Below are 144179 nucleotides of genomic sequence, written 5' to 3' on the forward strand. Positions count from 1 at the left end.
TTCCTCCTGTTTCTCAAGTATGTTTGTGCCATTTAGATTCCCTTTTCCTTACTATAGCTGTGCATTCATTCTTTCATTCTAGACACTATTCTAACATCTTGATATTATATCAGTTCTAACTCATTTAATCCTCACAACAGTAGTACTATCCCCATTTTACAGATGAGGGAAGTTAAGTAAAGCACAGAGCAGTTGAGTTTCTTGCTAAGAGTGCATATGTGGTCAAGCCAGAATTCTTGTTCCAAGCCACTGAGCATCACATGAAAGTTATATGTTTCTTGTTAAGATTTCTTTTCATTTTAGTTTTTGCTATTCCCGTCTCTTTTAGTGTTCATATGAATATAACTCCCACAAACCAGGGGAAGATGGGCATTCCTCATTTGAGAGTCCCCCAGACTCTCTAGGTTTTGTGTTAGTTCAGGATTGTTCCTGGTTTCGATCACTGGAAGGTCAGTAAAGGACCCATTCCCTGATGGTGCTGCCATGTCCTGTCACTGCCAAAAGCCAGTAGTTCCTGCATCCCCCTAGTGTCCCCGAGCCCTAAGCTGTAGGAGCTCCTTCACTTCTCACCTGGCTATTTTCCCGAGGCTTGCCTACAGCCCCCATGTGGTTCAAGAGAAGATCCCATCCTCCCACCCATTACCTGCAGGCAAGGCCTGGCTTTTATCTCCCATTCCCCAACAGACACACACAGCCGAGGTGCAAACTGCACAGCTAGGCTAAGGAAATCCTAATAGTTCTCAACTCGTTCCTCAAACTGTGAGTTATTCAATCTTGAATATCTCATCTGGCAAGTTGCAATTCCAGGCAACCCTTCCCCTCCAGAAAATCTCTCCTCTTTACTAAAGGATGCAATATGGCTAATTATACACCTAACCTACATGGATCTAGCCCCTTTGCCAGCTGGTTGCCTTTCTGTCCCTTAAATTAAGGATTTTCACATCCAGGGAGGTCCAGAGTCCCACCACTTTGGCTTAACAGTTAACTACTTCTCCAGGCTTAACAGTTGCTAAATCCCTTTGGTATTGGCCCCTGGCTTCTCATGTGCTATCTTGGTTTCACCTACATCAACCGAGGATACAAAACTCAGCCTCATCACCATCTTCTACAAGAACTTCAACCACGTCAAGCACGTCACAATTTCTGTGGTCCTTCCTGAAGATCATGTCTGAGAGTGCTGTAGGGCTGAGGGCCTCACGCACAGCGTACAGCGTCCTATTGTCTCTTCACCCCCCTGCCCCTGCTCTTCTCTTCTCCTACCTCTCCCCCTCCCTCCCATCTACTGCTCAGTCATTTCTTGCTAGTTACGGTCCTTTAGCACGCATTGCAGAACATTGCAATTATTCAGTTGTCCAGCTGCCCTCCCCAGGCAGCTGCTGTGCCTGGGAGAAAGCAGAATCCATCCCCCACCTTCTCCAGAGGTGGACTTAAGCCAACCAGCATATACTAATGGCTGTCATTGGTTCAGAGATGGTGCATGGCCCAGTTCCAGCCAACAAGATGAGAGGGATTCTGACATGAAACTCTAGGAAAGAAACTTCTTAGCTCCTCTGTGGGAGGTACCTTGAGAAGCTCTCTCTTGTGTTGAATGTGAATGGGGAAATATGTAGCCTGGAAACAAGTGGAAGCCATATTGTGAGCGTGCTGAAAGCCAGGCATGGGATGATTTACACCAGGTCTTTGGTTATATTGGGCTTCCCTTGTGGCTCAGCTGGTAAAGAATCTGCCTTCAATGAGGGAGACCTGGGTTTGATTCCTGGGTTGGGAAGATCCCCTGGAGAAGGGAAAGGCTACCCACTCCAGTATTCTGGCCTAGAGAATTCCATGGGCTATACAGTCCTTGGGGTCACAAAGAGTTGGACATGACTGAGCAATTTTCACTTTCACTTTTGGTTATATCACTGAGTTGGGTCAGCTTCACTGAAAACTCACTGGACTCCCTGCCAGTGAATGCTCTTTATTTTAAAGCCAATCTGAGGTTTTGTTTTTGTTTTTTTCTGTTAATGAGACTTTACTTCTCTCTTCCTTCTTATTTGCCCCAGATCCAGTTTTCTGGGTTCAGCTTCTAACACAAGTGGGCTTGTCAAAGACATGGTTCATAGTAAAGTTGGTTATCTTTATAACACACAGAGAATTCATCAACTAGTTGCTTCTTATTCATCAACCAGCTGTTTTTAAATCTAAAGACAGTGCAAAAGTTTAGGCTGCATCATCTCATTCAAGTTCTGTTTCAAGGACAATGTTGGTATTCTTGCCCTTTGGTGACTAAAGGTCCCATCTTGGAGATCTTCCCTCAAGTAAAGGGAGATGGAGCTTCAGATGATCAATGACTTTATTCCAGAAACTGAAACTGCAGGCAACCCATAACAGGCTATTCTCTAAGTGACATTTTTAAAATGTAGCTTCTCTTAGCTGGGCCCCCTGCTATATCCTTCCTACTTTACACACACACACACACACACACACACCCCTTTCTTTAGAAATTGGGTATAGAAGCAGTAACTATTATCAGCTAAATTGCATATATTCCTGTTTTTTTTTTTAATTGAAGTATAGTTGATTTACAATGTTATGTTAGTTTCAGGTATACAGCACAGTGATTCAGTTATGTGTGTGTATGTATTTGTGTGTGTGTGTGTGTATATATATGTATATATATATATATATATATATATATAAATTCTTTTTCAGATTCTTTTCCCTTATAGTTTACTGTAAAATATTGAGTATAGTTCCCTGTGTTACACAGTAGGTCCTTGTGGTTTCAGTTCAGTTCAGTCGCTCAGTTGTGTCTGACTCTTTGCAACCCCTTTGAACGGCAGAACGCCAGGCTTCCCTGTCTGTCACCAACTCCCGAAGTCCACCCAAACCCATGTCCATTGAGTCAGTGATGCCATCCAGCCATCTCATCCTCTGTCGTCCCCTTCTGCCCTCAATCTTTCCCAGCATCAGGGTCTTTTCAAATGAGTCAGCTCTTCACATCAGGTGGCCAAAGTATTGGAGTTTGTTTCAACATCAGTCCTACCAATGAACACCCAGGACTGATCTCTTTTAGGATGGACTGGTTGGATCTCCTTGCAGTCCAAGGGATTCCCAAGAGTCTTCTCCAACACCACAGTTCAAAAGCATCAATTCGTCGGCACTCAGCTTTCTTTATAGTCCAACTCTCACATCCATATATGACCACTGGAAAAACCATGCCTTGACTAGACAGACCTTTGTTGGCAAAGTAATGTCTCTGCTTTTTAATATGCTGTCTAGGTTGGTCATAACTTTCCTTCCAAGGAGTAAGCATCTTTTAATTTCATGGCTGCAGTCACCATCTGCAGTGATTTTGGAGCCCAGAAAAATAAAGTCAGCCACTGTTTCCACTGTTTCCCCATCTATTTGCCATTAAATGATGGGACCAGATACCATGATCTTAGTTTTCTGAATGTTAAGCTTGAAGCCAACTTTTTCACTCTCCTCTTTCACTTTCATCAAGAGGCTCTTTAGTTCTTCTTCGATTTCTGCCACGAGGATGGTATCAACTGCATATCTGAGGTTATTGATATTTCTCCCGGCCATCTTGATTCCAGCTTGTGCTTCATCCAGCCCAGCATTTCTCATGATGTATTCTGCATATAAGTTAAATAAGCAGGGGGACAATATAGAGCCTTGACATACTTCTTTTCCTATTTGGAACCAGTCTGTTGTTCCATGTCCAGTTCTAACTGTTGCTTCCTGACCTGCATACAGGTTTCTCAAGAGGCAGGTCAGGTGGTCTGGTATTCCCATCTATTTCAGAATTTTCCACAGTTCATTGTGATCCACGTAGTCAAAGGCTTTGGCATAGTCAATAAAGCAGAAATAGATGTTTTTCTGGAACTCTCTTGCTTTTTCGATGATCCAGCAGATGTTGGCAATTTGATCTCTGGTTCCTCTGCCTTTTCTAAAGCCAGCTTGAACATCTGGAAGTTCACGGTTCACGTATTGCTGAAGCCTGGCTTGGGTGGTTTATCTATTTTACATACAGTAATGTGTACGTGTTAATCTCAAACTCCTAATTTGTCCTTCCTCCTGTCTTTTCTCTTTGGTAACCATAAATTTGTTTTCTGTGTCTGTGGGTCTATTTATGTTTTGTGAGTTCATTTGTATCTTTTTTTTTTAGATTCTATATATAAGTCATATCATAGGATATTTGTCTTTCTTTGTCTGGCGTACTTCACTTAGTGTGATAATCTCTAGGTCCATCCATATTCCTGAAAATGGCATTATTTCTTTCTATTTGGCTGAGTAATATTCCATTGTGTGTGTGTATACACCACATCTTCTTTATCCATTCATCTGTTGATGGACAGTTAGGTTGCTTGCGTGTCTTGGCTATTGTAGATATTGCTGCAATGAATATTGGAGTGTGTGTGTCTTTTCCAATTAGAATTTTCTCTAGATATAGGCCCAGGGGTGGGATTGCAGGATGAAATGGTATTAGTAACTCTATTTTTAGTTCTCTAAAGAACTTTCATATTGTTTTCATGGTGGCTGTACCAATTAACATTCCCACCAATAGTGTAGGAGGGTTCCTTTTTCTTCACACCCTCTCCAGCATTTGTTATTTGTAGACTTTTTGATGATAGCCATTGTGACTGGAGGGAGGTGATATCTCATTGTAGTTTGGATTTGGATTAATCTAATTGTTAGTGATGTTGAGCATCTTTTCATGTGCCTGCTGGCCATCTGTATGTATTCTTTGGAGAAATGTCTATTTTCATCTTTTTTTTCTACTTTTTAACTGGGTTATTTATTTATTGATTGATTTTGAGCTGTATGAGCTGTTTGTATATTTTGGAAACTAATCCCTTGTAAACATTTGCAAACATTTTCTCCCATTCTGTAGGCTATCTTTTCAATTTTTTACATAGTTTCCTTTGCTATGCAAAAGATTTTAAGTTTAATTAGGTCATTTGTTTATTTTTATTTTTACCTCCATTACTCTGTCTAGGAGATGGATCCAAAAAGATATTGCTGGGATTTATATCAAAGAGTGTTCTGCCTATGCTTGACTCTAGGAGTTTTATAGTATCCAGTCTTACATTTAGGTCTTTAAACCATTTTGAATTTATTTTTGTATATTGTGTGAGAGAATGTTCTAATTTCATTCTTTTACATGGAGCTATTCAGTTTTCCCAGTACCACTTATTGAAGAGACTGTCTTTTCTTCATTGTACATTCCTGCTTGCCTTGTTATAGACTAATTGACCGCAGATGCGTGTTTATGTCTGAAATGTCTATCCTGTTCCATTGGTCTGTGCTTCTGTTTTCATGCCAGTACGATACTGTTTTGTTACTGTCGCTTTCAGTATAATCTGAAATTAGAGAGCCTGATTCTTTCAGCTCTGCTTTTCTTTTTCAAGATTGCTTTGGCTACTCAGGTAAAAAAAAGAGAATATTGCATACACTCTTTACTTTGTTTGAAGTCTCTTTTTCTGTCTTTTTGGAGTATATATACAGATTTCACTGAGGCTTACTTTCTCCAATTCTAGGAGTTTCTCAGCACTCCCACACTGGTTTCTCATATTTAACTTAGGGAAAATATTTTAGGAGGTAAAAAGAAAACTAGAAAATAGCCAAAAGTGTTGGAGAGCACCTGTATGAATTCTGAATAAAAATTAATCAGTTTCAAACAAACATGGTTCAAAGCAGTAATGATCCCAAGGAGATAGCATTTTCAGAGCATAGAGGAGGCGGGAGATAGGAAATGGAAGTCATCCATTCAATTTTAACAAATTAAGATTTTTTTTTTTTTTTTCTGATGGCAGATATCCAAAGTCAATCTTTTTTGGGGTGAGGGAAAGGAAGGAATTGGGTGTAAAGGACTATACTAATATTGATTAAAATTAGGTCACTTTTTTAACCCCCAATTTCTTTTACTCATTAAGCGATAATTATTTGTTGATTTCCTACTACAGACTAGACACATGTTGGGGATTTAGTGGAGCGCAAGCCTACTTCCCTGGCAGCTTACAATGTACAGACTAGTGACCAAAGAAAAAGCTCTGGCTGTTGTCCCCTGCAGCTCTGCTGGCTGTCAGCACACACCGTCTCTGTACCAACCCTGTTACCAGACACTGCCCTTGGGATGAGGGTCGCCAGACTTGCTACCACTAAAACTGCCAGGTCCTGAGACAAATATTTCCACTAAGTCAATCCCTGAATGTCAGCCAAGGCCACAGGCCCAGAGCCACAAAGTCAGAGGCCCCATCTGAAAGGAACTATGTCTTAGGCCCAGGAGAATTGGAATGAGTCACTTTTTCCTTGGATGGGAGTGATTTTAACTTCATTTGATCACCTTTCCCCCCTCCTCAACTCTTTTATCTTTAAAATTTGACTTTACTAAAACAAGACTACATATTATCAGGTCTAAAAGGACCCCATAGATTATGGAAGCTCTTAGGTATGGAAGGATAAGGAGTCTGCCCCTGATTTTGTGTTAGTTGTGCTGAGCACGATGCATGGGCTCAAAGATATGAGGTGATGATGAAGCTGAGTGGGGGACAGGAGGATAACCTGAATGAGTTGGGTGCAGTCTTCAAGCTTAAAGCACTGGCTGAGGCCATGGCTGAAGGAAGCCTACAACTGCCAGGCAAAGGATTAATTATTATTTCATTGATGAAAAAGAGTTGAGATTTAAGATTTATGAGAATGATAAGCAAATATGCTTGCAGATGTGATAAGAAAAAATTATCACTAATCAACTAATTCACATTAACTTTTTATTACCACAAAAGTAAATCTTCCTTTATAGAAAATATTAAAAAGAAAGATTAAGAAGATAGAAATTACTCATAATCCTATCACCAAGTGATCATCACTATTACCATAGTGATGTATTCAGTATTTGCAAATCATTTTTTTTTTTTTTCAAAATAAGATTCTATCCTGCATATTCTTTTGTAACTTGTGTGTTTTCATGTCCTGGCCTTCAATGGCATCCTTTTTGGTGGTTATGTTGTATATTCTATAGTGTGGACTTGTGACTGTTGTTCAGTCACTAAATCACGTCCAGCATTTTGTGACCCCATGGACTATAGCATGCGGACTTTTCTGTCCTTCACTCCCAGAGTTTGCTCAGATTCATGTCCATTGAGTAGGTGATGCTATCCAACCACTTATCCTCTATTGCCTCCTTCTTTTGCTGTCAATCTTTTCCAGCATCAGGGTCTTTTCCAGTGAGTCAGCTCTTCACACCAGGTGGCCAGAGTATTGAAGCTTCAGCTTTCATGTCAATGAATATTCAGCATTCCAATGAATATTCAGGGTTGATTTCCTTTTGGATGGACTGGTTGGATCTCCTTGCTGTTCAGGGGACTTTCAAGAGTCTTCCCCTACATCACAGTTCGAAAGCATCAGTTCTTCAGCACTCAGCCTTCTTTATGGTCTAACTCTAACTCATGTACTTAACAGTACATGACTACTGGAAAAACCATAGCTTTGACTACAGGGACCTTAGTCAACAAATGATGTCTCTGTTTTTTAATACTCTGTCTAGATTTGTTATAGTTTTCCTTCCAAGGAGCAAGCCTCTTCATGATACATTAACTTAATCTCTTTTTATTCGTCACTGAGGTTGTTTCCTGTTTAACCTCACTACAAAGAGCAGTTTTGCTTTTCATTTCCAAAGATTCCTGCTTGTATAGTTTAAACAGATTTCTGGCCCTGTGGAAGGCAGAGCTTTGAATTGAAGAAGTGGCAGTTTGGGGAAACCAAGAAATCTGAGTCTACAAATTGTTTCTCTTGTCTGACTAACCAAGTTAACCATTTGCCTCAACTTACCCTCTGGCAAAATGTGATCATGAGCCTCATGCCTTCCATAATGCTGAATTTCTCAAATTCTCAGGAACATTTAGGGAAAAGTCTGCTTTGAAAAAGGTGAATAATGTGGAAGTCATGGGGCCTCTTGAGTATGGAAATCAGGAGTCCTTTTGTTACTTCAGGGATGGAATCTTGTCCTTTAAAACTTCTCTGTTCTTTCTCCATGCGCTCTCCCCCACTGTCACCACCCCAAATTGACAGTTCAAAGCACTAGTTTATCAGATCTTATTCTCATGAAAGAGAGGGTGCTTTTTCCCTGTTAGTAGTCATGGCCATGGCCACAACCACAACTGAATTCACGTCCAATCCAAAGTATTAGTCTGTCCCAGCCCAGTAGGTAAAGCAATTCATCGGGCTGTAGAACGTCAGGACCATAAGAGACCACAAAGGTGTTCTAGTCTCCTACTCCCATCCCTACATTATAGAGGATGATTTGCCCAATGTTATTTGGTTAATGGCAGAACTGAAACAAGGAGCAGTGCCAGGAGGCTGTGTGACCAGATGACTAAGTACTGTGTCTTTGGGACAAACAGCCTGGGTCAGTCTTGTATCTAACACTTCTGAGCTATGTACTTGAGGAACTTATTTAAAATCCTCAAGTCTCAGTTTCCTTATCTGTAAAATGGGGGTGATACGCATAATACTTACTTCATAGGGTTGCTGTAAATGAGATAATATATGAAAAGGACTGGTACATAATATTTCCCCAGCAAAGGTTGGTTATTATTATGATAACAAGGGTTGTGTTTTCTATAGCACTGATGCCATTGTCCAGGACACAGTCCTAGCTCTTTACCTGATTCTTGTGTTGGAACCACAGCTCTTCACCAGCAGCTGACAGAGGAGGATTACTCTTCAGATAGAGGCTACTCTAAGTAGGTTTGTGCTTTGGAGGCCCTAAAATTAGCCTGCTCCCTCTGGATACTTCTTGCTTACCACAAACCCAGTAGCATTTGTATGGAAACAATGGAGCATGCTGCCTGTGGTCTAAGACAGAAATGTAACCACAGCACTAAAGAAAATTGATAACATGGCAGAGCCTAAGCATCCTGATCATAGCCCAGGGATGCAGCCCAGGGATGCAGCCCAGGGATGCAGCCCAGGGATGTAGCCCAGGGATGTAGCCCAAGACCTGGAGATACATTAGCTCAGAAGGGCCCCTTTTCTTCCCACTGACCCCTGAGCTTGTCTGCAACCATCCTACCAAATTTCTTTTCTCTTATGTGTTTGACTTAAATTTTTCTTGGAATTAAAGACATGAACTTAATTACTTAAGACCTATAGTCGTGGTGGCATAAAGAAAGAAATCCCAGTAAAATTACTGATTTTTTAAAATCTAGCTGCCATTTATCTAGTTTTTTAAAGCAAGTCAAGTTTAGTTAATTTCTATTTTAAGCCTCATTATGTGATTTACCACAATGGTGTGATCACTCACCTAGAGCCAAACATCCTGGAATTTGAAGTCAAGTGGGCCTTAGAAAGCATCACTATGAACAAAGCTAGAGGAGGTGATGGAATTTCAGTTTTTAGCTATTTCAAATCCTGAAAGATGATGGTTTGAAAGTGCTGCACTCAATATGCCAGCTAATTTGGAAAACTCAGCAGTGGCCTCAGGACTGGAAAAGGTCAGTTTTCATTCCAATCGCAAAGAAAGGCAATGCCAAAGAATGCTCAAACTACCGCACAATTGCACTCATCTCACATGCTAGTAAAGTAATGCTCAAAATTCTCCAAGCCAGGCTTCAGCAATACGTGAACCGTGAACTTCCAGATGTTCAAGCTGGTTTTAGAAAAGGCAGAGGAACCAGAGATCAAATTGCCAACATCCGCTGGATCATCAAAAAAGCAAGAGAGTTCCATAAAAACATTTATTTCTGCTTTATTGACTATGCCAAAGCCTTTGACTGTGTGGATCACAATAAACTTGAAAATTCTGAAATAGATGGGAATACCAGACCACCTGACCTGTCTCTTGAGAAACCTGTATGCAGGTCAGAAACCAACAGTTAGAACTGGACATGGAATAACAGACTGGTTCCAAATTGGGAAAGGAGTATGTCAACGCTGTATATTGTCAACCTGCTTATTTAACTTATATGCAGAGTACATCATGAGAAATGCTGGGCTGGATGAAGCACAAGCTGGAATCAAGATGGCCGGGAGAAATATCAATAACCTCAGATATGCAGATGACACCATCCTCGTGGCAGAAAGTGAAGAGGAACTAAAAAGCCTCTTGATGAAAGTGAAAGAGGAGAGTGAAAAAGTTGACTTAAAGCTCAACATTCAGAAAACTAAGATCATGGCATCTGGTCCCATCACTTCATGGGAAATAGATGGGGAAACAGTGGAAACAGTGATAGACTTTATTTTTTGGGGTTCCAAAATCACTGCAGACGGTGATTGCAGCCATGAAATTAAAAGACGCTTACTCCTTGGAAGGAAAGTTATGACTAACCTAGATAGCATATTAAAAAGCAGAGACATTACTTTGCCAACAAAGGTCCGTCTGGTCAAGGTTATGGTTTTTCCAGTGGTCATGTATGGATGTGAGAGTTGGACTGTGAAGAAAGCTGAGTGCCGAAAAATTGATGCTTTTGAATTTGTGGTGTTGGAAAAGACTCTTGAGAGTCCCTTGGACTGCAAGGAGATCCAACCAGTCCATCCTAAAAGAGATAAGTCCTGGGTGTTCATTGGAAAGACTGATGCTGAAGCTGAAACTCCAATACTTTGGCCCCCTCATGTGAAGAGTTGACTCATTGGAAAAGACCCTGATGCTGGGAAGGATTGGGGGCAGGAGGAGAAGGGGACGACAGAGGATGAGATGGCTGGATGGCATCATTGACTCGATGGACATGAGTCTGGGTGAACTCCGGGAGTTGGTGATGGACAGGGAGGCCTGGCACGCTGCAATTCATGGGGTCTCAAAGAGTTGGACACGACTGAGGGACTGAACTGAACTGAACTGATGCAATTTACCTTTGATGCCAATGCCTGTATCCCAGACACCCTTGACTTAAGGACAGTTCTTGTGGGCCCCAAGGACCAGAATCACAAACCCTCACAGAGATGGGTAGGACAACTGAAAATTCCGTTATTTCAGGCGGATCCTGCCAAGCCTTTTTCTTCTTTTATTGGATTTGGGAAATAGTCTCGATTATTTAGGAAAATTTTATTTGACTTCTCTGAAGAACCATTTTAAAGTGAAGACTGGTCATCTCAGGCCAACATACTTTGCTGAATGTAGTGTAGGATTATGTTCAAGGCCATGGGCATAAAATACTACCACTGCTGGCCAAACGGAAATCATCCATTGGGTTCTGTTTTCTTTCCTCCTCCTCTTCCTCTCCCCCTACTCTTCCTTCTCCCCCTTCAATGAAATAAACTTGTATTAAATGAGCAAAATGAAAGACTACCAAACTTGCATTTTCCCACACAAAGCAAAACAACAAAATTACATGATTAAGTAAACTAAAGTGGTGAATCTACTTCTTGCTCAATAAGTACAATGCTTTGATTTCAGAAAAATTTAACTTTTTCTATGTTTATAATCTAAGGAGGGAGATTTCTTATTTCTTTCTTATGGGACTCTGGATATATAGTCAGAAAAACCTCAAGTTGTAATTTCAATTTTTCACTCTCAGTAACTGTCCAAGTTGTGGCCTAAATCTTAATTAGCCCTGGTTGATGTTTGGCCCTGGCTAAATTTGCTTGTCACTCACCCCCAGTAGTAAGCCTATGGGTGGTCACATATTAAATGAATGTTTCATTTTGTAGGAAATACTTGGGAATAAAACATCAGGATGGGGTGAAAGAGGTAGGCAATGGGGAGCCTTCCTCCACTTAACAAAGAAAAGAAGAAAAAGTCCCTTTACCAGTATAAATTGATTTGCCACAGAGAATACAATAGGGCATGGAGGGTGAATAGCAACCCTTCTCCTATGTGAGGACCATTCCACCCCATGAGGTCCCTATCATGTTTATGAGTGTAAATCATATTTATACTTCTGCATTTACACACAGGTCCAGGCCCCAGGTCAGTTCCCTGTTTAAAAGAACTAACCGTATGTGTTGTATGCAGCTGTATACATATGACCATGGTGTGCTCACCTGTGTAGGCACACTCTTCTGGCAAATGCAGTCTCCTAAACAATGATGTCATTAGAATAATTCTTTTTGTTTTATTTGTCCAAGGTCAAACATTCACTCTTTCAGATCACCGGTATCTTATAAGCCCGGTGCTGGCTCACGCTGCTGCAGGACTGGGACAAAGAGATGATGTTACAGTCTGGTTTCCATGGCAACAGAGGAGGGGTAATGAAAACCGAAATGTTGGAAACACCCATTCTGACAATTGTAACATAATTCAGGTTATTACAAGGATGTAACTACTAAAGAAGCAGAAGTGTCATTACCTTGCAGCTTGTGTTGGCAAAAAAGCTACACTGCACATTTCTCTAGTTGGGCTGCTAAGAGGAAGGAAACCACACACACACACACACACACACACTCGCGCGCCTCGTTTTCTGCATGTAAAATGTGTGTGTTCTTTAAAAGCCAGTGGTTGGCTGGTTTTCCGGACATGATGTGGTTGAAGCTGTCATCGTAATGGAAATTCATTGCTGTAGCTATGGTAAATCGAGTTTTCTGCCTGTGCTGAATGCATTAGTCTAATGAGATGTTTGCAGCCGGAGAGCAGGGCTGCTGGAGACTAACTATGAGCTACTAACACACGGGTGGAAGATTAGCTTTTGCAACACTCGGTTTGCATGTACTGAAAGTCATCTGTCTTCTGAGTCAACATTCCCGGCCTGGTAAAGAACCTGATCAGGGCTCTGGTGCATGAACTGTAGGTAAGGGAGATGCACAATCGGTGGGTGTGCCGCTGACATGGGATCCTTCTCTTTTCACTGTCAGCGTGACAGGTTACCTGTTTCAGATCTCCTGGGTTGCATGTCTACCTTTATGACAAGCACAAGCATCCTGCACTGAAACTGCTGAGGCTGGCAGGTAAACTTTAGTTCCTCCTACTCAAAATACAGTGATTTCTTGGCCAGATCTCAGAGGGGGAAATGTGGTATAGAATTATATAGTTTATCCATTTGGTGTGCATACACTACTTTTACTATGCATTTGAATATGAGAGTTATTGTTTTTCCCAAATGTGAACTCAGATAATTGGTTCGCTTTTTTTTTTGGCATGGTGATTTCACTTTTTTTGTTTTTTAATTATAAAAAATTACAGTATATCTCGGGATAAAATATATTAGCCTAAAATTTAATGTTTATAATCAATATGTGGTGAACATGCAAGAGTGGTTTTTAACATTGAATTTTGTTTTTTGTATCTCAGATGGAATATTTCATACGCCTTTGTGTTGGTTTTTCCTAATCTGCCAGGCTAGATGAGAATACTATTTATTGCTAGTTGCTGGTGTTGGTTAGTTTTGGCAAAAAAAAAAAAAAAAAAAATACCCAGGTGATTGTGAAGTGTCAGGAACAGTTTACCCAAGTTCAAATACAGAGTCACCTCCTTCCCAGGTGGGGCTTTTTGTGACTTGAATCCAGCAGCATGAAGCTCTCTATCCAGGTTGCTTGCTGAACAGGACAGGACAGTGAATGAGGGTGAGGTGTCAGCTGCAAGGGAATCGTTTGATTGATGGTTCAGGTGCAAAGTCAAAAGTTCTTTCCACTACCTGTCACAGTTTAGGAGAAGAGTTTCTGGGTTCTACAATGATACTCAAGAGGGTCGAGACAATCAGTAGCTTCCTGAGAAAGTGGCTTTGGGGTTAGTTTCAGAAATTGTGGTATTTGAGAAAGTAACCCAGTCACTTCAGAATCCACACATTTGTTGTATACTTTGTTTTTCTTCTTTTTCAGAGGAACCATTTTTGAAAACTGAGAAACATAGTTCTTTTTTTTCCTCACGACTTTTTTTTTTTTTTTAAATAGGCTATTTGGAGTGAAAGCATAAAATAACTTTGAAGGAATTTACAGTGTGGAAAAGTAAACTACCTAGGGTGTAATATTTCTGTGCAGCAATTTTTTTGTGGTGTTGTTTGGTAAAACTAGCCTGAGAAAATGAAGCGGGTATTTGAGCAATAGCACTCGGTGAAGATTACCTAGCAAAGCAGTAGTGAATTGTCTAAACTCAAATAAAATGTGAATGTAGAACCTTCGGTTTTAGGGAAGTTGTTTGGTGACTTCACAGTCTCTATCTTTCAAACATATTTGTGACAGATATTTTAAAAAATATGAATGTACTTTCTTTATCTCTGTAAGTTGTGTATGTGGAGAGGCTATGTATTATTTTGGTAAATTTATGTCTGCTTGATTTGTGGAATTATAAGAAAAGTGAAAATTCCACAAACACCCAGTTCTTTTGTGTTTAACATGTTTAAATTTCTTCCCTGTGCCAGTTAAATTACTTTTATTTTGCTGCCAGTGCCCACTGCCCAAAACAGCAACAATAACCGAAACCTAACAAGTAAATGAACAATAATAGAAAGAAAACAAGAATAAATTGCTTTCGGTCATTTATTTGCTTTTGGTGGTGTGTTTTTGAGGCAAGTGAAAACCAGCAGAAGCAGTTTCACTTTCTATAGTTCTCGGTTTCTGGGGTTTGGGGTCGCAGGGGCTCTTCCAGCAGCAGGTAATACAAGCAGTCAAGCTGCTAGAACACAAGCCAGCCCCAGGTACTGTCTCTGCTCTGAAACTTTTGTACTGAAAATTCAAAAAATAATGACTTTTTAAATGTGACATAATGTTTCCTTATAAAAATTCAAGCGATGCCCAAAAGTACAAAGATAGGATTTCTGTTTTTTTAATTTTAAACCTTAATTGATGTGAAAAATCAAAAGCAGAAACCTCTCATATTGTGGCGGCTTTTATGTATTTTTAAACCTCAATTTTGGACCTTAAACATTTCAACAAGTTTAAGGAAACATTGCTGAAGTGCCCTTTAAACAAGGGATATCCAGAGAGAAATCATCTTTATGCACACGTGGGGAGTTAGATTTTACAGGGTTTGGTAGGTTTGTTTACAGTCTGGCGCGGTGGGCGGACACATCACACATGTTCACTCGTTCTTGAAGACGCTTTAGAGCGAGCGCGGGTCGGGCAGAGGTGAGGCGGGGCTCAGAACTGGCACCCTGGGGCCCCGGGCAGAGCTCCGCGGGTTGAGGTTCCTCCCGAGGCTTTACCCCTGGAAGCCGCAGCGTCACCCCGATGCCAGGTGGCTTACCCCATCCACCCGTCCCGGAGAGAGCAGGAGACGACACCGCCTGGGAACTTAAGAGCCCAGACACCTCCAGTTTCATTCCCTGAGGCTTCTCCTTCACTGAGCCTCTGCCTTTATCTGGGGATGGTGTGGGAGAGAAAAGAAAAGAGATGAGGAAAGACTCTTTTCCATCAAATCATCGAAGGGCATACAATTTGGTCTAATATTTTGGAGATGAAGTTTGTAAAAGCAGTCCCTTTTGGTGTGAGCACATGTGCTTCTTCATTTCTGTGGGCAAATCTGACATTTCTAGGAGAGAACTTTGTGTGAGTGCCCTTTGGACATCTTACTTCTTAATCCTGCAATCTCTCAAAAGGCTTTTTTAAGATTTATGCGATTTTAATGCTTTTGCTGCTTTCAAAGGCAGACAGGTGAGGAGAGGCAAGGGGGATTAAAAACAGCCACTGGGAGAAAAATCAAATGGTTTGGTACCTATATAATGTAACAGAAGCCACCACTGTGTCTAGTAAATTACTCTAAATTTTAATTAATGAGTCACAAAAGCCACACCATAAGCTTTAAAAATTACCCCTTTATCAATAAGGTGATAATTAACTTTCTCTGGAATTAGCAATTCTCTCAGCCCCGGGCAGTATGCAGCCTAGTAAATTCTCTGGAAACTTGCCAATTTTTAACAATTGGTCTTTTGGCAGACCTACTGGATTTTAATTCAAATGTCTATTGTGACATTTTCTAACGTGATTCAGAGACCATTAGGATCACCCAAATTGTGGTAAAATTTCTGAAGTTTGAAACAGTGGCTCAAAGTGTTTGGATTGCCTTTGCATCTGTCGCTTTGTCGTTCTTCATTTTCCTTTTCTACCTTTCCCTGGCGGCCCACCACCCCCACCCCCAACCCTGAAAGAAAACCTCTGCATTTGCAAGAACGCCACAAGCCTCTGCTGCAAATCTCTGCTAGAATCTCTGCTGTAAATCTATGTGGTGAAGCCTGCGTTTGTTGGTACGTACAGACCAAGTTCAAGTGTTTGGCTATGAGCCCACGTGGTTCTAAGTGTTTTTCATTGTTGTTGCGTTCATCTCGGTTTCAGTTCTGGCAAGGGTTCATCCCTCAGTTTGTCTGCAAACTCTCACCCGCGGTTTGTCCGATGCCGAGATTGACTGAGACTGATGAGAGGAGCTGCAGGCCGTTTTAGACGCGCTCAGGGCTGTTTGCAATCTTGCTTATTCTGAGCTATGTGGATTAACGTCTGAGGACACAGAGGAGTCCTGAGCAGCCTGCTCTACGACGAACCCTCCCCCACCACACACTCCCGGGGCTGCTGGTCACTTGCGGTGGCATTCAGGGGCAGCCTGAGGAGGGACGCTACTATCCGGCCGCAGAGGCTGGAAGGCAAGTGGTGATGGGTGTAGATTGCTCCTTCCAGGAGTCAGACCTCTCTCTTCACCCTCTGGGTTCTTTAAACATTAGCATTGGTGGGCTGTTACTTCTCTCAGTCAAGAGGGCTGGATGGATAGGACGGGATGTTGGAGACAAAGCTTCCTGCTGGGTTAAGCTGGCGGTTCTGACGCAGTCAAGAACATTCCTCCGTTGGCAGGGTGGGGAATGGAGAGGAACAACCAGCAGAATTTGTGCATTCTGGAATAAATCAGCATTTTTCAATCTGAAGAGGCACTTTGCCACCACTGAGATAAAACACCTCTTGCTTCTTGCAGTGATTACTTCGTGGACTACTATTTTAGCCCAGAAAGGAATTTATTACCCAGTGGCAGTTCTCACTTTGCATTAAGCTGAAAAGTCATTCTATCGAGTCTGTGTGACACCCTGGGAAACCGGAGTATATTCAGAGATCCACAACGGGGGCTTCCCTGGGATTGCTGTCGTTACTGTTTGACCAGTTGTGATTTATAGAGAATTGTAGAAATGCTTCTTTACCATCCCACCAGCTCAGACACGTTCTCCCTGAATTTTTATTTGTGGGGAGGCAGGTGTGCATTTCTTTGCAGTCATCAGCTGCATTTATTGATCACGTAAGTGGAAGCTGGTCCCAGTGTTGCTGCTTTTTTTTTTTTTTTCCCTTCATGTTAGTACTTTTTAGGAAAGATTGCACCCTCCTTTGAGCCCTCTGGGGAAGGGGTTGGGCTGAGGAGTGGTGGCCTTCCTGTCTCCGTAGGGCATTCAGCACAGAAGCAGAGGAGTGAAGTTGGCTGGTGTGAGAAAATTAATGTGCCAGGGAAAAATAATGTCATCGCTATACTTTGAAAGGTGGTGATGTTGTCTGGTTAGCTCCATGACTGTGACTCAACTTTTGGGAGCTGAATCTTTGGTAACAAAAGCCTTTGCCCTTTTTGTCACTCTGTGCTGACCATTCTAGAGCAAAAGCCCCAATTCTTTGAAAGCAGAAACCTATGGCTGAAATTCATTCTAATGAAATAGACAGCCTTTCATCAAGATGGGCACTAAACTTGGGATCAAATGCTGATCTGGGCAAAGCAAAGGACTGTACGGGTTGGGTCCTAGTCCATCCCAGGGAAAATAGCACTGAACCAAGGTAAAAACCAGGGGAGAGAGCCTGTTTCATCCCTCTTCTAACGAGGATTTGATCATTACCCTCTCTTCCTGTCTCCCTTGGTACAGTTCAGAAAGGATTCAGTAAGAGCCGACAGTAGCTCATGGCTGTCAGCTCACAGAGCTTATGGGTCGTTCGTTTTCTTTGGGAGGGAAAGATTTTCTATGTTCCCTTTCACATTTGTCCACAAGTCATCCTGAGACATGGTTGTTCTGATGAGAAAACCAGGGTGGAACGCCAAGGAGTGTGTTTTTCCCTGGTATCCCGAGCCAGGCCTTGAGCCCTTTTGCTGGACTGACGTTAACACTCAGCGGCCATGTGTCGGGGTCTGCCTTGAATGCAGCCTTTGAGCAGACCTGGGGCTGGCATCAGGATTTGAATCCTGTTTTGACAGAGTTTTGGTAAAAGAAAAAAGCAAGAATTGAGTAAAACCCAAGGTACAAAACAATTTTGGGGCATTCATGCTTTTTGTTTTGGAGCTGGTAGTTGGAGGTTGTGTTACTTAACTCCTTTGGGTCTAACCATTTCTGAACTATTACAAGCCAGTAGGAATCATTCTCATTCTTTGTGGCCTTCCAGAAAAGAGACTGACCTCTTCTCTTCACAGCCATTAGGATTTAGTGCCCTCACTGTTGGGAAATTATGGTGATGTCACGATTTAATCAAACCATTAGCTTTTAAGTTATGCTCTTTATCCTAAAGTGAATAACTCCTAAATTCACTTTATCCTAAAGTGAATAATAAAATGTTGGGTGAGGCATTGGGTTTCTTGATCAGGAAAGAACTCCACTGTCAGAATGCAATTCTATCATTTTTCAGTCCGGAGAAACCTGTGGTCACTGGTGTGATTCATGCTGTTGCCATTATTGTCTGTGCTGGGGGGCTTTGCTCTGAGATTTGGGGGTCAACAGCCATCTATGCGTTCCAACTTCTATTGAGCATTTCCCCTTACAGATGCCAAAAGATACTCAAGCACATTTGATTTCACCGCTTTACGATCTCATTTGCAAAGGTGCTTCAAGTGGAAAGCAGTAGAAAGCTTTAAATTTTGGTGCACATAATTATAAAGCATAGGAACAGTGGGAAAAAAAATCCATCTGGCTCTAATGCCTGAAATCATCACCTACAGTGTGAAAATATAGCCCTTGTATTGAGTGTTTGTAGTGTAATTAATACTAAGTATTTAGCATAAATAATAAGAGCAGACTGTAAGGTGAGACTGTGTTGGTGCCTAATGTGGAAATAGTTAATTGGTCCCACAGTGAGAGGCTGTACAACTGTTTTGTGTTAATGAGACCAAGTGAATATAAACTCTCTCCAGGGAATCGAAGTTAGAAACTGAAGTTGGGGTGCAATGTGTGTGGTGGTGTGTGGGGGCCAAAGGTACGCGATGCTTTAAATGGACTGGTCCTTTGTTTCTATTGCCCTCCTTTTAGTTATGAAGTCATTTGGCATGAAGCCAGTAAAGAATAAAGTACCTAAAATTCTCTGATAGCAGAGTAAAGAAAAAGTACATTCAGAAGAGTTTGTCTTTTACACACATTTCCCTAGAAGCAGCCCAAATCTGCTAGGATCAAGTGTGGAGAAATTGAGTTCCTACTAGTTGGCTGGAGACCAGAGTAGTATAGGATAAACTGGAAGTACAGTCATTAAGGGGCTTCCCGGGTAGCTCGGCTGGTAAAGAATCTGCCTGCAATGTAGAAGACCCCAGTTGGATTCCTGGGTTGGGAAGTTCCACTGGAGAAGGGATAGGCTATCCACTCCACTTCTTGGGCTCCCCTGGTGGCTTAGACAGTAAAGAATCCGCCTGCAATGCGGGAGACCTGGGTTCAATCCCTGGGCTGGGAAGATCCCCTGGAGGAGGGCATGGCAACCCACTCCAGTATTCTTACCTAGAGAATCCCCATGGACAGAAGAGCCTGGCAGGCTACAGTCCATGGGGTCACAAAGAGTCAGACACAACTAAGTGACTAAGCACAGCACAGTACAGTCATTTACGAAAAAAATCTGTTTTTCTTAGACCACTGCTTTTATGACTATACTTGACATTTTCAAACCCAAGGAAAAAATATTTCCGTGGGACCAAGACTTAGCTGGTCTTTGTAGATTTCCAACAGTGGACAGGGTGGTTTAGGTGGCTTCCTGGACAAAGTTAAGCAGTGCCCAGCTGTCCTTTTGTTGAGATTTCATATATTCTGCTTGTGCACTTGCTAGATTTGGGACAGGATAAGAAGAATTTACACTGAGAATGTGGATCCACTTAAGTCTTGGACCATTTTCCAGCCAGCTCACCCCTCAGTGGAAGCCGGAAGGTTAAAATAATAGCCTAAATAATGATCTTAAGGGAAAAACATCTGACATTTGAAGGGAAGAGTTAAAAGTGAAAACATATACTCTGAGAAGTGGTGTCTAAGTGATCACCAGATTCTTTGATTGAATGGGTTTGAAGGTCTCCCTCCCGGGGCAAGCCTCAGTCTCTCCCCAGTATTTCAGAAGTTGTTGGGAAGGTTACTTGGGATAAGGTACATAAAGTTCAAAGGAGACAGTATATGGAAATGGGCATTATAAACTGTAAAGTGCAGTACAAATGGTAATGTTCTTAGCCTCCTTAATCAATGGAAATTGATCAGAGGCCAGGAAAGAAATTCAGGCAAGGCTTTATTGGGGCCCCTCCTGCAGCAGGAGGGAGCGAGGACAAGTAACAGTTTCCCTTGCTCCCTTCTTACTCCCGGAGGAGGGGTGAGCTGGTTGCTTATATGGGGTGAGCTGTAGGGGGTGTGTCCAGGGGTTGGGCACAGTGGGGTTTGCCCATCCCTTTGGTGATGTTGTGTGCAGGGGCCATGCATAGCACCCTGCTTTTGCTTCCAGCAGCTTTCTTTTGCTTCCCACTTTTAAGAAGTGGCAGTTGGATTTTTGGTTTTTCTATCTCATTGTCCATAATTTGCCTCAACTGCACGTGCACATAGCTATTTTCAGTCCCATGTAATTTCTTTGTCTTTTGTTGCTCCAGGAGACATTTGTCCAGGTGCAAGCATGAAGCAAAGGGTGCCAGGTCCCAGCCTATCCCAGTAATAAATGCCTGTTTCCATTTATTGAGCACCATATGCTCAGGGGTGTTGAGAAAAGCACGAAACATGCTTTATCTCATCTGTTTGATTTCACACAGTAAGTCAGTATGGGAGGGGCTGTTTTTACCTCCATTACACAGATAAGGAAACCAAGGCTTAACTTCTTGTGGGTCACATGGCCCTGTGAGCCTTGCCTTCAGTTTTGAAAAGCTGATGAAGCATCCGTGTCTCTCCACCTGTGAGGGTGAAGAGAAAGAGTTCTTCAGTGCCTCAGTGCCAGCTGCTCCTGCTGAGCCTGGCTGGGCTGCTCCTAGGTCCAGCAGGTTCCAAAAAGGAAATGATTCCCTGATGTTTCCACTTGGAAAGCCATTTTTGATCCAGAGCAAACTTTTTTTTTTTCTTTAAAAGCAGTGGGCTCTCAGGCTTGTCAAACTCAACTCTCTTTTTTATTACAAATACTTTTAAACACACTGTTTACAATCCTGGGCTTCCCTTGTGGCTCAGGTGGTAAAGAATCTGCCTTCAATGCAGGAGACCTGGGTTTGATCCCTGGGTTGGGAAGATCCCCTGGAGAAGGGAAAGGCTACCCACTCCAGTATTCTGGCCTGGAGAATTCCATGGACAGTATAGTCCATGGGGTCGCGAAGAGTCAGACATGACTGAGTGACTTTCACTTACAATCCTGAAGTAAATTTCCCAGATAAGACAACCCTCCCACATTCATAATTTAAGAAAAATCAGCATGATGTCACCTGTGAGGTGAGAAGAGAAATGAAGGCAGCATGACTTGTGATCACTTCCAGCGCAGGTGCCCGGATCTGGATGCTGCCACAGTGATGAGATCAGGTGCGTGACACCTGCCACCCCCAGCGCAGCTGGAACAGTGAATGGGACTGGGCCCTTGGATAGCATGAGCTCACGCTGCTGCCAGGGACAGGATTTTCCGAAGTGGTAAACAACTCTTGGAATTGTGAACAAAACAGAGACGAGTCTTTCCTTGATTTACATGCTGATTGAATGCCTGGGAAATATCATAGCTGAGGAGAAACACATTATGTTTACATGTAAATGAAGTTAGTTCTAGGTTCCGAAAAACAAGGTCTTCCCTTGTGTGACTCTCTAGTGTGACAGTGCTATCTTACGTGGGACAGCTCCGCGCACTCAGCATCCCTGGCGGCCACCCTCCGGTAAAGATCACCCTGCCCCCAGCTGTGGGCCAGGTAAAAGCATCTCCTGCACATTTCTAAAATGCCCCTTCACAAGGGGTGTTATCACCACCACCAAGCACCTGGAGGATCAGAGCCTGCCAAGTTGCCATGCATTTCACTCTCTCCTGCCTCCCCAAACACCTGATTAATTATGGCTTAGAAAGAAGATGGTGCTGTTTTGCCAGCTCCCTACATGATTACTAAGCAGAGCCATCTCAGAGATCATGGTAGGAATCTGGGGGGTAACTGACATCCTGAGAAGATGCTTTCTGGTGAATTTCCTCCAAAAACTGCAGCTTTTAAGCTAAGTGAGAAGACTCTTTCTATTATGTTTCATTTTCCTCCAGAGTGTGAGTAGGTTTTATGGTAAATACAGTATTTTATAAATACCTTTGTAGAATCATCACTGTTTTCCTGGGTTTGCTTAAGCTCATTAATTCTTACTGATTAAAGTGTGTTTTTTTTTTTACTAGGTATCCACACAATAGCCCTGGAACATACCATTATTCCACTTTACAGACAAGGCTCCCGCATGCACCTCCCACGCCCCCTGAGATTCAGTAGTTTAAGCTCAAGGTCACCCAGTCAGTGGTATATATGGTCTCAAAGCTGACTGTGCCTGACTTCAAACTGATGCCTTTGCTCCAGTGTGACCTAGCTCCTACCTTCGTTCTGGATACATGATACGCTTTTATCCATGATGTGGAAACCTCATGTCTGAGTACTTTCTCCTTCTTTGGTACACAGGAATGGGGTGAAGGAATAAAGATGGCACAGATTCTTTGACATTCCTCCCATGGAGCTGTAGGGGTTCACTCCCTCTCTTTGACTCTGGGCTGTCCTAAATGACGTGCTAGGCTCATAGGATGAGACTTGCAGGACAGAGGCGAAGAGCCTCTGGGACTCTTGAAATGCTCACACTTGGAGTGCTGAGACACCACGCAAGAAGCATGACTGCCCCAGGGCTGCCAGGCCATGAGACACTCTGGTGGCCCTGGAGAATAAGACACCCAAGGGGAGGGAGAAAGAGATAGGATACACGGAGCCACTAGACATGCGAGTGAAGATGCCATCCTGGAAGTGGATCTTCCTGTCCCAGCCTCTCCATTTGATGCCTCAAGGATCAGAGACAGACTGCTCAGTTGAGCCTTTCCTAAATTCCTGACCCACAAAATGATGAGACCTACATAATAAGTCACAAGTAGTTTGGAGTAGTTTTTAAGTGTATCCACTTTAAAACACATAGTGATGTCACTCTGTGAGTTGTACTGTGTGTTGTATATTATTTTTGGTGCCTAAGAGAGAAGGGTTTTCCACTTAAAAAGGAGGGTAACATTCACTATAAAATATAGTTGATTTTCCATTTGGTAGGAATTGAAATGAGAGAAGTTTGGTCCATATACAGTTACCATCAGAAGTGTGTGTTTTCAGGGGAGCTATTATTTTAATGTGTGTACTTAATTTTACAGTTAGCTTATATGTTTATATTTTTAGTAAAAATGTTTGATTTAAATATCAATATGACAGAGTTGCATTTTAAAATTCATTTATTTAAATAGGCTGTTTAAAGATTTAGTAGTTATTAGGTAAATATGGTACAGGAGGTATATTATTAGGGTTCTCCAAACAAACAGAACCCAGAGGATAGATAGAGAGATAGACTGATTGGAGATAGAGCTTTATTATAAGGAATTGGCAGGACATTCCCTGGTGGTCCAATAGTTAGGACTTGGCTCTTTCACTGCTATGGCCTGGGTTCAATGCCCAGTTGTGGAACTAAGATTCTGCAAGCCACACAGTGTGGCTCCCTGCCCCTTCCTCCCACTCCCACCTTGGCTCAAATGATTATGGAGGCTGAGAAGTTCCATGATCTCTGGTCAGTAAGCTATAGACCCAAAAGAGACAATAGTAGTTCCAGTCTGAAAGCTGGCTGACTTGAGACCCAAGAGGAGCTGATGTTTCAGTTCAAGTCTGAAGGCAGGAAAAAACCTAATGTCCCAGCTCAAAGGCCATCATGCAGGAAGCGTTCCCTCTTACTTAGCCTTTGTGTTGTGTTCAGGCCTTTACTACCCACATTAGAGGGAACAAATCTGCTTACTGAGTCTACAGAGTCAAATGTTAATCTTATCCAAAAGCATCAGAATAACGTTTGACCAAATTATCTGGTTGTCCTACAGTCCAGTCAAGTTGACAGACAAAATTCACCATCATAGATGTTCAGACATGACAGATATTGCAAAAGTTGTAGCTAAGGATCTAAAGCTGGCTAAGCACTGCACTGTGCCCTGCGCCACCCCTATCGAGGGTCTGAGAGTTTGGAGCTGAAATCCTTGGTGATATTGCTTAGTTTACCTATAGAGGCTGTGATCCTCTGAATCCTCCCCATAATGTGTCTTGGAGAAGTTATTCTTTGGCTTTCAGAGGAGATTTTAGATCAGAGAACGTTTTGTTGGTGATTCTTCTTCTGGGGAGATTTGAGCCACCCTTCAGACTCCCAGCTGTCTTCCTGGGAGTGGCCGTTCCCTGCACCCCCAGCTAGCTGCCCTGTTTTCTGTGGGTGCCTCGGGCCACCCCTGCCAGCTCCTGCACAGAATTGTATGTCACAGGCAGCTTGGTCCTCTGGTAAGAGAGTGTCTACCCTGGCAGTCAGGGTCACTGGACATCCTGTCTCAATATGTAATGTGAAGTCTGGCTCAGTGGTGACAAGGAGCTCAGATGTGATGTATACAACGTGACATCATAGGCGCTATAATAAGTCCATGTCTCATGACCATGACGGGAGTTGGACATTTTCATATGCCCCTCTGGGCTGGGCTTGTTTGGATTATGCTGTGTGACACCATCAATTTCACTTACCCTCTGTCCTCTTTCTGTGAATTTGTGTTCAAACTGCCCTTGGAGGTGGGATGAAAAGTCCTTAGTACAACATTTCTATCTCTTTGACTTCTTTGACTTAGTTTTATAGCAGACCAGAAAATCAGAGGTGGGTACCTCAGTGGGATTGAAGAAGACACATCTTTTTCTCCAGGCGGGTTCCTGTGACTGGGGGTACTCTGGACAGCCCTTACTCACACCAGGTGCTGTAAATCAGCAGAGCCTATAACTGTCCTCATCCTGTCTTCAGTGTCTGAGAGACAGATGAAACTTTCCACAGTGCATACTGCCCCTCTCAGGAGGACACAAGGCATCCTAATATAATGTCCTGGGAGACATCCTAAGATGCTTTGTGTACCAGTTGGCGGGGGGTGGGGGGGTGGTCTTGAAGATACAGATTCTACTTGAGTGAAAACTACTAATCTACATTTCATCCCTTTAAGTAGATTTTCTTGAACTCTTCAATCTTGTAGTTCCTTCTTATTCTTGAGAGATTAGCCTGTTGAAAATGAAAGATAATTATTGTGGCCTGAATTTGACATGGATGTTCGGACGCATGTGGTTAACAGGCTTTGCTGCAAGGAGACTGAGGTGCTCTTGCTGCAGTGTCTATGACAGTAGCAGGGTCAAACATCCCAAAGAGGTGTTCTTGTTTTCTTTTTTTCCATCCAACTTCTCTAGTACTCTGGGTAAAATATGTCTCCCACAGATGAGTGGGGAGGCTTGCAGCTAGACTGATAAAGCAGGAGGGCGTCATTGAGGGAGATGTGCAAAAGTAAACTGAATTCTGAATATCACGCAACTGGGCTGATGTGATTTGGAGCAATGTGATGCGTGATGTTTGTTTTCCCCTGACACTGTAATTAATTCTAGGAAGCGTTATAGATTGTTAAATTTTAGCAAGCAGGTAATAGAACTGTTCTTTGAAGTAAAATCAGTGGCAACAACCTAGTCATTTTACAGTCATGTGAATGAAAGACAATTACAGTTTGTGGGAACTGTCTCCATCAAGTTTGGAGAACTGTCTCCATCCAATGCAGACAACATCGGCAGGGCAGGGCGGCTTGTTTTTGGCAGGGTGTTGCTGTGAACTCAAATCACAGAGTTGATGTGTGTGCAGAGAAATGGCCAAGCATTTTCCCCATGTAGCCAAGGAGAGTGCTTAACTTGCTTTTCAGATATTCCAGCCAGTGTCCAGCAGGGAATTGTGCTAATAAATATGACAATAACATTGTAATGGGACAAGAAAGGCTGACACAGCATTTAGTTAATTTGTGTTCAGCATTAGCAGGGAGCTTTGCAACCCCTGGGCAATGAAACAGGAGCATACTGGTTGACTGTAGGCATTTTAATTAGAGGTCTTGGGAATATTTCTGTGCTGTTGCAGCTGAGTGAGACCTGGCCCCACAAAGTTTACCCAAGGCGGGCTTTCCTCCTTGCCCTCAGCAGCCATTAAAAGGTCTTACCCAAGGCAAGGGCCTGGGGGAAGGGAGGAAAAAGTTTCTCTGAAGAGAAGGACTCCTGGTGGGCTGGCGTCCAACACCAATTAGCTACTCAGCTGTCAGCACCCAGAGCCCTCAATTTAACCAAGTGGTGGCAAAGATTGACAGAAATGGCTCGACCCCATGATGGGTCCCCAAGCATTTTTAAAAGGTTCTTTTGACTCTTGCTACCTTTTCATAATTTGGCATAAATACAATGCAAGAATAAAGACATTGTAAATCAAAAGCTGTTAGCGCACATGGCCCCTGAAATTTATGGGTATTAAGTAGAAAAAGCTTAGGAACATTTCACCAAATAATTTTCCAATCCCCTAAGGCTCATTTAAATTTCCCTCTTGCTGATGCACGTGCTCTGGCTGCCAGCGATTTATCGCAGAGGAGCACCTGAGCCCTAAGGTGGGGGAAACCAGTTCTTTGCCATCAGACAAGCTGGGCGATTCTTGTAGGGTGAGGTCAAAGCTCTGCCCAGCTGCCAGCACCACATGGGCAAAAAGCCAGGGAACCAAGAGAAGGATATGGCAGCTGCCCTCAGGTCAGTGATTCGGCCTTGAAGATGGATGAGTCAGAGAGATGAAAAGAGGCGATCTAATCACCTCGGCAGTGGCAGGGCTGGGATTCAAATCCTGGATTGCTCAGACATCAATCTCGCATCACAGCCTGAAGTGCAAGGCAGCGGCTGTCCTCAGAGATTTCCCTCAGTGACAAGTCACAGTCACACACACAAAATAGATAACCTCCAACCTAAGGGAGCGGGGGACTGAGGCACCGACCTGAATGGCTCTCTAAGAGAAAGTACAAGAATTGGGTGAAGGCAGGGAGGCCTCCTGAAGGAGGTCATCCTTGAAGGGCAGGAGACTCCCTTCTGGTGCTAGTGGATCTGACTTTGTCTATCTGAATGGCCAGAGTAAGTTTATTCTGTGTGTCTCACTCGTCAAGAAGAGTTCAGTAATTTTTTGTCAAGTTCACTAATTAACTATCATTAACAAACATAAGTAACAACACCAGTTGGTTTCTACTTCACTACTAGCAGTGAGACTTAGTAACCACCATCCAGGGCACAGCTGGGTGGTTCTGCTCCTTATGTTGACCTCTGATGGGCCCACTGCTCTGCAGATATGAACACCTGTATCACAGGTAGCTCTGGAAACAAACAAGGTAAGATGGATATAACACTAGCATAATTGCCTGGCCACAGGGGTGTGCAATAAGTTGAAGCTAATGTGAGTTTGTCTTTTAACACGTGGATTTTCAACTGAGCCCCTGTTCATTGTCTGTGAGGACAAAGTCTCTTTTTGATTGTCCTTCTGAGTTGATAGGGGGCCCTTTAAGTTGATAGCTGCTTGGAAGAAGTAGAGAAGGTAGTAGGCCTAGAACACCCTATGTGTCTCCTGGCCCTATGATAAATCGTATTTTATTCAATGAGTAAGGAAAAGAAAATGAATTTTTCCTTAGATGTTCTTCTGAAGCTGACAGAAATCTGTAGATCAAGAACTCATAACTGTGGGCTTCTCCACATGAATCCCTGGGCTCTCATGCTCTCTGATCCCCAGACAATCCTGGTTCTCCTCAGAGATAACATCTGTCCATTTAAATGCCATTGTTCCTATTATAATTAGGAACATTATATTTTAGAACCAAGCTGACTTCTCATCAGGTCTCCAATATTATAGCTACCATGTGCTCTTAGATCTGAGGACCCATATATGTGAAACTTTATGTCACTCTTCGCTTAGCTAAGTTGGAAATTTTACAGTTTAGGAGAACACAAGGTCAAGTTGAAAATATGGCTTTGGCTGGGTCTGGGCGTAATTGGGGTTTTCAGGTGTAGCTTGGCAGCTTTCATCTAACAGAAACATCAGGGCTCGTAAAATCAGTCCAATGTCAGAGTTTCTAGGTACCGTATTAAATATTCCTGCAGTGGCTGCCATCCTTCACATTTTAGAAAATGAGGGCATGCTAATGGCATGATGTGTTGCTTTAAAGGCCACAGTCTCAATTGTTCTCACAATGAGGGAGAAAAAGCATGCTGTTAAAATAGATGGTATCTGATGTTTTCCCGTCCATTCATATTTTAACATCTAATAGCAGCTCCACATTTTAGGCACTATTCTGGAATACAAGAAAAAGTTAAGTCATGGTCCCAGCCTTCATGGAGCTGATGATACTGGAGGGGTCAGCAAACATTTTCTGTAAAGGGCCAAGATGCCAGATGTTTTAGGATATGGGGCCCTTTTGTTTGCAGCCCCTCAATAGTGCCTTCTCCAAGCCCCTCAACTCTCCAGTCCTCCCTCCCTGCTTTCAGCCTACTGACCCTCACTCCTCACCTTTTGCATACCCAGTGTCTCCTCACCCGAAGGACTGCTGGCAGGATCTCCAGCACAGGTTGATTGTGAGGATGAACCAAGTTGACAGCATAAAGCTCTCACTCAGACCCTAGCTGCCTCCCTTCCTGCCAGAGGAATCTGAGAAAGCAACATCCCTCCCCTCTCCCAGGTTAAATCATTTACCTGTGCCCCACTGCAACCCAAACATCTTCTCCAAGACTACTATCCATACAGTTCTTTCTCTTGAACGTTCTCCCGTCCCTCTGTCCTGTTACACTTTGCCTAGAAACACACTTAGGTCTCCTCTATTTAAAGAGAGATTTAAAGGAGGAGAGTTGAGGAGGAACCGCCTCCGGCCACCATTCCTTTTCTCGTCAATCCAACTGGTCTCCAGCTACCTTAACTTTCCCTTCATCTCTTTGTTAATTTCTGTTTCTTTCTTATATTTCCCCCTCTTAAAGACAGATTGAGCTGTTAGAAAAGGAGGGCTTTAGAGTCAAGCACACTTTCCACATCACCGTTTGTAATGTTACAGAGCCTGGGCAGCTTACATAGCACCAAGAACCTCATCTACAGAATGGGAACAACAATGGGAACAACTCCCTCATGAAGGGATTTATGAGAAGTCAGCCAGGAGATCAGTGAAAGGCACAGAGTCAGCACTTGACATGTGTCAAGTCCCACTCAATAGATCTCTTTCTCCTCTACTAGCTGCTTGAGGAAGGGCAGAGGCCTCTGTCCTTGGGGGGTTAGGGAAGAGGGGGCTGTTTACTGTTCTCAACAATACCTAAAACAGTCTTCTGACTTGGGGACATAGGCCTAGATGATTTTCTTTTATTAATCTTTTCCCCCCATCTTTGTTAAGACTTGGAAGAAAGCAATATAGGATTCAGGTCATGTGAAAATTCATAGGTGCTCAGGTTGATTTCATTAAATAATAAATCTACTCAATATATACTTATTCAGCATGAACTATATGTTCATCCTTATGAAAGGCCTGGGGATGAAAAGTTAGTGCTTGCCTGAGAGAAGCTCTCAGTCTTGTTGGAGGTGCAGAGAAGCGAGCCAGACAAGTCACACACACACGTCATTACCCGGCACTGAGAGGTCTGCTGTAGGAGGAGTTTCTACAAAGTGCCATGGGAGTGTAAGAAGAGGGTGGTCCTCACTGCTGGACAGGTAGGGAGTCTTGACACAAAAATGACCTAAGAAGCTTCTGGAAGGATGACTTTCAGTGTGGCAGGGCAGAGAAGGTAGATGGGAAGGGATTGTCCAAGCGAAACAGTGTGTATAAGACAGTCTGTCTGTAGATCAGGGGGAACATGCTTTGGGTCTGGACTGGAGAGAGACAAGGTGAGAAAGGCAGGCTGAAGGTGTGAGTCTCACCATGATTTTCCTCTAGAAACAAAGAATTAGCTTCCCTATGGAGGGGAAAGTGGACTTCCCCATGTAAATCCAGAGATTGAGCTAGGACCAGGGGAGAGAAATTTCTGGAGGGCAAGGTTCAGCTCAAGATCAAGAAGAATTTGCAATCAGTCATATCTAGCAATGGAGCAGGTTTCTGTAGACCATTCTGTAGACCATGTGTAGACCCGTGGCATATGAGGGCAGCAAGTGTGGGGATTGGCTCCTCTGCCAAACATAGGAGGAATTCATAAATGGGATGAGAGGGAGAGATGAACTTGACCTCCACCCTCACCCAAACCTGCTCAGATGACCAGTGCTGGTTTCACGCTTCAGGCTAGGATGAGAGCAGGGCCTCCTCCTAGGTAAGGGCTGTGTGTCCAGCTCAGCTCTGGATTGCCTCAAGAACCTCAGTTTTGTCACACTTTTTCCTTTTAAGAGATGAGAAAAAGTGGGACAGCTGGATAATATCCTCTGCTAGCAGGAGAAATATGGAGGGCTGGCCAACTTTTAAAATTAAAAGGTTTTATGTGTCTCTGTGTATATACACATATACATAGGTATAAAATATTGTGTTTGGATTCCAATATTAGGTCCTTGGATGCTTCACCAACATATTGCAATTTCAATCTGGCTCCATTTTCTCTGTCTCATTTGTACACCCTTCTGGGTATCCTGCATCTGTAAGGCTGAAATGAAACTTGAGAAGCAGAGCCCTGGACCCCACCTTGCCTTCCCAAGGGGCCTGGCCCCAGGCAATGGTGGGCACTCTGCCAGGGCTTAACTTTGTAGCAGGCTGTTGAGGGTTATTTATTTATTTTAAATTATTTTTTTTGAGTTATACAAGTTGTACACACACATGTTCATGTTTAAAATGAAAACGAGTAAATTGGTACGGAATTCACATAGCTGTGTTCTCCACACAGCAGCCAGAGTGAGTCACATTACTTCTCTGGCTCGGAAATGTCTGGTGATTCTGCATCTCAGAGGAAGAACCAACACTCATAAGTGACCTACAGCGTACTACACTCTCTGGCCCCTTATTCTCTCTTTCACTTCTTTGCCCACCCCTCCCCTCAGACACTCTACACCGAGTATCCTGGCCTTCTCACTGTCCTAGTACACTAAGTACATAATCACTGTGGGCTTCTTGCTGTTTTCTCTGCTTGGTACATTCTTCATTCACGTATCCTCAGGGCTCACTCTCCAAGTTCGAGGTCTCTGCTCAGATATACCTTGATGAGAGTCTTTCCCAGGCCATCAGTATAAAATAGCACCCTAATTGCCATCAGACTTTATCCCCTTTAACCTAACTTATTCGTATAGCATTTATCATTACCTAGCTTATCACATGTTTGTTTGTTTGTTTATTGCCTGTCTCTTCCCACTAGAATATAAATTCCATGGCAGCAGTGGCCTTTTGTTGTTATTCATATTATATTCTTAGGGCTCAGAAGTAGGTGCTTGTACAGTAGGCATATAGTAGGTGTTCAATAAATAGTTGCTGAATAAATCATTGAATTAACAAAGATCATAGTAGAAAGTAAAAGATGTCTCTCTTTACCCACTTATGTGCTCAAACCCATTCCACACTTGGCATTGTATTAGCATATACTTCTGGAAACTGTCTTTACATGTGCAAGAATACCTAGAGGCTTCTATTTCCAGTTAGGCTGTAAAAACAATGTGAAATATTTTTGGTCATGGGAAGCAACAAGAAAAAGCTAGAAAAATAAAATCCAAATTTTTCAATGAGACTAGCAAAAAGTTGAAGGATGCAAAGATACCTTGATGAACTATATTCCAGAGAGAAATGAGCCCTTCCTAGGTGTAGCAGAGAGCTCTATCTTCCATACCTAATGGGTGGGCAGGTATAGGTAGATGTAGAAGTAGAAAGTTTCCCCAAGGAGATGCCTTTGAGCCATCTGGAAGGATAACTTTGAGTGCACCAGGCCAGGAAGGGAGGTGGGGGGAAGGGATATCAGGAGTTGAGAATAGTGTGTGCATAGACAGCACTGTGTGGGGACCAGAGAAAGTTTGAGTCTATAATGGAGTAGGCCTGTAAAAGACGGGGAGTTTATAAGAAAAAAACAATTTTGGGATTTTATACAACAGTGTGTGCTGGTAGGAAGCACTAAAGGACCCCTGGGATCAGTCCAAGGTATAAACCACACCAGCAACTTTAGTAGGAAAGATTTAATATAAAGAATTGCTAAGTAAAAGATGGTTAATTACTGAGAGAGGTAAGGAGAACTCTAAAGTAGTAACTGCAGAGAACGGTAACTATCCCTGAAGCTGAAGGATAAGTGATTAATGAAGAAACTTAGAAATTCAGAGGAAGAGGCCCCTGTAAGGCTAGGATTCAGACCTCTGCCTGTGGAGAGAGTGTGTTGACATGTGTTGGAGAGAGCCTGCTTCTGAACCCAAGAACCATCTTTCGTGCTAGGAACACTGCCAGGGCCCCTGCATACTGACCCACTTGCCACCACGTAGAAAAATAAAACACTGGAAGAAGAAAAAGTCTTTCTCTTCCAGATTTGCAATGTCTTTCCAATACCGTCTGTTGACAGGGGCTAGCATCAAGCCAACTGGCAAAGGCGAAACACAGTCTGTATAATCCAGCCCTGGTATCATGGAATAGAGCAAAGAAAGACACATTTGTTGCTGGGAAGCAATAAATTAATAAGTGGCACAAAAATATATTCATAAAACCTGCAAAAACCCTAATATCATTATCTCCCCCTTTCTAAATTTTTTGGGACAGCACCAGTGGAAGAGTGGCTTGTAGGCAGAGAGAAACCACATAGTTTCAAACATTCTCCTGGTGTTTAAGTTCTGGGGGGCTATACAAGAGTTCAATTCAAAGGTAAACAAAAAATCAAGGAAACTGGTTGGGAGTTGGGCAGATTAATCTAAATAACTTTAGGTAAACTCAGTCTAAATAAAGCTGCACCAGCAGCATTTCAACTCAATTCTAGGTAAACCTGAATAGCTACCTGGCAGAGGAAAGGGCTTGCCACCTGGAAAATAAACAAAAGCAGGCTAAAAATTATGTTCCATTCTCCACTATTTTTCTATACACAATTCTCTGAAGCATAACTTTTAAAGAGAGGGAGAGAAACATGTAAAGAAGCAGAAAAAATGTCACTCATTATTGATAAAAAATATAGATAATAGGAACATATTCTTGGATGAACTCAGTATTAGAGTTATCAGATAAGTATGGATAATTATATAACTGTTATAAATATGTTAAATAATGTAAGGAAAGAAATGAATATTTCAGGAAAGACATGAAATAAAAATAAAGACTGAATAATAAAATAAAATATAATAAAATAAAGACTCTGAAATAAAAATAAGTGGAAATTGAAATTCTAGAGCTAAAAAGTAAAATAAAATACAAGATACATTACAAGATAAAATACAAAAATAAAATATAAGACATAAAATACAAGACAAAAAAATAAAATACAAGACATGCTTGGATGACCTTAACAACAGATTAACCATTGAAGAACAAATGATGAGTGAACTTGAACACAACTAAGAAAGCAAGCAGCTCAAAATTGAAAGGCAAAGGTAAAATAAAATTTGAAAATTAATACAAAATAAAGTAGGAAAAGAGAAATAAAGGACCAGTAGTAAACAAATAGCACGATGGTAGACCCAAAGTCAAATCTTTCAATAATTACATTAAATACAAATGGACCAAATACTTCATACACATAGGCAGTAAACTTTGTCAGATTGTATAATAAAAACAAACCTAGCAAACTGGCCCCCAGAGACACATTTTAAATATAAAACTGAAGATAGGTTACAAGTAAAAGATCAATAAAATATAAATTGCACAAACATTAATCATAAGAAAGATGGAGTGACTATGTTAATATCAGACAAAGTAGACTTAAAAACAATCAATTTTATCAGAAATAGAGATACTCATGAGGATAAAACAATCAAATCATCAAGAAGACATTAAAATCTTAAACGTATCTGTACCTCACCAACAGCCTCAAAGTATATGTTATAAGATCTGTCAGAACTAAAGGGTCAAATTAACAAATTCATAATTAGAGTTGCAGATTTTAAATCTGCACATTCAGGTATAGTTGGTAGAACAACAAGTATAGACAAAATTTATAAAAGTATTTGAATAGCATATCAGCCAAATTAACCTAATTAATATTTATAGAACACTATATCCTACAACTGCAGAATAGTCTTTCTTTTCAGATGTACATAGAACATTCACCAAGATAGACCAAAAGTTGGTCCATAAAATAATAACAAATTTCAAAGGACTGAAGTCATACAGAATGTTTTGAAAGTCAATAACGGAAACATTAGGAAAGTCCTAAATATGTGAAAATAAAAAATATGCTATCAAATAACCATTATGTTAAATAAGAGATTATAAATGAAGTTGTAAAATGTTTTGAACTGATGGAAAATGAAATAACACTACACTTAAGGATAAAATATTGAAAAACTTCTCCCCGACAATCAGGAACAAACCAGTGTATCCTCTTTCACTGTTTATGTACAGTGTTATCCTGGAGATGCCAACTGTTATAACAAGGCAAGAAAACAAAATTTTAAAAAAATTAGAAAGAAATATAATTTTAAATTCACAGACAGCATTGTATATAAAGAAAATCTAAAGGAATGTACAAAAACCTTCCTGTATCTGGTCATTAGAAGTAGTTTACTAGTAGAATACAGAGTCAGTGTGCAAAAGTCAATTGTACTTCCATACAAAAGTAACAATTGGAAAAAGAATCATTCCAATAGCATCAAAAACCAAAGCATATTTAATGATACATTTAATAAAACATATGCATGATATATTTATGTATATTTTGGTGTTTGATGCTACTGGAATGGTTCATTTTCCAATTATTGCTTTTACGTAGAAATACAATTGACTTTTCTACACTGACTATATGTTCTACTAGAAGTAAGCTACTCCAAAATGAGCAGATATCTACACCAAAAAACTACAAAAACATTTCCAAGAAAAACCAAAGAAATTATAAACAAATGGAAAGATATACTCTGTGTACATGTTATAAGACTCCATATTGGTAAAATTTCAATTTTTCCAAAATTGATATATAGATTCAGTGCAACCCCAATCAAAATGCCAGCAGAAATTTCCTTGTGGCCTAATGGTTAGGATTCTGGGCTTTCACTGTTGTGGCCTGGATTCAAACCCCGCTCAGGGAACTGAGAACGTGCAAGCCATGCAGCACAGACAAAAACAAAAAACAAAAAAAACTAGCAGATTTTTTTGTACTTATGTGGAAACTCAAATGTAAATTATGAAATAAACTTGAAAAAGGAAAATGAAGTTGGAGCACTCACATTACCTGATTTTAAAATTTACTATAAAGTTATAGTAACCAAAAGAATTTGGCACTGGCACCAGGATAAACAATTCTGTCAATAACATAAGATACATAGTCCAGAAATAGACTCAAATTATACGGTAAATTGATTTTTGACAAAGGCACCAAAGCAATTCAATGGAGAGAGAAAACCTTTTGAACTAATTGTTTTGGGGATAACTGAATATCTGTATGGGGGAAGAATGAATTCTGAATCTTATCTCACACCAAACACAATTGTTAATTTTATGAATCACAGACCTAAAAGCTATGACCAACCTAGACAGTGTATTTAAAATCAGAGACATTACTTTGCCAACCAAGGTCCATCTAGTCAAAGCTATGGCTTTTCCAGTAGGCATGTATGGATGTGAGAGTTGGACTATAAAGAAAGCTGAGCACTGAAGAATTGATGCTTTTGAACTGTGGTGTTGGAGAAGACTCTTGAGAGTCCCTTGGACTGCAAGGAGATCCAACCAGTCCATCCTAAATGAAATCAATCCTGAATATTCATTGGAAGGACTGATGTTGAAGCTGAAACTCCAATACTTTGGCCACCTGATGTGAAGAAGTGACTCACTAGAAAAGACCCTGATGCTGGGAAAGATTGAAGGCAAGGAGGAGAAGGGGATGACAGAGGATGAGACAGTTGGATGTCATCACTGACTTGATGGACATGGGTCTGAGTAAGCTCTGGGAGTTGGTGATGGACAGGGAGGCCTGGTGTGCTGCAGTCCATGGGATCACAGAGTCAGACACGACTGAGTGACTGAACTGAACTGATAGACCTAAACTGTAATAAGTAAAATCACAAAGCTTCTAAATTAGAAGAAAACAGAAGAATAACTTCACGATCTTGGGGTGAAAAACCATCCCTGGGAGAGGGCACAAAACTCACTAATCAACTAGAAGTTGCTATATTGGACTTCAATGAAAAAAAAAGACAACCAAAATTTCTGCTCATTAAAAGACACTAGTTAGAGAGTAAATAGGCAAGACTGAGAGAAGTTTTGTAGTACAGGTATTTGACAAAGGACTTGTATCTAAAATATATAAAGAACACATGCAGCTCAATAATAAAAAAAGTCAAATAACTCAATAAAATTCAGGCAAAAGACTTGAACATGTACTTTAAACAGAAGATGCGTGAACAGCCAGTATACACATAAAAAAGGTGTTCAACATCTCTACTCATCTAAGAAATGAAGATTAAATGCGGCCCACTACAATGACTGAAATGAAAGAATGACGGCACTGAAAGTGAGGATATGGAAACTCACACTGCTGGCGGAGTGAAGGGGGCACAACCACTCACAGTTGTTTGGCAGTTCCTTACAAAGCTCAGCATAAGCCTATCCCATGGACCAGATATTCCCCTCCTAGGTATTTACCTTAGATAATGAAAACATATGCCCACAAAAGACTTGTACATGAATCTTTCCATCAAAGTTGTTCAAAATAGCTTAAAAACAGAAATAGCCCAAATGTCCATCAACAGGTAAATGGATTAACAGATTGTGGAATATTCATACAACAGGATACTATTCCACAATAAAAAGAAATGAATTATTGATGCATGCAAAAATATGCTTAATGAACTCATGAAACCAGATGCAAAAGAATACATATTGTATAATTCCATTTATATGAAACTCAAGAACAGACAAAACTAACCTATGGTGATAGAAATCAGAGCAATGGTTGGCTTCGGAGGAGTGCAATTGACTGGAAAGAGGCATAAAGGAACTTTCTGAGTTGAAGAAAATGTTCTATATTTTGCTGGGGATATATGAATTACATTGGTATATACATTTGGCAAAACTCATTAAGCTGTACCTTTAAGACCTGTGCATTTCATTGTATATATTTGTATCAATTAAAACAGATATTTGTACTTGGGAAATTTAAATTTAAAATGGGAAACTTTACTTGCACAAGTTAGCTTGAATGTAAATAAATTATGATTAAATTACAAAAAGGGCTATCAGGTTTTCTTCTTCCCAGGCGATATAGGAATAAAAATGCCTTAAAGTATAGCAAAAGACTTCTACAGAAATTCATATTCTAGTTAACATGCCACCACCGATGGTAAGATAAAGACTGCTTGTGTTTAGTTATTTAGTCATGTCCGACTCTGTGACCCTTTGGACTGTAGCCTGCCAGGCTCCTCTGTCCATGGGATTTTTTAAGGCAAGAATACTAGAGTGGGTGCCATTTCCTTCTCCAGGGGATCTTCCCGACCCAGGAATTGAATCCAAGTCTCCTGTGTCTCCTGCATTGCAGGCAGATTCTTTACACTGAACCATCAGGGAAGCCCAAATTGATTTCCCCAAATCCAAGATCAATATATAGTACTTGTACCGGTCTGGATAGTGTTCCCCCAAAGTTCATGTCAATGTAGAACTTCAGAATGTGATGTTATTGTCGTTAACTAAAATTCCTAGATCTTTTCCACATAGGAAACCTTTCCTGTCAAATCTCTCCTTTACATCTGTGAATGAAGATTTTAAATATTTCATCTTTTAAAGTTTCTATTTCATTGATTTGGTCTACCTGGCTAGAAAAATTTTGAATCTTAATTCTGTAATGTGTAGCATTAGCTGTTCCTCCCAGATTTGTGTCATCTGCTTTTATTTGATAGGCCTGCTTTCTGGATCCTCATCCATGTCATCAGGGAGAATGTATTAACTATTAATAAAACTAGAGACAAGTAGCATGCCAATGGAGGCAACTGGTAGATTTGGGTTTTCATTAATTATGCAACTTGGAACCTGATTAGTTACAATTCTACCCAAAAGTATTATCCTCTGCTCACATTTACTATCTTGATCCATGAAATAATCTTGGGAACTTTTATCACATACTTGGTGATATCAAGACAGCCCATGGTTATAACATTCCTTACTTCCACCTAATCTCTACTTCCCCATCTCACCCCCTTACACCACCAATAAATCTAGTTAGGTTAACCCTTAAACTTTAAGGGAATTTGCCCTTAGCGAACCAATGTTCCAATGTTAGCGATGATCTCATTCTTTTATAAGAGCTTACCAATTTGTTTAATAATCAGTTTGGTAATGGATTATTCACATCCAGAATTCGAACAGTTTTGAAAATTGGGATAAAATATGCCCCTTTGCTCTTCTAGTACTTCTCTTTCCATGAGTCCTCAGAGATTTCTAATAGTAGCTCTGAGACCCTATGTGTAAATTCTTACTGCCCCAGAGGACGGGTTTGTCTGAGCCTGGAGAGATTGAGCTCATGAAAGTGATGAACTGTTTTCAGTTCTTCTGCCCTGGCCCCAGGCAGCCGTCCTCACTCTTAACTCTGTGTTCTGCCATCTCCAGTTTGAAATCCTTCCCCTTCCCATCCTAAACAGAAGCAAATAGTCCCTGAGCTGTTGTTCCAGTTCACTGTCACTTGTGACCCCTCCAGTCTACTTTAAGCAGTAGGCTAATCCCATCCTTGTTCTTCTTGTTCTGAAAAATAGAAGTTAGCCCAGTGGCACCCACCCTGTACTCTTCGACACTTTCTGTCTCTCTTCAGCTCCTTCTGTGTTTTGACTCCTGCTGAGACTTGTCTGCCTGCTTCCCGCAGCAAGTATGCAAGGTTTGTCCCAGAACAGATGCACCTGCCACTGCAGATACTTTTCCATTTGTAGGCTTGTCCCGATCTCCCTTTGTATCTCCAGGACCTAGCACACGTGCTCCGCACCTAGTCAGTTGTAAGTGTTCAATAAATATTCATATAGGTCTGGATTTTCAAAAGATAAATGCTGAAAGCTAATTAAGAATTGATTTAACTGCTGTTGCACAGCCTCAGGAGACCTCTGAGAAGGGGAGAAGATCTGGAAAATTATCCAGGAGGCCCCTGTTTGCTGACTGCTCACCCACTGGAGAGGAGCCAGGATGAAAGTCATTATTTTTTTTCTTTTTTTGACCCTTTCTTTCACAACCCAGCAGCAGAAGGCCACAATTGTGTCACTGTGTGCTCGTCTCCCTCCCTTTCTTTTTATGAGTCAATCAAATCATATTTGCTGAGGGTTCAATGCCTGCAGGGCCCCAGGAGGTCACACTAACTTTACCCAGCCCAGGTACAACATTAATAACATCCTTGATTTCTCTCAGATTGTATGCAAGGATTCCAGACTTTTTGGTCGGACATTTTAAAATGTAACATCTCTCACTCCACCTCCAGCCAGAAGCAAAAAGCCCTGAGAGGTGACACTCCCTTGGGTCTCAATGGCTAACATCTTGTTAACCAGGTGCTGGTTGGGAGAGGTTGTGTCTGGCATAAGACACAGAGTCTCTCTGAGCCGTCACCTGTGTAGGTTTGACAGACTCTTCATCTGTGTAACGGGGGTACATAATAATACTTGCCTTAAAGGCTCCTAGTGAGAATTTAACAAAATAATGCGTGCACATTCAGATGCTTCTTTCATCCATTTACTGAGTCATCTTCTGTTTGTTACCTTGTTGGTCATGTGTGTTACCCTGTCTACCAGGGCCAGCGCCTGCAGCATCGCAGGCACAGATGTGAGGGAAGCAGCCGATAGGGACTGGTGGGACCTGGGATCCCATGCTCCATGGGTGGTATGTCCCAAGGGAAGCAGGAGTTGCTCGGGGAAAACCTGAACATAAGCTTGGCTGTTGTACCATGGGCTGGCAGGCCTGTTCTGCAGAGGCTTTGTATTTATGATGGCCAGCCACCGCTCCTTATCTGGACCCCAAGTGTGTGCTATGACCACTTCTCCTTCTCCAGTGACCTGCGAGTGTCATCAGGCTCTGAGCCGTCCTGGAAGACTGAGACTGAGAATTTGGCTGTGCTCTGCACACCGCAACATACCAGAGGGGCCCCCTGGAAGGTGGTGTGTGTGTAGACCTGATCCTTGTTCACTGGCCGTGCCGGCTCCTCCTATAAGCCCCGCAATCAAAGAAACACATACGGTCCTTGTACACTGGGAAAGCAAAGCTTTCTGCCAGCAAACACAGAGGACCAAAATCAGTTTTAAGGGCTGTTGCCATTCATCTCTAAAGTACATCTTTCCTTGACTTGCAAAGAGGCGACGGCTTTGGTTCCTGAGTTGTTCTCATATTTGTATTCTGTTGAGTGCTATATTATGCCTAGGTGGAGCCAAGGTGTGTATCTTTCTTAGACAACGAATTCTTCAAGGGCAAACATTGAGTTTCTAAGTCTTGAGACAACTAACAAAGTTTCTTAGATACTTCAGTGTTTTGCGAAGAGTATCATAATGCAGATATCATAGTTATACATTTCTGCACTTGAAGCTGAACAACTGTGTGCTGAAATTTTGTGTGAAAACATTTGTGTTGGAAGGATGCTGTCTAAAGCAGCCCCGTGTGAAATCCTTAAGGAATTCACAACCCTCAAGACTGCTGAGTGGATTCCCACTTCATGAGACATTGATTTAGAGAGTTGTGATTTGTCTTATTATTAAAGCCTTAAGAATCTTTCTGAGCAAAGTATTTTAAAGGAATCTAGGCCTACAGTTCACTTTTATTACAAAACATAGTCTTGAAAGTTTGCTCTGTTGATAAAGATTGAACTAGAAACAACCAAAACACCAAACCACTAGTGCTTTCTTAAAACTAAATGTAAAGTATAAATAGAGAACAAAACAGGAAATCGTGGTTTGCAAAAAAAAAGAAATAGTTGTAGCTGCCCTAAAAAGTTACTTTCCTTACACTATATACTGAGTTCAGAGCCCAAGTGACAGAAATTCACTGGTTCCACCTCCCAGCAGAGACAATGTCTTCCAGTACAAGCTGCCCTACTGCTACTGAAACTATAAAAAGTGAAAAAGTGAAGTCGCTCAGTCGTGTCTGACTCTTTGCGACCCCATGGAATGTAGCCTACCAGGTTCCTCCATCCATGGGATTTTCCAGGCAAGAATACTGGAGTGGGTTACCATTTCCTTCTCCCAGATATCTTCCCGACCCAGGGATTGAACCCAGGTCTCCCGCATTGTAGGCAGATGCTTTACCATCTGAGCCACCAGGGAAGCTCACTGAAACTGTAATAATCCTTTAAAAGTATTTAGATCAGCCCGTAGGTCACAGGCACTGGCCAAATAGGTGTGTTCCTGTATCTCTCCGGTCATCACGTGCTCAGTGAGTTGATTGTGTTGCCTGGTACCACTTCAGCTTTCCCTTTGCGTCAGTGCCGTCTCTTTATAGCCTACAGAGATGTGGAAATGTGTCTGGAAGGGTCAGGTTCCCCCCTTTTCCTTCTAGCAAACTCCATCGCCAGCTCCAGGCATGCCACTCAGGGCTGACCCTGGGAGACAGCTGAAGGAATCTGTGAATTTATGAATGCCCACTGAAATGGCTGCTGGTCCAACCAGTCACATCACTGGGATATTAGGTGTCTGGTCAGTGTGAATGCACACAGCTATGGCACCTGATGAGGGTGGCACCCACAGAATGACTTGTGATTTGTGGTCCTTGAAGAGTCCAGAGCACCTGGCCTGTCCTACCTCCCACATGTCAGTGCAGGTAGCCCCGGCTGCTCAATGGTTGTGCATGGCAGGGCCACTCACTTATTCTTCTCTGCAATAAGAATTTGTAGATGTGCTAATTTATTTTTATTTTTGAATAGAAACGAAATATAAAAGGTAGGAAACAGTATGCAGAGAAAAGTTCCAGTCCCCCTGCTACCAACTTCCAAGAGATGATTGCTGCCATTTTTTAATACTTCCTGAGATATTTTATGCATATAGAAGTGTATATCTATCTATCTATCTATCTATCTATAGATATATGTATGTATGTATGTATGTCGGAGAAGGCAATGGCACCCCACTCCAGTACTCTTGCCTGGAAAATCCCATGGATGGAGGAGCCTGGTAGGCTGCAGTCCATGGGGTCGTGAAGAGTTGGACATGACTGAGCGACTTCACTTTCACTTTTCACTTTTATGCATTGGAGAAGGAAATGGCAACCCACTCCAGTGTTCCTGCCTGGAGAATCCCAGGGATGGGGTCGCACAGAGTAAGACATGACTGAAATGACTTAGCAGTAGCATGTATGTATATATGTATATCTTCCTCACCTACCATATGATAACAGGCTATCTGTGCTACTATGTAAACTTAAACATTTATCTTGAAGATTATGTGCCCTTATTTTTCTTAACCACAATTCTGCTGACCACAGCAATGGCAGAAAGCATTCTATCACCTCCCTCCTCCACACAACCCAGGGGTTTGCAGCTATGCAGTGCTCCAAGTATGGCAACAGAAAGACAGACTCCATTCTTTGAGATAGCAGGAAAGATGGGAAATTCCCAAAGGAATCTTTCTTACAAAGTTTTGCCTGGTCACTAACTGACCTGCTGTTCCATGTCTGCCTGTAGGGGTCTAACTAGGAAATCTCATTAGTATTTAAGGGCTGGGCATGTCATGCAGGGAAATGGAGGCATAGGGATGGACAGGCCAACCCAGGAGGCTGGACCATTAGCACAGTCCCTGCAGTGGTACTACTGTAGGCTAGAGAGGAGGTGGTGATGCTGGAGGCAGGGCCAGGCCACCTTGCAGAGTGTGGGACTGTGCGGGCCTGTCTAGTGGGAGCTGGAGCCTCAGAGCAGAGGCGGTTTCTGGCAGAGCCTAGCAAAGCAAAGATGGTGGATGATAGAGCCCTTGGCTTCACCCATGCCAACAGCCACCCTCCAAACTCAGACTGGCACCTCCCATTGGGCAAACCCAGCCAGTGGTCAGCTATCATGGCAACCTTGGAAAACCGCTTTGGGTACCAGGCCTCTCATATAGAGAATTACTGGGCAGTGTGAAGGATGGAGCTTGAAGGAGATAGGCCCAGGGCTGGCCCACAGAATTTCCAGAGAGCTGTTTTCTATAAGGATGTCACCTGAAAGGGAAGGAAGCCCTATCAGTGTGGGGAACTTGATTTTTTTAAAAAAGAGATGAACACTTGAAACAAGGAAGTGTGTTTTGCCAAAAATTTTACTTATGTTTTAGGTTCGAAAGATTCATTAACAAAAGAAATCACTCTACACAAAATAAACAATTTCAATATTTAATAGAGGATTATTTGGCTTAATTTCAAAATACAGTCATTAAAAGAAGAGAAATAGAAACAATAGAAAAGAGTTATAGCACATACATCACCAAATCGGGTTGACCAACATCCAGACTTAAACAGCACTCCAAAAGTCCCTTGTTAACAGCAATTGGGAATCCCAATTGGGAAAAGGTTCTGGGCGGTGCAGACACCCCATGGGTGAGACTTGAAATTGCAGTTTGAGGTCTCCTGGTTCTAATCCTAGGCTGCATACTGATATTACCATTAGTTTGCATGTAAAAATGTAGCTCTGGTGCTCGCTTCGGCAGCACATATATACTAAAATTGGAACGATACAGAGAAGATTAGCATGGCCCCTGCGCAAGGATGACACGCAAATTCGTGAAAAAAGAAAAAAAAAAAATGTAGCTCTGATTTACTTTTTATAATGCTGTTTGTTTCACCTTGTGAGTCATAGGATTTCCTTAGACCCCAGGCAGGGTGGGGAGGTGGGGTTGGCCAGACCTCCAGGGGCCCAAGACTTCCAAGACCCACTCCCTTCCTTTCTTTTTAAAGTGCCACCTGACTTGCTATGCTTGCAGGCAAGCACAGAATCTGGTCTGTGTCCAGGCAGATCAGAAGCAGGTCAGAGACCTGATCTCCTGCTTCTGAAACCCAAACAAGACTTCCTTCATGTTCATTTCCCTAACAAGGTAGCAGCCAGCACCTTCTGGGCTTGGCCTCTGCATTCCCTTGTTCTCTCAAGTACCTCTTAGGAGCAGCTCTAGGCCAGATGGCCATGCCGGAGTTAGAAGCAAATGTCTCTTCTTCCTGTGCCAGCTGAGGGGACTGGTGAGACTCAGAAAATAGTTGATTGATTTACTGCCTAGTCAGTAAATAATTTGTCACTCTGTAGTGTACCTATCTCTCATGCTTTCAAGTGTTCTAATGTTTTCCCAAACCCTGAAGATCAGGATGTGTGTTTTCCCCACTTTGAGGTGCATATTCTCTGATCTTGCTTCATGTGTCTTTCCTCCTTAAATATATAAATTTTGGCTCTCTATCACCCTGGTTGCTGCACCCTTACTGGATATAAGGAAGGTTCCAGTATTAGCAAGGGAAGAGCTTTTATAAGTTTGGCCAAGGGTGAAATGGATGTGACAGGTTTTAGAATCTGCCCTCTCAGCCAATGACTAGTTACAAGGGAGTGGGAAGGCCCTTCACCTACCCAGCAGCAGAGCTGCAAGTTCTGGCTGTGGGCAAGGAGACACTCATGCCTTGAAGTCTCTATATACTTACTATCTGCATCTAGAAGCTACATGTCTGGGGATTGAGGGAATAAGTCTGCACATTGTAACCCCTCTAAAGACATTTAACAGACTCATCACCTAAGAATGTTCTGTTGAACCCACTTTTTACCTGGTTATTATGTGTGACAACTGGGGCTACCCAGTCCTTTTTGTTCCTAAGTTGGTTCCTATTTTTCCAGAACAAATTGATTTATTTATCATTTCTTTGTATTAGATATGGAAAGACATTTATCATTTCCATGTGTATTTAGACATGGAAAGACAAGGGCATATCAATATGCAATCAATGGAACAAAAATACCTGTAGATAAACCCTCCCACGGCCTTCCCTGGTGGCTCAGTGGTAAAGAACCTGCCTGCCAACACAGGAGATGTGAATTCAATCCCTGGGTGGGGAAGATCCCCTGGAGAAGGTAATGTCAACCCATTCCAGTATTCTTACCTGGGAAATCCCATGGACAGAGGAGCCTGGCAGGCTACAGTCCATGGCATTGCAAAAGAGTCAGACACAACTTTGTGATTAAATGATGATGGCAACAATAAAACTCCCCTATACTTATTAAAATCAACAAAAGAAATATAAATTATATTTTATTCTGTTCTTACTTCTATTGCATTAAAAAAATTATAAATAGAGTTTGGTGCACCTTAGCTTAGTCTTCTGAATATCATAAAGAACTCATAGCCTTTCACAATCTTTCCAATTTACTATATCACCATTTATTATTGTTGATTCATAAATTGTTACAACTTGCTTCTTTGTCCTCTTAGCAGTCATCCTTGTCTGATAATAATAATATGTTCCAAGCTAATTCTGATCTTTCTCTGTCCCCCAGATACGGAATCAGCTCTCTAAGGAGTGTTGGTTTTATTTTAAGTGGAAAATAGTATCAGAGAGCAAAAAGTGAGTGCTACGAGTGAGTCCACATGAGTGTTGGTTTTGGCTTCTGTTGGCCCCATACTTGTGACAGAACTGGGGGGGAAAATGTATCTTAAGGGAATATACTTTTCCATTTAACGGATTATATTGTCCCACTTCTTATGGCATGAAGCTTTCGTTGGCCAGCAAAGTGTTCTATCATACTGATATGTTTCTACCCAAAATGAAAACATTTGAATGCAGAGCTTTGACCCTAACTGTGGGCCATGAGCCTCAGTGAGATGGCAGCCTCCACAGGTTGCCAGGTGCACTCTGTGGGGGCAACGTTGTACCAGGTGCTTTGAAGTGCAGAATGACAGATGAAAGAAACACAGCCCCTGGCCTCCACGGGTGGGCAGAAATCATTTATGTGCATGAAGCAATGAGAGAATGATATCAACCATCATTTAGTCAGTGCCTGCTGAAACTAGTGGTGCAGGCAAGAGGCAGTAAGAAAGTTGAAAGAAGAGAGAGACCAGTATGCAGAAGGGAAAGTCTCGGAAGCAGAAAGACTTGGGCCACCATGGAGAGCAGCCGAATTTTAGATAGATGGCAAGGCACATCTTAGTTGCTTGAAACCACCTCACATACAGACCTAAACAGCGTGGGGAGCCGTGGCTATTAAGGTGCATATGAGGCTGCTGGTAAAAAAAAAAAAAGACACTAGAAATTCTGGCTTATGGTGAATTCAACTGTTGCCCCAGAACAAGAGAAAATAGGATTCTGGTTGTACTTTTAAAGTGACAGTGAGAAAGGGCATGACATTAAGGTCAGGAACCCATCCCACGCAGAAGGAAATAATCTCAAGTCCATTAGGAGGTTAGAGAGCCTTGTAACTACCTCCTCTCATACTTTCAGAAACAGCAGGCAGCCATTGCCCCTGCCTCCAGTCTGGGTGGCCCACCCCTTCTCCAGGGGCCACCAAGCATCTGTTGCCAGTTCTTAGCTTCTTCTGCTTGGAAAAGCCAGGCTCCAATGTCAACTTTTCTGTGCTTCTCCTGCCTCCACTATTTCCAACCCAGTTAAAAGAATGATTTCTTTCATCCCTGATGTTTGCGTGTCATTTAATAGGAAATCTTTGTTATACCCTCTACTCCATGTTTTATTATTGCCTTCTTACTTGTCTGCTTCTCCACAGTGAATATCTGAGATGTGAATTACTTATTCTCATCTGTAATCCAAGTGCCTATGTATAATACTCAACACTCACTGCATATTCAACAGATGTTTGTTGGATAGATTTATAAATGAAAGAGTGAATGAATGAATGGATATGTAACACATGCCTCAGGATTGAATTAGGTGACTCAGTGGCCCCATGGGATTGGTGTGTGCTTTGAATTTGATAATTCCTTGTTCTTTACCTTGGGGAAGCACCATTAGCCAGGATCTATATTTACATGTATTATATTTGCAAGGTTAACAGGGAAACTGTCACCCCCAAATTCATAGACCAGATCTTAGTTTCTCTTGGCTTCAGCTATGATATTTCTAGCCAAGCCTTTTTTTTTTTTTTTTTTTTGAGGGCAAGGGAGTGTAAAGAAGTAGGAGACTTAGGAAACCAGCAGCAAATCTCTTGATTTAATATGTTGCCAGGATTTGACAACTACTTAAGAGGTTATAACTTGGAATTTAGAGACTTGAATGTTATGTTGTTCTAGGGACAGAATCTTTTAATGTTTACTAAAACTCTTTGCTCCAAGATGGCTCCGATTCTGAAGTGAACAGAGGCCATCTGTATTCACTGAAGTCCTCAAGAGAAAGCAGAGAAATTCAGAGGTGTCATATATACCTTGAGATTTTGACAGTTCTCAAATGAGTTATATGATTGGTGATATCAGATTATGTGTCCTTGGCTCAAATGTCGTTGGACAGCATTTGAGGTCTTCGAAGGTCTTTGGAGATGAATGGAAATCTCTGGGCGGAGAGCAGTAACCCAGTAGCCAGCTAGATAGAAGAGCCTGCAGGACGTGGTATCAATGTGGGTAAGGGTGGTGAGCTGGTTCTCTTAGGGGCTCAGCAGAGCACCCCATCCACCATCTGTTTGTGGATAGTCTTCTTAGCTCTGAAACAACCTTTTCTGTAATATTGGTTATAACGTCTTTTTGCCTTTTGTTGCAATTTACTTGAGATGTTAAAGCAGTGGTCAGTGAAGTTCTGTGGCTTTGGAGCCCAAACCATTAGAAAACAAGAAAACAAAGGCCATCGAAAGAAACAAAAGTTTCCAATAGAAACTTTCAGAGAATGAGAATTAGTCACTCATTGTTTATTTTTCCCTTTAAACTGTTTTCCTACCTATGGCTTAAAGTTTTCAAACAATGCAGAATGGTACAAAAAAGAAAGCAAAAACATCTTTCAGTATTCTTTTGCCCAGAGACCACTACTATCAATCTTTTTGACGATTATCTTTCCCAGACCTCTTTCTATGCCTAAGCACGTGCAGATTTATTTCAATCTGTATATATAAAAAGGTTATGAATAGAATCATACTGCAAATGCTACTTTACAGTCTTTGTAGATGCATGTATGTATTAATATATACACACAAGTATTCCATTTTATGAATGTGAAATAATTTACTAAACTGAGGCTGCTTTGAGAGGTGTTTTGATTGTCTTCAGTATTTTACTATTATTAATATAAACAATGTTTGAAGAATATCCTTAGCCTTATATTTTTGTTTTTTCCCCAGATTATCTTCTTAGGACAAATCCTTAGGAGTGATATAGCTAGAATAGGAAGCGTGCATGTATAAAGTTTGTAAATGGTGGTGGTTTGGTCACTAAGCTGTGTCTGACTCTTTGTGACCCCATGGACCGTAGTCCGCCAGGCTCCTCTGTCCATACGGTTTTCCAGGCAAGAATACTGGAGTGGGTGGCCATTTCCTCCTCCAGGGGATCTTCCCAACCCAGGGATCAAACCCGGGTCTCCTGCACTCCAGGCAGATTCTTTATCGACTGAGCTACAGCACAGCAATAAAGTTTGTAAGTGACTTTCAAACTGCCCTCCAGAAAAGTTAGCCAATTTCTAACTCTACCAACAATAAATGGAAATGTCCTCTACACCCTCACCAACATATAGTATTGTCAGAGTTATTCACATTTGTCAGTCTGAAAAATGACAAATGATACCTCAATTTACTTTTTGGGAAATAACCAGTAAAGTTCAGAATCTTTTTTTTTTTTTTGTAATAACTGATCATTTATTTCTCTCTCTTTCTTCCTTCTTTCCACCCCCTCTTCCTTCTGTTCTTTTCTTTCTTGCCTTCTCTAACATAGCCTGTGCTTTTTGTGAGTTTTCCATGTCCTTTGCCCATTTTTCTATTGGAGTGTCATTTTTATTTTAATAATTTAAAAGGGTTCTTTATATTAAACTTCTGTTGGTTCCATATGTAGCAAATAGTTTCCTCAGATTTTCATTTATTTTCAACCTTCTCCATGATTTTACTTTTCCTGTATGAAGGCATTTGTGGCCATGTCTATCAGTCTTTCCATGTCCACTTCCCAAGTTTTCCATCATATTTAGAAACTCCTTTCTAATCCCAAGAGTATAAAAATATTGACTTATATTGCCTCCAGCGTTTCTTAATATTTCTTTTATTTTTGTATGTATTAGTCTTAGATATCTCTAGGATTTATAAATATAGTAAAATTTTATTGGTTTCTAAGTGCCCTTTGTCCACAAGCCATTTATTGAGCTGTCTCCACTGATATGAAATGATCCTAAATTTCAAACAAATGAAAACTTAATATAAGTTTAATTTCTGGACTAACTTTTCTATTGATCTGATTGCTTATTTCTGTACCAAAACTACTGCCATTTTTACAGTTTTCTCCCATGGACAGAGGAGCCTGGCAAGCTACAGTCCATGGGGTTGCAAAAGAGTCAGACATGACTTAGTGACTAAACAACAGCAAAAAACACATTTTAAGCAACAGAAGGGCAAGTCTGTCCTGAGACTTGTTTTGTCTTTTTTCCCCCCTAAAATCAGTTTGGGTTTTTAATGTGATTACACTTAATTTATAGAATAATTTAGGTAAAAACTATATTTTTAAAATACTTATTTGTCCAATGATAAACTTTTTCTTTATTCAAGTCTTATTTTTGGGTATAATTATAATTTCAAAAACTATTATTTTTATCAAATGAATCCTTCTACTTCTCATTAACTCTGTATGAAAAATAGTGAAGGGTCTGAACTTTTATCCTTGGCAAGCAAACAAGTTAGCCCACCCTGGTGTCATAAATGTTGGCAGAAAAAAAGATGACTGCTAGATCAGAGGTATTGCAAGTGGTATAATCTTCACATCCCAATCCGCTTCTCTTGTCCAAGTTCCATTGTGGATGCTTTACATGCAATTGTCACAGCTGAGGAATTCTAAGCTTAGGAAACTCTAATGAGAGTTCAAGGTGAGTTTTGTTGAGTTAACCGATGAAGAATGAGAGGACTAAGCCAGAGCAAGAGGAAAGAGCAATGTAGGCAAAGGGAACTATATGTGCAAAGTCCCTGTGATGGGAGGAAGTTTGGAGACTCTAAATAACTGGAAAAATGACCATCATACTGATTCCAATATCTTCTGGCTAATGGTACTGAAGACAGCTAACCTTTTTATTTTTCTCACTGTAAATGATCTGTTTGTTCTGCCCAAATGTTTATAGATTTTTTTCCATTTTCTTTTGGGTGTTCTTTGTTTGTTTTTAGGAATTTTTATTGTTCATTCTTAAAGAAATTTTTTTTAAGACACATAGAAACTCTTTATGCTCGATGACAGCCTCTTAATATATCTTTGAGTATTTTAGTTTGCTATTAATTTTGACCTTATCCTTAAACATTTGATAAATTATGGTTGTCTATCATCCATAGTTACATTTTCCCTAAAAAATTTGCATCTTGTTTCCACTGTATTCTAATATTGGTACTTAAAAATAAAAGTATTCATATTTGCTATTCTTTTCTTTGTTCATATCTTGGTTTTGGAAAGGGAGATTTGAGGGACCCTGGACTTTTGACACCATCTTTTCCAGAATGTCTGGATTTGTTACTGAAAGGACCATTTTGTAGATGCTTTCCTCCAGTTCTCTGAAATTTATTCCAAGAAGTTATTTTGAGACTCCCCAGTGGTTAAAATAACCTATTTAGTTTTTTAAAACTTTCTGTCCCATTACTTAAAATTGGATTTGTCTCTGTGTTAAAATGGTATATATTTGTAACAAGGAATTGGGGAACAGCATCTTCCTGATTGATGAATGATACAACATGTAATCATTCAGGTGTTTTGTGAATTGAGAGGACTATGAGAAGACTCTCTCCAAGTATCTCCCCAGCTACAGAGGTACTTAGTATTCCACTAAAAATACTTCACTGTTGTTCCATTGGCATGAAGTCTGTTGATCAATTTAGTTACCTGGAAAGGTCCTTCATACTCCTGAGATGGATGTGTTTTCTATAGAAGGACTTGGAAAGCAGCACAAATCCTGGTTTTTCCTCCCTCTAGGGAGAGGGAAGTAGAAAAAAAGAATCCAGTTTAAAAGATGACTGTTTTTCCTTAGGAAGTTATGGATAGTTAAGTGTAATTTTGAGTAATACGAATTCTTAGGGTAAAGTACTGATTAGTTTATTACCCTTACTTTAGTCTTCAAAACCTATTCGACAAAAGGAGTTTTGTAGGACTTCTCTGGTGGTCCAATGGTTAAGACTTTGCCTTCCAAAGCAGGGGGTGTGGGTTCAATCCCTAGTTGGAGCACTTATTTTAAGTATTTTTAATGCTGAGCATAGTAGTACAAGGGGGAAAGGATTTGTACATGGTGAACAGTTACCCATAGTCCCACCATCTTTGCTATTGCCCACATTTTAGCACATTTCCTTCCACTTTATCACCACATAAAATTTTGCAGAGTTGAGATAACTTTTACCTGAAGTTTGTGTGATGCTTTTTCACTCAACCTCATGTTATTAAAAAGAGTATTGTTAAAGGCTTGTATCTAGCTGATTGTGTTATTCTGTAGATGTATTAGCCATTCCCCCATTGCTTGTTATTGGGCTCTATTCATTTTATTTTTGAGAGTTTGGAAGCTGGATCATGTAAAAATGAACACCTCTGTATGCAAATCTCTGTCCACATTTTGATTGAGGAACATAATCAACTTTAATACAATTGATTTCTACTATTAAATTTATTTCATGGGGGAAAAATGTATAACTGTTTGTTACCCAGTCAAAGGGATAGGAGTGAATGTGAGAAAAACTGGTTGTGTTTATTTAATGCTATTATTATTTCAGTTCAAAGTTGAACTAACTGGGAAGTTGAGGCATATAGATAAAAGTGTCTCCTTGCTGATGACACTATTGGTTGTACTGGTTGCTGGGAATCTGTTGTCCTCTTCACCTAGCCAGTATCATCCCTACTTCACTATAGTCCCATGGAAATTCACTATCCTTGAAATTATACCAGGAGCCCAAAAGCACTTTAAAAGCTCCAACTAATGCCTGGCTCTCTCCTATTTGGTCTTCCCCTCCCTTAAGGGGTAGGTATGGCCAAAATCACCAAACCGGATCCATGTTTGCCTTGCAAACCAAACAAACACTTCTGTTTTTGTTTTGCTTTGTGTCTGGACTAATTCTTAGCACCTCTTCTGCCTGTGAGCGATTTGTCACTTCCTTCTGTAAGACTGGCACCAGCAGAAATGCAGTCTCAGAGGATCCCGGGGAGAAAGCGAGGCCGACCCCCACTTCACTCGACACCTATGAAGATGGCAGTTCATAACATTTATTCTGCTTCAGCTGGTTCTTTACCAGCAGTGAAGATCCCAAAGAAAAGAGGGCGGAAACCCGGGTACAAGGTATGGCTCCATCATCTCCTTTCTCCAAAGTGGGATTGGGCCGGGGCATGGTGCTTGGGCAGACCTCCAACGCAAAGTGTAATGAAAGGTTGGAAGTTGGGTAAAGACAGGGTGAGAAATAAGTTTCTCTTGATGAAGAATGTGACAGACAAGGCTTCATTGTTGCAACATGGCACACAATACATGCTGTTGCTGTCGTGTGCATTTTTACAAGTAGAGAAAGCAAATTACACCAGATGGGGAAAGTTGTAAGGCGAGCAGATTTTAGGGTCATAGCTAAACACACGTTATTAAGCTTCGCATCTCAATTAGCGTTTCAGACACTGAGCTTTCCCCTGACTGTTCTTATGAGGGCGGCTCTGGAAGCCACTTTCCAGAACTCATTTGTCATTAATTTTAGTAGAAGCAGATGATGTTCCTGAGACATTTAAATTAATAATGCGAGCAAGCTAGTGTCAAAGGATGTGAAGAATTTTCCCTAACAGAGCCTCAATAAGGGGACTCATCATGAAAATTCAGGGTGTTAATTCATAGTTTCCTGCTTACAAAAGGTGCTGACGTCAAGTTTGGCTTAAGGAGGCACATCAAGCGAAATGAAAGTCCTGTTACTCTTTCAAGAATTAATGATTTGGCGAGGCTTGAGGGGGTGGAGAATAAATTCTCTGATGTAACTGAAATCACATAAAACAACTCGAACCCGAGGGAGTGCTTCTCCTCCAAGATGTTTTTGAAGAGTCTGCTAGAGAAGAAAGATCACTGAGTTGTTTTCCATGAGCCTTTTGGGCATTAGAAAATGAGCTTCAGACATTTTCCTTTGTCTATTTTTCCTGAAATAAGGGGCTTATGTTTTCACCTTGAGATCTGAATACTCAAACCAAGATGCAAATTGGCAATTAACTCTCATATATTTAGGAAAATGTATGGCAATTATTTCCGGTCAGCAGAAAGACAAAGCTTCTGGAAGGATCGGTTATGAATTCAACCTCTGTCCCTTTGGCTCTCCACAGTTCTTCCAACTGCTGGGAAATAGATGCAGTGGGGTAGGGGGAAGGTGACTCAAAGTTTTTTGGGGGTCACTGGTTTTAGTAAAAGAAGCTTTTATTCGGCCACCTCTTGCAGCAAAGTCTTCCATCACTGGCTCTTTTCCTAACAAAGAGAGCTTCCTTTTTCTCATGGACACACCAGTTCCAGAACTGTCTCTCTGAAGCTGGCCCAGGGCAGGTCTCTCTGCTCAGCTACCTGTACAGTTGCTGGGGTCTGGAAATGGCATCTGGAAGGCTGGAACAGGGCAGCCCTTCTGCATGCTAAGGCCAGGGAGTGAATCTAGGAACTGAAGAAACACACAGAAAACTTTTCTCTCCTATTTGCCCTTTCTCCTGCTCCCCTGGGAGCTGTGACCCAAGAATGAAAATTACCGACAGACACAGCATTTCTGTGGCCAGGAAAAATGGAAATTCACTCCGTGGAATGAGCCCAACTTTGCAGTTTTCCCATCTCTTGAAAAGGGCAGTTTTCAGTGCTCCCAATGCTCAGAGACAACTCAAGGCAGGAAGAAAGTTTTGGGAACACTTAGCTGACACACAGCAGGTGGATCTTACTCCCATGCCTCATAAGGTCTCTTTTTTGAGGATAACAGGCCACCACTCTTCCTTTAGTCCATCTCCCATATATTTGAGGGAATTGTGGGAATTACTTCAGGCCAGCAGCTCCCAGATATCTCCCCAAGCCATGGGCTTCATGTTCTAGGAAAACAGCTCCAAACCAGATGCCAGTCTGCATGAAGTCCTGACCTGTTGATGGTGACAGGAGAAAAATATCTAAGTCTTCACAGACTAAAGGAACATCTTTTATTCTGAAATATCTGCTTCTTGCTATTTTGTTGTTAAAAGTTTATAAAGTGCTGTATGTTGCAAAGGTTTGGTAATCTAAAAAAAATAATGTCCTTACTTGGCAAAATAAAGTTAACAACCTGTTAAGTCTCTCCGATTTTATTTTGGCAGTTTCTTAGACCCTGAAGCCCCATTTTACCATTAACAAAGTGGTTTTAATTGTGGAGAAGTCAACAAGGCAACTGTAAGGTTTGATTTCATTTACCAAATGGCCACTCATTTGGGCAATTTTAACTATCTGGGATACAGTTGAGGAGCCAGAGTTGTTAAAAATAAAAATTCCTGAACAAGTGAAATAAAATTACTTGGTCTATCCTTTAAGATCTTGTACTTTATTACTAAGAAAATGCTTCCAAACCCTCCCTCAGAGTCTATTTACCTTTGTTGTAGACATATTTCTTACAAGTTTGATTATCACAGTTTAATAGCCTTCGATTTAAAGGGGAAGATATTTGGGGAAGATAGCATACACAGCTGGGTACTGAAAGTATAATTATATGATTTCATATTAATAATTTAGAACAATAATATTATCAATGTTATAAAATAATAAATAATATAACTTATTATATCAGTACATTATCATGATATATTTATGTTAGCAATATTATCATCATAAAATGACAAATGTTGAGCCTTTGACAGGCTTTTCCCCAGGAGATTCTGAGGAGGCCCTGTTGTAGCGACTGTATCCCCGGTTTGTGCTCACTGACATTTGCCACTTCCTGCCTAGTGCTGTCCCAAGTGGCTTGGTCAATCACCTCTGTGTCCCAGCACACATGGAAAATCTCTCAGGTCCAAGTATGAGGACAAGCCTCTCCCTTTGAGACCCAAGCACAGCTGAACACGGGCTGTGACATTTAACCCTCTCTCTGTGTCTTGAGAATAACAGGAGCAAATTACAGGCAGAAAAGGAAGAGTCTAACTAGCGGTCAGGTGTCAGTGCTCCAGAGTTCATGGGTCAGCCCTCCGCCCAGGGCCCATCTGGCTATGTCTCTTGGCCTAGGTCTGCAGCCACTTTGCTGGGGCATGCTCACTACTGTGAGAGCATCATTTTATGGCCTTATTGCCCCCTTCTCATCCCAGTCAAAGGAAGGAAAAATCTCTTAACATAATTTCTCTTTAAGAGCCATGAAAACAACCTTCCTCGTTATCAAATAGAACATTTACATCTCAGTTTGAAGAATCTGCTGTTGATTTAGGTTGTCAGTTCAGAGACTCCCCAAGGCCAACAGGTAGACTTTCCTCACACTTCATGACTAAGGAGACCATCGAGGTCTTTTTAAAAAGATAAAGAGAGAGGATCTGCTCCAGGGACAAACACTAGCTTCCATTCAGTAGACATAGCTGATTATAATGGTTCCAAATAGCAGAATTTTCAGCTTCTGTGTCTTTATAATTTAAGCAGGAGAAAAAAGTGATGGGTTTTTAGGATAGCCATTTGTCCCCAATACACAATAACAGTAATCAATACTAATAGCAATAATAGTCATGAGTAACACTGAACACTTCTACATTTGAGTCTCTGAGCCTAAGCACTATATATATATGTATTTCTTATATATCCTTGGTAGTTCCATAGTGAGAGGAGTCAGAAAAGTGGCAGGAATTAGGCAGGAATTAATCACGCCCTGCAGTCTGAGGCCACATAACTGTCAGGTCAGGAGCACTCTAAACTCTCAGTAGACTCTTTGCATTATTGTTCAGAGTAATATTTATGTTTCATGATTCAAAAAAGAGTAGATTACTTTGTTCTGTTTAACAAGCTGAGAAAAGTGTAACATGTAGAAAGAACATCATCCCCAAAATATTAAAAACAAATTCAACGGCTGTAACAAAGACTGAGGAACAGTGGCTTAAGGATGATAGAAACTAGTTTTTCTCTCACGTTACCGCCTGGGAAGGCCATCCGGGGCTGCTCTGATGCTTCCACGGTGTTGAGGGCCCAGGCTTCTGTTATATCGTTGCTTCGCTGTCCTAATGGGCTTCCCAAGGGGCGCTAGAGGTAAAGAACCCACCTGCCAATGCAGGAGAGGTAATAGACGCGGGTTTGATTCCTGTTTCAGGAAGATCCTCTGAAGGAGTGCACAGCAACCCACTCCAGTGTTCTTGCCTGGAAAATCCCATGGACGGGGGAGCCAGGCGGGCTACAGTCCATGGGGTCGCACGACTGAGGTGACTACAGCCGTGCTACCGTAAGATACAGTCTCTACTTCATGCTCTGAGATGGCTCCTCCAGGTCCCACAAGCCGACTAGTCCAGCCAGCAGAATGGGGACAGACGTAGTGGAGGACACACTGTTCCTCCTTAAGGATAAAAGCTTCAAAATTGCACACAATCCTCACGCTTGAACTCACTGGCCAGAACTCACTGAGTCACTTGGCCACACTTAGCTCCACAGGAGGTGAGAAAATATAGTGCTGAGTGACAAGGTGATGAGCTAAAATTCAGGGATCTCATTAATTAATGAAGAAAGGGGTATGGATATTTGGGAGGAACTAGCAATCCCTGCTAAAAATTTAAAGGACAGTCTTCCATTAACTGGAAAATTAACTTTATAAAGAAAGTAATTTTCTAAAGAACATGGGTAAATACAACATTTGGTTTTGTTCCTCCTTTTTTATTGTCATCCTTTCCCCACTGAAAAAGTGTGTGTTCTTGACACTGTAACAAGGATGTCAAATTCCCAGAAATCTCAATTATGAGAATGCTCAAGCTGAAAGTAGAAAGGATTTTGTTTATTTCAACACTTATTTAAAGCCTCTTTCTAAAAAGTGTTTTCGTTATAACCGCTGAATGGGTTTCAGTCCTTCTTTGATTATCCAGATCTTGTATTGCCTTGAGAGTCACAGTTATGAACACTAAATGTAGTCTAATAGTATGGAAGGGAAGAATCAACATCTAACTCTTCCTGCGCCTACTTCCCGTCCCTCACCTGCTGACGGTGCTTGTGATGTACCACCTGTGGCCATGAGGGAAATGACTACACGGGCACAAGGCCGGGGCCATTCCCTGGGACTGAACAGTGTGCAGCACCTAGGGCAGGGACCGTCTCTCCTGTGGTTTTGCTGTGACACCCCCACCCCCACCCTAGGGCTGAGCAGTGATCAGAGGTGAGGCTTAGCAGTGGGTCAGGGGCAGTGGTATCCGGTGAATGTTTTCTGATCAGCATTTTGAGTGTAACTCAGAAATGAATGTTAGTTGGTATTTTCACTTATTTTGAGGAGTAATAGAAATGTAAACAATGAAGTTGTACGTTGAAGTTTCACGCATTTGTCAAGGGTGTGATTGACTTTGCTGAATCGGATATCAGTTGGTGAAAACAAAAAGTGTTTGTTTTCACGCTGTTCACGGTGTAATGGCTACAGACAAGGCACACTTTAAGTTTAATTTGCATTTTAAGTATTTTCTCCATTACTCTCTTAAACCTGTGAGTCAACACAACAGTAAATCCAGCCCTATTTGTAGCATTTGCCAATTTCAAAGGTGTAAATATTCCCAACATGGCCAGTTTCAAGGCACAAATGTAATGTTCCAGAAGGTGGAGTTGGTAAAAGATGCGCTGCAGTGTCGCTCCTGTTAACTGCATTTCCACACAGATGCAGCAGTAAAATAATTAGAAAGTGGTGATTTTGAGTATCTTGTTGCCTTTGTTTTTTTTTTTTTTTGCCTTTGTTTTTAATACATTTTATTTAATTAATACTCTGTAAGTATATGCACTTCAATTTTTAATAATTGCTGTGTTTAAACACAGATATTGCAAACAACGTGCAATATTCCTGAAAATTTAACAATCATATCTTGTGAACTGACATAAGCTGCTCCATCTCGCCACTGCTCTGAGCTCTGCTATGGACAGAATGCCTGTAACTGTATGTTCCACCTGCCCCCTCTTATCTGCAGGGCTGACCCCATGCCTGCTGATGCATAGAACTTAGCTGCCTCCCCCATTTCTGTAAGAAACTCAGTCATAGCAATTCACATACCTTTAAGTGTGTGGTCTCTACTAAAGGTTGTCAGGGTCACAGGACAGAGTGGACATTCCATTAAATATTTCACATGGACGGATCTGTTTTTCTGAATTCCACTTTAGCCAGTGGTGGTTATTTTTGTTTTCCTTTTTCTTCCTTCTGTCTCCTGATAACTCATGGAGTACTGGCTTCATCGTCTCCTCTCCAGATCCCCTCTGTCAGGAGGAATTTAAGTCATTCTTTTCAGTCCCACCCAGACAGAATAGTAGCACCGCCACCACCTCCTCCCCCCACCCCTGCCCACTCTGTTGCACTTCACCAGTTTCACTACCTCTCTGGGCCCAGAGGAGAATCTAAACCCAACACAGAGTTCATGGGAGAAAGTTCCAGCATCCTCATGTTATTCCCATCCCATTTGCTCCCCTGAAAAACACAAGAGACTACTAGACCATTACCCTCCCATCTCTGAGCATCCTCTTCTATCTTCATTATTATGCAGGCAGTATATCGTATGGGGTAATTTTATTTTCCTTGAGAAGTTTGTGCAAAGATTGGTTAACTGGGATCTCAGATTTGACTGAGGGGCATATTCCCAAAGCAGGTCCCAAGGCTGAAGGATACTGGCCCCTCCATCCCTTGCATGTTTAATCTCTCCCAAGCGAAAGGAGAAAAAGGTGTGGGTAGACTCAGACAGGCTGACTCCTTGAAATGGAATTAGGTCATTGGCCACAAACTTCTTGTTGTTGGAGCTGATTTGCATTTCCAACAGGCAAGTTTTTCTCGACTGAAGTCTGAGGTTAAACACGGTCAGGTATTCAGTTTTCCCTAACCCCGCTTCCTGCATCGATGCAGAACCCTGAGGGAGTTTTGTGTGAAGAAATAGAGCGATCCTAAAACAGCAATGTGTCCCCAGGGAAAGCTATGGGCAGGGACGTGAACAAAGCTATCCTCCAAAGGAGTGAGAGAGGAAAACATGATTAAAAAAAAAAAAAGTGAAGGGAGGGAAAACATGATTTAAAAAAAATAGAACCCAGTATATTAGTTTCCTAGGTCTCCTGCAACAAAATACAACAAACTGGATGACTTAAAAAATAAAAAATTTTAAGAAAATTTTATTTATTTTGAATTGAAATATAGTTGATTTACAATGTTGTGTTAATTTCAGGTATACAGCAAACTGAATCAGTGATATATATATTCTTTCATACATAAGAAAATATTTATTCTATATTATATAATATAGCTATAATATTATATAATAGTATATAATTGTATATCTATTGTAATTGTATATATTATTATATATAACAACATTAATGTTGTTGTTGTGTTTAGTCACTCAGTCATACCCAACTCTTTGTGACACTTTTGGACTGTAACCCACCAGGCTACTCTATCCATGGGATTTTTCAGGCAGCAATACTGGAGTAGGTTGCCATTTCCTCCTCCAGAAGGATCAACAGGTAAAGAATATGCTTGCAGTGCCGGAGACAAAGGAAACACTGGTTCAGTCCCTGGGTAGAATATATGTGTTTATTGTTTTTCTCTGTTTGACTTACTTCACTTAGTATGATAATCTCTAGGTCCATCTATGTTGCTGCAAAAGGCATTATTTTAATCTTTTAATCTGAATAATATTTCATTGGGTATACATACCACATCTTCTTTATCTATTCATTTGTTGATGAACAGTAGAAACTTATTGACTCACCGTTCTGCAGGCTGGAAATCAGATCAAGGTCAGCTAGGTTGGTTCTTTCTGAGGGCTGGTAGGGAGGACCTTTTGTAGGTCTCTCTCCTAGCTTCTGGGGGCCTCAAGTGTTCTTTGGCTTGTGAATTGTCTTCCCTCTGTGCATGTTTGTCTCTGTGTCCGAATTTCCCCCTTTTATAAAGACACAGTCATAGTAAATTAGGCCCCAATCTAATGAGCTCATCTTAACTTGATCATCTGCAAAGACCCTATTTCCCAATAAGATCATATTCACTGGTGCTGGGGGTTAGGACTCTAACATCTTTCTTGGGGAGACACATTTTAATCCATAGCATTCAGTGTAATAATCTTTATCTTTTAACTAGACATTTAGCCCATTTATATTTAAAGTAGTTCTTGATAAACTTGGATTTAAATCGATATTTTGTGTATTCTATTCATCCCACTCATTCTGTGTTCCTTTTACCTGTCTTCCTGCCTTCTTTTGGATTTTTAAGTATATAATTCTTTCTTTTCTACTCCTTGAAGTTTAAGCACTACGTTTTCTAGTGTATTACTGATTGCTGTAGAAATTACAGCATGCTTACATAGTAGAGTTTTCTAAAGTTAATCTTACATTTGCTTCTTCCCAGATAATACAAGGACCTTAAAGCACTTTTAACTCGATTTATCACCGTATTTGAATATTATTGTCAACATACATCTTAATTATTTTTTGTTTTTTAATCCCCATAAACAATTATTTTTGTTTTGTAGAGTCATTTCCATTTAGATTCACTTGCACTTACCACTTAAAAATTCTTCATTCCTTTTCACATATCATACATCCTACCTGAAATCACTTTCCATTTGCCTGCAGTACATCTTTTAGAAATCTCTTTTATAGATCCTCTAGTGAGGAATTCTGTTAGCTTTTGTTGTCTAAAAGTACCTTTAGTTCATCTTCACTTTTGGAAAAAAATATTTTTTCTGGGTCTGGTTGTAGAATTCTAGGTTTTTGTTTCCTTGCAGCACACTGAAGATATTATCCTGTTTATCTCCTGGGGTACATTGTTGTAAAGAACTTAGCTATCCATCTGACTTATTGGAGTGTTCCCTCAAATAAGGTTTTGTATTTTTAAGCTAATTTTAAGATTTTTTTCTTTTTCTTCAATATTCTACAATTTCATTCTGTTGTGTCTACCTATGGATTTCTTTTTTATTTATCTTGTTTAGAATTTGTTGGACTTCATGAATCTGTGTATTAGAATTTTCATCAGCTCTGGAAAATTCTAAGCCATTATCTTTTCAAATGTAACTTCTGTTCCATTCTTTCTGAAACTCTAATGTTAAAATGTCTATATTTGCCTTGTCTGTTAACCTTCCTTCCATAGTTTTTGTGTATCTACTTTTTAATGAATTTCTTCTGACATATCGTCTGGCTCACTAATTCATTCTTTAGCTATATTTGTTGTTGTTGTTTAGTCGCTAAGTCATGTCCAACTCTTTGTGACCCCATGGACTATAGCCCACCAGGCGCCTCTGTCCATGGGGTTTCCCAGGCAAGAATACTGCAGCAGGTTGTCATTTCCTTCTCCAGGGGATCTTCCCTATCCACAGATTGAAACATGTCTCCTGCCTGGCAGGTGGATTTTTACCCTTGAGTCACCTGGAAGCTATCTTTAGTATGCTGTTAGATCTGTTTATTTAGTTTTTAGTTTCAGTTATTGTATAGAAGTTCAATTTGGTTCTTTTGTAGTTTTGCTGTTATTTTCATAGTTTTCTGTTCTCCAGAGATATTTTCAAACTTGTCTTTTCTATCTTTATATAGAATATCAGAGTTGCTTTTATAATCTCAGTCTGATAATTGAAATATCTTCAGTTTTTCTAGAGTTTGATTGCTGTGTGTTTTTATTGCCCATTCTTGCTTGGTTCCTTGCTTTCTTGTGTGTTTGAGCTGTGTTATTCATTGACTTTGAAAAATTGTTTTGGAGATTTCTTTGAGACATTTCTCCAGTAATGATTTGAGTTTGTTTTTTCAGGTAATCTGGGAGCACTGCCAGATTGGGTAATTTTTAAACTAACTTCACAGCCTAAAGTTTCCTTGGTGACCCAAGTTTTGTGAATTTGGGCTGCAAACCTATGTGAGCTCTGGCTTGTGGCAATATTTTCCCAGGGATTCTGTACACCCCCTCCCCCTGTGTCAAGGCAACTTTCCTGAAAGTCCAGTGTGGGCGTGGTGAAACAGGACAAGTTTACGGCTGGCTCACCCTTACCCAGGGGTTTTAACCCTTTGGGTGAACCCTGGGATCTATGGCAATTCCAAGGCCTAGATTTCACCTGTATTTGGGCCCAATTATTCTTTATATTATATATTGTTAGCCCCTCCTACTTTTACTAATCTTACGTTTTATCCATTGTTAGCAGTTGTTTTCAGTTGATCCAAATAGCATAGCTTTCTATATTCCCAGAAACAAAGCTCCAAAGATATTTAGGATGCCACATTTCTTCTAGTCAACATTCAAAATATGGCACTGACACTGGTTTTATCTCAAACTCTTTGTTTTCAAAACTGGTCTAATGCAAGGTACATAAACAACATTATGAGTTGAAAGAGAACTTAGAAACCAACAACCCGGACTTCCCTGGAAGTCCAGTGGTTAAGACTCTGTGCTTCCACTGCAGGGGGCATGGGTTCAATCTCTGATCAGGGGAACTAAGATCCCTCATGCTGTGTGGTGTAGTCAAAAATAAATAAATAAATCCAACAACCCCATCCTCATTTAGGGCTTCCCAGGTGGTGCTAGTGGTAAAGAACCTGCCTGCCAATGCAGGAGACGTAAGAGATGCAAGTTCTGTCCCTGGGTTGGGAAGATCCCCTGGAGAAGGGCATGGCAATCCACTCCAGAATTCTTGCGTGGAGAATCCCATGGACAGAGGAGTCTGACAGGTTACAGTCCATAGGGTTGCAACGAGTTGGACACAACTAAAGCAACTCAGCACTCATACACTCTCATTTAATGGCTTTGGAAGATGAAGCCCAGAGGTATTAAGTGGTTTCCTCAGAGTCCCATGTGAATTGGGGGCAGGACCAGGATTAGAATTCCAGCCTCTCTGAGTCCTGTGTTCTCTTTCCTCCCCTGCAGTTTGTTGGGCAACATGAAATCATGTCAATTCTCAGTGTCCATTTCCCAGATGAGGAAATGTGGATGCTCATCTTCGTTTCATGTCTTCTCCCAGAAGTTCTGCATAGAACCTATCTTGTGGTATTTTGCAGGTTTACTGCTTGAGTAGTAGAGGAGGAATATTTAGAATCTTAGAGACAAGCGAGTCTTCCTCAAAGTTAACTAAGTGAGCAACAAGTAAAATGCTAATGTTTTAAACTAATGTAATAGAAATATATTATCAAAACAAAGTTTATGTGAATAAATCTAGAAGTTATCTTTGCATTTGCATTTTCTCTCTCGCATCACCTTAATTTCAATTCCACAATACACTTGAATCCAACCAATTCTTTGTCTTCACTACTTTTACCCTAGTTCAGCCACCTATGTCTCTTGCCTGCACCATATGATAACCTCCTCAGTAGTGTTCCTTTCTCTATTTTTGTACCACCCCCCCCATCTACTCTCTATATAGCAACCATACTTAACTTTATAAAATAAAAGCTAGGATGTGTTTCTCTGCTTAAAATGCTCTAATTGTTTCCATACCTCTTAGAATAAAATCCAAACTCTTTAATCTGCCTGTATTTATTTACTCAGGCTGCTACAACAAAGTACCACAGTGTGGCTTAAAACAGGAGTTCTGGAGGCTAGAAGTCCAAAACCAAGATATTGGCAGGGACATGCTCTCTCTGCAGGTTCTAGTGGTTCTGAAGGTTCTTGACTCTTCTGAGCTTCTAGTGGTTGTCTGCAATCCTTGGTGTTCCTTAATTGTAGACCTATCACTCCAGTCTCTGCCTCCATTGCCATATGGCATTCTCCCTGTGTGTCTGTGTTTAGATTTCCCTCTTCTTTTAAGGACACAAGTCATTGGTATTAAGGCCCACTCTAACCCAGTGTGGCCTCATCTTAACTTGATTGCATCTGCAAAGACCCTATTTCCCAGTCAAGTCCCATTCACAGGTACTGGGGCTTAGGACTTGAACATGTCTTCTTGAGGGGGACAGGATTCAGTCTACAGCACTGATCTAGAAAGTCCTCATGATTGGGCCCTGACTACCAGGCTAACCTCATCTTACATCCTTCTGCCCTGCTTACAATTCCAGTCACCCTGGCTTCCTTGTACTTTGAAGAAGCCAAGCTTTAGGAGGTTTACACTGACCACTCTGTCTGCTTGGAAGGTTTTTCCCCAGGTTCCCTCTCGTTATTCAGATCTTGAAGTAGGTGTCTTTCCTTATCAGCCTACCCCAGTCACCCAGTTCCCTTTTATCACATCACCATATTTTACCTCTTAAAGTAGCATTTATCACAAAGTGACATTTTTGTTGTGTGTTTCTTGTTTCCCCCTACTATGATACTAGCTCTTCAAGAACAATGACCTTATCTCCCCCATTCATAGCTGTATCCTCAGCACCTAGAACAGTTCCCTGCACATAGTAGATGCTCAATGAATATTTGTTGAGTGAATGACTACCTCATGGAATGAATTGTTTTCCCTTTTCAGACTTAGCTTAAATGATGCAACTTGGAAAGAGCAGCTCCTGCGTAAGCAATACTTAGGGACCATTACAAAATGTATTGGGAACATGTTTCTTCAAGGGGATCATGTGCAAGTGGGTCTTCAAAGATTGGGAAGATATGGTCCCAAGTGGGTAGGTGTAGAAAATGTAGATGGGTCCTGGGAGGAAGATGGACAATTCCCTTTCCTGCTGTGGCTACAGGAACAGGAAACTTGGGACTCATTTGTATTTCTGGAATTTCTAATAATAAAAGTATAATACCAGCAGCAATATGATAATAAATGTTTACCGAGTTCTCGCTTTGCACACTTCACATTAGCCCTGTACTAAATGTTTATACTTCATTCTTACCACATCCTTGTGAGAAGCTATCATCCTTACCTTACCGATGAGAAAAGGCAGACTCTGAAGGCTGAGTAGTAAGACTTAGCACAGAGTTAGTGAGCGACTGAGTCGGGTTTTGAACCCAGATCCAACTAGTGCCCCACTGCATGTGCCCACTGCTGTCCTGAACTTAATTGTTTTTGGCTGTGCTGGGCTTTCTCTAGTTGTGGCAAGTGGAGGGTGGGTACTCTCTAGTTGCAGTGCATGGGCTTCTCGTTGTGGCGGCTTCTCCTGTTGGCAGAGCACAAGCTCCAGAGTGCACGGCCTTCAGTAGTTACGTCAGTTAGTTGCCCCACGGCCTGTGGGACCTTCCCAGACCAGGGATCCAACCCTTGTACCCAGCACTGGGCGAATTCTTAACCACTGGACCACCAAGGAAGTCCATGAACTTATTTTTAAGTTTGGCTCTGTTGTTTCATCCTCTGCTGATATGCAGGCAACGTTGGTCGCTCAGTCATGTCCACCTGTTTGCGACCCCATGGACTGTAGCTCGTCAGACTCCTCTGTCCATGTAATTCTCCAGGTAAGAATACAGAGTGGGTTGTCATTCTCTTCTCCAGGGGATCTTCCTTACACAGGGATCAAAGCCGGGCTTCCTGCATTGTGGGCAGATTCTTTACCATCTGAGTCACCAAGGAAGCCTCTACACATGTATATACTTCCCAAATCACATTGCATATCCTTCATTTACCCACCTCTTATTGTCAATCTAACAAATACTGTTTAGTTAGTGCATCTGTTTCTGCCACACTTGCGTATTTCTAGAAAAATACTTGAATTTTACATTCTGACCCCTTCTCCTTTAGCATGCCCTGGCCACACATCTCAGTTTGTAAGTGAATTCCTTCCCAGCTGTTGTCAGTGGTTTTCTATAGCAAATGTCTTAGAGAAGGTCTTCCACTGATGACAGCGGCAACAAGAAACTCTCCAGGCCCTTACTTTGGATCTGTGAATGGAAAAGAAAGATGAGCCGCTCCCAGATTCCCCAGCCCCTTTGGTGGAGGCTCCAGCTGGCAGGGGCCGCCTCTATCCTTCTGCTTCATCCCTTCACTATACTTTAACACAGCAAAGCACAGCCAATGGCAACCAAGCCCTGGCTGAGGAATCGCCACACCCATTTGATTATGGTTTTGAATTTCAGGTAAAGGTGCCAGCGCTGACAGCATCTGTATGGGGCTGTTGGTTTTGAAGGCCAAGGGTTGGCTCTTGTATGTCAGAGCAAGGCGTCCTGGGCAGCAAATCTTCTTCCAGCCTTATGCTGCCAAAAAAGAGGCCTCTTCTTCTTCCTTCCCTTTTGTTTTACCCAGTTTATCCTGCCAGATTCTGTTTTTAAGATTTTTAAAATAAATTATATTTTAGAATAGTTTTAGATTTAGAGAAGAGTTGCAAAGATACAGAGGATTCTCATATACTAGACACCTAGTTCCCCCTATTGTTAACATCTTACATTGTTGTGTTACATATGTCGCAGCTAGTGAATTATTAACAATCAGTTCAGTTCAGTTCAGTTCAGTCACTCAGTCGTGTCCGACTCTTTGCGACCCCATGAATCGCAGCATGCCAGGCCTCCCTGTCCATCACCAACTCCCGGAGTTTACTCAAATTCATGCCAGTCGAGTCGGTGATGCCATCCAGCCATCTCATCCTCTGTCATCCCCTTCTCTTCCTGCCCCCAATCCCTCCCAGCATCAGGGTCTTTTCCAATGAGTCAACTCTTAGCATGAGGTGGCCAAAGTATTGGAGTTTCAGCTTCAGCATCAGTCCTTCCAATGAACACCCAAGACTGATCTTTAGGATGGACTGGTTAGATCTCCTTGCAGTCCAAGGGACTCTCAAGAGTCTTCTCCAATACCACAGTTCAAAAGCATCAATTCTTTGGTGCTCAGCTTTCTTCACAGTCCAATTCTTACATCCATATATGACCACTGGAAAAACCATAGCCTTGACCAGACAAACCTATGTTGGCAAAGTAATGTCTCTGCTTTTTAATATAGTGTCTAGGTTGGTCATAACTTTCCTTCTAAGGAGTAAGCGTCTTTTAATTTCATGGCTGCAATCACCATCTGCAGTGATTTTGGAGCCCCCCAAAATAAAGTCTGACACTGTTTCCACTGTCTCCCCATCTATTTCCCATGAAGTGATGGGACCAGATGCCATGATCTTAGTTTTCTGAATGTTGAGCTTTAAGTCAACTTTTTCACTCTTCTCTTTCACTTTCATGAAGAGTCTTTTTAGTTCATCTTCACTTTTTGCCATAAGGGTGGTGGCATCTGCATATCTGAAGTTATTGATATTTTCTCCCAGCCATCTTGATTCCAGCTTGTGCCTCTTCCAGCCCAGCGTTTCTCATGATGTACTCTGCATATAAGTTAGATAAGCAGGGTGACAGTATACAGCCTTGATGTACTCCTTTTCCTATTTGGAACCAGCCTGTTTTTCCATGTCCAGTTCTCACTGTTGCTTCCTGACCTGATACAGGTTTCTCAAGAGGCAGGTCAGGTGGTCTGGTATTCCCATCTCTTTATTGTTAAATAATATCCCTATTTTAATGAGATTCATTACTTTTTCCCTGTTCTGTTACAGAATTCATCCAGGATACCTCATCACACATTTAGTCATGATGTCTCCTCTGGGCTATGAAAGTTTCTTAGACTTTTGTTGTTTCTGATGACATTGGCAGTTTTGAGGAGTATTGGTCACGTATTCTGTAAGAGCTTCCCTGGTGGCTCAGATGGTAAAGAATCTGCCTGCAATGAGGGAGACCTGGGTTCGATCCCTGGGTCGGGAAGATCCCTTGGAGAAGAGAATGGCAACCCATTCCAGTATTCTTGCCTGGAGAATCCCATGGACAGAAGAACCTGGCAGGCTATAGTCCATGGGTTGCAAAGAGTCGGACACAACTGAGTGACTAACACTTTCACTTTCATTCTATGAAATATTCTGCAATTTGGGCTGGTTTGAAGTTTATCTCATGATTAGTTTGGGATTATGTTTTTAGAAAAGAGATCTCACAAGTAAGGTGCCATTACCATCATGTCTTATCAAGGGTGCATACTATTGACATGGCTTATCACTGTGGATGGTGACCTGGCTCCCCTAACTGAGGCAGTGTTTGACTGGGTTATCTCCTGTAAAGATACTTTTTCCCCCATTTCCATACTTTCCTCTTCGGAAGGAAGTCATTATGCGTGGCCTACACTCAGGAGTGAGGAGCTATGCTCCACGATAAAATACTTAGAATTTTTATACAGAGATTTGTCTATTCTCCCCATGTATTTACTTAGTCAGTCATTCATTTATGTGAGTATGGAGTCACGGATATTCAATACAGAATTTTTTTTTTTTTTACTACTTTATCTGTTGCTTGTGTGGCTCCTGGTTTGACCATTGAAACTCTTTCAGATGACTCCTGTGTCCCTGTGACCTACCCCTTTCATTATTTGTGTATGTAGGTGGTTTTTAAATTTAGTACTTTCCTACTTTTTGGCATAGTAAGATGATCCAGGCTCATCTTGTATGTTTCCTGCCCTAGCCCTAGAATCAGCCATTTCTCCAAGGATACCTGGTTTCTTTGATTGAAGAACGGTATTAGAAATCAAGATAGCAGCATTTTGTTTTATTTTATCCATTAAAAAACAAAACAAGCCATTAAAAAGGAAAGCAGCAATGAAAAGCAGTCTAGAGCAGGGTTGAAACACAGGTCAGCAGTGAAGAGGTGAAGTAACTGACTTACTCATATTTTTAGGGTGGAGAACTGAAATTAGAAACTTGTCTGTTGAACCGTGGTACAAAGAGTGATTTGTTGGTATTGATCCATCATCCAGTCATCTCTCCCTTAATCCATAACAGCAAATTTCAGCTCCTCATTTGTGGTTTCAAGTGAGTGACGTTCAAGGTGGCTGCTTGTCACTACCAAAGAATGCACTCATCTGCACTCGTAGGCTCCACTGCAGGAAACAAACCCTGAGAAGCATTTGGAAGACCAGTTCCTGCTCTTTTCCAGCAAGATCCAGTGTGCTCTGCGAGCAGAAAGCTCAGCAGAGTAGCCAGAGCTTCAGAGCTGCTTACTGGCTGGCTGGCTGGAGAGCCCTGTCACAAGAACCTCAGGAGCGCAGGGGCTCAGGTGGGGAGCTGACCCCACCCTGCATCCTGCCCTCAGGAGGTTTACGGGCTTCAACTCTTCACACCTCTGTGTGACCCACACCCGCTGCCTGACACAGTCATTTCCTGGGCGGCTCCACTGTAAGGACATAGTGCAGAGCTCAGCTCTGGGTGTGATCCAAACTTGAGTCTTGATCATGAAACCGAATCTGAAGTTCAGCTTCCAAAGCAGCACAGTAGAAAGATGTGGAAGCATGATGGAGTACCAGTGGTTAACTGAGCCCAGGAATGAGCCTGGGAAGGTGTAGGGAGCATCTCCAGATTTTTCGTTGATTCCATGGGTTCTCTCTTGCAGCTGAAGTCTCGGGTCCTCATGACTCCTTTAGCCCTGTCTCCTCCACGGAGCACACCAGAGCCCGACCTCAGCTCCATCCCTCAGGATGCAGCCACCGTGCCCAGCTTGGCAGCCTCACAGGCTCTCACAGGTAGGTCAGGTGAATGAACTCCAAGGCTGTGATGACTTGCCCACCAGCTAAAGTTCTTTTGTGAACTAGCGAGCCACCACCGAGATGGCTCAGATGAAGGATTATAATGTGTGTCAGCTGGACAACACATAGGATGACCAAATTCTCTGAGAACATCTATTTAAATATCTCACAGCCTGAATTATTTGCAGTTGGTTTTCAATGCTTCTTGAGTTCAGCTGGTTGCTGTGGGTGGATGGGGACTAGAAAGAGCGGTTGGTGGCCCAGCTTCTTCTCTTCAGAGACAGGTTAACTTTGTACCAATAGTGAGCCTGCTCACCTCGAAGAGTTTATGTCCCTGTGTTTGTGCCTCCAGGTCTCCTAAGGATCCTAATGCCTCCCAGTCCCACCTAATACCATCCAGTCCAGTCAGGGTAGAGCTCTGCCCAGTCTCTCTGATGGAGTGTCCACCAGTGGACCGACAGTTCCATCCCAAGAGTAACGGCAATAGGATGGTCTCTCTCTCTCTCTCTCTTACACACACACAGAGATCCCGCTCATCACAAACCACCTCCAGCCCCATCCCACTTAAATTCCTTGGTGCCCTCCCCTTATTGTAAGGTAAAAACCACACTCTGCAGTATGGCCTACAAGGCCCTGCTCTAGTCTTTAGGGCCCACCATAGGATCATTGCATATTGCCTCTTCCTTTTCCGGAATGATCTTTCCTCTGGTCACCCTCCCTTGTATCTCAGCTCAGGTAGTGGTGGTGATTTAATCGCTCAGTCACGTCCAGCTCTTGCGACCCCATGGACTGCAGCCCATCAGCCTCCTCTGTCCATGGAATTTTCCAAGCAAGGATACTGGAGTCGGTAGCCATTTCGTACTCCAGGGGATCTTCCCAACTCAGCGACGGAACCCAGGTCTCCCACATTGCAGGCAGACGCTTTACCCTCTGAGCCACCAGAGAAGCCCCATCTCAGCTCAGGTACTTCCCTCAAAAAAGCCTTCACTGACTTTCCTGCCAGGGTTCCCAGGAAGAGCTCTTCTAGCCCCTCCCTAGTGTTTTGGCAGCCAAGGTCCCACATCACTTCCTGTAGTTCTCTGAGTAGATCTATCTCCCCTGCTGGGCCCTAAGCTCTCTGAAGCCAGGGGTCGTGTAGATTTGGTTCACCATTTTCTCTGTAGCACACTACTGCCTGGCGTGAAAGTCCCTTATCAATTCGGTTTTACTGAATCATCTGGGCTTAGCAGGGGAGAAGGCAACCTGGTAGAGTGAAAAGAGCACAGGTCATGACATCAGAAAGACGTGAGTTCAAATCCCACTAATTACACTTTCTGAGCAGCCGCTTCACCACTTTTTACCTCAGTTACTTCATTACCAACAAAGTAATAATATTTAGTTCTCAGGTTTATTTTGAGAATCAAACAAGATAAAGTAGATACAATGCCTGGACTGTATAGTAGCTGCTCGGTAAAAACTAATCTTCAACTTTATTACTGTTTAATCCTTCCAAAGTTCTTTTGGTTTCCTCTTAAAGTCCCTCTTCAACACTCCTCTGCACTAGTGGCCTCCAAGGTAAGATGCTCGTACGTGGGCTGGGGACATGGGGAGACATGAGAGGAGTCATTAACCTGTGGAAGAAAATATGATACCTACTATTAATATTTCTTTTTATATCACCCTTTAAATTTTTCTATTTTTTGGTTGCATTTTAAATGTATGCAATACATTAATGTGGTTGAGAATGTCTATAATCTATAAATAAATTAACACATTTGGGGACACATGCTCAGAAGTTTTTTTTTTTTTTACCAGTATGATGTATTTAAAACTGCAGGAAGGACTCCCATGGTGATCCAGTGGTTAAGAATCCACCTGCCAATGCGAGGGACACATATTCAATCCTTGGTCCAGGAAGATCCCACATGAGTCAGGGCAACTAAGCCTGTGTGCCACAACTACTGAACCCATGGTCTAAAGCCCATGCTCCACAACAGAAGCCACCACAATGGGAAGCCAGTGTACTGAAACTGGAGGGTAGCCTACATTCAGCAACAAAGACCCAGCACAACCAAAAATAAATTAAATTTTAAAAGAAAAAAAAAAAACCCTAAAACTACAGGGACTTTTGGTTGGGCTTACCTAAATGGACTACTGAGTGTTCATTATGCCTGAAGTTGTTGATAGAATTCTCTTTAGAACTTCATCGAATATATAGTCTTTGGAGTAATTAGCACCAGGTTGATTTTTCTTTTTTTTTAACTGAAGGTTAACAACAACAACGATGGCAAATGTCAAACATTATGTATAGCTTGAGAGCTTCTTTGGGAAGAGGAGGGAAGGTTGTTTTGTTTTTTTTAACTGAAAGATAATTGCTTTACAATGTTGTATTGGTTTCTGCCACACAACACGAAACAGCCATAAGTGTCCATCTGTCTCCTCCCTCTTGAGCCTCTCTCCCACTTCCCACTCCATCCCAACCCTTCAGGTCATCACTGAGCACCAGGCTGAGCTCCCTGTGTTATGTAGCAGCTTCCCACCAGCTATCTATTTTACACATGGTAATGCATATGTTTCAGTGCTACTCTCTCAGTTTGCCCAGAGGGAAGATTTTATATGTGTATATTCCCAGCATAGAAATACATTTATACACATGGTCCATAATTGTCTATGATTCAGATTTGAATACATCGGAAGAGACACACTTGTCTGTCTCTTCCCAACCAGGAGGCTGTCTTGAGAGCAAGCCCTGGCAGTTGGAGGTGATTGACTCTCTTGTCTCTTTTACTTGTCAAGTTGGGAAGAATTGGTGCCACTTTGGCCTTTTCAGCTTTCCCAAGGCCAGGGCCAAGGGGACATGGCTGTGGCATTCCGCCCCCCGGCCCCGCATACAGGAGCCGCTCCAGGCCTGATGTGCTTCCATGCTGAGGGCTTTGTGGGTCTGTTTCCACAGTCTGCCTCTACATCAACAAGCAAGCCAACGCGGGGCCGTACCTGGAGAGGAGGAAGGTGCAGCAGCTCCCCGAGCACTTTGGGCCTGAGCGGCCATCAGCCGTCCTGCAGCAGGCTGTGCAAGCGTGCATTGACTGTGCCCACCAGCAGAAGCTGGTCTTCTCCCTGGTCAAGCAGGGCTACGGTGGCGAGATGGTGTCAGGTAAGGCCCTGGAGTGGGCTGTATGAGGAGGGCAATGCAGGAGGCCCCGGTTCAATTCCTGGGTTGGGAAGATCCCCTGGAAAAGGGATAGGCCACCTGCTCCAGTATTCTTGGGCTTCCCTGGTATCTCAGACAGTAAAGAATCCACCTGCAATGCAGGAGACCTGGGTTTAATCCCTGGGTTGGGAAGATCCCCTGAAGGAGGGCATGGCAACCTACTCTAGTATTCTTGCCTGGAGAATCCCCACGGACAGAGGAGCCTGGCGGGCTACAGTCCGTGGGGTCGCAGAGAGTCAGACACGCCTGAATGACTAAGCATGGCATCCAGGGGTGTCTCCAAAGAGGACAGCAGCTGAATCAGGCTTGGGGGACTGCGGCCAGGGTCTGTCCCCATCTGCTGGGCTCCAGGGGCCTTAAATGAGCCTGTGTGCCAAAGGGGCTTGAGGAGAAGAGGCTCCCGGATCTGGGTAAAAAGACTGGACATCTGAATCCTCTCCCTTGACTTGCCCCTTTCTCTCATCTCCACTTCCAGCTCATCAATAAATCCTATTGTTCTAACTTCAAAATACATTCAGAATCCAGCCATTTTTCATGACCCACAGTAACCACTTTGGTTCTTTCCACATCTAAGCCAGATCATGCCTCTCCTCTGCTCCAAATCCTCAACAGTTCTCATGTCACTCCCAGAAAAACCTCACATCCTTACAAGGGCTCCCAGGCCCCATGTGACCTGGCTCTGGTCACTTCTCTCTCTCTCTTTTTTTTTTTTTTGGTCACTTTTCTTAAGTCCCCCACTTGACTCTTTCCACAGTGGCTTCCTTCTTATGTCCTCCAACCATGCTCCTCCTGCCTCAGGACCTTTACACCTGCTGTTCTCTCTTTCTGGAATGTTGTGTCTCCAACTGTCCATGTGACTTGCTTCTAGACTTCCTTCAGATTTATACTCAAATGCCACCTTCTCAAAAATCCCTTTCCTGACTACCCTGTCTGACATATCAGCCCTTGTCACTATTTATTCTCCCTTCCTCCATTTCATTCCTTTTTCATAACACTTGTCACTGTGCAGGGAAGTGGGGAAAGTTCCTGGTCTCAACCTATCTCACAGGATATGTTTTTGCTTTTATTTAACAAGAGCTCAATCCCACCTCCCATTGTCAGCACACTCCTCCAGTTTCCATCCCGACTGAACAGCATCCAGAGGGAGGGAAAGTTGTCACCACAAGGCAGAGGCAGACTTTGCAGCTCTGCCCTCTTCAGATGTTCCCCCGACAGAGACTCTGTCTGTCTTCTCCACGTCTACAGTGGTTGTCACCACCTGCCCTTAAGCCCTGGGAGCTCCAGACCTTTGCAAGATGCTTTGAACCCAAGAGGAGAGCCTGGTGTCTTCTCTGGCCCAGCATCATGGACACAGCCTTCATATCACCAGGCGAAAGGGAGACAGCTTTCCAGCCACAGGGCAGTATAGGTGACCCTGCTGGCTGGCTAAGAGAGGGTTCGAGAGAGGGGCCTCTAATGTGGCTGTGTCCTGTAAAACCAAAGCATGAGTGTTTTACTGGACAATCCCCAGGGCTTGCAGAGCAGCTTCACCAGCTCATCCTGACTCATACCTCCTTCTGGAGCTCCCTCTGAGCAGGAAGCTGGGTCTGTCTTGCTGGTAACTGATTAAAACAGAACTTGGCGAGGTCTGGGTGCATGTGTCTGACCTGGGGTGACTTCTAAGAGACTCCAGCCAATGTGGGCAGAAGACAAGAGGAAGAAGAACTGCATCAAGAGGGATCCAAGAGGAGAGTCCCACTGTTAGACCTCTGAGGGCTCCTTGGCTGCTCTTTCCTGATCTGAGAGCCAAGTTCTTGAACCTGGACTGCCCTCTGAGGTTGAAAGCCTTGTCCTTTTCCTGGCTAAATAGCAGAGCTCAAGACGCAGACCAGTGCTCAGAGAAAGCTCTTCCTGCACTCTGTGACCCTCCCTCTTGAGTGAATCCCACCCAGGTTCTCTGTGGCCCTGCCCTCTGTGCTGGGAGAGCAGACCCCTAACTCCCTGGTCTGCTGCTCAGCCCTTCTGTGGCCTCAGGGGCCTCAGCACTGGCGAGGAGGTTCTGCAGAGCCTGGCACCAACGCCCGAGCAGGCAGAACCCTGCCAAGTTTCCCTTGGCAGAGGGATTCCCAGGAAGGCCAGAGTGGAGTGCCTGGTCTTGGAGAATGCAGTGGCACTGAGGAGCCTCCTCCTTGAGGTTGTGAAGCAGCACAGTGGTCTTCGACATTTCTGGTGGTGATGTGGAAACCCAGCAAGGTGACGATTGCTCCAAGGTGGTTTAGGGAGGGGCTTAAGGAGAAACACCCAGACTCCCCCACTCTCCACCTAGAACCTGAGCCTTCAGACACTGCTTTTTAAACATCCCCGTGGGCACAACTTGTAGAAAATGCTGACACTAGTGCAGGCATCATGGACCCGAAGAACTCTAACTGCCATGGTTGGGCCTCGGGCCACCCCAGAGGCTGAGGGGATCCATGTCACAGTACCACGGCCCATTCCTAGCACACCTGTTGGGGTGCTCTGCCTTAGCCATGTTCTCCCAGAGGGCTGGCTATTGTGATCTCACATATTACACGTCTGCTTCCAGGAGGTGGGATTTTTCCCACTGTGAGCTTCCAGGAATATCTGGAAATGTGTACACGCTGATCTAAGGCACAGGCCTGATGCCCCAGACCCTCCTGCTGTGTGGTCAGTCTCCATCTCACATAGTCTTTTAAGGTATGGGAGGTGAGCAGCAGTGCCCGCCCCCTCCCCACCCCCCACACCTCCCCCGCAAGAGGGAATTTCCAGCATGTCCCAGAGGTCAAGATCCTCCTTACTGAGCACCTTGGCAGCTCTCTGCTCACTCTCCCAATCAGAGTCATTATTATGGAGTATTAAAGTGACAGGCAAGTGCCACTTAGAGGCCACAGGAGCTGGAAAAAACACTCCAGGCTTCCTCAGTTTCCTCATCTACATTATGGGATCATAACCTTCTTCCCACTGTCCTCACAGGACAGTCAGATGGCATAAATGAGGTGATAGACATGAAAGCTCTTGTTAAATTATAAAAAGTTACACAAAAGAAATGTTTCTTTTTATTTCTAATTTAAATGGGTGTATGTGTGTGTGTGTGACAGTTTGTTTTTCAGTTTTGAAATCACAGTTAGCTCTGGTCGCCCTGTCCCAGCCCTTGCAGTGTGCTAGCCTTTGGGATCAAGACTATAAAAGTCCAGGCTAGCTTCCACATGTGGGCACGGAAGGCAGAGCCTGGGGGAGGAGGGGAGCGGAATGTCCTGCTGGGGATCTTCTCATGTGTTCCCCACACTGGAGCTGGTGTGTGAGCTTCCTGTGGCAACAGCATTCTGTGAGGAGGATTACACAAAGAAACAAGTTCTCAGTTGGAGGAACTGGGTGTTTCTTCAAAATTCTGGTAGCCCTAGAGAAATTGAGTGTGATCTAGCATCACTGCAGAGAGAACACCGTTGGAGTTCTTTTATAAAGACTCCTCCCCGGAAGGCTGAATGAACCCTGAACACTGGGTTAGAGTTGGACACCTCAGTATGAACTCGTTTTTATTTGAATACACATATATATCTAGATATGGGCTTCCCGGTGGCATGACGAATCTGCTTGCAGTGCAGGAGATGTGGGTTCAGTTCTGGGTCGAGAAGATACCCTGGATGAAGGCATAGCAACCCATTCCAGTATTCTTGCTGGGAAAATCCGGTGGACAGAGGAGCCTGGCAGGCTATAGTTCATAGGGTTGCAAAGAGTCAGACACTACTGAAGGGACTGACCACACACATGCACACACATGCGCACACGCACACACACACACACACATCTAGATACAGACATCTATCAAGACCCACCTTTGATCCATGTCTGTTTATCTAGAGTTGCTTAAAGAGTGAGGGTGTGTCATAGGGATGCAGGAGTTAATCTGCAATCTCCCAAAAGATAAAAACTGGAGTAATTTAGCAGTAAAATAAATAACATAGTATTGGACAACCCGCAGTACAAAATAAATATATTGAGTCTACACTGATATTAATGAATAAGCAAATAAACAAGTGGAGGAGAAGGGACAAGTCTTCCTTATGGAAGAATTTCAGATTATATAGGGACTGTTCCCCCTTCAGGAGGTAGAGCTTAATCCCTCCATTGCCCTTGAATGTGGGTAGGACCGTGTGACTTATTTCCCAGGAACAGAATATGAAGAATACAGTGGAGAAACATAGCAAACACTTTCTTGGCCAGGAGATGAAGGTTAACATCCCAGATGTCATGCATCTATCTGATGCAAGGAGAAGGGCACTTTGCCTCTGCAGTCTTCCTTCTCAAAAACTCATGTGCAAGTGAGTGTTAGTTGCCCACTTGTGTCGAACTCTTTACGACCCCTTGGAGTGTAGCCCACCAGGCTCCTCTGTCCATGGAATTCTCCAGGCAAGAATACTGGAGTGGGTTGCCATTCTCTTCTGTAGGGGATCTTCCCAACCCAGGGATCGAACCACAGTCTCCTGCATTGCAGGTGGATTCTTTACTGTCTGAGCCATCAGGAAAGCCCCCCAAAAACCATAACCCCAGTCAAATCTTGAGAAAGATGTCAAACAAACCAAATTGAGGAACATTTGACAAACTACGTGATCAGTACTCTTCAAGACTGTCAAGATCATGAAAAACAAGGAAAGACTGAGAAACAGTCATAGACCCGAGGATACCAAGTTCACGCAACATGTACAGCCAGTGTGATCTCCTGAATGAGATCCTGGAACTGAAACAGGATGTTAGTGAAAAAACAGGTGCAATCCAAACAAAACTTGGTTTAAAGCACAGCAGAACTGACCACACCAAGCCCTGTCCCCCAGGGCTGACTGGCGTGTGGCTTTCTCCAGGGTCCTGCTCTGAGTAGCTGTGTCTGCTTTTCCAGTCTCTGCCTCCTTTGATGGGAAGCAGCACTTGCGGAGCCTGCCTGTGGTGAATAGCGTCGGGTACGTCCTCCGCTTCCTCACCAAGCTGTGCCGAAGCCTCCTATGTGACGACCTCTTCAGCCACCAGCCCTTCCCCAGGGGCACCAGCGCCTCTGACAATGCCCTGGAGAGCCAGGAAGGCAGGATGGAGTCAGGTAGGCTTTTGCGGTCTGTCCTCTGGGGCCTGCAGGTGGTTCCAGGTGTCCCCGCCCTCCCAGGGCAGATGAGGCTGCCACTGAGGGGGCTCCTGGGAACTCTAGGAGCTAGAGGTTCCCTCCCTCTGCTAGAGGTTCATGAGCTGCCCCTCTGGGCATCTGAGACACAGCGAGAGCCAGCTAGGACCAAGGACACCTCGATGGTCCCCACCCAGGCTGCAGTGGAAGAGATGGCTCCAGCTAGTGAGAGCTGACATTGTAACTTTTAGGCCTATGTTTTTAGAATTTAGACACTGAGACCGCATCACTCGTAGTGAGTGATCTTTTTTCTTCTCCTCTAATTAAGACTCTTGGGCATTTATTCATCATTGTCGAATAATTGAAGGACTACTAAGCTAAGTAACAAAGAAATCCTGAAGGAACAAGGGCTAATAAACTGATTATGTTGGTCCTGTCTGGGGGTCTCAGGTTCCTACCCAGGTCAATAAAAAATGTAATAGAGTGTCTATCATGGCAGGAATTTGACCTGGCCATAAGTCATATATGTCCTCCAGTGAGACTTAGTGTTTCTCCCTCATCACAGGACAGAAGGTATCCCAGGGGCTGAATGCCTTTTGTACCACCAGCCCCAGAATAGCTCAGTGTAGGAAAGTGGTTGGTGGGAAGGGCAAGTCCACATGGACAAACTTGCCACACCACTGTCTGCCCAATGGGCTAGGTGCCAGTGGGAGCTGCTCATCCCCCACATAGTGGCCCTGAGTTATGGATTTGCAAAAAGTTGAACATGAGTCCAGATTCTAGATTTCAGGTTTCAAGGATGAGCAGGCATGTTGCCTTTTTCCTTTCTCTGGAATCAGTGTTGTTGATACATAAAGAACACATAGATAGTGAAACTGAAATCTAGCCATTATGTCATTCTGCAAACATTTGCTGACCCTTTTCCTGCTCCAAGTACCTTGTGAGAGAGACCCTGTCTTAGAATAAGGCAAATATGTGAGCTTAGGAAGTTTTTGAGGTATTGAGTGACCAGTGTGAATAATGAAAAAACCAATACATTTGCAGTTATGTGCTCACAGGCAGGTTTATAGAGTTCAGCAGAAGGATACTTATAATCAGAGTGGCTATATTTTAAGCCTAGGAGGACATCAGGAAAGATTCTTAGCATAGATTTTTCTCATATAATGTCAAGAACCTTGTCTATAATTTTACTCTAAACTCTGAGACCTGGGAAACAGGAAAAAATCTGGCCTTTACAAAGAAAGGTACCTAATTAAATATAGCCTGTGTGAGCAGATGCTATACACTTCTGTGTTTACTTGATGTCTCTATATATCTGAACTTAGGAAAGTCTTCTCATGTCTCTGGGCCTCAGTTTCCTGTGTGAAATGAGGGGTTGAGTTGCTCATGTATAACCTTCTGGTTCTGACAGTCTATGAATCTGGCCTCTCCTATAAACCTTGGTTGACTCAAAAACATATTGTAAAGCTAATGTATCTTCCAATGAAACTTGCAATGAGAACAGCAGATGACTGATTTCATTTGACAAACTCTTAAGTCATTGTTACATTGAATAAGCAATGACCTATGGGACATAATCATAAAGTCATAGAGCTCATGTCTCCCATTCTCCTTGAAATAAATGTCACCTGTGAGACCACTTATTCCCTGTCCATGGATGAAATTTAGGGCAGATCTCCTGCCTTTCCTGGCTACTTTCAGAAAACAAAATATTCTTTAGTGAATAGTTAATATGCAGGTCAGTGTGATCATCAAACTTTAAATTTCACTCAAAGATGTAACTATTCCCCATTCCCAGCACAGTCCTGCTTTGGGCCAGTTGCCTGCAGCAGCAAATGAAGGTATGGTTGGCTTCTCTTCACCTCCTACCTGTTGCTGTTGCTGCTGCTGCTAAGTCACTTCAGTCGTGTCCAACTCTGTGGGACCCCACAGATGGCAGCCCACCAGGCTCCCCCGTCCCTGGGATTCTCCAGGCAAGAACACTGGAGTGGGTTGCCATTTCCTTCTCCAATGCATGACAGTGAAAAGGGAAAGTGAAGCCGCTCAGTCATGTCTGATTCTTAGCGACCCCATGGACTACAGCCTAGCAGGCTCCTCCGTCCATGGGATTTTCCAAGCAAGAGAACTGGAGTGGGTTGCCATTGCCTTCTCCCACCTCCTGCCTAGTCCTCTGTTTTTGCTCCTTCTGTATGAAGCTAACAGTGATTCCAAATCCTTCCTGATCAGAGTGAGGGAAGGAGGAGAGACAAGAGGTAGGAGAGTTTTTGCTTGACTAATCCCACTGGGAGCTGGCATGGGGCCCCTTGGTTCTAGTGGGTGTTTCAAGCTGATTCTTCATCCTGTGGGCTCTTGTTGTTATTGTTCAGTCGCTTAAGTCGTGTCCAGCTCTTTGCGACCCCATGAACTGCAGCACTCCAGGCTTGCCTGTCCTTCACTGTCTCCCTGAGTTTGCTCAAACTCATGTCCATTGAGTCAGTGATGCCATCCAACCATCTCATCCTGTATCGTCCCCTTCTCCTCTTCACCTCTATCTGTCCCAGCATCAGAGACTTTTCCAATGAGTCAGCTGTTCACATCAGGTGCCCCAAGTATTGGAGTTTCAGCTTCAGCATAAGTCCTTCCAATGAATATTCAGGGTTGATTTCCTTTAGGACTAACTGGTTTGATCTCCTTACTGTCCAAGGGACTTTCAAGAGTCTTCTCCGGCACCACAGTTTGAAAGCATCAATTCTTTGGTGCTCAGTCTTCTTTATGGCCCAACTCTCACACACATACATGACTTCTGGAAAAACCATAGCTTTAACTATATGGACCTTTGTTGGCAGAGTAATGTCTCTGCTTTTTAATATGCTGTCTAGGTTGGTCATAGCTCTTCTTCCAAGGAGGAAGCATCTTCTAATTTCGTAGCTGCAGTCGCTATCCGCATTGATTTTGGAGCCCAAGAAAATGAAATCTGACACTGTTTCCATGGGTCCTTTGGAGATTCCCCCATCTCTCATCTGCATGTTCCTTGTCAAAGACAAAGGTAACTAGTCTCTGGCTGGTCATTTACAGTTCTTCCCACAGCCTCAAGGCATCTGCAGGTAAATCTCTGGCTTCTCTCTCCTGAGGCCCCCTGTGACTCCAGATAGTCCCGTAGAAAGGATCTAAGCTAATCTCACTTCAGATCTGGTCTCTTAGAAACACTCACACATCCTTTGCCCAAACAAATCTAGGGCATGCAGGCTGATCTCTGCAGCCACCTCTCCTTTGTTCTTCCATCAGACATTTTTTCTCATGGAGATGAAACAATAATACTTTCTGTCTCTTGAGCTCCAGGGTCAGAGATCAAGCTATCCACAGGGCCACACTGAAGCCCATGGGAACACGTGGGACAGTTTTTTCTCCACAATTCATCTTCTATTCACCCTGCGTTTCAACCTCTGCAGCTGTGCAGGCTGCACGTGGGTGGTCCTCTACAACTGTAAAACTGGCTTCCCACAACCCCCATCTCTTTTTGCAAGATTTCCACACTTGACTCTCGTATGGGGAGCCTACTGTCTTGCAACTTCAGCTAAAACTAAAACCAAAATAGTTTCATTTTAACATCCTGTCCCAGGAACCCCGCTCCAGCTTTCCTTTCGTGATCATTGAGGAACCCCTTGTCTTGGTTTCCACCATATTCTCTCCCCTTCCAAACTCACCATGCTGAGTGAAGTTCCTGTCTTTTTCCTGGAAGTAGCCGCCTTGTTTCTTCCCTTGACTGGGGCAAGTATTTCTACCTAAAGCTGATTTCCTTCCTAGTTGTCTTGGCTTTGGAAGCAATGACTTCAGTTGTCATCAAGAACCTTTCCCCAGCCCATGGATGCTTTGAAAAAATGAATTGCTCCAGATCAACCAACTTTGTGGAAATTGCTCCTCATGCCCTAGGTGTTACAGGACCAAGTGCTGTGTCTAGGGGCTTCAGGAAGGGTGGAAGAAGCAGCAATGGCATGGTAGGCTCTGAGCAGCCCCCTGGCACATGTCTCTCCTACCTGTCTGCGTGGGGCCTAGGATGATACCATTAAAGAGTTTGCCTTGAGAATAAGACATTGCCTCTTTAGGACTGCCTTGTCAAAGTTCCCTTGTGTGTGTGCTAAGTCACTTCAGTCATGTCCAACTCTATGACCCTATGGACTGTAGCCCACTAGGCTCCTCTGTCAATGGGATTCTTAAGGCAAGAATACTGAAATGGGTTGCCATGCCCTTCTCCAGGGGATCTTCCTGGCCCAAGGATCAAACCTGTGTCTCTTATGTTTCCTGCATTGGCAGGTGAGTTCTTTACCACTAGTGCCACCTGGGAAGCCCCAAAGTTCCCTTAAAGGATAACGTATCAAGTTATTATTACCTTGGATGAGGAATTAGTTTATTACCCACTTTCCCACCATTGTGGCAAGAAAGGCACGTGTATTTATGAGGGAAGGGCTGGAGGTCTTTGTTGACTTAAGGCTTCGTATCCATGTCATTCCTAAACAAGATCATATAGTCTTGAACTCATTTGAACCAGATCCTGCTCTGCCTCAAGGTTGTTCATTCAAAGCTGGAGTGTTCCAGGCTTGGTGCCACACAGTTAGAGGGTTTGTTAGCATTCATTAGAGCATTTCCAGAAGACAGTACATCAGACAGTTAAGAAAATACAAAGCCAGGACACACAAGGAACTGTCAAAGAAACTAAGATGTTTGTGGTTTTAAAAAGAAAAGGATGATTTGGGGAAGAAATGATTTTCTGTTCTAGGACGTGACAGCAGGTCACATGGATTTGTTCTTTATGGTCCTGAAGATATACTTAATTAACCTTCAAGTCTTGTCACTCAAATTCTGGTCAGGGAGCATCACCATCAGCTGAGAAACAAAAAGCTCAACAGCCCTCCCTCACTCCTTCGCAACAGATCCTAGGCATTTAAAGACACATTAAAGTTTGAGAAGTATGTATGTAACGAATACTCTCCCAGGTAGAGGACTTGGCAGCTGAATAACAAAATGGAACTCTCAGAAGACGGCTCCCTCGGGAGTCAGGTGGCGTTGACTTTGTAAAGAACTTCTTTGAAAAGTCAAAACTATTTAGAAGTAGATGGAGCTTCTTGGATGATGTGATCTCCTCTTTACTGGTGACAAAAGAAGATGTCCACTTGTCAGGGCCATCAGGCTGAACTTGGACATCTAGAGGATGTAAGAGCAAGATGTCCTCCCTGGTCCCTTCCAAGCTGAGAGTCACAGCTGGGAGTGGCAGAAAATAGCCGCAGACAGTAAGAGGTGAGGGCCCCCAGGAGCCCTGTGGTTGGATCCCCCAGAAGGGAAGATGAGTATACCAAGGTAGAAGGGCTCATAGCGGAGCAGAGAGTGTGCTTCTTCCAAATCTCTTCCTCAGAGCTTTCAAATATAAACTCTCTCACCAAATGACCTTTCTCTTGTGTTCAGGGAAAACCAGCTTCAGACCCACTCAGCTGCCTGAATTCAGTCTGGACCGTGGAGTTCTTGGCTTGAGATTGGGAAGTTCAGTCATTTTCCTCTATGTCTGTTAACTGATAGCCAAATGTTCATGTTATCAGGTGGAGAGCAGTTCTCTGGGTGCTTTAGGAAAGTGGAAGCAAAAAGATGGATTTGATAACATTTTTGGTTCTGGATTTGGATTTGATAACAATTTTACTTTACCTTTGAATGGTGGCTTCCCTGGTGGCTCAGAGGGTAAAGCGTCTGCCTGCAATGTGGAAGACTTGGGTTTGATCCCCGGGTCGGAAAGATCCCCTGGAGAAAGAAATGGCAACCCACTCCAGTACTCTTGCCTGGAAAATGCTGTGGATGGAGGAGCCTGGTAAGCTACAGTCTATCAGTGGGATTGCGGAGAGTCGTAAACGACTGAGCAACTTCACTTTGAATGTTGGGGGAAAAGGGTCTCAGTTATAAGTAAGCTTTAGCCAGTGCTTCTCCTCTTTGACTGTGCCCTGGACCCACCCGGGCATCTTGATGAAATATGGACTCTGGCTCAGGATGGCTGGAGTGGGCTGAGAGCCTGTGTTTCTGACAGGCTCCCAGGGGATGTCCTGTGCCATTGCTGCTTAGGAACACAAGGAATGAGAAGGTGTGTGCTGATGGAGTCCTACTCACAGAGGGAAATTTATGTCAGGTTTTCAGTAAAATACACCTGTCTACTCTAGGGTGCTGCCGCCCTGTAGAAGCATTGACGCTGAGGATGAGTTGGGTGAGCTGTCCACGGGTGTGAGGGGGCAGAGTGGTCGGGCAAAGTGGCAGAGGTGAGAATGCCGGTGAGAAGGTTTGCAGTGCTGGGGAAGAAGGTGAAAGAAAGAAAAGAATGATGACTGGCACATTTCTCAGTGTGGCCCGACCTGCCCTGGCAGGAGGGTCTCTGTTGCCTTCCTGGCTTCCCAGAATCCCTAGAAAACCCTAGGGATCCATTCTCTCAGACCCTTGTCTGCACAGCATTCCTGGCTCTTAATTCTGCCTTATACCGCTAGAGTCCGGGTCCAGACCTCAACTCCCCAGGTAGACTTGAGGGCGGGGACTTGAGGACAGCCTGAAACACAAGTCCACAGTAAACATTTTACTGTCTCCAATTCAGTGTGACATAACAGAACGAACTGTGCTCACCAAGCGTTGGGGAGATCTTCTTTGGAAACCACAAATGTGATAGCTGAAGTCTTTTGCGAGATCTCATTTAGTGATTGGTTTCCTGCCTTCTGAAGGTTTGACTTGATGGGAACAAATTGTTTACTTTTTGTTGAGGAGCCTTTTTGATACACAAATGGTGAGGGTGGGAAATGAGGAAGGCCTTGATTCTTGACTCTTTTTGTTTTCTTCCTTGGCTGGTGGTCTTGGAGACAGGCACCAGAAAACTCTTGGAGTAACAGACATGCACAGTACCTTCTGCATACCCAGCATCTAGAAATCAAATCTGCTTCCTTGTTGAACTACAAATTTGTCTAATGTAATAGCTCTTCAAAAGAATGACTATCCGGAGAATATCTCTTTCCAAAAGGTTGTTTATTTCTAAAAGGCAATAGAGCGGTACCAAGTGGCATGAGTTCCATAATATAGAAACATCCATATGGTCAGACAGCAAATGTTTTCTGAGTTCCCTCTACTTGTGATGCCTGCAGAGCTGAGGCCATTTGTTCAAAGCCAACCGGAAAGGGAGCAGCGAGGTGGAAACTGAACCTAGATCTCCTCCCTGGCACTTTGCTTTTCCTCCCAAGCCTATTGATAGGGCCCCATTACCCAACACCCCCTGAGTGGGGTATATGTCCTGTTTCCTGTCTCAGAAGTGTGACCACACAAAGTGGATGTTCACAAGTGGCTTGTGGTACCCTTGTGTCTCTTCTTCTAGCAAAGATGTAAATGAACAAAACAAACACCAATGCCCACTTAGCAAAATCTAGGCAGAATCTGAACTCTCGGTTGATCAGTTATCCTTTCTCTTTCTGGGTTAATATCTTGGCTGCAAGTGTCTTATCCTTATTCTCGTGCCCTAGTTGCATCGTTGCTGGATGACATCCACAGGACAGGCAAAACCTATCATCCCAGACACCAGGAGAACTTCCTCATCCCTACAGAATACACACAAAGTGGCCTGCTCCCCCAATACTAGGCATGGTTTGCTTGCTCAGTCACTCAGTCGTGTCCAACTCTTTGTGACCCCTTGGACTGTAGCCCACCAGGCTCCTCTGTCCATGGGATTTCCCAGTCAGGAATACTGGAGTGGGTTGCCATTTCCTACTACAGAGGATCTTCCAGACCCAGGGATCAAACCAGTGTCTCTTGCATCTCCTGCATTGGCAAGTGGATTCTTTACCACTGAGCCACCTGGGAAGCCCCAGGCATGGTTTGACCCAGTATTTTAAATAATATAAGAAGTGATGGGGTTAAAAAAAGAGAAATGAAGGAAGGCATGTGCAGGCCAATGATCAGAATATTTCAGAGCTGTGTTCATCCTGTTATAGCCACAGGCCATGTGAGCACAATGAGCGATTTGATTTTCAAGTCATGTGTTGAAATTGGGGTCATTTGGAAGGAGAGAAGAGTATCAGTGCCAAGCTCAGTTTTAAAGAATCTTTGAGAGAGTTTTGATGGACACGTGAAAAGGAGAATGTCCAGGACTTCTTTGGCAGGCCTGTGGTTAAGACTCTGTACTTCCAATGCAAGGGGCATAGATTCAATCTCTGGTCAAGGAAGTGCCATATGCCACAGGAAAAAAAAAAGAATGTCCACAAGTTCTGCAGTAAATACAAAGTCCTTCCTGTATTTTTAGACAGATAGGTCCAGGAGAAGCCCAGCCAGAGCTCTTAGAGTATGGGAGAGGGAGCGATTGCCAGAGTAGAATTCCTGATCTTAATTCTGCTTGTATGCCTGTATGAGTCCATTTAGGAAAAGCTATTTATTCTATTTTCAATGATATCATTCATGAAAGTATACTGTCTGTACTTTTTATTTATTTTTTTAATTTATTTTTATTAGTTGGAGGCTAATTACTTTACAATATTGTAGTGGTTTTTGCCATACATTGACATGAATCAGCCATGGATTTACATGTGTTCCCCATCCCGATCCCCCCTCCCGCCTCCCTCTCCGTCCCATCCCTCTGGGTCTTCCCAGTGCACCAGCCCTGAGCACTTGTCTCATGCATCCAACCTGGGCTGGTGATCTGTTTCACCCTTGATAGTATACTCGTTTCAATGCTGTTCTCTCAGAACATCCCACCCTCGCCTTCTCCCACAGAGTCTAAAAGTCTGTTCTGTACATCTGTGTCTCTTTTTCTGTTTTGCATATAGGGTTATCGTTACCATCTTTTTAAATTCCATATATATGCGTTAGTATACTGTATTGGTCTTTATTTTTCTGGCTTACTTCACTCTGTATAATGGGCTCCAGTTTCATCCATCTCATTAGAACTGATTCAAATGAATTCTTTTTAATGGCTGAGTAATATTCCATGGTGTATATGTACCACAGCTTCCTTATCCATTCGTCTGCTTGGACGAATGGTTGCTTCCATGTCCTGGCTATTATAAACAGTGCTGTGATGAACATTGGGATACACGTGTCTCTTTCAGATCTGGTTTCCTCAGTGTGTATGCCCAGGAGTGGGGTTGCTGGGTGTCTGTACTTTTTAAAACACTGAGCTAAAAGGGAAAAATGTAACCTCTAAGTAAAACACTGGGTTTTGTAGAATCTGAAATAGATTTTTACAATGTTCAGCAATTTATTGAATTCTTTTGCATTATAAGGCTTAGGTTCTCTTTCAAATCCTACAGATATTGAGGAAGCACAAAGATTCAATAATTATTGGTTAAATGAATGAATGAATGTTCCAATTAAGTTGTTGGAACCTTCCAAGGTATTTTACTTATTTACTTGGCTGCACCAGGTCTTAGTTGCGACACACGGGATCTTCGATCTTTGTTGAGGCATGCAGTCTCTTTTAGTTTTGGCCTGTGGGATCTTTAGATGCAGCGGGCGAACTCTTAGTTACGCCATGTAGAATCTAGTTCCCTGACCAGGGATGGACCCCAGCCCCCTGCATTGGTAGCACAGAGTCTTAATCACTGGACCACCAAGGAAGTCACTCAAGGTACTTCCAATATGAGATAAATAACCCAGTATTGAATCATGTTGACCAATTTGGTAATATTTTAATGTTAAAGTGAAACAAAAAGAAATGAAGATAATGCTCCTCTTTCAAGGTCACAAATAAAGTCATGTTGTGGATTAAAGACACCCAAGACTTGAGGAGCAGAATGATGATGGTTGTAAATCCCTAATAGGCTTTCTCCTGTTTGGGAGAGCTCTTGCTAAGAGGGAGTAAGGAGGAGAAAAAGAGGCTGTCAAAAAAGAGGTGGTGTAGACTCTTTCTTCCCATAAGGCTAGCCTCAGGAATTATCCAAAAGATACCCCTACCCCAGCCCCATGCCTCTCTTCAAATAACAAAATCTACTGGAAATCTTTTCCTTTGTTCCATGAAGCTAACCATCCTTCAGGTGACACCCCTACCCATTAGCTCCCCATGAGCCACTCTTAAACTGGAGATCATGCTGGGGACATCTGGGTCAGCTGCAGAAGGCCTTCTGTGACTCTGGCAGGCCTGTCCAAAGAGGCTCCTGCCTGTGATGTAAGAGTATGTGAGATGTGGCCATCCCCAAATCTCCAGGGCCCACAGGAGCTGTAACTGGAGACTATCTTTTGGGCTGCTCCTCTGGACCTGTACCCTCTGTGGTGGGTTCTAAGGTAATAGCTGCAGGTTATCCACACTAGTATCTACTGACCATGTATTAGAACTAGGAATAAAATGCTAAACCTTGTCAAGAGGAATTGAAGCAACTTTGGAAACCAGTAATCTTCTAAGATAAACTCCACAGACTTTTAGTGGGTCATTTCTGGGTCTCAGACATAAGTAGCAAACCCTTTGATTATGGGAGAAAAAAAAAGAATCCAATAAACTCCCTGACAGAGAATTAGATATTCTATAGCATATACATCCTAACTGCTATTGAATTAATAATTGTAACTTCTAACCTAGATATGCAGAGTTAAGAGGAATGTATTATTCCTTTCCCACTTGTATTATTTATATATTGCTGTGTGACAAATTACCCTAAAATTTAGTGGCTTAAAATAACATATATCATCTTACAGTTTCTGTGATCGGGAATTCAGGTGCAGCTTGACCGTGTTCCCCAGCTGTGGGTCTCTCGCAAGATGGCAAGCACCTCAGAGCTTGGCTAAGGAAGGACCCACTCCCTAGCTCATTCATGTGGTTGTGGGCAGGATTCCGCTTCCCACGAGCCATTGATTCCTTGCCACATAGGCCCGTCCACAGAGATGCTCACAACATGGCAGCCTGCTTCGCCCACTTGAGAAATACTGGAACGCTTTCCTAAAAGTCAGGATGTCCATTTGGAACCGGAATTTGCATGGTGTCCTCTATTCCAGGGACTCCAGCATTTTCCTGATTAAGGGTCACTCTAAGTTTCCCCAGTTTCCTATGAAAGACCCAGAAGTTGTTGAAGAAACAGAGCTTGATGGCAGAAGGTCCCCCACTCTCCAGAGCCCTCCCTTCCTCCTGGAAATTCCTATAAGCCTCCGGGTGGAGGCTTTGGCAAAGCTGCAAAGAAAAGACTACAGAGAGGGAACCTGCTCTCCTCTGCAGACTCAAAAGGCATTCACTGTTCTAAAGCAGCCGACGTTGGGCAAAACTGCCTTTGGGCAAAATTTCCACGAGAGGAGATCTTAAATCATAAAGAACAAAGTCTCAGGCAAACCAGCAACACTAGAAAGGACTAAGGAAGTTCAGGTGTCAGGCATTAAAATTACGGTTGCTTTCTGTACATCTCATTAGGGAGGAAAAGTATAAATGTACTTGAATGGACCTGAGGGGAGTCATAAGGTGGATTCTGAGGGCTGAGCGATCTGAACTTAGAGACAAGCTTGAAGGGAAAATCTATACTGGCTAGAGACCAAGTTAATGGAAAATTTAATTGAGGCGAATGAAAGGCCAAGCCTCATAGGTGGTGCAGCCCAGTGCCCTTTGAACCAGGGAGGCTGGGACAAGAGGCCGCAGAGGGCCCTGAGGGAAAACGCGGTGAGCTTATCTGAGCAAGAACAAGGGGCGGGACCGAGCTGAAGAGAAGGAAACCTGCAGACCTCCGTGAGAACCTCAGCGAAGGGCGGCAGGAAGGCAGAGAGGAAATCTGGGGGTTGCTGACACCACGCAGTCCCTCAGAGGTCCCCCGCGGCTCCAACAGCACTGAGCACGTGCCGGGCGCCTGCGTGTGTGAGGCACCTGGTGGAGAGACGCAGCCGCTCAAGGTAGGAAGCCAGGTGTCTGAGCCGGGGCGGGCAGCCCTACCGGGACCTGCCCCCTTTCCTCTTTCTGCTTCTCTCCTTGCAGGTCTCTTTCTCTGCTTTTCAGAGCTTGCTGGCTGTGCTCCTTAGGTGGTGGCATCTGGTTAAGCAGAGGGGGATAGTTACCACACCGTTCATCAAGAGGCGGTGAAATCAGGCCGACTGTATTACTTCCTCTTCTAATCTGGGGTTCAGGGCTAGGGATCCGTGGTGCTGCCATCTCATTAAGCAGCAGAGCCAAGGCGTTCACTGGACACTGATCCCGTGGTCTGACCTTCCTGCCAGCCTGGGCAGAGTTGTGTGGCCGGCTGGGCTGGGCAGACCTGCTGGCAATCAATCTGCCAGGAGCAGAGATGACTGAAGAAAGGGTTCACTCTGTGCAGCTGTTCCTTCAGCTGGAAAGTTGTGACTAATGTGGGGAAATAAGATGGGGAATGGAGGGTGAGTGTGTGAGAGAGAGAGAGAGAGAGAGAGAGAGAGAGAGAAAGAGATAGAGAGGGGCTGGGGAGAGAGAGAACTATTTAGTGCTGGGAAGAACAGGGTCTGAGACTGGGATGTAGGGTTATTATTGCTTGTAGAGATACTATTTGAAAATAATTTTGCAGATCGTGGTGTCGCCACTTTTCATGGCTTTGTTTGGTTAGAGAATCCAAGTAAAGTGCCATGAAAATACTTTAAATAAATTAAATAGTCCAAACTCACTTACCTGTGAGCAGTTGGGTCTTGTGTCCTACGTGAAAATGGGCCAGCACCCCCTAAAGGAACTCCCTGGCCACTACCGCTGCTCTTGGACTTTCTCTCCTGGCTCTTGGCTTTCTCCCTCCTGTCCCTCTGCCTCTTCTTGCTTCTCCTCAGAGGTTCTCCACATTCCACGCACTCAGTTGACCCAGAAATTCAGCAGGCTGGGCCGTGCTGGGTGTCTGGGAAGCTGAGGATGCAGGGGCATTCCCCGCCCCCCGACCCCGCCCCAGCCTCCGCAGGGGTGCAGAGGGAGGAGTCACCACTCCTCAGACCCTAGAACTGTGTTCCCTGAATGAGGAGGCTTAGACCTGGTGCAGATTCAGGAGCAAAGGGGTATCCTTTGAGGCTGAGTGGGTTTGAACTCTTCTGGAATATTCTTTGGGCTTCCAAGGTGACTCAGTGGTAAAGAATCCGCCTGCCAATGCAGCAGACATGGGTTTAATCCCTAGGTCGGGAAGATCCCCTGGAGGAGGAAATGGCAATCCACTCCAGTATTCTTCCCTGGAGAATTCCATGCACAGAGTAGCCTGGCGGGCTACAGTCTCAGTTCAGTTCAGTCGCTCAAGCATGTCCGACTCTTTGCGACCCCATGGACTGCAGCTCACCAGGCTTCCCTGTCCATTACCAACTCCCCGAGCTTGCTCAAACTCGTGTCCATCAAGTTGGTGATGCTGTTCAACCATCTTATCCTCTGTCATCCCCATCTCCTCCTGCCTTCAATCCTTCCCAGCATCAGTCTTTTTCAATGAGTCACTTCTTCGCATCAGGTGGCCAAAGTATTGGAGTTCCAGCTTCAGCTTCAGTCCATCCAATGAATATTCAGGGCTGATTTCCTTTAGGATGGACTGGTTGGATCTCCTTGCAGTCCAAGGGACTCTCAAGAGTCTTCTCCAACACCACAGTTCAAAAGCATCAATTCTTTGGCACTCATCTTTCTTTATAGTCCAACTCTCACATCCATATATGACTACTGGAAAAGCTTTAGCTTTGACTAGACAGACCTTTGTTGGCAAAATAATGTTTCTGCTTTTCAATATGTTGTCTAGGTTGGTCATAACTTTCCTTCCAAGGAGTAAGCGTCTTTTAATTTCATGGCTGCAGTCACCATCTGCAGTGATTTTGGAGCCCAAAAAAATAAAGTCTGTCACTGTTTCCACTGTTTCCCCATCTATTCGCCCTGAAGTGATGGGACCGGATGCCATGATCTTAGTTTTCTGAATGTTGAGCTTTAAGCCAACTTTTTTACTCTCCTCTTTCACTTTCATCAAGAGGCTCTTCAATTCTTTGATTTCTGCCATAAGTGTGGTGTCATCTGCATATCTGAGGTTATTGATATTTCTCCCAGCAATCTTGATTCAAGCTTGTGCTTCATCCAGCCTGGCGTTTTGCGTGATGTACTCTGCATATAAGTTAAATAAGCAGGGTCCCTGATGTACTCTTTCCCTGATTTGGAACCAGTCTGTTGTTCCATGTCCGGTTCTAACTGTTGGTTCTTGTCCTGCATACAGTTTTCTCAGGAGTCAGGTAAGGTGGTCTGGTATTCCCATCTCTTTAGGAATTTTCCAGTTTGTTGTGATCGACACAATCAAAGGCTTTGGCGTAGTCAATAAAGCAGAAATCTTTCTTATCTTCATTACCCCCACCATAGTTTGGTCTCAGGGCTACAGTCTATGGGTCTATGGAGTCGCAAATAGTCAGACACCACTGAGCGACTGAGCACACATGGAGTGTGCAGAGGATTCTTCAGGCTAACAGGCAGACTTTTTATGTAGCAGCTGGGAGAAACCGTAGTCCACAGATGAGCCAAGGCGAAAAAGGCACACCAGTCTCTTGAAAGTTCCCAAGACACCAAATCCTGAAAATGTGGCAGGCTTCTGTGAGAGCCATTTGTGCCTGTGCCTTTCTAGTTAAGCACACTCTTGTGATCGTACAAAAGCAGATCAGTCCTTTTTCGGGAGGAAAGGCTTAATGATTTACAAGTGGCATCCTTGGTGTCCTGGATAGAGGCAGGGCTTATAGAAGAGAAGTACATTAAGTGCCTCTTGTTCACCCTACTGTGCGGGTGTCCACAGCGATGAAACAGCTTTAGCTAGAGGCTGGGTTGTTGCCTCCTGTTTAATGAGAGCTGCCAGGGTGAGAAGACAAATCATTTCAGATGAGAAGGAATTTTCTCTCTCATCTCATCTGGGAGAAAAGGACCAGGAATGTGTTAATCTGTCAGCCCTCTGGTTTGCCATGAGTCTGTGTGCGAGAACCGGATCTTCACAAAGTACTCTCGCCAGACAATCCCAGGTCTGCTGGCCCCATCTGGTGTTCACTCCCCAGTCATCCGAAAAACTGCTTGAAAAGTGTAGTTCTGTCTCCAAGGATAGGTTTGGTCCTTCTTCTTTTTCAAATAGTCATTTTGTAACAAACAGTTCATGAGCCACCCTTCATTAAATTCTTAAACTACTAGAAGTTCTGCTTACCTGTAATTCATCTTCCCTGTATGATGGATGGCTTAATGGTTTTAAGAGTATAAACTGTATGTATCCAGCAGTCATCTTTTTAACTGAAGCAATAGGAACTGGGGTTAGATATAAGGAAAAAGTTTTAGGCAGTGAAGTTTGTGGCATAATGACCTAACTGTGAGGAGACTGTAAAATCTCTTTGGGCAAGCTTTTAAATAAGAGGCTCAGCTATTTACTTTGTTTTCCTGTTCAAACACCACCCCTGCCTGAAGAGAGAATTTGGAGTGAGCTCAAGGCATTCCTCCGTTAATTTACCACCTTTGCAATTTTTGCTTTGTTTGAGGAAACCTATAGAAGTATTTACTCAAGATATTCCTTTAAGTGGATTCGTTTCTTTTAACCTTAGCTTTTAGTCATCTCAAGCAGTGCTGCCTTATCAGTGGAAACATATTTTGATGGCTTAATTATATTTTATTGCTGTACAGTAAAATACATGACCATAAAAAGATAACATTCACCAGTTTTTGCGTCTTCCAAAAAGAAACATGTTCAAGTCCTAACTGCAGATACTTGTGAAAGGGACTTTCTTTGGAAATAGGGTCTTTGCAGTAATCCAGTTGTGATGAGGTCACACTGGATGATGGGTGCCAATCCAGTGACTGGTGTCCTTATAAGAAATTTGGACACAGATTCAGACGCAGAGGGACAATGCCATGTGACAAGAGAGGCAGAGGTTGGAGTGCTGTGTCTGCAGCCAGGGAACACCATGGATCGCTGGCTGTCACCAGAAGCAGGTAGAGGCAAAAAAGGATCTTTTTCTAGAGCCTTCGGAGAGCATGACCCTGCAAACACCTTGATTTCAGACTTGTAGCCTCCAGAACTAGGAGAGAATAGATTTCTGTTGTTCGAAGTAACAAGATTTGTAGTAATTTCTGCAGCCTTAGGAAACGAATACACCTAAGTACCACCAAGAATCAGCCCCTGGTGGGCCAGTGGGATGCATTTTAACACTTGAGGAAATGTTGGGCAAGGTGTTCAGTGGGGTCCTTTTCAGTCCTGTGGTTGAAAGGTGGCCTTCACTGGATCCGTTATTTCTACCCTCCGGTGTGATGTAAGTGTCAGCACCCCTATCTGTAAAGGTGAGGAAAGGCTGTTTTAATGGGCTGGAGCAGATGCATCTCTTCAATTCTGCATTGCACCCTGGTGTGTGCGCCTGACCGTGCTGCTCTCTCCCGGGCTTCCCGGGAGCTGCAGGCTGTGCAGGACCGTGTCTGAGGCTTAGTGATCCGTCTCCACGGCTGTCCACCTGACCGCCTTCAGAGTCACTGGCACAGCCTTTGCAGGTAGAGGGCTATTGTTTGACGCTCTCTCAAGTCAGTTTTACTTTATGATGACTTCATTTGGATTATAGCCCAGAAGCTGACTTTTATTACCTTTGATCTCACCCATGGTTGTCAGCAGTTTTTAAACCAATACAGTCCACATTCCCTTGTTCCGCATCTCCACACGTTGTCATAGGAGAACAATATTCCATCTGCATCTGTATTTTTCAGCCATAGTGCAGACTGGTGAATTATCTGCATTTACTACTGTAGATTGTTAGACTTCCATAGGCATATTTAATTTGGATTTGAAATATTTAACAAACAGAATAAATGTTTTAGAGTTTTTCATTGTTTGTCACGCATCTGCATGAAGAATTCATATTTAGTTCTTTATAATCTGAATTTTAATGCATCTTCTCTGTAATAGCAGCCTTTGTGCCCAAATGTCTACTTAATAAATATTTATTGAGCACCTTCTATATGCCAAGCACCATGCCAGACACTATGAGTAGCTTCCTCACATACATCAAAGCACCTGCCACTGGGGACACAGAAAGGATTAGTATCCCAGATGAGGAATACTTTCCAATAAAGGGAATGGAATGGCAGCCTTGCTGCTGACTGGCTAGGAATGTGCTGGCCATATTAGTAGGTTCTCAAAAATGTTTATCTTCCTCTTCAGCACTCCATTCAGGAAGCAGCCTAGTACATAGCTTCATAGCCAGCTCCTTCCTGCTGATGTCTTCTGACCAGGAGGGATGATGAAATGGAGGCCATCCAGGCAGAGGTGCGGAGTTCCAGGTTCCTGCAGACCTCTTGCAGGACTGCATTAGCCACAAAACGTGAGCAGAGGGCACGCGTGCCTACCCTTTGCTTCTCACGTCCCTGTGTGCTAGTGGCCCAGCAGTGTCAGACTTGACTGCATAGCACTCTCAAGAATGTGAGAGTGCTCAGCCAAACACTGAGGCCTCTGCAATAAGTTTTTAAAAATAGCTGTATTGAGGTATCATTCATATATCATACAATTCACCCATTTAAACTCAACAGCTTTAGTATAGTCACAGATTTGTGCAGCTCTCACCTCAGTTGCAGAACATTTTCCACACCTCAAACACAGAACACCCCTTAGCTAGGACCCCCAGCCCCACCCCGCCCCTGCAATCCCCAGGTCCTAAGCAACCACTAATCTACTTTTTTGTTTCTATAGATTTGCCCATCCTGGACATTTCATACAAATGAAATCATTGAATATGTGATCTTCTGTGGCTTGGTTTCTTTATTTAGCATAATATTTCAAGCTTCATTCACAGTGTAGCATGGATCAATACTTCATCCCTTTTATGCCTGCATAATATTCTGCTGTATGGATATGCCATGTTTTGTTTATCTATTCATCAGCTGATAGTTATTTGGGTTGTTTCCACATTTGGCTCTTATGAATAGTGCTTCTGTAAACCTTCATGTATAAGTTTTTGTGTGGAAATTTCATTTCTCTTGGAAATATATATACCTAGGAATAGAATTGCTGGGTCATATGGTGAACTTATTTTTAACCGTTTGAGAAAGAGCCAGGATGTTTCCAAAGCGGTTGTACCATTTTACATTCCCACCAGCAGTGTGTGAGCGTCCCAGTTTTCTCTCTGTGTGTGTGCTGTTGTGTCTGACTCTGCAACCCCATGGACTGCAGCATTGCAGGCTCTTCTGCCCTCCACTATCTTCTGGAGTTTCCTCAAATTCATGTCCATTGAGTCAGTGATGCTATCTAACCGTCTCATCCTCTGCCACCCCCCTACTCCTTTTGCCTTCAATCTTTCTCAGCATCAGGGTCTTTTCTAATGAGTCAGCTCTTCGCATCTGGTGGCCAAAGTAGTGGAATTTCAGCATCAGTCCTTCCAATGAATATTTAGGGTTGATTTCCTTTAGGATTGACTAGTTGGATCTCCTTGCAGTAAAAGGGACTCTCAAGAGTCTTCTCCAGCACCACAATTCAAAAGCATCAATTCTTCAGCACTCAGCTTTCTTTATGGTCCATCTCTCACATCTGTACATGACTACTGGAAAAACCATAGCTTAAAGTACAATTGATGTTTACATATTTTGTATCCTGTAACTTTGCTGAATTCGTCTCTTAATTTCAATAGTGTTTTATTGGATTCCTTAGAATTTTCTACATAAACAGATAGTTTTAATTTTTCCTTCCCAAATTAGATGCCTTTTCTTTTCCTTACCTATTTGCCTTGGCTGGAACCTCTAACTCAGTGTTTAATAGAAGTAGCAAGAATAGAGACATTTTTGTGTTGTTCCTGATTTTAGGAGAAAAAGTGTCCCGTCTCTCACCATTAACTATAATGTTAAGTGTAGGGCATTTTGTGGAATGCCCCTTTTTTCAGTTGAAGGAAGTTCCCTTTCATTCCTAGTGTGTTGAGTGTTTTTCTCATGAAAAAGTGTTGGATTTTGTCAAATGCTTTTTATGCATCTATTGAGATAATCATATGATCTTTGGTTTTCATTCTATCAGTGTTGTATATTACATTACTGGACATCGTCATGTATTACAGTAATGGATGATGTCTTGTATTACATTAATTGATTTTCAGATGTTCAACCAACCCTGCATCCCTGAAACAAATCCTACTTGACCATGATGTATAAGTTATTCTGTATGTTATGGATTTGTTTTGCTAGTATATTGTTGAGAATTTTTGTATCCATATTAATAAGACTTTGATCTCTAGTTTTCCTGTGATGTCTTTGTCTAGTTTTGGTATCAGGGTATTGGTGTTCTCATAGAATGAGTTGGGAAATATTCCCTCCTTATATTAGTCTGCCCGGCTTCCATAATAGAAACCTCATACTCGGTAGCTTTGACTTTATTTTCTCATGGTTCTGGATGTTAGAAGTCTGAGATCCAGGTGTCATCAGGGTTAGTTTCTAGTGATACCACTCTTCCTGGCTAGTGGGCAGCCACTTTCTCTGTGTCCTCACATTGCCTCTTTGTGCATGTATATGAAGAGGGAGACACACTCATGTCTCTTCCTCTTATCAGTACTTTCTTTTTAATCAGTCCTATTGGGTTGACGTCCTACCCTTAAGACCTTAATTAACCTCAGTTATCTCATTATGGCCCCTCTCTCCAAGTATAGTTGCCTGGGGATGCTAGAGCTTCAACATATGAATATTTGAGGGGGACACAATTCAGTCCATAGCACTCCATTTTTATTTTTTGCAAGACTTTGTGAAGAACTGATTTTAATTTTTCTTTAGATGCTTTGTAGAATTAATTTCTGAAGCCATTTAAGTCTGGGGTTCCTTTGTTTTTTGATTACTATTTGATCTCTTTACTTGCTTTAGGTCGATTCAGATTGTCTATTTCTTTCTGTCAGTTTGTCCATTTCTTCTAATTTACCTAGTTATTGGCAATAATTATTTGTAATATTTTTAATAATCCATTTTATTTCTTTGAGATTGGTGTTAATGTCATCTCTTTCATTTCTGAATCTAGTAATTTGAGTCTTCTCTCTCTCTCTCTTTTTTTTTTTTTGTCAACCTAGCTAAAAAAGTTTGTCAATTTTGTTGATCTTTTCAAAGAGTCAGGCTTTGGTTTCATTGATTTTCTCTATTTTTCTGTCCTCTAATTAATTTCTGCTTCAGTCTTTATTATTTTCTTCCTTGTGCTTGTTTTAGGTTTGGTTTGTCCTCCTCTACCCCAGTATTTTATTGAGGAAGATTAGGTTATTAATTTAATATTTTTCTTTTTAAATATAAATATTAACAGATATAAATTTGCTCTAGGCACTGCACTGCTTTAGCTGTATTCCATATGCAGTGGTTTTTATTTCTAGGCAAGCTCCATATGCGTCCCCATATGTGAGAAGACCTGCTAGTTGCCCTAATTAAATCAAGTCTTTATGTTTTAATACCTGTATTGTGGGAGTAATCCATACTGGTTTACTGAAGAAGACATCTGGATCTCGTAGCCCCAGATGTGCTTACTTATTGCCAACCTTGGGGGATCCGTTGGTTTTTCTTATTCTAGTCACTTTGGGGATGTCCGTATCTGTTTTTATCATGTGTAGTATTTGGATGGTTATTGATGGGGTTATAGATATGATCTTGTCTAGGGTCAAGAAGAAAAGGAATTGCTGGAATAGTTTCTTCCTCTTTCTATCCCTGTAATTCCTCTAGGTCTTGTCTTTCCACACAAAACAAAACACCCACACCATTTGAATAGCTCACAGATAGAGTTCAACAGGCTGTAAGAATGAGCTTTAAAAGTGTAGAAAGTCCTTATCTACTTGGGTGAGAGAGCTGAGGAGGAGGTTGGCAGGCTCTTCAGGCCCTCTACTCTCTGTACCTTAGATGGGCTCTTTCTCTCTTATCTGCAGGGTTTGGGGAGGACCATGGGGCCATCCAGATCATCATTTATGTCCCTAGTTTGTTCACCTTAGTGGGAGATTAGTGCCCTCATGGGTACTGGGACTGAAGGTGTGGGGAGGAAGCACCGTCACAGCTGTACCAGAACGCAGGCCAAAGTTGTTTCTCCTGACTCTGGGACACCGTGACTCTGGCTTGATATCTCCCAGGAATCTTGGGCCAGGTGAGGAAGGCAGTGGTTAATGGGTGAAAGAAGAGGGAACTGGGAGATTCCAACAAGCTGGCAGAGACTCCTGGAGGAGCAGAGCCATAGAGGGAGAAAGACTTTTGTTTGAATTTTATTTACACGTCATCAATAACCAAGATGATCCCATTTTCCTTGGGACACGAAGGGTCGCATGTCCTAATCCCTGCTAAAGTCTGCTTTGTTGGTGAGCAGGTGTCATTCTGCTGAGAGCTGAGCTACTGGGGTGTATGCCTCGGGGTCCATTCCTTCTCCTCTGTCGTTCCCACACACAGTGGCACCCGTGCTGCTGGGGAAAGATTCTCCAAGACCCAGAGCCCGGTGGCCTCTTGACTGCTCTCTAACCTCTGCTTCTCTGCTCTGCCTTCTTGCCTAGCAAAAACAGTGAGCACCGAGAAGTGCCTGGTGAACCCTGCGAGCATGAACCGCTACGGCCTGGACCCCTCCTCCCCCACCTTTAGCCACAGGAGCTCCCTGCCCACCTCCTCTTCGCTGTACTGCAAGCGGCAGAACTCTGGAGACGGCCACCTTGGGGGTGGCTCAGCCACCACAGTCGGTGGTCCCCGCACCAGCCCCATGTCCTCCGGAGGCCCCTCGGCACCTGGGCTGCGGCCTCCTGGCTCCAGCCCCAAGAGGAACGGGACCTCTCTTGAAGGAAACAGATGTGGTAATGTAACGCGTGGGCTGGCTTCCCCATGACCTGACCTCTTCTGCCCTTGCCCTGAGACCACCGAGTACAGAGAGACTGAGGACTGTGGCTGTTTGAATGTGGGAACACAGGGAAATTAGACGTTTCCACAACCCCCTTTGTGGATTTTTGTTGTTCTTGAAGGCAGCTGACTTCAACCTTTGACCTCAAGCAAAGACAATGGTGTATGAGAGTAGGCTAAACTGTAGGAATAAGTAGAATCCAAAATGTACAGTGGCTCAGCTACAATGGAAGTGTTTCTAGTTGGTGTGTGTATCACAATTCAGAGACCCAGGATCGTCCGTCTTGTGGCTCTGCTGTCCCCTGTGGCCTCCGTGCCCCATGCATCTAGCAGGTGGATTGAGTCGGTAACTAGCAGTTTTCGGCCGCTGCTGATTAGAAATGTTCCTTCCTGCTGCCTGTTTCCTCCTGTGGCGCTTTGCCTCCTCATCTCTCGTACTTCCTCCCTTCCATCTCATAGCAGGAGCCAAGCTCTCAGCTTCATGAGGTCTTTCACTCCAATTCGAATCCTCTGAAGCCCCAGGAAAGCAGCCTGTCTGAGGCATAGCCTAAATAGCTATGTATTGAGCACCTACTATGGGCCAGACACTCTCCACACAGTATTTATGACTTTTATGAGTTATAAATGAGCCACCAGGGAAGCCCTATTATTATATCAGGTGTATATTATTATTGTAGGCATTATTAGATTCAATTTACAGACAAAGCATGTGAAGATCAACAGAAGGTCAGACAAGCATTGAGCCAGGATTTGACTTCAGCTGGCTCCAAAGCTGGCTTTCAAAACTATGCCTGGGATTTTCACATGCTCAGTGAGCTTCAATGGGTCCCTCTGAGGTTCTAGCAGAAGGCTGGAGGGGATGGGAGCAGACAGGACTCCAACACCACCCTCTTTAACCAGGGCCTCGTCACATTTGCGAAGTGGGGTTCTTCATTTGTGTAGCTTGAATAGCGCTTGTGCAACTAAACACATGTGGAAACCATAGAGGTAAACCATGCTAAACTGAATGGCAGTAGATTAAAATAGGAGAGAAACTCCTGGCCTCCTTACCCATTTGTCACCTAGCAGCCAGCTCAGGTGCCGCCGCAGACCCTCTGGAGGGCTATTAAGTTTTCCCTCTGCCCAAAGAAGTGCTTGGTATTGCTCTGAAATTGCATCCCAAGTGAAAGCAGTCGGTATTAAGAAATCATATTTCTTTAGGAGGGTTTGACCCAAGTCATAAAACTGGAAGGGACCTAGAAATGGATTTTCCTCCATGGTGCTAACCTTAATGGTTTAAACCTGCAGAAATCAGAAACTGGTATGAGACTGTGTGAGAAGGTAGGTATCAATGATGTGACAGACTTCTCAGTCCTTTCCCTCACGTGAATACTTACCCTGGCCTACTACTGTCTTGATATATTGTCTCTGCCCATGGACTCAAGGGATGTATTCACAGGACATATTTTCCTGTTTTTTGCTGATACTCAGGTGAAAATCTGAGAGCTCACCTGTGTCTCTCATCCAAGATATAATCACTAAGAACTAGTAATATAAAGAGGTTTTGGATAACAGGAGATGCTGTAGAATTCCCAACTGCAAGTGTGTCTAAGCTTCAGAATTGAAGTGACTTCAACATTGTTCTTACCTTACCATTTACATGCTTTCCATGGGTTCAAGTTTGATCTATAGGGTATGGCCTTGGGTGGTGCATAGAGAATGATTCAACCAGAAAAAGAAGAATAGGAACGGCACTCTATGTGGGGCAGGGGGTAAAGTGAATGAAGGTATAGTAGGACTTATTCATTCTGAGGGATGAGAAGAGTTTGTGCAGGGACACGGACAGAATTCATGCTGGGAAATTTGGGGTTCAAATCAAGCAGATTGGGCTTCCTTTACTCTGTGGAAATCAGACATTTCTGAACAGGGACGTGAGATGGTGGCCACAGAACTCAGGAATATGACTGTACTGGCCACTATGGAATGATGTGTAACAATGAGACTAGCAGCTACCGTTGACTAATTCTTCCTGCTTAATGCTTCACATTATCCCATTTAATCCTCACAGTGTGGTAGGTATTTGACTGTGGAGGCAACTAAGACTCAGAGGGATGTTGGGCAATCCTGGCCAGCACGCACTCATGGGGCACAATATGCTTGTCTAAGGTCTGAGGGTGGAGCTGTGAGCAAGACAGACATGGGCCCTGTTCTCGGACGGTCTCCAATTGCAGAGAGACAGACGGTTAACAAACAAAACTGAGGGGCCCCTTTTGGAAGCCGATGGGCTTCCCTTCAGGATGCTTGTCATCAGGCTCCAGCCCAAAGCCACAGAATCACATGATTCTTACCATACTCTTGGGAAACAGGATGGAGAACCTGAAGCCCACAAAGAATAAGATGATCAGGTCCAGGAAAGAGTTGGAAACCTGGCCACTGACTCTCATTCACTGTGCTTTGCACACCGACATGCTGATAAGGCTTCAGAGGTGTGAGAAGGTAGGGCCTTCATGTTGCCCAGGACAGGCTGTGGTTTGAGGGGACCTTGGCGATCCTTCCCAACTCCTCATTTCCCAGCAGAGAAGCACAGAGACACTCGCACAGTGGTGGGTGGAGGGGCCTCTGATTCCTGGCTCATTGATCCTTCTCTTCTTTCATTGGACTCTATCATGAGCTAAAAAGTGTCCTCTGGATTAAGAGTGAGCAAAAGGAAATTATGCGTGTGCTTGTGGGCTTGTGTGAGACAGAGCGTCACACAGGCAGCCACAGGCGGACCGGGCCGTGAAGGTGTCCGGGATTACTTTAGATGGATTCATAGTCATTCCATTCCTGGTAGGTGTGAATTCAGCATTAGAAATAGCCACCATCCTATATCCATTCACAGCTGGGTTTCACTCACACATGTCTCCAGCAGCACCCAGGGGACAGACCCGACCGCGCACCAAATTCTCCAACTAGAGAATGCTCCCCTTTCACAAAGGCAATCAGCGAGTGCTTTGCACACTCTGTTCTTTTAGGAACAAGAATTTTTTTGTATCCATCATGTCTGACCACTGTGCAGTCACATCTGCCTAGACTGGCTGTGTCAGCCCAGACCCATGTGTCTTCCTGACAGCCTGACAGCAGCTGGAGGGACTGTGTGGTTATTATCTTTGTGTGAGCATGGCAGAGGCTGGAAAGCTCCCTCTCTCCCTCCTAGAGCTAGTTCGCTTTGGATCCCGAGCTGGTCTCTAGGTATGACAGCTTCCTGCTACTCTCCGTCTTGCGTGACTCTAAGGCCCCTCAGAGAGGAAACATGAAAATGCCCACAGCTAGGACCCAGGTGCCAGGAGCAGAGCCACTTTCCCTCCACACTCATCGCCTGGAGAGCCTCACCCTAAAGACAAGCCAGACCCCTTGCTCAACCCCATGGCTGTGGCTCACGGAGAGAGCCTTTCCCTGGCCTTGCTCAGAGCACCTTAGGCTCCCATGGATGGTGTTGTGAGTCGGTCTGGTGTTTTCCCTTCCTGTCAAACATGGGAAATTAGATTTGACCTCTGCTCTGATCACTCTAAAAATCATTCTTGGCACTGAAGGCTTCCCGCCTTTGTAATCAGAGCATCTATTATCACCCTGATTACTGCCGACACTCCGATGGGGCAGGCTCCAAAGGCAAATGCGATTTCCGTGGTTCCTCCTCCCCTTGTTGAGTGCAGATGTCCTTAAATGCAATGAAATCATCTCTAATAAGCATGCATCCGCATTCAGACAGCCCTGGGGTGCATTAACAGTTTCCTGGCAAAATGCACCCCCCACCTTATGCCAGATCACCTAAGGGGACCCTTTCAGGTCTAGCAAGGGAAAGGCAGGGAAAATCTCAAAGAAAATCCAATTCTCAACCAAACCATTGTATTGAGGATAGACACGGAAATGTGATAATGTACTTTTCTCAGCACCAATGCAGAGCTGTGCCTTTCTCAAGCACATTGAAAAGAGGAGGAAAAAAGAGACAGCAGAAAACTGCTGCACCCTGAGATTAAAGAACATAAATGGAAAAGAAGTCTTCTCAACTACGAACTTAGAATTACTCTGTAGGGAAGCTGCTTCATTGTTCAGAGCCTGAAAATAAGATTAAGGATTACACACACAAAGCTTTTGTGTAAATTACTAATACTGTTTTTGTGAAGTGTATTGATTTGTTTTATATTCATTGAACCCATATTACAAATATATTTGCTTGGAGCCATGGAGGAGTCAACGATTATAAACCCTGTAATGAGAGGATTCTGGGCTTCCCAGGTGGCGCTAGTGGTAAAGAACCTGCCTGCCAATGCAGGAGATGTAACAGACATTGATTTGATCCCTAGGTTGAGAAGATCCTCTGGAGGAGGGCATGGCAACCCACTCTAGTATTCTTGCCTGGAGAATCCTGTGGATGGAGAAGTTTGGCTGGCTACCATCCATGGGGTTGCAAAGAGTTGGACACGACTGAAGTGACTCAGCATGCATGCATACTATGAGAGGATTACATTTTTCACCAAACTCTTAGCCTAGGACCTGGTACAGAAGAGATGCTCATTAGGTGTCTATGGATGACTAGGGGGAAGATGAAAAAGATCATCCTCAAGAATTTAAAAGATAACTGGAGGTTACAAGCAAGCACATGCATAATGGTAAGACCTGGTACAGAAGAGATGCTCATTAGGTGTCTGTGGATGACTAGGGGGAAGATGAAAAAGATCATCCTCAAGAATTTAAAAGATAGCTGGAGGTTACAGGCAAGCACATGCATAATGGTAATACTCAGCAGAATGTGGAGAGCATCTTTAAGAGAAGAACAAACAAAGATTTGGGGGTTAAAAGTAGAGGAAGGTGACATCCAGATGGCAGGACACGGAAACGCTGCCTGTGAAGGGGTCTACCTGGGCTTTGATGACTAGTAGAACTTCTTTGGAAAGGAGGGAGGATAAACACCTAAAGAAGAGATGGCAAGAATACACAGAAGAACTATACAAAAAAGATCTTCATGACCCAGACAATCACAATGGTCTGATCACTCATCTAGAGCCAGACATCCTGGAATTCGAAGTCAAGTGGGCCTTAGAAAGCATTACTACAAACAAAGCTAGTGGAGTTGATGGAATTCTAGCTGAGTTATTTCAAATTCTAAAAGATGATGCTGTTAAAGTGCTGAACTCAATATGCCAGCAAATTTGGAAAATTCAACAGTGGCCACAGGACTGGGAAAGGTCAGTTTTCTTTCCAATCTCAAAGAAGGGCAATGCCAAAAATGTTCAAACTACTGCACAATTTTGCACTCATCTCACATGCTAGCAAGCTTGTGCTCCATATCCTTCAAGCTAGGCTTCAACAGTACATGAACCAAGAATTTCCTGATGTACAAGCTGGATTTCAAAAGGGCAGAGATCAAATTGCCAACATCCATTGGATCATAGAAAAAGCAAGAGAATTTCAGAAAAACATCTGCTTCATTGATTAAACTAAAGCCTTTGACTGTGTGGATCACAGCAAACTGTGGAGAATTCTTAAAAAGATGGGAATATCAGACCACCTTACCTGCCTCCTGAGAAACCTGTATGCAGGTCAAGAAGTAGCAGTTAGAACCGGACATGTAACAACAAACTGGTTCAAAATTGGGAAACGACTACGTCAAGGTTGTTTATTGTCACCCTGCTTATTTAACTTATATGCAGAGTACATCATGTGAAATGCCAGGCTGGATGAATCTCGTGCTATAATCAGCAGGGATGGAAGAGAGGAGATCCTTGTGAGAGGCATCCTTTTAAGAGCTTCAGAATAATTAAATTCGAGGAGCAAATAAAAGACAGGAGAGATCACTGAGGTTTCAGAAGCATGAAGAGGAGATGCTGCTTCTAGGGAAAGAGGATGGATTAGTTTGGGACATGCCAAAAAAAAACCACCACCCCCAAATATTGCCTAAATACTGACTCCCTATTCTCTTCCTCCTTCACTGATCCTGCACCTTTTAATCTGCCCTGGGGGAAAAGCATTTATGCCACAATGCAACTCATGTCCCTGACCAGCATGGACCAGGCACAGGACCAGGCTCCTGTTGTCCAGGAACCCCGTCTAGTGGGGAGGTTGGAGTGAGCGCTTCAGCAGAACCGAGGGCTGGGGAGGTGCTCAGCGTGGGCGCAGGGTACAGACCTCTCACAGACAGGGCTTCCAAGACCATGGCAGTAGAGACCCAGGACAAGCACCGAAATGTGCCCTCCATCCTACCATGTCATCTCAGGGTGATGCCAGTGAAGTCACATAGGACCTGATGTCACTTTGGCATCACAGCACTCCAGAAGCCTATCATAGGGAGCATTCTCTAGCCACCAAGGCCTGGGTCATGGGAGGCTCGGGGTCCACGGAGACAGAAGTGACCAGGAGGGGTCTCTGAAGTCTAACATGGGTCAGCGTTTCCCCTGCTGGAGGAAATCCCTCTTCTAGTGCTCTCCTCTGTATAGATGTGGGGGTGGGGGCTGCCTCTGGGGGCCTCATTCTGTCACAGGAGATCACTCAGGCCACCTTGGACTCAAGGGCCAGGCAAGGGGGCAGGCGGCAGCAGGTAGGCATCGAGCCCAAAGGCCGCAGTCTAACGGCCTCTCTCTCTGTGTTCTCCCCTCCAGCCTCAAACCTTCCTCCAGACAGGCAGGATGCCCGGCAGCCGAGGAGCAGGAACCCTTCCAGCTGGTCGGTGGAGGATGTGGTCTGGTTCCTGAAGGACGCAGACCCGCAGGCCCTGGGGCCCCATGTGGAGCTCTTCCGGAAGCATGTATGCACCGTGGGGGCCTTGGGGGTGGGGTCCGGGAGCTGTGGGGTGGGGAGCGTCTGCACTACACCCTGGGGGTGCCACTCGAGGGAGGCCAGAGGGGACCACAGGTTTCTCAGAGCAGAACAGCCACTTAGTCTTACTCTGAAGGCACGTTTGTCCCACCTGTGCCCTCACTTGGCCTTTGTCAGGAGTCCTGTTTTCTCGGCCGTCTATTTGTGCATTCAGCAAACATTGGTAACACACCTACAACGTGCCAGCAAACTAACAGTGCCTATTCTTAAGCTGCTTTGAGGATTAAATGAAAAAATGCACATAAAGCGTGTAGCACGATGCCTGGCTTGAAGATGGCCTTTGGTTAGCAGGTATTTGTATCGGAGATTCTAAAATATATAAAGATGGTAAATTTTTTTCAGTGGTAATAATTAGTATTTTATCTGCCAAGCCTACTGTGTCATGGTTACAATTGTTGCCATAACCAGTTACCACAAATGTAGTAACTTAAAACCACAGAAATTTATAATCTTGCAATTCAGTGGGTCAGAAGTCTGACAGGGGTCTCTCTAAGAGAAGACCATGGTGTTGGTGGGGCTGACATCTTTCTGGAAGCTTTAGGGAGAATTCATTTCCTTGCCTTTTCAGCATCGAGATCCACCTTCATTCTTGGCTCCTACCTCCCCGTCTTCATCCTTGGAGCCAACAATACCAAGCTAAGTCCTTCTCAAGCTGCCAGCTCTTTGGTTCTTTCTTCTGATTTCTTCCTCCACTTCTGAGGACTGTGTGATTGCATTGTCTCCCTCCCTCCCTGATAATCCAGGACATTCTTCCTGTTTTAAATGTAGCTGGTTAAGTAGCTTAATTCCATCTGCAGCCTTAATTACCCTTTGCCAGTTAACCTACCATATTCACAGCTTCCAGGGACTAGGACGTAGACCTCTCATGTGAAGGAGAGGAAGCATTCTACCAGCCTTACCATTTTTTTTTTTTCTCCTCTTTTATTTGAAATGAAGATCACAAAAATCATACACTCAGACCTGGAGAGGATCGTCATCTAACCCAACACTTATATTTTATTAGGGATATATTTGACATCAGCTAACAGTGGGGCGTTGAGAGCAAGGACCACAGAGGGATGATGTTTAGACAGATCTGAGGGAGGACTCTGGTTCCTTTCCAGCATGACAGGAGTCAGCAGAAGTCTAGGCAGTGGGTAAAGAGAGAACATTAGGCCATGAGGCCCCTGGGAGGGTTCACAGATGAGCTTTGCCATGCTACCAAGGACATGTGGTGTGAGTGACACAGAGTAGGTGCTTCTCTGGCTGAATGGCTGGTTGGTTAGAGGAACAGAAGGGGCTGATAACACTTGAAGTTATGTGAGTCCTGTGCTGTGCCTCTTCTTCCCAGCTGAGCACCTAAAATCTCCACCCTTTCTCTCTAGTGTTCTGAAAGTAGCACTATAGATAAAGGAGGAAGCCCAGCCGTACTAAGTTTGTAAATTCAACATGCAATCTGGATGGGTTACCATTTTCAGAGATGAATGGGAGCAATTTCAGGACCTCAAAGGATTGGCTTCCCCTTAGTATGTGTTTGTGCTAAACCCTTGGATGAAGCAGGTGCATTCTTTAGTTGTGTGCCACCTAGTATTATTGATAGGGTCAAAAAGCACCTGAAATCCCTTTTAGACTGTCATTAGCAATTTGATAACCAGCTGAAAGCTGGTGGGCTTACCAAAAAAAGAAACCAGCGATTAGGATGATGAATGGAAGTCAGGCCCTTATACCAGCACCTGGAATGGGAAGGGAACCACTAGTTTCAGGGTCTCATGAGATGATACTTTGTCTTAGTCAGTCCAGGCTGCTGTAACAAAGTACCATAGACTGAGTGGCTTATGAACAATGGCCATTCATTTCTCAGTTCTGGAGGCTGGAAGTCCCAGGTCGGGTTGCCATCAAGTTCGGCTTTCAGTGAGAGCCCCCTTTCAGGTTTTGGACTGCTGTCTTCTCATTTCACGAGGACACTAATCCCATTCAAGAAGGCTCCACCCTCATGGCCTATGTACTTCTCAAACTCACACCTCCAAACACCATTGCTTGAGGGTTAGGATTTCAACATATGGATTTGGGGAGCAGGTGGGGAGGACACATTCAGTCCACTGAAGCTTTCTTGCTTCTTCAGCCCTAGATTGGGTAAAGTGGTAAACATATGCATGGTATTGGGAATATGGCTGGGATTAGGTTAGATTCCTTCTATCAGGAGAGAGCAGTAATATGAAAGATCCAGTGTATCAAATGACCCCAGGGAGAATGTAGGATGAGGAGCACATAGCATTTGTGGGCTTTCATTTATTTCTTCAAGATACTGCCATGGGACTAGGAGAATATACATCTAAGTAAATCCATATTCCCTTACCTTATTTCCTGACCATACTCTTAACCGTGGCCACTATTTGATTACTTTGACCACCTCCTGGGTTTTCTCTTTTCTCATCCTGTTCCACCAGGAGATTGATGGCAATGCCCTCTTATTGCTGAAGAGTGACATGATCATGAAATACTTGGGCCTGAAGCTGGGGCCTGCGCTGAAACTCTGCTACCATATTGATCAACTGAAGAAAGACAAGTTCTGAAGGTGTTTAAAAGATACAAGCAAAGTCCAGACAGCAGAATCTCCAGACCATCTGCCTTACCAACATCACCACCATCACAAGGACTCCCTTCTGAAAAAGAACTGTCACAAAGACTTGGTCTTTTTTTTTTTTTTAATAAAATTTGTAGGTCTTGACCTTTTAAAAAATTCAACATGGCCCTTTTGAAAGGTCCCTTTGTTTTAATGATTTGCCAAAAAATTAACAAAAAAAATGCCCATTATTTTTAACATTCCTAGTTGGTTGGTTCCTCTTAGGGTAGGTCCTGTTTCTATAATGAGAGTTTGGGGAACCGAAGGCTATCACCCAAGGAGGACCTCGGAGATTTCCAAGCATGTGGGAAGAACCTTTGTCCCTGCAGGCTCTGTGGGGATGCCCACCACAGCAGCCCCCCATCTTTAACTCTGACCTGGAGACCTATCATTGTGAACCTTGCTTGATTCAGCTCTGGAAGCTGTCTTCTGAGGATAAATGCCTCACCTTGCACTATCCGGAAAACTTGAATTCTTTTGCTCTCTGAAAGAGAAGAAGAAAAAGAATCTTTTCTATCAATACCTAGTTATCTGAAGTACTGTGTTGTCCCACTAGGGGGCAGACTGCCAATGTAATTTCAGGACCCTCACTGCAGCAGCCTGATACTCAGTATCCAGTGGATGAATTAGGGTTTCTGGGAACAAGATCTAGCCTACACAGACACAGAGAATTTATTCCACAGTCAGGACCACAGATTGCAATGTGGGAAGAAACCGTCTTCTAGAAGGTTCTTGTTCATAACCAGTCATTATCGACTGCCTGAGATGCACAAGCAGCAAAGGCAAAAATTTGGAAGCACGTTCTTCCCAGATGGGGCTTTGGAGTCCCTTCCCTTCCAGAGTCCTTACTGAGGTGTCGATGTATTGGCGCGCCAGAGACTCTTAGTAACATTTAACCACAGCGTTTCTTTCAAAAAGAAAAAAGATGCCTCAACTAAGCTTTGAAATCAGAAGGTGTTGATTTCTAGTCACACTGTGGGATTATATAGCTGTATCTGTGGCTAATTTTAATAATAATAGCATGTACACAGACATGCTATTATTGGGTTTAATTCAATTTACAAATCGGTTTTCCTTTCTCACTCTGGAATAATAGAAAAAAATTGATTTCTACCCCTTTGCAGCTGTGTCCAGGGAAGGGCAATGAACCCACAATTTACTAGGCAGAAGGGCAGCCGCATCTCCATTCTTCTTATCTTTTCCTTTCTCTCTTTTCCTGTCTCCTTTTTACTTCCTCTCTCACTGAATAGGGGACATATCTTCAAAATGAATTCACCTTTGCCATGGGCATATCCTCTTCTGTAAAAAAGAAAAAAGAAAAAAAATCCATATTGTTGGACGTGAGGAGATGAATGCTAGACTTTGTGTTCCCTGGGAGGGGGAGGATCAACGATAACTCCAGACCTCCCTTGGCCCAATGCAGAGCAGAAAGGGCACACCATCCTCAGGACACAGCCTGGACAGGTGTCTCACTGGTGAGCAGGAGCCTCTCACCCCTCTGTTAGGACTTCCCTGGTGGCTCAGTGGCAAAGAACCCACCTGCCAATGCAGGAGATGCAGGTTCGATCCCTGGGTCGGAAGATCCTCTAGAGAAGGAAATGGCAACCCACTGCAGTATTCTTGTCTGAAAAATCACATGGATAAAATCCCTAAGAAGCCTCCCATGCCATGCTCTTAGACCCATTTTAATGAGTGATATTTGAGAAAGCACATCAGAGCAGAATCCTTTTTAGACAAACAGTGGCTGACTTGAAGTGTGACAGAGAAGGGACAAAGGAGAACGTACAGGACAGAGGAGAATGTCCTAAAACTGCCCACGAAACTGAGCTTGAGTTATCAGGCTATGGAAGAGTTGAATGTCTGTCAGTTCCGGCTGCTGACTAAACTATCCTGAATCAGGCCTTGGGACAGTGTCTTCAAGATTTTGAAGCAATAAATTGACTCTGTTCCTCTAAGTTTGCTCATTGTGACGTGCTCACAGCTGGTCTGGAATTAAATAGTCTCCCTCAGAAAACCATGGGGAGTGTATATATTCAGAACAGCCAGTATGAAAGCAGTGAGATCCAGAAAAATTCCACAACAACCCATGTTCCTCACTCCAAGCCCTCTGAGACTTGCGGTGCCTCTTCCATCAACGTATGCCCCGTACGCTGTTGTTGCTTAGTCGCTAAGTCATGTCCAGCTCTTTTATGACTCCATGGACTGTAGCCTGCCAGGCTCCTCTGTCCATGGGAATTCCCAGGCAAGAATACTGGAATAGGTTATCATTTCCTTCTCCAGGGGATCTTCCCAACCCAGGGATCGAACCCGAATCTCCTGCACTGGCAGCCAGGTTCTTTACTACTGAGTCACCTGGGAAGCCCTGTACCTCATACAGAGACTTTCAAAACTTTCTACCATTCTTGCTAGTGCTTCCCTTGGCACAAAAATACCAACATTGGTGCCACCAAGTGAAAATCATCCTCAGAAAATATCGAGGAGATACTTGGAGTTTTCAGGGGAGAGAGATTTTCCCATCTTGAGGAGAAAACTGGGTCCATGTTCATGTGGATCTGTTCTCACAGAGGTGCTGTCTTATTTTGCTTTAAACTTTAAGCAGGACAGATTGCTGCAGCCATGATATTTAAGGTTTGACTTTTTAAAAATCTCATTACTCTTAAAATGAATGCTGCCACATCAGAGAATAACCCAGGGAGGAAATTCTTCCTTGCCTGTTTTTACACTGAAATGCAATTAGCCGGCCAAATTATTGTCGCCAATCCTGCAATTATAATTAATTTTCACCCTTTTCAAAAATCTTGTCAAACCAGGCAGATAAATAGCTTAGCAAATGTAAAACATGCCGGGCCATCTCCTCTACATGGACCTTACCGAGTCAGGCCATGTGTATCACTCTAATCTGAATGGGAGCTTATTTGGGGGGAGGCCTTGCACTTGTACAGATGTGGTACTTGTTATTCCATGGCAGTAGCTTCGCTTCAGGTTGTGGTGAATAATGATAGAGTTTTGCATAATTTCAAATTAGAGTGTGTGTGCGCGCGGGCGTGTGCGTTCATGTTCGAAACATTTCCAATTATACTTGTCTGTTAAACACTTAAAAAAAAATCTTAGACAATTTTATTGCCTAAGGCATTTAAAATATTTTATAAAGCACATTATTCCTTTTGTGAAGATTTTAGGTGAAAGATGTGCATTTCATGTGTGTATGTGTCTGTGGGTACGCGCGTGCACGCACGCAGGCACATGCGTACTTCCTGGCAGCGCAGTGGGAAGAGCCTTTGAAAGTGGCTGGGAATGTATCAGCTCTTGCATTTGCTTTGTTTCTAATGCCTTCCCAGTTTCGTAGCACTGAGGTAGGACCCACCCCAGGCAGCAGGGTGCACCCTGGAGGCAGCTGGGGGCCGGCGCTGGGATTCTAGACCTGCCCGCTGTCAGGCGCTGACTGGGCCCGCCCAGCCAGCCCAGGCTCTGCTCCCCATGACTTGAGAGGACAGGCCTCGCCAGCGGGCCCACTAGGCGGGCAATGGGCATCCTGAGCGCCTGGTGCGGTGCCCGCCACGGCTCCACGCACTCCCGTCATCTGTCGTCAGCAGGGCTATCTGCTGTTTTCCTTTACAGCAGGAGAAAGGAATGGGACGCTCCTCAAGAGAAACAAAGAGGATAGTAAAATACACTGGGAAGGAAGACCGAGCTGAGGTTGGTGTATGTGAGGAGGAAACAGCAGGAGAGGAAGCCAAAAGTGACTTAGAAAGCGGAGAACACCTCTTCTAACAGGCCCAACTCTTTCAGCTACAATTACCTATTTTTGTATTTATGTGCTGTATGGAATACTTCTCTTTTTTAATTAAAATTATTTTTTTATTACTTTCTGAGATGGTTTTAAGGAAAATTTTATTATAGCTCTGAAGATGATTGGAAATGCCCAGAAGTGACCAGGGACTCAAATTTAGTCATTGTCAGAAGTTCTTGAAAGGCGGAGACACTTTGTTTTCTTTCTAAAGAACCAGACAGGTTTCCATCCATGTGAGAAGGTGAGTTGTGATGTTTGCTCTGACCGGTGCTTTTTCAGCTCTTCTCTGATGGGCTTAGAGGAGGAGGAGAGACTCATTTTCCCCCCTTACACCTCAGATAACAAGACAGAAGAAGGGGAAGGAGGAGATGATTTTTGGTCAGGGAGAGGGATGAACGCCTGTCTGTGGGCGAGGTTTATCTGTAGTCACTAACACACTCCAAGAAGTAACACAGTCCTGCTGTAGTCTTGCCGCATGCCGCAGCCCCAGTGGCAGGAGAAGGCTGCGCTGAGCCCCGCAGATGGTCAGCCATCTAGCGGTGCAGAGAGTCCCGCTCCCAGCTCGTGACGTCACCCCAGTGGCTCCTCTCACGTGACTCCCCGCCACACTGCCCCGGGAAGAGGGCTGGGAGCCCCCGCTTCCAGGGTGCCCTTCCCTCCAACCTTTATCCTAATCGAAGACGATTCCTTCACGGGCAATTGGAAGCTGGAATTTTTTGGAAATGTAGCGTTTAGTTGAAAGAGAATCGTTCTTATTTATTGCCACCAGTTAAATATTATGGAAACATGTCTGCTAACAATTTGCTTTGTGTAATTTGTTCTAATGCTAATAAGCAACAGCTGGGACACTTCCTGTGGTGAATTCCTTTGTGGTTACAGTGGTATTATCACACACGGACTTCACCAAATCGCTGAACTTGAGAAGAACACTCACTCCGGCTCTCCCAGGCTGCAGGAAATTCCCCGCACTTAGAAGCAGTTCTGGGCAAGGCATTTTTTTTTTAGAGGAGGTTGTGCTTTTCTTCACTCCCTGCTCCTGAAGAGGGCTGCAGAACGGTGCTCTTCAAGTCCCACCTAGAGAGCCTGGGATTCTCCTCCCTCTCAGCCATGAGCTTGATCTCCTCCGGAGGAAACACAGCAAGCAGAGCTAAAGAGTGACACCTTCCTCCAGGTCCGTGCACGGTGCCCAGAGTGAATACAGAGTAAAGAGTGAAAAAGGCAGTGGAAGGTGGTCTTCTGTCCACCTCGTGTGGGCTGCGCCTTCCCCACCGGGCTTCCATCAGCAGACGAGGCCCAAGAGGGGTGGCGATGCATCCAAGAGCCAGGAGCTGCTCAGAAGAGGAGGAGGTGATGACAGCAGACAGTGTGGGCATCTTCCCTCCGAAGGGTCTAGACGCACCACTCAGACTTTCTCCGGGCTGCCAGCCCACCGTTCTCCGCTCTGTAGCTCCACCGCAGGACCTGAGCCTTTGTGCTGTTTCCTCATATCAGATTTTTGTTGTAAAGGCCAACACAAACGCCTCCTATTGGATTCTGGAACATAACCAAAGCCTTGCTTCTCCACTATGAAGTGAGCCTTGCTCTCTATGAAACAGTAGACCCTCGCTGGGTGTCGTTTTACAGTAAGCATATGTGACCGGAGGCTACCTCCACCACAAATGTAGCATCCTTAAACCTCAGGTGGGCCCCACCTCCCCCTCCAGTGCTGGAATGCCTTTCCTACACCCCTGAGAAACAGCTCTGCCTGACCACTTCCCATTAGGGGGAGTTGAGTCCCATAGGAAGTGGCTTATTTCTCTGTTGGACGGCTCTGGTTGTGAAAACGTTATTTCTCAGGGAGACACAGATGTCTGTGAATCAGACACAGACGTTTGAGACGAAGCCAACTCTGCAATCTTTCTCTTTTCAACAGAGCTTGTCCGTGCAGTAACCACACCTATAATACAAATTAACATTGGCAAGTAGGCCCCAGCCCCACTACATTAGCGTAGAAGAGTAGACACTGTGTATGAATGGGGGACTCAGATAGGTCATGGCCATCAGATTCATCAGGCCTGTCAGGAAAAACTATCGAAATTCTTGCGGCCTCACACACACAGAAAAGGGTGTCTTGGGAGAATCTTTAGTGTAGTTGTAAATCTGGCTGTGGTCATATAAGCATGTGAGTTATAAAAGATTGCATGAAAAAAATCTGTAAGTCCATGTTCCTCAATAACTGGAAAAGACTTGGAGGTCCTATCTCTTAATTGTACTCGCTGGTGATATAATAAACTAAAGAAGCTTTAGTTTAGCCAAAAACAAGTTATAATTGATGACAGAAAAGTAAACATGGTCTGTTGTGAATTTAAGCAAGAGTGATGGAGTTTATGACGCCAAGCCCAAGTGGATTTCGTGCTTGTGTGTGTGCATGCCCTGACGACTGTGTATTTGTGAGTTAGTGTGATAAGAGGTGGGGATTGGGGAAGGTATGAGGAGAGACTGCAAAAGGGAGCTTTTGCTTTCTAGAGCATTCTTATTCAGGAGAACTATCTAGCAACGATTTAGAAATCAGATCCCAAAGTAACATGTAGTTTATGTACTTTGCTTAGATAAAATTCTGAATAATGGAACAGATTCTCTGAAAATATTTAAAACTTGGTATTTGGAAAAAGTAGCTACCATCCAGCACCTTGCCTTGTGGCACCTGCCGTATAAAAGTTACCTCATTAACATTCATCCGCTGAAGGAAGGAGTGCTTGACTAGTTTCCGTATTTTATTCAAAAAGTCACTGATTTCCTTTTTGGACACCATGTCTTTACTGAAAGGAGAAGTGCTGAAGAGAGGAGGCCAAAAGAAGAGCTGAGGCCTTTCGTTTCCTCTAGTTCCCCAAACGCTCAGGGAGGTCAACCCCCCAGCTGTGGACTCCTCACTCCTCTTTTCATCTTAGGATCTCACATTCTCACTGGCCTATCAGAGAATAACAATAGATTCTTTCCAGCTTTACTATTAAGACATCTTTTCCTTCTCAGTCCACGATGGCTCTCAGCTCTGAGTAGGGTTTCCGTGGGCCGGTTAGTCACCCAGGGACAGTCAGGGTCCCCGGGAGTCCGAGGGCATGTCCCCTGAGCCCTGTGCTCCCAGTGCCTTGCTCACCGTGGAGAGGGCAGGTCAGCAGAGCCAGCAAGCCCCCCACAAGCCACTCTGTCATCTCTTGATGGTGGCCCGGCTGGGAAGGCGCACCCTGCAGGAGGTGGGTAGGAGACCACCTTCTCCTGCCCTTTTCACTCTTCACCCGTCTTCACCCCTTGAGAGCCGATTTGGAGAGATCAGGGGCTTCTTTTTTCTCTCCCACATAGTTACACAGGAGCATTGATTATAGAACCACGTGACTGACTTTCTTTTTCCACAACCACACCAAATTTTGGAGTGTTTCACTTTCAAAGAAATCAGCTCAAAAGCCTGAGCATCTGTCCCAAGGATGTTGTCATTGCTTAGAATATTTCTAGTGCATCTCTTTTGGGGTCATCTTTAGAAGCTAGAACACATTCTTTTCAAAGTGGAAAGCCCATTATCATCACTGGAGGGTGGATTCTTTTTTCTTTTTGATGTCAAAGGCATTGGGGTCATGTCTGCACAGCAGCGCAGCTGATCCACTTGAGATGTCAAAAAGTGTGTCTCTATACTCATCAGTCTGTCTTTTCCTCATGTTTCCTTACTGGATGCAGATGGTCTGAACAATAACAGACACAACTCATTGTTAACTTGAATATATCAGTATAAGGAGCTGTACTGCAGAGACTGCTTTGGCGAGCAACATCACCTGGATGAACATTCAACATGTTCATTGTAAAGCTCGTTTGTCGTTCGCCCCTGTATCTCTAGGCATTGTAAGCTCAGGATATTGTGAGTGTCCTACAACCCCAAATAGCAGGGGAACTTGGAGGAAGAAGCCTTGGGGGACACCTGGACAGCTCATCTCCGGGGGAGAGCCTTCTCCCAGTGGTTCTCACCACTCTGGAGGCAGATTACGGTGCAGTGCGATGAAGCCAGCCCTCCAAGCTGCCTCATGCCCCATCTCCTCATCTGGAAAAGAAGTGGGATCCAGATGTCCTTCACAGGCATTTACAGCTATTACTTCAACAAAGGTCAGTGGGGCTGTTGGCTCCTCCGTGTTCTGTTTTACGATTTCCAGCTTCTGCCTCTCCTCCTGTCTGACCTCGTCTAGATGTTTTCTCATTCTCTTCTCTCACTGGCCCCTTGTGGTTGTTCAGTCACTCAGTCATGTCTGATTCTTTGCGACCCCATGGACTGCAGCACGCCAGGCTTCCCTGTCCATTACCAACTCCCAGAGCTTGCTCAAACTCATGTCCATCGAGGCATTGATGCCATCCAACCATCTCATCCTCTGTCGTCCCCTTCTCCTCCTGCCTTCAATCTTTCCCAGCATCAGGGTCTTTTCCAATGAGTCAGTTCTTCCTATCAGATGGCCAACGTATTGGAGTTTCAGCCTCAACATCAGTCCTATGGCTCATCCTCAAAGCCACTGAAGTATCACTGTGCTATCCTTTCTCATTATCTTTACTTTCCATTTCTTACTTTGTTCCTGCCTCTGTGTTTCCATTCCATCAGCTCCAGTGCCTTGGGGGAAAAAGAGGAGATGGAGAGGGAAATAAAGAATTAACAAGTAGCCTCTTCCCCACCTAACTGGGCCATCCTGACCCTTGCCTGCCTCCCACCACCCCATCATTAGCCACCTACAACATTCCTCGGCTCTGTGGTGCTTCCGGCCCAATCTCCACCTGTTCATTCCACTCCTCAAGGTCCTGTCCTCTCAATCTGTCCTTGAGTTTGGGAACAAGAGCCCTGTCCCTGTTAATGGCTTCATTCTGTGATTCACCCTGACATCTCCCTCATAGGCCTCCTCAGCCTTCTTCCAGCATCGGCCCTAGTGCCCACCCCATCAGGTGTCCCTCCTCTTTCAGCCCCGAAGGTCAAGAGCCAAGTGACCTGGAGGTGATGGGACACACACACCTCTTGAAAAGCATGAGTTGTTTCTCCCAGCCATGCTGGCTCCTGTAGCCTGCATGGAGTCACTCTGCCCTCCAGGAGCAATTCAGGCCATCCTACCATTCCTCATAGAACATGTAGCTTTGTCCAGACCCAGTGAGCACTGACTGCAGCTCCCAGCAACCAAAGCCAGGCCAGGGTCTCCGTTCAAATAAGGAGGGCGGCCAGGATCAGAGGTGAGGCACAATGACCTACATCAGAAGCACTTCTAAGGTAAGGGTTGTTTTTAGGCATTTACAAGTCTGCTGAGATGTTTGCAGTGTTAAGGGGCTTGTGTCTCAGTAGGGGAAGATGACGACATATTTCCCAAAGGAAAATGTGGATTCAAGGAGGGAGAAAGGCAGCAAAATTCTGGAACAAGGATGCTCTGTCCCTGGCCTTTATCTAGCACTGTCACACCCGCTTAGGGTCTTTCTAGAAATCAAGCTTGTTTCCCTCCACAGGAACCAAAAGTGTCTGTGCTCAAATGTGAAAGAGTTTGGAGAACTTTGATTTCTTTCATTCTCCACTGTTTACTAAGTCACAGTACTTTTGCTGTCATCTTCCAGCTATATCTTGGATCACATGAGGATTTTAAAGAAATGAGCTTGTCTTATCTCATCTTCCAGATCTTTTGAAATAGCAGTTGTCTTATATAGTGTATATTTTCATTTTATAGTTACCGGTTGATTAGATTATTTCTCTCCTGTATATACATAAAATAATTTTATGAATACAAAGATTTTATACTAAAAGTACATCTGTAGATAAATTGACTTTTTATTCTATACACATGAAAACTAAATAGATGAATTAAAATCATTTCATCATAATTGTATTCTGTTGCAAATTTTTCTCCACATTGACAGTGAAAACTTTTTATTAAGGTCTGTTGTAACATCACAGAACATCGGAGGCTAAAAGTTTTGTGTTTTACTACTATGCTAGATTGTGATTATCTGACAAGGCTCTAGGTAAATAATGAGCAATTCTGAGTAAGTGGAAATCTATGTGTACTAAGCTCTCGAGATTGAATGATGATGATTGAAATGTTGTGCCTTTTGGTAAGTTGAGGGGTTTATATTCAGATTCTTTCTTTCAACTCAGCCTTAGTTAATTTCACATTTCCATCTCCTTATTCTATGTCTGGACCTCAATACGCCAACACGGGGGACCCTCTGCTCTCTCCACCTGGGAGACTGACTGCACCTGCTCACTTTCTCTGGTGAAGTTCTGTTTTTAATGAAGGTGCAAATAGGCCATCCCCTCGTCTCAGTAAGAGAGAAACAGGATTGACTCCATCCCTTTTCTCTACCTAGATGGTCTCTCCTCCCTTCTAATTAAAGATTGTGAAAGGGTACATTTACATGCATATTCACGTGAGTGCTTGTGATTGAGTTTGAAAATTTGAGGCAAAGTTCATCCAGCATTTGCTGGGTGATGGAAGTTTTTGCAGCATTTGTTTGTGCCGAGGCAAGTGTTCAAGAAGGGCCTGGTGTGTGCGATGCAGATACTCTCTCATTACTTGAAAATCCACTGTGCTTTTACTTCTTATGGTCAGAAGTTAATTCTGGAACATTACTTCAACTCCCTGCTTTATTTAGAAGCATGCAAGGAATGCAGAGCTTCGATTAGGGAATGGTGTTGTCTTAAGATCTGGCTTTTTTTATTTTTAAAATATTAATGGATCTAAATTTGCAGACCAGAAATCAGTGAACAGAACTCATTGTAATGGGGAACAGTATTTACATTAGAGAGAGTAGTAGACTCTATCACCTGGGGAAAGAGCGGCTCCTTAATTTTTGCTCTTTGCAAGCATGATGCAATCAGTGTTTCCTGACACTGGGACAATCCTCTCACCTCAAAGTGTTCCTATGTAATTGTGTCACATAATGGGAAATTGTAATAGGCAATTTGGTTCTGTAATTCAGTTTGCAAAGCATGCAAACATAAGATAACTGGGTTAAATGCAATAAGCATTACACTAAGGTACAAAAACATGTGGGGAGAAAAGATGCTGTGTCCATAACTTAGAAAGAACATGAATTTTATTCCTCATGTGCCTCAAAGTGTAGAGCTTATTAAAGTTATTTATCCTCTAGTTTAATTTCATCACATATTGTCCATACAGATGCATTATCTGTGTATGAACATACCTGGTTTTTTACCGCACATATTTATAGTTTTTCTCTTACTTGTAATATGCAGGCTCCAATGAACCGCATTTAGGAGTGAGTTGATGTGCTTATTTCTTACAGTGTACAGTGCAAATGGACTATTAACAAATAGACAAATATATCCTACAAATATGTAGGACACCATGTCAAAATGTTCTTTAAAATTTTCAAAACCTTTTGGTTATCTGTAACTTTTTGCTTTTGACAATTCTTTCATTATTTAGAGGTCTGTTTTTAATGTATTCCCTTAAATGGTCACTGTAGGTACATGATAGATACATACAGTTTCATTACATAAACACTACTGGCCTTAATGATTTTAATATTTTCAGGTGCTTTTTCCCCCATTTTTGATGCAGTATTTTTGTTTTTTCTAGCACAGTGTATCATTGACCTGGGATGGTTCAATAAAATTTCTAAATCCTAAGATTCCAAGACAATGCAGTATTTTCTGTTCATGCTGTAAAAAGTATTTCTGTATTTTTAATAAAGAATGGAATTTCTATGAGCCTCTGTATATTTTATCTGATCAACTTTTTAATGTTCACTATTATTACATTAGGACTAGTTCCTGTAAGTGGAAAACAAGGAAAAGTCTTTCAGATGAAGGCTATTGACAGCCAAGACCCCAAAGGCCTGATTCACAGCTGTCTGGGAAGCCGCTCCCACCGGCTGCCTGCGGCCCAGCCCCACAACCTCGCAGAGGGACTTGTTACGGGAGCCTGGGGGTCTGCTGAGTACACTGCATATCTCCCCGGCCTTCCAATTCCAGCTCATGGCTATAAAGGGGCAGCCCCTGGGCAGGGAAGGAAAACTCGGTCTGGTCGGAGCCTCAAAGTGAGGGTCCCCCAGGGGTCATCTTAGACCAGGATCTTCTTCCAGGTCAGTAATCAGGGACAAGAGGGCTGCTGCCTGTGACAGTCGGGAAGATTAAAATTCCAATGGTTGGACAGCTCCTCAAACAGCGTCCTTTGAATCTGGAATCCTTGTTCCAGGCTGTTTACTCCCATTGGTTGTAGCTGTTTGGGGGTCATGGCTCCTCCTGGTTTTTGATCCAGCTCTCACCCTGAGTGGCCAGTTCCCTGCCCAGAGGCCTCCCACCCATCCCTGGCACTTTGCAATAATCCTTGACAAGGGCAACATGGTTCTCAATAAAACAATCCAGGATGGGGGATCCTCTCATGTTCTCTGGGCTGGATAAAGCCAGCAAGAAAGGTTTGGGGACAGCTCTTGGGAAGGGTTGGGGTGCAAACCTCCAAAGCCTCTCACTATCTGCCATGGGTTTGCTTAAAACTTAATAGCCTCTGAAAATATTAACCTTACTATTTGCCCTGCCTCGAACACAACCATTTTCAAACTCATCTCTCCCCTCTCTCCTCCAGTCCAGGACCAAGTTAGGTGGCCTTTCTCACATGTCCATGAGCCCCTGAGCCACCCCAAGAAAACCCAGGCACCCAGGTCCTAAGGATCCCTTCCCCGAGCCTGCTCTTCCCCAATTGTTAGACGAAAGCTCTGAAAACCCACCTTCCATGACTAGTTTTTTTCTTATGTTGTACCAACTGTAGTATCCTAATTATAAGCTGTCTGTGTGGAGAAGAAATCCTGAAATAAATGCTATATGCTTTTCTGTCAAATCTGAACATAGACTTGACCAGCTGAACACTTGCAGACCTGGAAAGGAAGGAGGGAACTTCACAATGGAGGGACGTGTCTTGCCTGGGATTTCAGCAGGTACATGGTGTGCAGACATCACTGTAGGTCAGGATCAGTGTAGCAGGTGTCCATGGTTAGGTCTGAAGCTGGCGTGTCAGCATGTAAACCTCTGAATGCGTCTACATGCATGCACGCCCCCTGCCTCATTCTCTGTTTTTTAAGGGCCAGAAGACATTGTCAAAGAAAAAAATTAATCAGTAGTCAATCTAAGGAAGAAATGGAAAATTTTTATCCAAGCCAACCTGAGTATTATAATCCAGGAAGCTCTGAAGACCGGTCTGTCCATTAGAAGTCAAGGCAGTAAGTTTTTGAGACAAAAGGTTATGCGTCCAATGACATTCTGACAGATTACACAATCCAGAACTGCACATACAAAGCAGGCAGTGGGTCATCACAGCCCTTTACGAAATGAAGAAGGAATGTCATCCCCTAAGGAGGTCTGGGTAATGCAGATGCACAAACATACCTAAAGGAGAAGGAGACCCAAGCAGGCAGAGAAAATTTTTATTTAAATCTTTGTCTTGCCATAAAAGATGGATTTTATTTCATCAGTAGATTGGACCAGAAGCCACCCCAGCCTGGGTTTTAGTTTTGACTTTCCCACTGACCAGCTGCGGATGTTGGGGAAATGACTTCAACTTTCTAGACCCCAAGGGTGTTAGACTAGCCAAGGTCCATGTTCCCACCCTCACCCTGACCACTCCAGCCGCCCTAAGCCTGTGGCTTGGTCATAGTAAGGCCATGTGTGCCTAGATTCTCCTGTCAAGATCTTGAGAGTCCTGAGCTGGCGGGAAACCCATGGGGCCCTGTAGAGAAGAGAGTTTAATTAGCTGGGACCAAGATGACCACCTATGTCAGGGTCTCTCCTTAAAGATCGACAGGGAAAGTTATTCTTTAAGAACAGAATGGAGTTGATTTTTCTCAGACAAGTTACCAGAAAAGAGAATTTCCTATACACTATGTGAATCACTGTGATTCACATAGTGAGAGAGATACTGCTCCACTGTAGGAAGGTAAAGTACCATCACGCTGAGTGCGGACACAGCTTGCCTTCTGATGGCTAAGAACTTCCATTCATTTTAGTGCTCAATGAACTTGCACATCTTCCAATTACCCCTTTCATTAAAAAAAATCATTTTTTAAGGAAAATTGCTTTTCTCCTTGAACTCTTCACCAAGGTTGATTCAAAAATCCATCTAGGAGTAGCTGGTAACTTATTGTTAACCTATTAGTGGAAGCAATAAAAAAATCTATTGAGAGGCAAGGGCTATTTAAATATTTCTCTAAAATCCCCCGGGATTGGGAGGTGAAGAAGAAGTGGATCTGACAGCAGCTCTGTTGCCGGTTTCAGACTAACAGTTTTGGCAAGGATGTTTTGTTAGCAGCAGTTAATCAGCGAATCCCATTACTTAATAAGGTTATCACTTAGCAAAAGCTGCAAATTACAGTTTCTTTCTCTCCAGGTTGAAGATAACATCCTTGAAATTTTGCATCTACAAGTAGTATCTCGTTAGCAGAAATGAGGTAAACAGAAGCACATTGAAAATGCTATTTGTGTGCAAATCAGACTGATGCTTTCATCCAAATATTTTATAGTCGTGCTAGCCTGCCACTTCCCTCCTCACCCATTGTTTGGTGCTGGTGTGGAGTGTAAATCAGAAAGAGGTAGGAAGCAGCTCCTTTGTTCACCACCAGCTGAAGGAAACACACTCTCGTGTCCACTGAGAGTAGATTCACAGGCTTGTAAAAGCCTTGCTATGTCAATGCCAATTCCGGGTCCCAGTGCTCATCAGCCTTGAAGGAGACTTAACAGTGATTTAGCGATCCAGGAGAGCCACTTTGCCTCAACAAAACCACCTCCGCTAACCCCCCTCAGCTCTCACTTCCAGGGCTCTGAGCTCTGTCTCCCGGTCTCCTTACACCTCCCCACCCTTGGCTCTTGCTGATGTTTAAATCCCAGAGCCTCATCTGCCAAATTTCCTCTGCGCGCATTCACACAGGCTCACCCATCCCTTTCCCCATGGGCCTGGGGAAGGACCAGGTGGTGCTAAACATGTTGGCGTCTGCTTTGGCCTCCTACCAAGACGGCGTCATGTCCCGTGTGGATAGGGAGGTGGGTGAGCGTGTCCTGCAGCTGGTGGGAGGCACTGTGGGATGGAGAGATGGAGGCAAGGGGAGCCGTTTCCTCCATGCAAAATGCAGGGCGGGAGCTGCTGCCGGAACAGGCAGTGGAGACCTTTCAGCCTCATCTCCAGAGGGGCATGGCTGTGTCTCGGCCCCTCCCCGACACTCACAGATGAAACCCAGCCGACCTGCTATACCCTCCACTTTCCAGTTCAGCTATTTTGTTTGGTTGGTTTTTTCCCTTTTGACTCAAAAAGCTCTAGAGGGGATGAATTTGAGAATTTTTCTGGGGCGTGGTATGTGTGTGTTTGTGGTGTTATGTTTACACATGGAGGCTCTCTGCCTCCTTCCATTGTGGATGACGTTCCCTCCCACCCTTTCTCTGTTCACCCACCCCTTCCCACGCATCCTCAGGTCCCCAGCATTTCTTGGAGCTGCATGATTTCCCCCGGGAGGGTCTTTGTATTTTCTGGCTGAATGACTCTTTACACATCTCCAGTCCAACACTTTGGCCGTTTGGTTGCACCTCTGCCTTCTTCCTCCTCTTGGCTCTTGGAGCATTTTTTTCTCAGCATTCTGTTTCCTCCTCTGCCTTCTCTGCTCCCACCCCAGCAAGACCATCCCTGTGCAAGCCTCACTGCCTTACATTTTCCACCCGCAAACACTCTTCCAAGGGCCTCAGTGACTTGTGAAAATTCCTTCCAAACTTGTCTCCTGGAAACAGGACGGCAGATGAAAGATTTCTTCATTAAAATTAGACACTCTAGAGAGGCGTCCAGTAAAAGCTCTGAGAGTCCCCCATGGGCCTCCATCTGCACAGAGCTGGAGAGGCGGCTGGGCTTTGGCAAAGGCCAGGACCAAGTGCTCTGGGCTTCTCCCCCTCCCCTTTTAGAGACACAGACCCCCTCTCTCCCCGGACAGGGAGGATTTGAGCCCTGTGGGTTGTCGCCTGGCTTCCTACCCATTGCTCGCATCCTGACTGCCGCCGAAATCGCTCTGTTGTGAGGCGCCCAGAGGGCCCCATGACCTGTGGTTCTCGGAGAACTGACTTTGATTTATGACTTGAGAAGCTGGTGGAGGCTCTGGATGTAATTCTAAGCTGTGATTTCTCATTTGGGCTCCTAATGTTTGATTATGCAGCTGGGCGGCGGCCCCTCCAAGAGGCCAGTCCCCAGCATGCAACCCAAGCCTGCAGCAACCTCCCAGGCAGGGCCTTAGCAAGCTCGGGGGCTGGGAGGGCGGCTGTGGGGCTCCGGCTGCAGCAGGCCAGGTACGGGCACCCCTCGGTTCCTCCTCAGAGTCGAGCTCGGCCCTGCGTGCTTCACATGAACACGTGGCTGATTCCTCAACCCCCGCTCCTGCTCTGTGGGCACCTAGAGGGCCAGGTGAGCGCGCCCCGAGGTGCTCTGTCCTCTGGGAGGCCTTTATTCTCCATGAGGATCGAGGCCAGGTCACCGGGTCTGGTGGTTAGACCTCTGTCCTAGGCAAGAACCAGCTCACAGACCCCGGTCCTCAGTCTAGGGGGACCTTTTCCCTTCTCTCAGAGACTGTGAATATAAGCCTCTCAAAAGCTGTCAAAACGCCAAGCACAAGAATGGAGGGAAATTTTGGTTTTTGTCACCTGGCCCACCTGGAGGAAGGCAAGGATAAAGCCTCCTCTCAGTAGAAGCACATGTGCTCACACTCACACATTCAAAATACACTCAACAACTCTTACACATTCACACAGCACTCCCAGCCGATGTGCTCTATCCTTTACTGTAGACCCTCGTTGTGTGTAACTTTCAAGCAAACTCAGGATTCACGTTCCCGCCAGCACCCTGAATCCCGTGGCACTGGTGAGTGATCCATGTCGATTGAGTCCTCCTTGCCCAGCTACAGTCCTCCTTGTCCGGCTACAGTCGGCTCTCATCAGTCCTGCCTCTGCAGACTCACGGTCACATGTGCGCTCACTGCTCTGCCAGCAGATGTTCACCAGCTCCCAGACCACACGGTGTGTGAACATGCCCTCCTGAAGCAGGGCTGTGTGTCCTCACTTAGCTCTGCCGAGACCTGCCCCTGGCAATCCACCCGGAGGCAGCCAGGGCCTGGAATGAGGTCAGGAGGAGGGGGGAGACCTCGAAGAGTCCATGGACCAACTTGTGAGGCTTCAGGGGAAGACTTTACGTTGTCTCCAGGCAAAGGGAACCCCTCTGTTCGGTGAGAGAGGCCTGCTTCTGCTGACCCGGAGAACTAAGGAAAACTGGGGGGCTGAAGATTCCCAGGTGCTTCCAGTCACTGTCTCCATCCCAATCTCAGGGTCCCACTCTGTCACTTTTAGAGCCACGGATTAGCTGCAGGGAATATCAGGTTATCCACTCAGTGTCCTTCGCAACTCTGCCTCTACCACGATCAGATCTCAGGGCTGATTTTCAGCATGGTTTGCACCATGGATGCCGGAGGTGAGAGTTACAGGTGGCCACAGAGGCCCCTGGCTTTGCCAGCGTGCTCTAAGTTGGCAGTAAAGCATCCCAAACATTTTTTTAAGTCAAGTGTTGCAATGCCATCAAAAGCAGCCAGCACCTACTTCAATCCTTACCATTGTAATTATCCCATTTCACCAGCTGAGAGCCACGCTCCATGCACAGACCATGTGCTGCGTCCTTTAGTCATGTCTGACTCTGTCTGACTCTATGGACTGCAGTCCGCCAGGCTCCTCTGTCCATGGGGTTCTCCAGGCAAGAATACTGGAGTGGGTTGCCATGCCCAGGGGATCTTCCTGACCCAGGAATCAAACCATGTCTACCTCCTTGGACAGGCAGGTTCTTCACTAGTGCCACCTGGGAAGCCCATGCATAGTCTAAGGGTTCCCAAATTTTGGTGCATACAAGAATCACCTGATAAATTTCAGAAATTCTCAACGCCCGGCTTCCACCTAGAGACAGTTTGATTTAATAAGTAAGTGGTGGGGCCCAAGCATGGGTTTGAAAGCTCCCCCACATGATTATAGCACGCAGCGGTTTGGGAACTACTGACATATCCTGGTACCTTGACTCGCACCTCCCCACAGTGCTGTGAAAGTATTAGCGTGGCCACCGCACGTCAGGGCACGTCAGGGTTGTTCCCACGAGCAACGGGGGGCCCAGCACTTTCAGACCAGGAGGTGATTCAACTCCCAAATCCATCCTGAGGATCTGCTCTCTAGGGCCACACTGGGAATTGTCTCTGCCCAGAATCCCTAGAAAACAGAGCCAAGGTTAAATGCTAAGACTTTCCTGAGACATGGGGGACGCAGAACTGAAGATAAGAGAAATGGGAAGAGGGAAGGCAAACATAAGGAGGCGTGTCACCAAGTTGCTCGTGGCTTCACGAGAAAGCAGCTGTTCAGTCCTGCAGCACGTCTGTGGAGAGACCACGTGACCCAACCCATCCTCAGACAGTCCCCCCGAGGGGAAGAAGGGAGATGGACTTAACCTCCAGCTCCCATCTTCCATTGGTCCTGGCATGCCAGTTGCCATTTCTGGGTGTGTCTGTACGGGCACCAGTGGGTCTCCTGGCCTCCCACGTCTTGGCAGGTTAGAGGCAGGAATTGGGCGGCTGGCATGTGGGAGGGCGCTGTGGCAGCTGTGTACTGCTGCGGAACACACCAGCCTAAGTTAAAACAACAGCGCTTTCATGTGATCACAATACTACAGGTAAGCATCTTGGGCCAGGTGCAGTGGAGGGTTTTCTCTATTGGTCTTGCCAGGGCTTGCTCCATAACCACAGGCATCCGGTGGCTCACCTGGGCTCAGCTGGGGCTCTCCTGGGGCTGAATAGTCTAGAACGCTACGCTCCGTCATCTAGCAACTTGCTGATGGCAGGGCCTCTCTCTGTACAAGGTCATTCACCCTCAAGGGGGCAGCCTGGGCTTCCAAACCTGGCAGGATCGAGCTCTAACGAGCAGAGACAAGGCTTCAAGGTCTCTTAGGGCTGAGGCTCAGAAGTCACACAAGTCCTTCCTACACATTTTCTTAGTCAAAGAAGTCACAAGGGCTTCAGGGAAGGGGAGACCGGCCTCTGGATGGGAGGGACAGGACAGGCACACGGCAATGGGTGTGGATATGGCAGGGAAGTGGTAATTCCGACCCTCTTTACAAGGACTGCACGGCAAGCATGGTCACCTCATGCCTGCAAGCCGCCCTGGGTCGAGGGCAGTGGTGGAGACACAGGAGCCACCCAGCTCCAAGATGGGCCAGCACAAGCTGTGGTTAGAGCCACTCCAACTCCAGCCCGAATCCAAGGAGAAGGTGCAGACCTGGAGGACTCATGCCTGAATCTCATCCTGGAGGACTCACACCTGAATCTCATCCTGGAGGACTCACACCTGAATCTCATCCTGGAGGACTCACACCTGAATCTCACCTTAGACAGCAATCTGGTGACATCTAAAAAGTTGAACACGTGCCTATACTACAACAACAAAATTCCACTTCTAGAAATTCTCATGGGTGTTCACAAGGAGGCCAAATATATTAACAGCAACATTGCTTGAAATAGCCAAACGTTAGAACCAACCTAAAGGCCTATCAACAAGGGAATGGATAAATGAACTCTGATCTATTTATTTAATGGGCTACTATGCAGTAACTAAAATAATACAGAGGTGTCAGTGTGAATAAAGCAAGAAATACAATGGTGAATGCAAAAAAAGAAAGTCAAAGGGTATTGATATAATTTGTGTCAGTCTTAAAAAATACAAAAATGATACCTTATTTTTTAAGTATGTAAATACACATAGAAAAATAGAAAAACACTCATGGGAAAGAGACTCAACCTCAGGAAAGTGGTTATCTCCAGGAGAGAGGAAAGGGTTGGGGGTGGGGATGGGTATCAAATCTCGGCCACATCATGTTTACTAAAACAAAAGCTATCTGAAGTAAATATGCAAACTTGTGTTACATGTGGGCCTTGGCTTCCTGGATTTTTGTACTATTGCCTATACTTACTGTGATTTGAGATATATGTCAATAAATAAAAGCAAATATTCTTCAAAGGGACGGAGAGACCTTAATTCTGGTCTGGATTCAACTTCTAAACTTGCTCTTTGCTAGAACTAAGTCTAAAGTGAGCTTTCCTCTGGGGTGATGAAATTTTAGATTATCTTTTGTTGTTATTGTTCAGTTGCTAAGTCATGTCTGACTCTTTGTGACCCCATGGACTGCAGCATGCCAGGCTTCCCTGACCTTCACTATTTTCTGGAGTTTGCTCAAACTCATGTTCATTGAGTCAGTGATTCCATCCAGCCATCTCATCCTCTGTCATCCCCTTCTCCTCCTGCCTTCAATCTTTCCCAGCATCAGGGTCTTTTCTAACCAGTCAGCTCTTTGCATCAGGTGGCCAACGTATTAGAGCTTCAGCTTCAACATCAGTCCTTCCAATGAATATTTAAGGTTGATTTCCTTTAAGATTGACTGGTTTGATCTCCTTGCTGTCCAAGGGACTTCTCAAGAGTCTTCTCCAACACCTCAGTTCAAAAGCATTAATTCTTCGGTGCTCAGCCTTCTTTATGGTCCAACTCTCACATCCATACATGACAACTGAAAAAACCATAGCTCTGACTACACGGACCTCTGTTGGCAAGCTGATGTCTCTGCTATCTTTATTTCCTTAATTTTCATTGCACTTTTAGTATTGTTTTTATTTTTTAATTAATTAATTTTTTAATTGAAGGATAATTGCTTTATAGAATTTTGTTGTTTTCTGTCAAACCTCAACATGAACCAGCCATAGGTGTACATATATCCCCTCCCTTTTGAACTTCCCTCCCACCTCCCTCCCCATCCCACCCCTCTAGGTTGACACAGATCCCTGTTTGAATTTCCTGAGCCATAGAGCAAATTCCCATTGGCTGTCTATTTTACATATGGTAATGTAAGTTTCCATGTTACTCTTTCCATATATCTCACCCTCTCCTCCCCTCTCCCCATGTCCATTAGTCTATTCTCTGTGTCTGTTTCTCCACTGCTGCCCTGCAAATAAATTCTTCAGTACCATTTTTCTAGATTCTATATATATGCATTAGAATACAATATTTATCTTTCTCTTTCTGACTTACTTTACTCTATATAATAGGTTCTAGGTTCATCCACCTCATTAGAACTGACTCAAATGTGTTTCTTTTTATGGCTGAATAATATTCCATTGTGTATATGTACCACATCTTTATCCATTCATCTGTCGATGGACATCTAGGTTGTTTTCATGTTCTAGCTATTGTAAACAGTGGTGCAGTGAACATTGGGATACGTGTGTCTTTTTAAATTTTCGTTTCCACAGGGTATATGCCTAGGAGTGGGATTGCTGGGTCATATAGTGGTTTTATTCCTAGCTTTTTAAGGAATCTCCATACTGTCTTCCATAGTAGCTGTATCAATTGACATTCCCACCAACAAGAGTGCAAGAGTGTTTCCTTTTCTCCACACCCTCTCCAGCATTTATTGTTTGTAGACTTTTCAATGATGGCCATTCTCACTGGTGTGAGGTAATATCTCATTGTAGATCTCATTTGCATTTCTCTAATAATGAGCAATGCTGAGCATCTTTTCATGTGTTTGTTAGCCATCTGTATGTCTTTGGAGAAATGTCTGTTTAGGTCTTTTCCCCACTTTTTGACTGGGTTGTTTGTTTTTCTGGTATTGAGTCGTGTGAGCTGCTTGTGTATTTTGGAAATTAATCCTTTGTCAATTGTCTCATTTGCTATTATTTTCCCCCATTCTGAGGGTTGTCTTTTCACCTTGCTTATAGTCTCCTTTGCTGTGCAAAAGCTTTTAAGTTTAATCAGGTCCCCCTTGTTTACTTTTGTTTTTATTTTCATTACTCTGTCATCAAGTGTTCCGCCTATGTTTTCCTCTAAGAGTTTTATAGTTTGTGGTCTTACATTTAGGTCTTTAATCCATTTTGAGTTAATCTTTGTGTATGGTGTTAGGAAGTGTTCTAATTTCATTCTTTTACATGTAGCTGTCCAGTTTTCCCAGCACCATTTCCTGAAGAGGCTGTCTTTGCCCCATTGTATTTTCTTGCCTCCTTTATCAAAAATAAGGTACCCATAGGTGCATGGGTTTATTTTGGGGCTTTCTATCTTGTTCCATTGGTCTATATTTCTGATTTTGTGCCAGTACCATACTGTCTTGATGACTGTAGCTTTGTAGTATAATCTGAAGTCAGGAAGGTTGATTCCTCCATCTCCTTTCTTCTTTCTCAAGACTGCTTTGGCTATTTTGGGTCTTTTGTGTTTCCATGTGAATTGTGAATTTTTTTGTTCTAGTTCTGTGAAAAATGCCATTGGTAATTTGATAGGGATCAGATTGAATCTGTAGATTTGGTAGTATAGTCATTTTTACAATATTGATTCTTCCTACCCAGGAACATGGAATATCTGTCCATCTGTTTAATGTCATCTTTGATTTCTTTCATTAGTGTCTCAAAATTTTCTGTGTACAGTTCTTTTGTCTCCTTAGGTAGGTTTATTTCTAGATAGTTAATTCTTTTTGTTGCAATGGTGAATGGAATTGATTCCTTAATTTTTCTTTCTGATTTTTCTTTGTTAGTATATTGAAATGCAAGTGATTTCTGTGTATTGATCTTGTATTCTGAAACTTTGTTAAATTCACTGATTAACTCTAGCAATTTTCTGATACTGTCTTTAGGGTTTTCTATGTACAGTATCATGTCATCTACAAACAGTGAGAGCTTTATTTTTCTTTTCTGATCTTGATTCCTTTTATTTCTTTTTTTTCTCTGATTGCTGTAGCTAGGACTTCCAGAACTATGCTGAATAATAGTGGTGAAAGTGGTCACCCTTATCTTGTTCCTGATCTTAGGGGGAATGCTTTCAGCTTTTCACCACTGAGAATAATGTTTGCTGTAGGCTTATCATATATGGCCTTTACTACATTGAGATAGGTTCCTTCTTTGCCCATTTTTGAAGAGCTTTAATCGTAAATGGGTGCTGAATTTTGTCAAAGGCTTTTTTTGCATCTATCGAGATTATCATATGGTTTTTATCTTTCAATTTGTTAGTGTGGTGTATCACATTGATTGACTTGCGTATATTGAAGAATACTTGCATCCCTGGAATAAACCCAGCTTGATCATGGTGTATGAGCTTTTTGATGTGTTGTTGAATTCTGTTTGCTAAAATTTTGTTGAGGATTTTTGCATCTATGTTCATCAGTGATATTGGCCTGTAGTTTTCTTTTTTTGTGTTGTCTTTGTCTGGTTTTGGTATCAGGGTGATGGTGGCCTCGCAGAATGAGTTTGGAAGTGTTCCTTCCTCTGCAATTTTTTGAAAGAGTTTTAGAAGGATAGGTATTAGCTCTTCTCTAAATGTTTGATAGACTTCTGTGAAGCCATCTGGTCCTGGGCTTTTGTTTTGGGGGAGAGTTTTGATCACAGTTTCAATTTCAGTGTTTGTAATTGAGTTGTTCATAATTTCTATTTTTTCCTGGTTCAGTCTTGGAAGATGGAACTTTTCTAAGAATCTGTCCATTTCTTCCAGGTTATCTATTTTATTGCCATATAGTTGTTCATAATAGTCTCTTATAATCCTTTATAAATCTGCATTGTCTGTTGTAACCTCTCCTTTTTCATTTCTAATTTTGTTGATTTGATTCTTCTCTTTTTTTTTCTTGATGAATCTGGCTAAAGGTTTGTCAATTTTATTTATCTTCTCAAAGAAACAGCTTTTAGTTTCATTAATCTTTACTATTGTTTCTTTCATTTCTTTTTCATTTATTTCTGCTTGGATCTTTATGATTTTGTTCCTTCTACTAATTTTGGGGATTTTTTGTTCTTCTTTTTCCAGTTGTTTTAGGTGTAAAGTTAGGTTGTCTATTCGATGTTTTTCTTGTTATTTGAGGTAGGAATGTGTTGCTAAAAACTTCCTCTTAGAACTGCTTTTGCTGCATCCCATAGGTTTTGAGTTGTTGTGCTTTCATTGTCATTTGTTTCTAGAAGTTTTTTGATTTTCCTTTTGATTTCTTCAGCAATCTATTGGTTATTTAGAAACGTGTTGTTTAATCTCCATGTGTTTGTGTTTCTCACATTTTTTTTCTTGTAATTGATACCTAGTCTCATAACATTGTGGTCAGAAGAAGATGCTTGATACAATTTTGATTTTCTTAAGTTTACTGAGGTTTGATTTGTGACCCAAGATGTGGTCTATCCTGGAGAATATTCCATGTGCACTTGAGAAGAAGGTGTATTCTTCTGCATTTGGATGGAATGTCCTGAAGATATCAATGAGATCATCTCATCTAATGTATCATTTCAGACTTGTGTTTCCTTATTAATTTTCTGTTTTGATGGTCTGTCCATTGGTGTGAGTGGGGTGTTAAAGTCTCCTACTGTTACTGTGTTACTGTCAATTTCTCCTTTTCTGTATGTTAGTGTTTGTCTTATGTATTGAGGTGATCCTATGTTGGGTGCATAGATGTTTATGATTGTGATATCTTCCTCTTGGATTCATCCCTTGATCATTATGTAGTGTCCTTCCTTATCTCTTATAATCTTTATTTTAAGGTCTATTTTGTCTGATATGAGATTGCTACTCCAGCTTTCTTTTGCTTCCCATTTGCATGGAATATATTTTTCCATCCTCTCACTTTCAGTCTATATGTGTCTTTAGGTCTGAAGTCAGTCTATATGTGTCTTTAGGTCTGAAGCCAGTCTATATGTGTCTTTAGATCAGTCGCTCAATTATGTCCGATTATTTGTGACCCCATGGGGATTTTTTGTAGACAGCATTTATATGGGTCTTGTTTTTGTATTCATTCAGCCAGTCTGTGTCTTTTTGTTGGAGCATTTAATCCATTTACATTTAAAATAATTATATATATATATGTTCTTATTACCATTTTCTTCGTTGTTTAAGGTTGATTTTATAGATCTTTTTTCTTCTCTTGTATTTCTTGAATACATGAGTCCCTTTAACATTTGTTGTAAAGCTGGTTTTGTGGTACTGAATTCTCTTAACTTTTACTTGTCTGAAAAGCTTTTTATTTCTCCATCAATTTTGAATGAGATCCTTGCCAGGTACAGTAATCTTGGTTGTAGATTTTCCCTTTCAGTACTTTAAATATATCCTACCGTTCCCTTCTGGTCTGCAGAGTTTCTGCTGAAAGATCAGCTGTTAAGTGTATGGGGTTTCCCTTGTATGTTACTTGTTGCTTCTCCCTTGTTGCTTTTAATATTGTTCCTTTGTGTTTAGTCTTTGCTAGTTTGATTAGTATGTGTCTTGGCTTGTTTCTCCTTGGGTTTATCCTGTATAGGACTCCTTGTGCCGCTTGGACTTGGTTGACTATTTCCTTTTCCATGTTGGAGAAATTTTCAACTATAATCTCTTCAAAAATTTTCTTATACCCTTTCTTTTTCTATTCTTCTTCTGGGACCCCTATAATTCAAATGTTGGTGCCTTTGATATTGTCACAGAGGTCTCTGAGCCTATCCTCAGTTCTTTTCCTTCTTTTTACTTTATTCTGCTCTTCAGAAGTTATTTCCACCATTTTATCTCCCAGCTCACTGATTCATTTTTCTGCTTCAGATATTCTGTTATTGATTCCTTCTAGAGTATTTTTAATTTCAGTACTTGTGTTGTTTGTCTCTGTATGTTTATTCTTTAATTCTTCTAGGCCTTTATTAATTGATTCTTGCATTTTCTCCATTTTGTTTTCCAGGCATTTGACCATCTTTACTATCATTATTCTGAATTCTTTTTCAGGCAGTTTGCCCGTTTCCTCTCATTTATTTGGACTTCTGCGTTTCTAGTTTGTTCCTTCATTTGTGTGGTATTTGTCTGCCTTTTCACTTTTTTTTTTTTTTTTTTTTGACGTGTTGTGTTTGAGGTCTCCTTTTCCCAGGCTTCAAGGAAAGTTGAACTCTTTCCTTGAAGAAGGTTGAATTCTTTCTTCCTTTTGGTTTCTGCCCTCCTAAGGTTGGTCCCGGAGAAGGCAATGGCACCCCACTCCAGTACTCTTGCCTGGAAAATTCCATGGACGGAGGAGGCTGGTGGGCTGCAGTCCATGGGGTCGCTAAGAGTCGGACACGACTGAGCGACTTCAGTTTCACTTTTCACTTTCATGCACTGGAGAAGGCAATGGCAACCCACTCCAGTGTTCTTGCCTGGAGAATCCCAGGGATGGGGGAGCCTGGTGGGCTGCCATCTATGGGGGGGCGCACAGAGTCGGACACGACTGAAGCGACTTAGCAGCAGCAGCAGCAGCAAGATTGGTCCAGTGGTTTGTGAAAGCTTCATATAGGGTGAGATTTGTGCTGAGTTTTTGTTTGTTTGTTTGTTTGTTTTTCCTCTGATGGGCAAGGTTGAGTGAGGTGGTAATCCTGTCTGTTGATGATTGGGTTTGTATTTTTGTTTTGTTTGTTGTTTAGATGAGGTGTCCTGCACAGGGTGCTACTGGTGGTTGGGTGATGCTGGGTCTTATATTCAAGTGGTTTCATTTGTGGGAGTTCTAACTATTTGATACTCCCTAGGGTTAGTTCACCCACTCCAGTGTTCTTGCCTGGAGAATCCCAGGGACGGCGGAGCCTGGTGGGCTGCCGTCTGTGGGGTCGCACAGAGTCGGACACGACTGAAGCGACTTAGCAGCAGCAGCAGCAGGGTTAGTTCTCTGGGAGTCTAGGGTCTTGGGGTCAATGCTCCCACTCCAAAGGCTCAGGGCTTGATCTCTGGTCAGGAACGAAAATTCCACAAGTGGTTTGTTATGGCATTAAGTGAAATTTAAACAAATATCAAAAACCAAGAAACCAAAGATGAACCCCAGACAAATGGCAGTTACAAAATTAGGCAAATAATAATTAAAATAATGGAATATACATGTATACATATACACCCATGAGCAAAGTCAAACAGTCCAACAAAAATAAAGTACAGTAAATTGACCTGGCAAACAAAGGAAATAAAAAAATTATATTTACCAGTTAAGAGCAAAACTAAAGTACAAACTGGAGAACAAAACTAAAGCAAGGTGCCAAATGGGAAATAAAGCAATGAAAACAAAACTAGCAAATATGTTGAGAGGAAAGGAAAGGAAAGAAAGAAAGAATAGATATGCAAAGTTAAATAGAGGTAGATGAAGAAGATTTATTTATATTAAAGATTAATTGCAAGGGGAAAAGAACAGTAAGAAAGGCAAACAAAGGAGTAAATGCAGAAAAATATAATAGGTTTAAAAAAATTAAAATTTTTATATAAAAGAGAAAAGAAAAAAAATGAAAGAAGAAAGAAAAAAGTGGGGGGGGGGAGAAAACTCCACAGAACTGCAAAAGAACGTAGAGGCAGAGGTTTATAACAACAATAAAAGGTGTGATTGAATATACATGTACAAATATACAACCATAAGCAAAATCAAAACAGCCCAACAAAAATAAAGTACACTAGATTGACCCTGTGAACAAAGGAAACCAAAAATTATATCTATCAGAACAAAACTAACTAAAGCACAAACTGGAAAACAAAAATAAAGCAAGGTGTCTTGGGGAATAAAGCAATGAAAATAAAACTAACAAATATGTTGAGAGGAAAGGAGGGAGAGAAAAAGAAAGAATAGATATGCAAAGTTAAATAGAGGTAGATGAAGATTTATATATGTTAGAGATTAACTGCAAGGGGAAAAGAACAGTAGGAAAAGCAAACAAAGGAATAAATGTAGAAAAAATAATAATTTAAAAAATTAAAAATTAAAATAAAAAAAACAGAAAAGATTTTTAAAAAACGGGGGGGGGGGGATCTCCACAGAACTGCAAAAGTCCAACATAGAGGCAGAAGTTTACAACAGCAATAAAAAATGTGACTGAGGGGAAAAAAAGCTCAAAAGCTTAATTGAATTTCATCAGTTCAGTTCAGTTTAGTTCAGTCACTCAGTCGTGTCCGACTCTTTGCGACCCCATAAATCGCAGCACACCAGGCCTCCCTGTCCATCACCAACTCCCGGAGTTTACTCAAACTCATGTCCATCGAGTCGGTGAGGCCATCCAGCCATCTCATCCTCTGTCGTCCCCTCTCCTCCTGCCCCCAATCCCTCCCAGCATCAGGGTCTTTTCCAATGAGTCAGCTCTTATTGGATTTCATCGTGCCAATTAAATCGACAACTACAACAGAGTGGGGGCGGGGAGATAAAAAATAAAAAAATCCAAAAGATTCCACAGAACAAGTAAAAAAATAAGAATAATAAATGTTTTTCTTGAGTCACTGCTGTCAGAGTCCTTTCCCTCACTGGGAGTCACAGTCCACCTCACCTCCCTAGGCTGCCCTCCAACACTGTGCTGCTCTCTGGACCTGCTGTGGGGGCAGCTCAGATTCTAATCTGGTCCTGCTCCTGTCCACAGCCATCAGAACTAGTGCGTTTTCTCTTGTGGGCGCTCTCAATGACCTTTTACATATTCCATAGACACAGAGTCTGCCTAGCTGATTGTGTGGATTTAATCTGCAGCTTGCACAGCTGGTGGGAAGGGGTTTGGGTCTTCTTCCTTAGCCACACTGCCCCTGGGTTTCAACTGTGGTTTTACTTCCACCTCTCCAAGTGGGTCGTCCACTGGGGTTTGCTCCTGAGGCTGCCCTGGAGGGCTTGGGTCTGCCCCAGTGAGGGCCAGGTGTGGAGGTGGTGCAGCTGCTTGGGTTGCAGGGGTTCTGGCAGCACCAGGTACTCAGGAGAGTTGGCGGCTCAGGCAGCAGGAAATACGGTGCTCTAGAAGGGTATGGCAACCAGTCTTGGCCAATATGCTCTAGTATTCCTGCCTGGAGAACCCCTCTCTGACAGAGATGCCTGGCAGGCCACAGTCTACAAGGTTGCATAGAGTAGGACGTGACCAAAGCAACCCTGCGTGCATAGACGTAAGACTTTTTTGCCTGTGGCAGCTCTGCCCCCGTGAGAGTTGAGAGTGAAGGTGGAGCTGCTGCTTGGCTTGCGGGGACCCTGGTGACGCCAAGTGTGCAGGGACATGGACTGCCTCTGCCGCAGGAGTTGTGGCCCGATCAGAGTCTTTTTTCGAGCCTCTTGTAGCTGGCGATCAGAAGGCCTCTTTGGCCGGTCTTTCTCCATAGCTCTGCCCGTTCAGGCACTTAGAGGGCTCCCTTGCCCGGGGTCTTTCTCTGTTGTTCAGTGCGTCAGGCACATAGCGGGGCCCCCGGCTGGGGTCCTCTCTGTAGTTCAGTGTGAGGCACTTGATGGGCCAGCCTCTCTATTGTTCAGCTGCCGATGCTGGCGTGTGGGGAGAGAGAGGCTATGCTGATGGCTCCACCCCTTTATGCATGACTCAGCAGTATCACCTTGCTTCCATAGCTTCCTGGCTTTCCTCCACAGGCATTTCCCCCCACAATCTCCTTCCTCACATCCCCTCAATCCATCTCTCCGCAGTCAACAGCAGCCCTTGCCCTGGGATTGCTCCACAATCCCCAAACTCCAGCTCCCAGCCGCTGCGCCTTCCAGGGGACCAGCGTTCCTGTCTGGGGTATGTATGGCTGCGGCAAGGACTGTCTGATTCTCATTCCATTTAGGCTGCCACAGATCAGCTATTTCACTCTTGGCCTTAACGTTTCTCCTCTGACTCAGACAATTGCCCCGATGTGGGGATAGGACCCCTGCTTCAGTACCCCCCGCCCCCTGCTCCGCCGCCACCAAGAACAGGTCCAGTCCTACTAACACTCCTGTTTTTCCTCCTAGTTCCTTTGTCCTACCAAGCATGGTACTATATGTTCTTTCCCACTGGTTAGGTGCTCCTGTCCACTCTCAGCTGAGATATGTAGGTGTTCTGCATGCACTTCTGTGTCTGAAGGTGTATTCCTGATGTATCCATGGAGAGAGATGTACTCCATGTCCACCTACTCCTCTGCCACCTTCTTCTCTTTCAGTATTAATTTTTTATCATCAGAAAAAAGTAAGATGTTTTCAGAAAACCTTGTTCTTTGACCTTAGACAAATCACTCAACTTTAAAGCCAAATTATACATCATAAAGAAAAAAAAAAATGAAGGGATACATGACAAAACACCCAACAAGTATGCAAAACTGTCAAGGTCATGAAGAAGAAAGACAAGTGGGAAACTATCATAGACCAGAGGAGACTAAAGAGACATAGGAATCAAACACAGTGTGGTTTCCTGCCTCGGATTCTGGGACAGAAAAAGGACACTAATGGAAGAACTCCTGAAATCTGAATAAAATCTGGAATTTAGTTCAAATCGATGTGCCAGTTTTGGTTTCTTAGTTTTGACATGGGTACCATGGGTATGTAAGATGCTAACAGTGGGAGGAACTGGGCGAGGGTATACAAGAACTCTGGGTCCTATCTTGGCAACTTCTTTGCAAGCTAAAATTGTTCTGAAATAAAATGTTTATGCAAAAAAGAAATTCCTTTCAAGTCAGGAAGAGTGGTAGAATGACCTCAGAATGCTAATCAGCACTGGAATAAAACAGAAAGAAATAAAGCATATTTAGGATTAAAAAGGAAAAACTAAAACTGGTATTATTTGATATGATTGTTTACACAGAAAATTCAAAGCAACAGGCAAATTGTTAGAACTAATAAGGCTTCAATCAACTGTTACACACACACAGATAATTAGAAGATGTAGATATTCTTTTTTTTTTTTTACTATATGTATACTCATTTATTTTAAAACTATAGATAAAATACTGTGTCAATATCTGTTGAGCATAGCATAAAGTCTATACCATTCTAACCCGAAGAGGCTGAGTTTATGATGAAATAAACATGGTTTTATTTTTATTTTTATTATTAATGGAACAAAAGTCTTTTTGTTCTCATTGAAACTATTTTAAAATTTGAATATGCTTCACTATTATCTGAAACTCAAAAAAATGTGTGATACAATCATTTAGTTCCGTTCAGTTCAGTCGTTCAGTCATGTACAGCTCTTTGTGACCCCGTGGACTGCAGCACGCCAGGCCTCCCTGTCTATCACCAACTCCCGGAGTTTACTCAAACTCATGTCCATTGAGTCAGTGATGCCATCCAACCATCTCATCCTCTGTCGTCCCCTTCTCCTCCTGCCCTCAATCTTTCCCAGCATCAGGGTCTTTTCAAATGAGTCAGCTCTTCACATCAGGTGGTCAGAGTATTGGAGTATTGGAGTATTTCAGCTTCAACATCAGTCCTTCCAATGAATATTCAGGATTGATTTCATTTAGGATGGACTGGTTGGATCTCCTGCAGTCCAAGGGACACTCAAGAGTCTTCTCCAACACCATAGTTCAAATGCATCAATTCTTTGGCACTCAGCTTTCTTTATAGTCCAACAATCATTTAAATATTACTTAATTCATTTTCTCCAGTATTTTGTTGTAGTGGTTTTTGAAACTAAGGAATATGTCTCATGAAGAAACATAAATCCGTAATAATTTCCTTTACTGGTTGTTTTTTAACTAAATTTCATTCACCAATTATGGAAAGACTTTCGTTAAAATTTGGCTATAGATTTCCATCTTATCTGATGTCAATCAGTTGTTCTTGCAAAGCAATAAACAGGTTTTTAGAAGATGTAGTTATTCTTAAAGATAGCAATAAAAGCTATAATTTACTTAGGAATAAATCTACCATATGATGTACAATATCTTTATTAAGAAAGAAAATTTTATGCTGAAAGATATAAAGAAGAAATGAAATGAATGGAAAGACGCACCATGTTCATGGAAGGAAAAATGTTATATCGTAAAGATGCCACTATCCTACAAATTAACATAGAGCATCAGAGTTTTTCATAGGATATTTCCAGAGTAGTTCATTTCCACCGAGGGACAGGTCACAGGAAAAACTCCACAGAGCAATGACCACTGACGATAGTCTCATCTCTTCTTTTCCACCATCCCAGGGTGATGGTGTCTGGGTCTCAGTCCCCATTCACCCCAGTAGGGTGATGAGCAGAGGAGTATCCAGTCAAACCTACAACTGGGTGTGTTTCAACGTTGGCTGAGTTCTGTGTTTTTGAAAGAGGAGGAACAGAGAAAATTGGTTCCTGCTATTTCTATTGCTCAGGAACCAAAGCCTCTTCAACCCTTGGCTCTGGCCAAGTAGGACATAATAAATAACCCCACCAGTGGAAAAAACGCCTTCATTTCATTCCATGAGTTTATAAATCAGTATGTTACTCAGTTATCCCCTGACTTCATCTAATATTTTTCTCCATCACTCCACCATTGGGGAGAGTGTCCTACAGGAAAAACTTACATTCTGAAATGTGCATTTCATCGTCTTCCAGTATGGAAAAGCAGGCTCACTGGAGGAAGAGGGAGCAGCCACTGCCAGCGCTCTGCTTGGAAACCTGCCACAGAAAGGCATCCAGAAAGAATCTCGCTGGAAGATGACTATCAGGCCAGATCAGGAGTTGACAGCCTGCGGCTCATGCAGGAACTGCAGTGACCCTCCGGGAGAGGAGCTGGCCCTTTGCCCCGCCCATGTCTGTGCCTCCAGTCCCAAGAAAGCGCTGTGACAAGGCTCAGCTCAAAAGACCAACCCCAACAACGACACCCCTGTGTATATGGGACATCACAGTTTGCAAACCATTTTGTCTCCTTTGATCCACAGAACCACCCTGCGACTACTGCCATTTGAAAAAGGAATGTGGCATTTTACAGATGGGGAAGCAAACCTAGGCTTCAGATTCACAGCTAGCAAGCAAACAGGCCAGAACTGACGGCTAGATTAAAAATAAATTTAAAAACTGTCCTTACTCTTCTGTCTCCACACTTCGTGCATCACTGCTTTCTGGACATTCCCCGCACCGCCCCCCACCCCGCAACTCCCAGCTGTCTCCGCCTCTTTAAACTGTGGTTTGGTCAAGAGACCCCGCAGGAGAGGCCTGTGGTTGGTCCATTGGCAAGACTGAGGGAGGGGCTTTGGTAACTTCAACACAGTGCTCTTGCTAAAAAGAAAGGCCGTTTCTCAAATCGGGGAATTTTAAAGGGCAGCCGGCGACACCGCGTGCTGGGCGTTCCTCCTGGAGCCGCGGAGAGCAGGCACCTGGCCAGCCCACTGCTGCCACCTTGTGGCCAAGAAGCAGAGCGCCCACCCACTTCCCCTCGGAATCCCATCAAGGAAGGAAGCTGAACTAGGGTAGGGCCGGCAGGATCTTTTTCTGTCCTTCCCGGGCTCCCGGCAAGCCCCTCCTCTGCTAGGGAGCTGGTGTAACCCTCGGTGGGTGGCTGCAGCGCTTCCTCAGGCCCCGGGGCTGCCCAGCTCCTGACGGTGGGCACGGTGGCTGCCACAGGGCCCTCTAGGTGGCACCTGCTGCCCAAGGCGGTAACCAGCACGCAGGGCACTCGCCAAACAACTGACAGATGAAACAAGGATTTGCTCGTAAAAATAGGCTTGAACCGGACACCTGAACGCCGGGTCTGCTGCCGCAGACCTGAGCATCAGAAGGCGGGCAGAGGACACTGCTGGAAATAGAGCTTGTGACAGACAAGTGCTAAGAGCCACTGAGGCAAGTTTAGAGGCAGAAAGCATCGGGGGCCTTGTTCCACAACTCATATTCTCAGGAGACACTGATAAGGTCTGGAAAAGGGGTGCTTTTTGATACCTATTTGTACGTCCTTCTAGTGGAGGCATTATATCTGAATCTGAGATTCTGTTGCTCTTTTAAGATGCAGTGTGCAGTGATTTCAGTCCAGGGCTTGTTTGTTTTTAATATTCCCACCAATAACCATCCGTGGGACTGTGATTTGCTTAATAAGAACTGAAGACCGTTCCATCTCAAAGCACCATGACGTCCCATTACACTTGGTAGCTTAGAGTCCGAAGCAGATCATTTCCTCTCTTGCCCTCTGTTTCCCCACCTATGAAATGAAAAGATTGAGCAAACCTGTATTTCTTAAAATGTGGTTTGTGAACATATGTGCATGAGAGTCACGTGGTCTTGTTAAAGACCCAGATTTCAAAATGACTGCTCTGGGGTCTGGGTGGGGAGGGGGGTGCGGTCTGCATTAATCCATTCTTCAGGTAATTCTTATGTACCAGTGTTTGAGAAGCAGGAAACAAGCTGATGTGGGATCTACGGTTTATTGAGATCTATATGCACCGAACGCCGACCAGAGCAGATCCTTTCCCTCAAAAAGCCCACAGTCCCTTTGGGAACAGAGACTAGTGAACAGAAGGTACAACAAATGATAACAGATGCTGTGGAGGGAGGAGGAGAGGGTGGTAACAGTCTAGGACATCGCCCCTGAGGGCTTTGAGGTGACTCGGGTTGTCTGGAAAGACTGGGTCACCTGGGACAGACAAGGTGCTGCTGACGGAGGTCAGGAGGGGTGCTGAAGGCCTCGTGAGCAGCATGTGACCTTCCGCCCCGTCCTAGGACGGAGGGGGACTGTTAGATCTCTGATGCCCCACCCCTAGGGTGAGGCGGCATCTGTAAGCCGAGAGGGAGACGCTAAGGATTAGCCTGACGTTTTCATTTGATCCAAAAATGGATCCAAAGCTCTGGTAATCTCATCCTCCCCTTCCAAAGCAGTAAGAGGTCAGGTCCTCACGAAAGGAACTGCCCAGGGCGACGGGCACTGTGTCCGACAATGCACACACATGGGAGGGCCATGGAGCCTAGCAAAAGCTGGGCTAGGGTTTGGGTCAGCACATTACTTTCTCCATAAAGGATGTTTAAAAACCCTAGTCCTTTTCCTCCTTATTTCTCTTTCTCCTGCCTGCCTTTTCCATTCAATTTCCTTGACTATCAATTTCCTTTTCAATTCCCTTGATAAGGACAGTGCTGCAGTCCCTGGGGTCGCCAAGAGCTGGACACGACTTGGTGATGAAAACAACAATGTCTAATATTTAAAACTTCACTTCCTGTAACTTTTAGAAAGACGTATAAAAACTCAGCCCCATCTTTATTCACCTGCCACATAGGATCTGATCTATGATGATCAGTCTGCCCTCTGCCTCACATGAGTTCCATCCAGGCCTTCTTACCCAGATGGCCAGTGTCTGGTCTCCTCAGCCTGGCACCCTTTTGCATGCCCTGAGGAGGAAGAAAGCTCCTTCCCACCCATATCCTGCCAGTGCTGTGCTGGAGGCTGCTCCTATGGGCTCACAGGAGCTGATTCTTAATTTTCAGGAATTTTATGAGTCAGTTGCTAAATACAGACATTGTTAAAATTTAAATCACACATATTACAATTCAATAA

The 144179-nt window shown here is 43.5% G+C and overlaps 1 protein-coding gene and 1 non-coding gene across 8 annotated transcripts; both read left to right on the plus strand.

The window, feature by feature from the left end:
• Positions 1-12454: 12454 nt before the first annotated feature.
• On the plus strand, positions 12455-115121 carry SCML4 (Scm polycomb group protein like 4). 7 transcript variants are annotated; one of them, XM_043890322.1, is made up of 9 exons: positions 12460-12484; positions 12769-12861; positions 52322-52536; positions 69611-69740; positions 72676-72876; positions 77822-78016; positions 99416-99706; positions 106364-106509; positions 109007-115121. In XM_043890322.1, the coding sequence occupies exons 3-9, from the start codon at positions 52381-52383 to the stop codon at positions 109130-109132; spliced, it is 1245 nt and encodes a 414-aa protein (XP_043746257.1). In that variant the 5' UTR covers positions 12460-12484; positions 12769-12861; positions 52322-52380; the 3' UTR covers positions 109133-115121. The 7 variants fall into 7 exon arrangements, with proteins under 7 accessions (XP_043746260.1, XP_043746257.1, XP_043746255.1 ...); XM_043890325.1 differs by lacking the exon at positions 52322-52536 and having other exon boundaries at positions 12455-12484; XM_043890320.1 differs by lacking the exons at positions 12460-12484; positions 12769-12861 and adding an exon at positions 12523-12704.
• Positions 43781-43889, plus strand: LOC122685661. Its single transcript, XR_006338511.1, has one exon. It is a non-coding gene; the product is annotated as a U6 spliceosomal RNA (small nuclear RNA).
• Positions 115122-144179: the final 29058 nt, after the last annotated feature.

Source organism: Cervus elaphus, chromosome 28, assembly GCF_910594005.1.
Source record: "Cervus elaphus chromosome 28, mCerEla1.1, whole genome shotgun sequence".
Lineage (NCBI taxonomy): Eukaryota > Metazoa > Chordata > Mammalia > Artiodactyla > Cervidae > Cervus > Cervus elaphus.

Bases quoted from the DNA above. Each gene is read 5' to 3' on its own strand.
- SCML4 (XM_043890322.1), top strand. From the start codon at position 52,381: ATGCAGTCTCAGAGGATCCCGGGGAGAAAGCGAGGCCGACCCCCACTT. The intron at 72,877-77,821 runs GTAAGGCCCTGG...CTGCTTTTCCAG, and splicing joins CGGTGGCGAGATGGTGTCAG to TCTCTGCCTCCTTTGATGGG. The intron at 99,707-106,363 runs GTAATGTAACGC...TCTCCCCTCCAG, and splicing joins TCTTGAAGGAAACAGATGTG to CCTCAAACCTTCCTCCAGAC.